Here is a 121,896-nt window from a genome sequence, read left to right on the forward strand (position 1 = left end):
ATTGGGGAGACTGGACGCCTTCTCACAGAGCGCTTTATGGAACATCTCCGGCACACCCGCATCGATCAACCCACTTCCCCGTGGCCCAACATTTCAACTGACCCTCCCACTCTGTCGAGGACATGCAGGTCCTGGGCCTCCTCCACCGCCGCTCCCTCATCACCCGATGTCTGGAGGAAGAACGTTTCGTCTTCCGCCTTGGAACACTTCAACCCAGGGCATCAATGTGGACTTCAGCAGTTTCCTCATTCCACCCCGCACCCCGCCTCCCCCCCCCCACCATACCTTATCTGAGTTCCAACCTTCCAGCTCAGCACCATCCTCATGACCTGTCTTACTTGCCAATCTCCCTTCCCACCTATCTGCTCTACTCTCCTCTCTGACCTATCACCTTCATCCCCACCTCCATCCACATATTATACTCTTGGCTACCTTCTCCCCAGCTCCAACCCCCTCCCATTTATCTCTCCACCCGGAGGCGCCCTGCCCTCATTCCTGATGAAGGGTTTTTGCCTGAAACATTGATTTTCCTGCTCTTCAAATGCTGCCTGACCTGCTGTGCTTGTCCAGCACCACTCTAACCTAGACCCTGATTTCCAACATCTGCAGTCGTCACTTTTCCTGTGGCCTGATTACAGCAATTCCAATGCGATTTACTTGATCAGAAGGAAGTCTATCTTTCACCAGAGATGGCAAGTCTTTAGATGAGTACACTAGAAAAACTATCTAGAAGATGACAGTGTGATGGCTCAATCAAAGTTGGATAAAACTTAAATGTGTCAGAAATGTCCGACAGGGAAGATTAGCAAACAGGTGTGATGAAAATGACTATACTGAAGATTTTTTTTTACAGGAAAGACGAGTTGCATCTACGGAAAATAAGCAAGATGCGGCAGGCTTTTTCCATGTGATAGATACTGTTACCTGCTTAAGCTGCAACTTCGCAGCAAGGTGGGTCCTTGCAGTGTCTTCGGCAGCGTGGTGGTCCAGTCCAACAGCCCAAGATTCAGTGATTTCGACATCAGCGTTCTACAATGGTGGAGACCGTGCTTCTTGTCTGTCCGACCTTGGAAACCGAAGAGCCGTGAATTGAATGAATATGGACTTTATCCTAAGTTTCTTTTTATATATAATTCCTGTAATTAAAATAGGCACTGGAGTATGGTGACTTAAACACTTCTCACTATATTGTTTGTAAAAATACAAGTCAAATTAAATACTATTCAATTCTATTCTAAATTCATTCTTGTGCCCCATCTAAATCACACGAGTGATCATGAGACTCTTGGAGCATTGCACTGCTGAGCTACTGTAAATGAATAACTACTACTTTCCGTCTTATCTATTTGTTTATAGAACCTGGGTGTCATTGGCTTGGCCAATATTTATTGTTCATCCCTATTTGCTCTTGAGAAGATGTTGGTGAGCTGCCTTCTTAGAGCAAAGTCCGTAAGATGTCAGTGCATAAGTAGGCCATTTGGCCCATCAAATTCTCTTCACAATTCACAAATCATGAGGCACATATATAAGGTGAATAGCTAAGATCTTTTTCCAAGATTAGGGTAGTCCAAAACTAGAGGACATAGGTTTGAGAGAAGAGGAGAGATTTAAAAGGGACCTGAAGGGCAAATTTTTCAGAAAGAATGGTGTGTATATGGAACGAACTGCCAGAGGAAATAGTAGAGGCAAGTACAATTACATAATTTAAAAGAATTTTGGACAGTCACATAGATTAAAAAAACATTTAGGGGGATGTGGGCCAAATGGATGCAAATGAGACTAGTTCAGATTTGGAACCTTGTTGGCATAGAGCTTTTAGGCCGAATTGTCTGTTTCTGTGTTGTATTACTCCCTGACTCTGAGACTCCTACTTGCTCGATATTGCAATTCAATGCTGTTCATCAAATTTTTATCATTATTGCAATCAGATAAAGTATTTCCGAATAAATGTAAATTCATTGATCCATGTTCCTGGATGGAAACAAGTTTGAATGGAATGTGAACCAATTATAGAGGCCAAGATCAATAAATTAATCTCGCGTGTTTATATTTTTAGAAGCACAACAAGCAATTTCCATTTTATAACACTTAACTAAAACCATCAAACTAAAATTTCCCCAAACCCTCAATGATGCCTGCTTGATTGTGTTTGGCACTGCCAATGGCTGTGGGTTCAAACATGATTCCAGAAAGTGATCAGATGATTAGCTTCATGTTTCAGTGCAGGTCTGAGTACTGTGTTGTAACTGTTTTCCAGATGGGATGCGAAACAGATAGCCTGGCTGTTTGTTCAGTTTGATGCAAATCCCATGGCACAATTCAAATTAAGCATAGGAGTTCTCTCAGTATCGTGATACCATTAGGGCTCATGTTAACATCTTTCAACATACAGATTAATTGCTGCAGAACAGTGAGAAGACCCCTTTGTCTCTGAATCAGAAACTTGGGCTTAACTTCAGGGCTTGATTGCCAAAGAATGTGCATCGATAATGTGGTCAAACAGATTGATTAGCAACCTGTAGATTCTTCCCATTGACTTATGATAAATGGTAAGATGGGGAGAATCTCCTGGCTAGTCATGGTTGGTGGCCATTATGGAGTGATGTCCTTAAAAACAAAAACCTTTAACAACAATCCAGAAAAAGCTGTCAGTGGAAACAGACATAAAATATATACTTTGTCTGCCTGGAATGTTAATAGACACAGGAAAAACACAAGATAGCCACCAAAAGACACGACCCACTATCACTAGTTTCCACACATACAGACAAAGAAGGACACCACTTTGACTGGGACAGCACACACACCCTAGGACAGGCAAAACAAAAACACACACAAGAATTCTTAGAGGCATGGCATTCTAACCAAAGCTCAATCAATAAACACATTGACTTCGATCCCATCTACCTTCACTTGGGGAAAAAAAGAATTGGGAATGACATCACCCATCTTAAGAAACCAAGATCTAGAAATAGAGAGGCGTGATATCCCACCAGCGCTTCACCAGAGACTCTCACTGATAATGTTACCGAGTCATTGTGACAAAATGTCTGTAAACAAACCTTCCAACTCAGCAAGCTAACTTACATTCTTACCATCAACCTGAGCTACAAATCTTCTCAAACTTAGCTAACAGGAAAATCTCTTGGTCAATGATGGAAGTGTGTGAATATTGCTTTATGTGACCTTTGTGTGTATATATTGACTGTTTCATTTGTCTAGAAAACAGTAATTGATTTTTTTTGCCAAGAAAAGTATGCAGCAGTTGTGAAAGTTGGCAGTCATACAAGAACGTTAATATTCAGAACAAATCACATTTGTCCTTTCAACTCACGTGAGCCTCCAGGCATATACCTACAATGCAGCAATGCATTTAAACAAGCAATAGACATGCAATACAGAACACCAGCAGTGAAAACAACAACATTATTAAAACAGGGCCTTCAAAATAATCAAACATCCCAAGGCATTTCAATGGGAGCATTGTGTCATGAAATTTGACACCAAGTGACATAAAAAAACTATTAACGCATATGACCAAATGTTTGATCTAAGAGGTCAGTTTCAAGAGGTGACTTAAAGATTGAGGGAGAGCTGGAGAGGTATAGAAGACTGGGGAGGGAATTCAGAGATGAGGGTGTAGCCAGCTGCAGATGTAATATTCAATGGTGGAACAATTAAACTTGAGAATGTGCATGAGGTCAAAATTGAGCAGTCAACTGGGTGGCACCAGGGAGCCAGGTTTGATTCCAACCTTGTGTGGAGTTCAATACTGTGTCTGCACGGTATTCGACCTGGTGCTGTGGTTTCCTCTCACAGTGACCATGCTAAATTTCCTTTGGTGTTCAGGGATGGGCAGGCAAGGTGGATTAGTGAAGGTAAATTTGGGGTTACAGAGAGGGCATGGAGGGGATCGGTCTGGGTAAGATGTTCTTTGGAGGGTCAGAGCAGAGCCAATGGGCTTAGTGACTTCTTTCCGCACTGTGGTGGTTCTGTCATTCTAAACTGTGAGGGAACGCCAGTAACGTAGGAGGAGCATTAGGGGATAGGAAGGGGAAAGGTTGTGGGGGGACTTGAAAACAGAGAAAGGCATATTAAAGTCAAGGCAGTGTACAATTGGGAACCAATGTAGATCAGTGAGTACCCGAGGTAATGGGTGAGTAAAGAGTAAGTAAGAACATAGGCAACAGAGTTGGGTGACCTCAGATTTATAGGGTGTGGAAGCTGGGAGGCTAGCTAGGAGAGCACTAGACTGGCAGAGTCCACAGAGCAGAGATAAGGATTTTAATAGCTAATGAGCTGAGGCTGATGGGAATCAAATAATGTTATGAACTTGGAAATAGCCAGGCATACAATAGCCACATAACACAGAGCCATAATGATACATTGTGTACAATCTCCTGGTCTCTCCTAAGAAAAGAATCTTAAGATCGTTTTATTTCAGGATAATTCTGTAGGACTCTGCTTTAATATTGAATCTGTGTTACTGGGAGCATGAGACACCCAAGATGTTTACTGGCCATGGAAATAACTAACCTTCATTAAAATGAACAGACCACAACCATGCTCAATGAAGAAATTAATCAATATCCATTGAGCATAGTGTTTAAAGATAAAAGTGGTTAGGGAAAGAACTAATCTGAAATGTCACCCTTTCATTGGTATCTCTCTGTTGCAATAAGATTAACTACAAACGATGTTCAAACACAAGGAACAAGGTTAAAATCATAAAATAACACCACAAGTTTTCAAAAGAGTTTCATGATTATCGAAAAGAATGGTTCCTAAACGTAAATATTTTTGTTCATGGGAAATTGTAGTGAGAAACGTTTTCAGGCCTCAAGGATTCCATGTTTGACTCATGATTTGGAGATGCCGGTGTTGGACTGGGGTGTACAAAGTTAAAAATCACACAACACCAAGTTATAGTCCAACAGGTTTAATTGGAAGCACACTAGCTTTCGGAGAGATGCTCCTTCATCAGGTGATTGTTTGACTCACGTATGTTCATCTTTACCTTCTTTGGATCCATTTTTCAATTCTCCATCAGGCCACTAGATGGAGCACAGAGTGACAATGTAGCCATGTTCAGGGTGGACAGGATAAAGTGGCAGGACTGGTCCTTCCCCACAGTGCTGCACCTCCTGTTAACCAATCAGAGCAAAACATCGACAGCTGCCAAGGAAAGCTTTGTGAACCTGATGGCTTTGCCCTTCTGGCTATAGGAGGTAATGTGCATGTTGTTGAAAGACAGCAGTGCGAATCTAAAATAGCAACCAGGATGGCTGAAGCAGTAATTAAAAAAATCTTTCACTTTACATCTGATCATGACCTACATTTGTAAATACTTATGGGATTTATTAAAATTAATTTAATTTGAAAAATGCGGTAGGAAAATATAATTTAAAGAACAACTCCAAACACACTGACTGGATGAAATAGAGAACTCGTGTAAATTTTCATTTATCTCTGAAATATTGTTGCAAAGGAATCCACGGGGTAAACATACTGTTTTGATAGTGCCAGTGTTCAAACCTTGGCCAGCGGGGACATATTATGAAATTGCTCATTCATAACTTGCCAATGTTTTCATCCATTAGCGAATGCTGGTTGTGGGTGTTTGATCTCTCCATGCAGTTGGGTCTACCCCAGAAGTACAGCAACAGAAGAATCATGTTGGACATTCCTCTGGGTTATGGAAAAGATGCACTGAGCAAATCTTGTTTTCTTTTATCTCAAACGCTTTAATACTGGGTTATTATGAGTTAAAGATTTTTCTTTCTTGTTTCTAAAGGATAGTGAGGCATTTAAGAGGGTATTGGGCGATTGCTTATGTACAAATAATATGCAAGGTTGCAAGGAGAACACAAGAGATTTATACTGAGTTAAAATGCTCAGTGATAGTACAGACTTGACGGTCTAAGTGGCCTCCTTTTGCACTGTAGTAATTCCGTGATTCTGTGATCAATGAGGATTTTGTTCACAACTTGTTAATGTCAGGGATGTGTAAGGTGTACCCTTGCATTAAAATGTTTTATCATTTCCTCAATTCAGAACACACCTTGAACCTAATTCTTGTTTAGTCAGTCCTGATGTTACATTGCAGCAGTTCAAGGAATCCCAGTCCATGTTCTTGTGTGTAGAATAAGGAAAAAAATCTGTTAACTAAAAATATGTAAAAAGTTGTTCAAATAAGTTGCTTTTACAAGAATACACACACAGATAAAATGCATGCCTGAAATCAGGAAAGACAACATGATTTGAAGTGGAATGTTTAGCCTCTGAGGGAGACCACTTGCCAGTCTTGATGCAACCCCTTGATAATGCCAACTAACCCTAATCTTAGTCATTGATGGGCTTCACTTGCTTATAATGCAGAGATAAATTACAAATAAATATATAGATTTTCAGAAAAAGTTCAATAAAGGCAGAATGGATGGAGGCGAGAAAGAAAAGAATTCCTGCAAATAGATAGTTTTGGGTTAACAGTACATAGGCAGTCATGTGTCCCAAGCATTTGTGGAAATGATTTGAACATAGAAATGAGAGGAATGCTATCAAAGTTTATTAGTAATCATAGGGACAATGCAAAATGCAGGAAGAAAGAACTTGTGTAAATATTGCATCCTTTCTAATTTTGGCCCTCAAATTCTATAGTTTCTTTTGAAGTGTCTCTGCTATTATGTAGGTAAATGGAGCAGTAAATGTGCACACATTAAAAAGTCCAAAAGAGATGAATGGCTATTTAATTTGTGCTTTTGATGGTATTGATCATAGAATAAGTAGTCAGGAACAGAGGACAATGCATTATGTTTTGTCGAATAGTATAATGGAATCTTTCATGTCTAACCAGGCAGATGGAGCTTTGGTTGAACATCTTGTTCAATGCATAGCACCTACAGTGCGACGCTGAATTATTGGCCTAGATTATGTACTCATGCCCCTTTATGGGGTTTAAAACCATAATTTATTTAACTGAAAGTCAAGTGGGCCACTGCTGAGCAAGGTTTAGAAAATGAGGAATAAAGTGAAAGATTTAAAAAGGTTACAAACAGGACTGAGCAAAATAAATGGTAGAGATGGTTAAATTGAGAGAAATGTGATGTAATATTTCTGGGAAACTAAACTGTCAGATGAAATGTACCTGTACTCATACCAGTGAGGATCCTAAAAGAATGGAATTTTAGGCAGATTTAGTGGTACAGACATGATGAATGTTTCAAACTGACAATGCATGCAAATACACGAAAAACAGAGTGAAAAATCATTGGAATTAAGCCTGGAATCGAAGGCTATAGCTACGATCATAGACTTAAAAATTTGATGTTTCTTCACTGAACCAGAAAAGCTTAATCATAATTTTTTATGGTTTTTCAAAACCAAACAAAGTTTAAAGAAGCTTTTAAGTGAATGATTTTTTTCTCCAATAATTCATGACTCAGTAACAAAGTGATATTAGCTTAAAGTGATCACTGAAAGACAGAGGTTAGGAGATATCTTTTCTACCCAGCAATTTTATAGATGGATCAAATGCGACTTATTCAGAACAGGAGTGATTTGAATGTACAACAGGAGCAGGTCGGACTGATAAAAATAATCTGAATGTAAGGATTCCAGCATTTAAACAGACCTGAAAAGCTACAAAGATCTCTTTAAAAGAAGATAGTAGAGGGCATTGAAAAAGAGGCTGACGAAAGTATGGTTGGATGATGGACATCTCAGAATGTTTGAAAATTCGCTACAGTGAACGCATGAGCATGGTAAAGGAAAGATGAGCATGGCAAACCATAAGAGGAGATCTCCTGGGAGAAATGGCTATAGGCAGCAGTAATGGGAGCAGAAATATGATCTAAGGTCAGGTCAGATGAGATTTGTCACTGTGTAAGTCTGATGTGCTCTAGCAGAGAGGGAATAGAATTTTATTTTATTTTCTGCTGAAAGCCAATACTGATACCTGCACATTGAGATACCAGTTTGGGAATCTGCACACACATTATCTCTGAATCTGCTTGCTCCTTATCGCTAAGTAAGTCTCTTCAACTCCTTATAGACTGTAATGCCCCTTTATTTATATCTGCAGATAGTAGGTAATTAAATATTGTTCTTTAGTGTAGTGTCCATGACCTCTTTCTTCACAACCTTATTCTAAGTTGCTGTCTTCTCTCTTACTGATATCAGAGTGGTGTGATTGGATACATCATCATTATTTACATGAATCTCCTTCCAACACATTTTGTCTGACACATCACTCCAAGGTTTCTCTCTACTAGATCCACATTATTGCACTAGCCGAAGTTAAATTTTTCAGCTCCACAAACTTGTTGCACTTTCCCTTGGACACAGTTATAGACGAAGACCACTCCTTCTACAAAAATAAGATCCTCACGTTCTGCTCAATCCACTGCTGCTCTCAAGAATATATCTGCTGTTGTACCTTTCCATAGTTGTATCACATCACCCTAGGCCTGAATACTTGTGTGCATGGTGCCAATTTTGAGATTTCTCATGATCCTAAGAACGTTACCAAAGGCTTGTGATCTATTTGCACCTGACATTCCAGCCCTACTGCGTACAGCAGTCCATTACTCTAGAAAACATACTAAGTTGATGGTACTTCTCTTTTGCGTGTAGCCTGAACTATACTATAGCAATGAAATTGCCTCTGCCAAACCTCCTAATTTTGATCTCCTTCATTCTTCTGTACTATCCCATAGCTGAAGTATGGCCAGTTCTATGTGCCAGCTCTGCAGAATATTGTGGGTCTTTCCTTCTTTCTGTTAAAGTGTTTCAAAATTATGTTTATATTTTCCAGAGATTTGCAACTTGTCGCTAGGCTTTAAGGTCTTCTGAGGTTCTTTTTCCTTCCTTTGGACATTGCTGTAACTAAAGTTTTCCAAGGCCCAGTCTCTGCCCCTCCCCCCCCCACTTCAGAGTCACCCCTTCCTCAGCATTTTTCTCGAAGTTTTCCAAGGTCTTGCCATGCCTTCAAAGTCTTCCCTTTTCACCTGTCTCCTTTGAACTCTGTTTTAAATTCGTATTCTGAAGCTTTTAGCTCCCATTATATTTTATCTTATGCTTTCAGTTATAATTGCCAAATGCAATATTGAGATACAGTCTGGAATACCTCAAGTTTTGTCTACACAAATACTGTCCCAAGTTCTTGCTGTTTAATACTCAGTAAGGTCCTTCAACTCCTTTTGCATTTAACATTCTATTATTTATTTCTGTACAGAGTAGGTTATAGAGTCTTGGAGTTATACAGCATAGATACACACCTTACATTCAAACTAATCCATGCCGACTAAGTTTTCCAAACTAAACTAGTCCCACTTGCCTGCATTTGACCCATACCCCTCTGAACGTTTCCTATTCATGTATCCATCCAAATGTGTTTTGAATGTTGTAACTGTACCTGCATCTCCCATTTTCTCTGGCAGTTCATTCCACACATGAACCACTTTCTGTCTGAAAAAGTTGCTCCTGAGGAATGTTTCTCCTTTCACCTTAAAAATATGCTCCTTAATTTTGAGCTCTCCCAAGCTAGAGAAGACCTTTGCTATTCACTGTGCCTACATCCTTCATAATTTTACAAACCTCTGCAAAGTTATCTCTCAACCTCCTGTGCTCCAGTGAAACAAGTCCCAGCCTCTCCTTATAAGTCAAACTCTCTCTTCCCGGCAACAGCTGGGTAAATCTTTTTTGAACCATCTCCAATAATATCCTTTCTATAGCAAGGCAATAAGAACTGTACACAGTACTGCAAAAGTGGCCCAAGTTCTCTAATATAATGTCTGGGACCTCTGCTTTCACATACTCTGCCTAGGTTGATGTCTTCCCTCCTACTGATGTTAGTCATGTGATTAGTTACAGCATTATGATTTGCATGAATCTTATAGCACAAATGTTTTTTTTTTCCCCAAAAACACTTTATTCAGAAAATGTGCAAAAGTACTTACCATAACATTTTAAAATTGACAATACAAAACAGTTCAGGCCCATCCAACATAATAACTGGCACATTGAGTTACCTCAGTACATTTATGATTACGGATTAGATTTGCAACATTCATTTCACGTCAACATATATAACCTGAGAGACTAAACAATTTCTGGCCTGATTTATGCAAATGGAAAGAGGACCTTAGACAATGTCCTTCCCTCCATTTCAATTCCTGATGACTTGCCCAAGCTTTAGTGCTGGATATTGGAATGCACCAGTCTCAAGATTCAGTCTTTGCTAGTTCTTTGAAACAGAAGAATCGCTAAGCTTTGGAAGATTTTCACAGATTTAATCATCTTCCGGCTATAGTTGGTGGTTATCTTAAGTTTCATCCCTGGGAATCGCCATGGGGCTCAGAGTTCTGCATTATACAACTTCTCAGGCTGAACTTGGACAAAGGCCATTGCATTTCTTTCCAGACCTACTTTGCAAAGTTCATCTTTCCAGGAAGAGATATTCAATTGTCTTTTCTCTGTCATGGCTGCCTTGAGGGTAACATGTGGTACCCATGTGACTCTGAGTATGCAGGAAGGATCTAATCATCTTGGCATTTATTTGAAGGTTCAGCCAATAAGGGGTTTTGCCAAATGATTTTGACAATCTGTTCCATGATGATACACGATCTCTCCTTCCCACAGGGTCTCAAGGATGTTGTCCATAGACCACCACCTAATGGGTTGTGGTGGAAGGTATTTGTAGGACAAACATTTCCACAAGGGAGACATGATGTTGCATAGTCCAACAGAATAGAGCTGTGTTCAGCAACTTGACCAGACCCATCCTTCACAACACCAAGACTGACAGGACCTCAGCATTTTGTAACATCTTGGAGCCAGATTTTTATATTGTGATCAGGACCAAATGGAGACAGGACCAAGAACACATAGCTGCTGTACACATTGAGCACAGCCACACTTCCAAGAGGTCAGGGAATTGACATCGGAATCCGCCTACTCTATTAAAGAGCAAACTGATGGCATTGTGAGGTCATTGATGGGTGGTACAGTGTCTAGGACTGCTGCCTCACAGAACCAGGGACCCAAGTTCGATTCCACCCTAAGGTGACCATTTGTGTGGAGTTTGCACATTCTCCCCGTGTCTGTGTTGGTTTTTTCTAGGTGGTCCGGTTTCACCCCAATCCAAAGATATATAGGCTAGATGGATTAGCCATGAGAAATGTTGGATTTCTTGGTGGGGGGGAGAGGTTCTAGGTGGAATGCACTTTGGTGGTTGGTATGAATTGAATGGGCCAAATGGCCTGTTTCTATACTGTAGAGATTCTATGTTTCTAAGATTGACAAACCACCCAAGCAGGTTTCTTAATTTTTATTGATGCACATGAAGTTACACATCAGTCAGATTCTATACAAAGGTTACTGAGGAGTGAACAATAGATTGCGATTGGGAAGAGTTCACACATTTTATGAAATGGTTTGGTGTCCTTCATAGATCATCATGAAATGCTCTTGCATGAGTTGTGTTGGTGCTCCATGAAGCAATTTATTGTAGTGCTGGAATTGAAAAATATGACTACCTTCTAAGCAATGTTTGGCCAGTTGTTGCTCCTTTTAACAGTCCAAGCTTTCAAGTTCAAATTCAACAATGTAAGTGTGGAAATGTCTTCAGGTGATTTTAATATGATCATCCAAGAGATAAAATGGGAGAGTACGTTTCACATTATTGAAAGTGTATCCTAGTATGATAATAAAGAGTAAAAGTTTCCTCTTTCCCCACTGCTTTTATATATTCAGCCTAGACATCTGTTGAGGTAGCAGTTTATTTGTTGTCTGTTTGTTTACTTGGGAGGTTTTATGGGCTCTTTTGCTGCAATCCAATTGCCAAAGCATTTCACAGTGTTTGACATTGTTTATACCATTGTTTTGAATTCTGTTAGTTTATTCGGGGAGTTTTGTGATATACAGGGGAACCACAATTATCCGAATACCGATTATCCAAAAATCGGATTATCCGAAGGAGATCTCGAGGTCCTGATAGAAACATTACATCAAAGACACATTTCTAACACTGATCATGTATTTTGTTTACAGTGATTAAACAGGCACTGTCTCCAAATGACTGACCTCCCGCCCTCTCTCTACCCCCACACTTACCCTAGAATTCTACAGGGGGGGTGTACCCTAAACCCCCCCCCAACCCACCCCCGCTTCCCAGGAATAATCTCTCCAACATTGTCCTGTACAGGGCAAAAATGGATCGCGTCAAAAGGTTGCAATAAAATGTTGTGTGTGTATGTGTGTCTGTGCTATTTGGAGACTTACCCCACAAAAGCAACTGCAGCGCAAGTCTTATTGTTGGTGTGCAGTCTGGAAGCCCTGGAGAGGGGGCGGGGGTAGACGATCAGAGGTGATGGGGGGCTGTGTTGAGGGTGGGGGCCCGCACGCTTTGTGCTGGGGGCGATGCGAGGCTGGACCAGGTTGGGGGTGGGGCCACACATGCTGTGTGCTGGGGAGTGGGGGTGTTGGACTGGGTTGGGAACGGGGATGGGGTTGGACTGGGTTGGGGGGGGCGAGTTTGGACCAGGTTGGGGGCAGGGCTTCACGCACTGTGTGCTGGTGCAGTCTCCTGAACTGGAAACAGATTTTAAAAACTCCAAGCCCCAGTGAAAAGGCATTTAACTGATTTTCCGAATAATCGATTATCCGAACGAAATAGTGCCTGCCCATCACATTCGGATAATCGAGTTTCCATTGTAGTCAACAGCTTCCAAAAGTTATAGTCAGGCTTGGAGTTTTGTTTGCAATGTTGATAATAGAAAATGAGGTAGGAGGGATGAGTGGTCAAGGTAGAGTGAGTGAGGAGAGTATTGCACAGGAACAAGAAGGCTGAGGAGGTTGAGGGTGAAGGGATGAAAATGATAACGTGGATCAGGATATAATTGGATAAAAGTGACGTTTAAAGGTAAGGTGCTGAGGGTGAGTTCTGCAAAGTTAAGGGGGTGAGGGATTGAAGGTTGGAATGAGGAGTGAGTTGTTTGAGGGTCTACTAATTTCACAAGTATTCAACTTTAATTAAGGAAGCCCAATTAGGAAGCCCAATTTAGGGCGGCACGGTGGCACAGTGGTTAGCACTGCTGCCTCACAGCACCTGAGACACGGGTTCAATCCCCGACTCAGGCGACAGACTGTGTGGAGTTTGCACATTATCCCCGTGTCAGCGTGGGTTTCCTCCGGGTGCTCCGGTTTCCTCCCACAGTCACAAAGATGTGCGGGTCAGGTGAATTGGCCGTGCTAAATTGCCCGTAGTGTTAGGTAAGGGGTAAATGTAGGGGTATGGGTAGGTTGCGCTTCGGCGGGTCGGTGTGGACTTGTTGGGCCAAAGGGCCTGTTTCCATACTGTAAGTAATCTAAGGTTAAGATTTATGGAAAGAGAGGTGGTTTTTTATAACTTGCTCACCTTGACTCAGCCCACCTCCACTTCTGAGCTTGGGCCATTGGAAGATCCCATGGTAATCTGAAGACAGCAGTGGGATCCTGACTGCAGGGTTAGTCTTGTCTACTGCTTCTCACCTCTGACATGACATTCTGGCCCTTGGTGTTTGTGGACCAAGGTTTTATGGATAAATTGATAGAGTCACAAGATAACAGGGATGAAGTGTCTGCTTTATTTCCCCTTCCAGCCAGGATTGTGTACATCACATCTCTGCAAATGCCAGACAAAGCAGAAGGTGACACGCACAGAGCAGGAAGTGAGTAATGGTCAGACCTGTGCCACCATGGGCACCCTGCACATGATGATCATTTCTTACCTGCAACAGAGACAAAGCTTCACATATTGTACAGCCTGCTGTTTGTCACTCCATGGAAACTTGGAGTACTGAAGTCAGGTGGGCTCTACAACATATTCCCATCAAATTAGCAACCAGGTAGTGAAGGCAAGAATTTCCAATGCTGTCTCCCATACTACTGTAACCTTTGTTCTAAGCTGAAACTTGCCAGGCATAAACTTTGATGTTAATTCACATTGCTTCAACACTCACCTCCACCTCCACCCTGCCCACACTGCCCCTACACTCCCTGAATCCTTCCACCTACCTTCCACCAAAGCAGCTCCCTTCGTTTCTGTCAAGCTGCAGCTTAATGAGCTGCATGAGCTTTAAAGAGTTGCTGATCTCTGTTGAATGAAGCTACATTCTCTGCCTCAGGAGCAATGTGGAAAACTGCTGAGAGTTCACGTGCAAATCAGACTGCTGGCCTCATTAATTATTACTGCTTTCTATAATTTTTATTCAAAGGCGCAAACTACCAAAGTCATGCACATTAGTGAGTATTGTCATGTAATGGCATTGTTCATCATTCCTGAAATGACCATTTGTTCATTTGTTTCAACCCGACTGCAGTTCGAAGCTACTCTTCATTAATTGCCTTGAACATGAATGGGATTGCACTTTGATTCCAGAAGAGAATACTCTGATTCAAGCATTTCCACCCTCAAATGAAGATGCAATTGTGACTATCTATTTCATTTAATAGACCCCAAGGCGTCACAACCACCTTTTCTTTTGGGCTCAATCACCACAATTTTCATGCCAGATAGTTTGAATTTTTGTGAATAAGGCTCACAAACTGAAGCTCAGAATTTCTTATATCCAACTAATGCCCTTGTTTTTTTCTGCATAATCACTAACAGCAGAATTGGTGCAGGACCAATTATGGCCTATGACATAATGGAAGAACAGATGGACTAGACTGCAGAAAGGGAATGTCAAGGCATAGGAGGCTCATCTCTGTGTATACCAGTATTAGTATGGCTGGCACTGCTATCTGATGCTCTCACCAAGCAGCAGTGTTTGATGAGGCTGAGGCTCAAGATAGAAGCCATCACTGAGTTGTGTTACTTGGTGCGGAAAGATCTATAGCCAAGGTCACACGAATAACAGCCACGTTTCTGACAGTCAATGTAAAAAGTGGATTAGAATTCTAAAATAAGAACGTAAAAAGCTATGAAAAATGCAACAGGTGAGGCAGCATCCATGGAGAGAAAAAGAATTAATGGTTTAGGTCAACAAACTTTCATCAGAACTTAAAGGTCATTAACCTGAATATTAACTGTCTTTCTCTTTGCAGTTGCTGTTTTTACCTACTGAGATTTCACAGCATTTTTTTTATTCTTATTTCAGATATACACTACTTGCAGTATTTTCCTGAGCACTGGATTGCTATGTGATTGTCAATCTTGCAGGCACTCCTCCATTGACACCTGGAAAGAGTTAACTTCTGTCTAGCAAACTGTGCTGTTGTGATTGAATAGAGCTCAGAACACAAACAGATCAACACAATCTCACTGCTGTAACAAAACAAAGAGCTGCAGACCGTGGAGACCTGAAACCAAACAGGAAGTGTTGGAGAAACTCAGCAGATCTTGCAGTATCTGTAGAAAGAAAAACAGAGTTACTATTTCGAGTCCAGTGACCTTTTGTCAAAAACATTCTTGTGATGAGTCACAGGACTCAAAATATTAACTGATTTTTCCTTCGACAAATGCTGTCTTTGACAGATACGTTTTGATTTTGTTTCAGAATTTCACTTCTAAATTTTGCAAGAAGCATTTTGTCAATGTTTGTATATCATTGATTATCAACAAATCAATGTAGGTTAAAAAAATACAATCTCCAAAAGCACATGTTTACATATGAACATACTTTATTCTTCTGCAAAGCAAGGAGTACAAGCCACTTTGCCCACTTGAAGATAGTTAGTTTTTTTTTGTGGGATGTGGGCATCACTGACTGGGTCAGCCTGGATAGCCCATCCCTAGTTGCCCTTGAGAAGGTGGTGGTGAGCTGTCTTCCTGAACAGCTGCAATCCACCTGCTGTGCGTTGACCCACAGTGCCATTAGGGACGGAATTCCAGAATTTTGACCTAGCAACAGTGAAGGAACGGCGATATGTTATCAAATCAGAATGGTGAGTGGCTTGGAGGGACCTTGAAGGTGGTGGTGTTCCCATATATCTGGTGCCCTTGTCCTTCGAGATGGAAGGGATTGTGGGTATGGAAGGTGTTATCTGAGGAGCTTCGGTGAATTTCTGCATTTTATCTTATAGATAGTGCACATTGCTGCTACTGAGCATCAGTGTTGGAGGGAGTGGCTCTTTTGTCCTAGATGGTGTCAAGTTTCTTGAGTGTTGTTAGGGCTGCACCCATTCAGGTAAATGAAGCAAATTCCACCACACCCCTGACTTGTGCTTGTAGATGGTGGACAGGTTTTGGGGGGTCAAGAGGTGAGTTACTCACTGCAGAATTCCTAGCCTTTGACCTGCACTTGTAGCCATTGTGTTTACATGGTGAGTCCAGTTGAGTTTCTGATTAATGATAACCCCCAAGATGCTGCTAGTGGAAGCTTCAGTGATAGTAACACCATTGAATGTCAAGGGGCAGTGGTTAGATTGTTTCTTATTGGCAATGGTCATAGCCATGTGTGGTGCAAATGTTACTTGTCACTTGTCAGCCCAAGCCTGGGTATTGAGCAGATCTTGTTGCATTTAAAGATGGACTACTTCAGTATCTGGGGAATCAACAAATTGTCCTGAATATTGTGCAATCATCAGCAAACATCCTCATTTCTGACCTTATGATGGAGGGAAGGTAATTGATGAAGCAACTAAAGATGGTTTGGCCGAGGACACTACCCTGGGGAACTTCTGAAGAGATGTCCTGGAGCTGAGATGACTGACCTCCAACAATCATAACCATCTTTCTATGTGCCAGGTATGACTCCAACCACCAGAGAGTTTGCCATTGATTCCAGTGTTGCTAGGGTTCCATGATTCCACACTCAGTTGAATGCAGCCTTGATGTCAAGGGCTGTCACCCTCACCTCATCTCTGGAATTCAGCTCTTTTGTCCACAGTTGAACAAAGGCTGTATTGGGGTCAGGAGCTGAGAGGCTTTGGCGGAATCCAAACTGGGAATCACTGATCAGGTTTTTGCTGAGCAGGTGCTGCTTCTTGACATTGTTGGTGACACCTTCCATCACTATACTGGTGATCAAGAGTAGACTGATGGGGCAGTAAATGAATGGGTTGGATTTGTCCTGCTTTTTCTGTACTAGACACACTTGGATAATTTTCCACATTGTTGGGTAGATGCCTGTGTTGTACTGGAACAGCTTGACCAGGGGAAGCAGCAAGTTCTGGAGCACAAGTCTTGAGTACTATTTCTGGAATGTTGTCAGGGCCCATAGCCTTTGCAGCATCTAATGCCTCAGACTGTTTCTTGAGATCATATGGAGTGAACCATGTGTGTGTGGAGAGAGTGTGCGTGAGAGAGAGAGTGTGTGTGAGAGAGAGAGTGTGTGTGTGAGGGAGAGTGTGTGTGTGTGTGTGCGCGAGAGTGTGTGTGAGAGAGTGTGTGTGTGAGAGAGTGTGTGTGTGAGAGAGTGTGTGTACTATTACGTACTATTCCTGGAATGTTGTCAGGGCCCATAGCCTTTGCAGCATCTAATACCTCAGACTGTTTCTTGAGATCACATGGAGTGAACCAAATTAGCTGAAGACTGGTATCGGTAATGCTGGGGACCATTGGAGGAGGCTGAGATGGAACATTCACTTGGCATATCTGCCTGAAGATTGCTGTGAAAGTTTCAGCCTGATCTTTTGCACTGATGCACTGGGCTCTTCCACAATTGAGGAGGGGGATACTTGTGGAGCCTTCTCTTCCTCCAGTGAGTTGTTTAATCGTCCACCACCATTCACGACTAGATGTAACAGACTATAGAATTCCATCTGATCCATTGGCTGTGGGATCACTTAGCTCCATCTATCACTTGTTGCATATGTTGTTTGGCATGCATGTAGTCTTGTTTGATGGCTTCACCATGGTGTTGCTCCTGCCAAGTCCTCCTATACTCTCCATCGAACCAGGATTGATCCCTTGGCTTGATGGTAATGGTTGAGTAGAGGATATACCAGGCCATGGGGTTACAGATTGTGCTAAAGTAACATTCTGCTGCTGTTGATGGGCCCAGTGCCTCATGAATTCCCAGCCTTGAGTTGCTAGATCTGTTTGAAGTCTCTCCCATTTAGCACAGTGATAGCGCCCCACAACATTATGGAGGTTATTCTCAATGTGAAGGTGGGGCTTCATCTCCACAAGGACTATGCGGTGGTCACTAATACTGTTACTGTCATACTGTGCATCCACAGCTGGCAGAGTGGTAAGGATGAGGTCAGGTACATTTTTCCCTCTTGTTGGTTCCTTCACTAACTGCCACAGACCTAGTATAGCAGCGATGTCCTTTAGGACCCGATCAGCTCAATCAGTAATGCTGCTGTTGAGCCAGTCTTGTTGATGGACATTGCAATCCTCCACCCAGAGTACATGTTGTGTCCTTGCCATCCTTGGTGCTTCCTCTAAGTGTTGTTCAACATGGAGGAGTACCAATTCATCTGCTGAGGGAGGATGTACGTGGTAATCAGCAGGAGATTTCCTTGCTAGTGTTTAACCTGAAACCATGAGATTTTGAGGGTTCCGGAATCAATGTTCAGGAATCCCAGGGTAACTCCTTCCCGACTGTATACCACCATGCCTCCATCTCTGCTAGGTCTGTACATATCCAGGGATGGTGATGGTGGTGTCTGGTACATTGTCTGCGAGGTACAATTCCCTGAGTATGACTATGTCAGGCTGTTGCTTGACTCGGATGTGACATAGCTGTAGCCCCTAGATGTTAGTGAGGAGGATGTTGCAGGATCGACAGGGCTATTTCTGTCATTGTCTTTCGCAGTGCCTCGGAGGATGCCAGGCGATTCATCTGGTTCCATTTCTTTGAGACTTTGTAGCTATTGGTACTTACATTTACTGTGGGAAGTGAGCAGATGGTGGTGATAATGAAGGATATCCTGCAGCATGAAGAACTATTTGTGAAGAGGAATAACTTGGAGCAGTTGAAGAAGGGGAAATTTGTCAAATCCAAAAGGCTAGTACTTTCCAAGCCTTAATGGTTTGAATTGTAACATAACTCCAAATAGACAGTGAACCCACTATCAAATAAAGACTGATACACCTTACTTGGCTTCCTGGTAACCTTAAAAAGTGTCCTGTTGGTGTGGGAAAATCCAATGATCAAATGAACACACTGCCACCTCACATAGAAACTGTGTCACTAAACAATGGTTTTCCACATTGTAATGGCAGCTATGGCTGTAGAAGACAGCTCAATGCTGTGAGCTCACGGGGAATATCTCATTTTCCCACCACTGTTATTGGAGGATTTGGGATCAAAACTGAAAGAAGAAATCATGTTTATTATCAGCTCATTCATAAACAATTTCAGGCAACCACAATGGAGAGATTAAAGCCCCAGAGATGACAGAGATTTGTGAAATGATGACTTCTTGGAGTATTAGAGGAAATGTTGGTTTGTATACTGGCACAGACCCATAAGATTTAATCACATAAGCAAATATTTATATAAGCGGCACGGTGGCATAGTGGTTAGCGCTGCTGCCTCACAGCGCCTGAGACCCGGGTTCAATTCCTGACTCAGTTGACAGACTGTGTGGAGTTTGCACGTTCTCCCCGTGTCTGCGTGGGTTTCCTCCGGGTGCTCCGGTTTCCTCCCACAGTCCAAAGATGTGCGGGTCAGGTGAATTGGCCATGCTAAATTGCCCGTGGTGTCAGGTAAGGGGTAAATGTAGGGGTATGGGTGGGTTGCGCTTCGGCGGGTCGGTGTGGATTTGTTGGGCCGAAGGGCCTGTTTCCACACTGTAAGTAATCTAATCTAATCTAATAATTGGCAGTCAAGCCAAGAGTTATGCAACCGTCTACTATTGTTACTTTGTTCATGGAGGGTCACACCACATGATAGGCACATTTATAATGAGAGCTCCATTGCAAACAAAGGCAGATACACTTAAAGTGAGCTACCAGTGCAAACAGAGCATGTTGCAATACGGACAGCCAACGTGCAGGAATGAACCTGTAATGAACATTTCAAAGATGAGCTATACTAGGGTGAAAGTACAAAATGTGTGAATCATACATGTTTAAACTGCACAACTTGGCAGGTCATATTTTCTTTCCTTTCAATATGGAGTATATAAGGTATCAGTTCTCGAAAAGTCAAACAAAATATATAAATGTTCACTTTGAGAGGCTCCACTGCTGGCTACGGGCAATGTTTGACAGGAACGTAGCTCATACACACCCAACTCGTGGCACTTCCAATTTTCTAGTCATTCACATTAATTACCAGAGAATGAAGCTTGCTGTAATTTCAGTATCTTGAATGACTCTGGAAACCTTCCTATATAGGACACAGAAGAATCCAAAAAAGGTGGCAAATAGCAACTCTGCACTTGGAAGTATGAATGGAAGTAAATAGTAAAAGTCACTTATGATGAGTTACCAGACCCTCACAATATATCGAGGAGAAAGTGAGGACTGCAGATGCTGGAGATCAGAGCTGAAAATGTGTTGCTGGAAAAGCGCAGCAGGTCAGGCAGCATCCAAGGAACAGGAGATTCGACGTTTCGGGCATAAGCCCTTCTGCCGAAATGTCGAATCTCCTGCTCCTTGGATGCTGCCTGACCTGCTGCGCTTTTCCAGCAACACATTTTCACCTCACAGTATATCGGCCACCCACTACAATGATGAGCTGATTCCTGTTTCCATATCTGTACCAGTGCTTGTGCTGAACAAAATTATTAAAATTCATTGTTGGGGTCTGGATATAGCAGTTCACAATTTGCATTGTCAGCAACTGTTGAGACACAAAGTTGTCGCTTCCTCTTATTTCCATGATGGTATAGCTAACCTGAGCGGGACCCTGACTGCTTTTTGCCAGAGTGCTCACAGAGGCGACAGGTCCATCAGCTGATACCGTATGGTGAAGTCGTCCTGCTGCACTGAAAGGGGAGCTGCAGTCAATGGAAGGGAACTGTTGCTGCTCACTGAGTCCATCAATGCTGGCTGCAAGTAGACGTTGCTCCTCTCTGAGGATCCTTCTCAATACCTAACTAATTTTCATCATGTCAGCTGTCATTTTGTATGCTGGTACTCCACGAAGAGACATGCGTATGATGTCCTCACTGTACCTCAGCATGCAATTTGAGGGTATAAAGGTCTCAAGCTCCATCTTAACTCAGGGCCCCTTGTAATATAACACCCTAATGAAAGCATTCTGCTCTTTGTAACTAAATAGCCTCATATCTGTGAATCTAATGTTCTCATCCAACAGTGAGCTGCAATAAACATTCTGTTGGATTTGTTAGTACCACATTACCCATGTCCTGGTTTCTTATGTTATGATGAATGATGTAAGCATTGCCACATCAGCTAAAGATACTCCGCTGGTACAAAAGTACACTTCAGACATGATCAGCAATTTACTGATGTTGTGACCATGTACATTTTCTCCCCAATTACCCTCTTCCTTCTCCTTCTGAGTTCCTGCCTTCAATCACCCAACAAATTTTACCAGTCCTGCCACACCAGCCCAAACAGATTGGAGAGAGAAAGCAACAGCAAGGGCATATCAGCCTGGACTTAAATGCAGTTCCAATATCTAAACTGGTGACTAAGAGGCTCTATAGATTTGGGTAAAAACAATGACTACAGATGCTGGAAGCCAGATTCTGGATCAGTGGTGCTGGAAGAGCACAGCAGTTCAGGCAACATCCAACGAGCAACGAAATCGACGTTTCGGGCAAAAGCCCTTCATTAGGAATGATGAAGGGCTTTTGCCCGAAACGTCGATTTCGCTGCTCGTTGGATGCTGCCTGAACTGCTGTGCTCTTCCAGCACCACTGATCCAGAATCTATAGATTTGGGATTTACATGTGGTAAATCAATGGGCATGATTAAGTTCCAGTTGGGACAATGGAAAACGGATGGTTCATTTGCAAGCTTACTCAAGGACAAAGTCACACATTAATTCTGCTGCACAGGAGAATACCAATGACAGTGCATAGTTAGATGTTGTCTATACTGGCTGACTTGCTAGAAAGCCTCATGTCACTGTCAGGAAGCACAGCAGAGTTTAGCTCCAATAGGGCAGACCTGAAGCCATTGAACTTGCCCTCTCTACAATCCCTCTTCCATCTCTCTGCCATTTTGCAGTGCAAGAGGGACACCAAATGCCGCCTCATACCTGCTCCAATCTGTTTACGGTCATCTCTCCTCTGCCCTCCATGTGAGAATGTAATAGCACTTTCTGTATAATAACCACTCCACAATATTTCCATAAATGCTGAAAAACCTAAAGCTTGTATCAATTACATATCAGCATGTTGGTATGTCACACCAGTACAGGCATTAAAAGCTGTATCCTTCTGAAATGGACACTGAAGGACAGCTAAGATGGCTGCCGGCGATAACTGTAATGCTGAAGCATGGACTCTGAGTACTAAGGGACACGTACTCAGCTCATGGACAGGACTAAACTGCATCTCTGGCTTGTTCACTTACAATCACCACGTTCATTCACTGAGAGCACATCTGAATCCTCATAGCATGCCTGCTTTGCCTTGCCCTTACCTTACCTTGCCAATTAGTGCAGACACAAAGCCAGGAAACTTGTCATGATTGCCAGGAGGCCTCAGTCAAGTCAAAGGAAATAACTTGGGCTAAGGATAGTGTCCAATTCTAGTGCAGGGGCTTGAACATAGTCAGTTAGACATTTGGGATAGTCAAAGAAAAGCTATTGAGATCAATTATCCACAGGTGAATTGGGAAAGAGAACCATTTATTTTCCATTGAATATAAATAGCCTTGAGCCATGTGACTGAATACCACAGAAACCATTTGCCTTATATTCTGTATCAATGTCTGTTTGTCATGTGATTGGGACTGTTCTGTCTCTGAAAGTCTCTTATTTCAAAACTGAGAAAGGAATTGAACAGCTTCCATGCCAAGAATAACAATATCAGAGATGCTGAAAAGGGGTGTGCCATCCTGCTTTTCCAGACTGTGAAAGTTAAACATCTTTTAAAGTGGCTTGAAGCATCTATTTGATGTGTTAACACTATTGAGGGATTCCAATTGAATGTTGTCAAAGGGTGGCAGTGGAGGGTTGCTTTTCAGACTGGAGGCCTGTATCCACTGGTATGCCACAAAGATCGGAGCTGGGTCCACTGCTTTTCGTCATTTAAATAAATGGTTTTGATGTGAACATCGGACATATGGTTAGTAAGTTTACCAATGACAACAAAACTGGAGGTATAGTGGACGGCAAAGAAGGTTACCTCAGAATACAACAGGATCCTGATCAGATGGGCCAATGGGTTGAGGTGTGGCTGATGGAGTTTAATTAAGATAAATGTGAGGTGTTGCATTTTGGAAAGGCAAATCAGGGCAGGACTTATACACTTATGGTAAGGTCCTGGAGAGGTTTGGTGAACAAAGAGACCTTGGAGTGCAGATTCATAGTTCCTTGAAAGTGGAGTTGCAAGTAGACAGTATAGTGAAAAAGGCATTTGGTATGCTTGCCTTTATTGGTCAGTACATTACATATGGGCGTTGGGAGGTCATCTTGCAGCTATACAGGACATTAGTTAAGCCATTACTGGAATATTGCGTGCAATTTTGGTCTCCCTGCAATAGGAAGGATGTTGTGAAACATGAAAGGGTTCAGAAAGATTTAGAAGGATGTGCCAGGGTTGGAGCATTGGAGTTATAAGGAGAGGCTGAAAAGACTGGGGCTGTTTTCCCTGGAGCATTGGAGGCTGAGGGATGACCTTATAGAGGTTTATAAAAGCATGAGGGGCATGGATAGGGTAAATAGACAAGATCTTTTTCCCAGGGTACGGGAGTCCAGAACTGGAGAGCATCTGTTTAAGGTGAGAGGAGAAAGATTTAAAAGGGACCTTAGGGGCAACTTTTTCACACAGAGGATGATGTGTGTATGGAATGAGTTGCCACTGGAAGTGGTGGAGGCTAGTACAATTGCAACTGTTAAAAGGCATCTGGATGGGAATACAAATAGGAAGGGTTTGGAGGGATATGGGCCGGGTGCTGGCAAATGAGATTAGATTGGGTTGGGATATCTGGTCGGCATGGACGAGTTGAAGTGAAGAGTCTGTTACCTTGCTGTACATTTCTTTGACTCTAAATGTGCAGATCTAGATCAACCAATTTGTTTGAGGTATTTGAGGACCAATAATCCTTAAAAGTCACTCAACAACCCTTTTAATGTTTGCCAGGAAAAAGAGGAGTGCTCTCCCCTTACTGCTGACTCCACAAGAATACACTCAGATCTTGTCAACCTGGACAAGACCATCTCTCAGCCTCAAGGAGCTGGTGTGGGCAGCTCAGCCTTCGGGGCACATAAAACACTCAGGATTCAACGGGAAGACTGCTTCAAGCTGGTGGCCACAGCTCAGTTACTTAGTGCCAATGTTAAATTCACAGAGCCCCAGAAGCAGCATGTAAAATAATCCTTTTGCTGACACAGTGTGAATTTTAAGGGAAAGGCAATAAAGGAATCAAGGATAATGGGGATAAGGCAGGAAATTGGATTCTCAGATCAGCCATGATCCGCAACAAGAGGGAACAGATTTAGGACTAAGTTGAGGAGGAACCTCTTCACCCAAAGGGCTATGAGTCTGTGGAATTCCCTGCCCAGTGAAGTAGTTGAGGTTATTTTATTAAATGCTTTTATGGCAAAGATAGTTAAATTTTTTAACAGTCAAAGAATTAAGGGATATGGTGAACGAGCAGGTAAATGGAGCTAAGTCCATGAAAAGATCAGCCATGATCTTACTGAAGGGCAGAACAGGCTCGAGGGGTCAGGTACCCTACTCCTGCTCCTAGTCCTTACACTCTTATGATTTTATTGAATTATACTCAGTGAGCTAAATGGCTTCAATAACTATCGCATAACAGTCTTGAGAAAAAAGTCCTTTAATTCTTTGACTTTCTTTTGTCATTTTAATTGGCTATATAAAGTACTTTTGTCATTACAATGAGTAAAAATAGCTTGTACACTTATAAAGTCCTTTAAATCTAAGGAATTTCCCAGAATACCACAAACAATAAAAAAAATTAACGAACGGCAGATGCTGGAAATCAGAAACATGATCAGAAATTACTGGAAAAGCTTAGCAAATCTGGCAGTAAGTGTGGAGAGAAAGCAAAGTTAACGTTTCAGGTCCAATGACCCTTCTTCAGAACACACGTTGTACACCATGGAAATACTTGTGATGCTGGGCAGATTCAAAACATAAAGAATGAACCTTGATTGGGAACCCAAATGGGTTCAGTCTAAGTTGGGTGCAGTCACTGAGGAATGTAATGTAACTGTGGAAGCGTGTTTTGGCAAATACCATGTCAAATGCCAGGAGCGACAATGAAAGTAATGACAGTGAACTGGAAAATAAGACTTGAATGGAATTCCTTTCAGAGAGAGGGGCAGAACATCTTCAAGGTGGGCATACCTGGAAGAGATGTGGCAATGAGTTAAAACTAATCAAAAAAAAAGAAAGATCTGTGAGATGCAAGAAATCAGAAACAAAATCAGAAACTGCTGGAGAAACTCAGCAGGTCTGGCAACCTCTGTGGACAGAAATCAAAGTTAATATTTCTAGTCCAGTGGCCCTTCTTCAGAACTGGAATGAAGGTAGAAGTGGAGTGGACAGGGTTGGGGGACAAGTAATAAATTACTTTGATTATGTAGACAGGCAATGGTGGTGGTGATGGTGGTTAAAAATGGAATCTAGCCCTAGAAGAGCTTTCTGACTTCTGGTAGGTTTTGAGGATATTCAATATCCACGGTGACTGTAGGGACAGAGAGGCAACACCTTAGCTTTACACTGACACCTAAGAACATTGCAAATAGCAAGTGATTTTGGTGTGAAACTAAGTTCCTCTTAGTAAAACATTTTGACCAACTGTCCCACTTATTTTCTGAGATGTTTGACATTAATCCCCAATATTTCATCACTCTTTATTGAAATCACGCAAACCAGATTTCTAGTGCATATCTAGTGTAGATATTACTGCTGCAATTCTGTAGCAATGAAATGGAGATTACCATGAACTTTATCACATTAACATATGCCTTAGTATTCCTTGCTATTCATGGCATAGTCATAGTTATAGAGATGTAAAGCATGGAAACAGACCCTTCGGTCCAACCCGTTCATGCCGACCCGACATCCCAACCCAATCTAGTCCCACCTGCCAACACCCAGTCCATATCCCTCCAAACCCTTTCCTATTCATATACCCATCCAAATGCCTCTTAAATATTGCAATTGTACCAGCCTCCACCACATCCTCTGGCAGCTCATTCCATACGTACACCATCCTCGGCGTGAAAAGGTTGCACCTTAGGTCTCTTTTATATCTTTTTCCTCTCACCCTAAATCTATGCCCACTAGTTCTGGACTCCCGACCCCAGGGAAAAGACTTTGCCTATTTACCTATCCATGCCCCTCATAATTTTGTAAACCTCTATTAGGTCACCCTCAGCCTCCGACGCTCCGAAAGCAATGACTATAGCATCTATGTACAGGCCACCCAGTCAGAAGCACATTCATAACTCAATTTAGCACATCATTTACTGAAAGCACTGAAGTGCATCCTTTCAGGTCATCTTAAAGTTAAGTTACTCCATAGTTAGTAACTTATCTTATAAAAATATTCTTTAATAAATAAATAAGAACAGCAGTTATTTTAACAGAACAGCACATGTGTATCTGTTTCCAGTGCAGAATGAAGCTGTCTATCAGCAGAAAGATGATGGTAATATAATACAGGCCTTTTAAAAACATTTATTAGGAAGATCTTGACTCTGTTATACAAATTGTTAGAAATATAAGTGGACTCATGTTACCTAGTTTCAACAAAATCTCTATGTAATCGGTTATAAACAAATTCTGCCACATTCAATTTCATTTAAAAAGTGAAAAAGGACAATCATTCGTCCAAGAAAAACAGTAAAGAGTGTAAAAGATTCTGCATTTTCCTAAAATGGTGAAGAGACTGATTTTTTTTTCTCGTCCTTACTATGTTGGTTAATCTAGTTGCGTAGTGAACCATACACGTCGAAGCAGTCTTTAGTAAACAGCCTGTTCAACCCTACTCCTGACTCAATGACTAGAATTGGGAGAACAAATGAAGAACATGAACTTCATTTCACCCCTGTTCATTGGAGGCTTGGACTTAAAAAAACATTGACAATGCAGGTTTGGTGTTAATCATGCTCTCAGGTAGCTTGCTTCTGTTTTTAACTTATGCCAAACTTGTGCTGTGATAGTTATGGATATTAACCAAAGTTGCATGCTAGGTGACAAAAAGGCAACTATGTGGTGTTTATCGGTAACGTGATGATTTCTTTGGAGAATACTTAAATAGTTAAAATTGAAACAGTGCATAAACGTGGAAGGAGAAGTGTATATTTCTTTTTCCAGCAAAATCTAAGATATAAAGATAACAAAATCTCGCAAAATCTAAATTATTAAGATAACGATAAATTGCCACTTCTATTTGGAAATCAGTTGAAAACTCAGCTTTATTTATCAACCACTTAACTGTAGTTCAGAACCAGGGGCCAAGTCTAAGGATATAGGCTCGGCCATTTAAGACTGAGATGAGGAAAATGGCTGAACCACCTACTCCTGCTCCAATTTTCACACTTCTTTCATACAGCTGCTCACACAGCTCAGAGCAGGTAGATGTGAACAAGAATATTCTGTCCCTCCAAGGATCAAGGCTGTTGTTGTATCAGTAGATAGAATGATGCTGCCTCCACTCCCCTTCACTTGACTGGGTCTCAGTGCCTATTTGCTTACAGTGATAGAGGAACAACCTGTACTGATTCTTAATGAGAATAGACTCTTGTCTTAATGTGATGTGCTTTACTGCACGGGTGACAAATGGTGTGTGATTTATATAGATTATAACATTATTTATTTTAAAACTTGATGTTTGAACTAATGGCATGTGGTTTTGATCTGTGTCTATGAATGGGTTTAATGATGAACATGTAAGTATTTCTAAAGCCATTGTGATTTATTTTTAAACACATTATGAAAGAGAGATTCTTTGCAAAGTTATGAGGCTTTGATTTCCATGACTGGGTTTTACAAGTGAACAAAGTAAATATTTGTTCATTAGGTCATGGATAGAAAGTCTGGAACATATATTTTGGTTTTGGACAAACACCTATGGCTTGAAGGAAGTCTTTTTGCTTTTGTTATTACAGAGGTCTTGACTGAAGCTGACTGTGTAAGACAGTTGCTCCTGAAGAAGGAGGGGGCAGTTCAGAATTGCTAAGAAATAAGATACCTCCGTTCAAGGAATTTAGTTTTAATGTTCCAGACAAGAGGCTTCGGCTAAGAACTTAAAGCTGAGAAAATCAAAACTCGGTTATAGAGTCACAGCGTCATACAGCAAGGAAACAGGTTGTTTGGTCTAACCAGCCCCTGTCAACCATGTTCACAAACTAAAATAGTCCCATTTGCCTGCATTTGGCCCATATCCCTCCAAACCTGTCCTACTCATGGACTTATCCAAATGTCATTTAAATGTTGTAACTGTAACTGCATCCATCACTTCCTCTGGCAGTTCATTTCACAATTGCGTAAAGAAGTGTGTAAAGAAGTTACCCTTCATGTCCTTTTTAAATCCTTCTCCTTTCACCGTAAAAATACGCCCTCTAGTTTTGAGCTCTAGGGGGAAAAGAGTCTTGTCATTCACTTTACCTATGCCCCTCTTGATTTTATAAAACTCCATAAGGTCACCCTTGTGGGCGGCACGGTGGCACAGTGGTTAGCACTGCTGCCTCACAGCGCCAGAGACCCGGGTTCAATTCCCGCCTCAGGGGACTGACTGTGTGGAGTTTGCACAATCTCCCCATGTCTGCGTGGGTTTCCTCCGGGTGTTCTGGTTTCCTCCCACAGTCCAAAGATGTGCAGGTCAGGTGAATTAGCCATGCTAAATTGCTTCTAGTGTTAGGTAAAGGGGTAAATGTAGGGGAATGGGTGGATGGCGGGTCGGTGTGAACTTGTTGGGCCGAAGGGCCTGTTTCCACACTGTAAGTAATCTAATCAACCTCTTACATTGCAGTGAAATAAAGTCCCCGACTATTTTTATAACTCAAACCCTCCAGTCTGGGAAACATCTCAGTAAATCTTTTGTGAACCCTATTCAACTTAATAATATCCATCCTATAATAGGCTATCCAGAACTGCACGTTGTATTCCAGAAGAGGCCTCACAACGTCCTGTAAAACCACAACATGATGTCCCAACTCTTAATGTTCAAAGGTTTACAAGGCACCAATTTTTGTGTCAACTGTGAACTCTCTGATCAAATCTCCTACATTCAAATCTCAATCATTAACGTTTACCATGAACATCAACAGACCCAGCACCAAACCTAATAGTATTCCAATGGACAAAGTCACAAAAATAAGGTTCAATCATCACTGTCCGCCTCCTATCATTTTTTGCCAAATTGTTCTGGATCTCATGAACCCTTACCTTTTTGACCAGTATCCCATGTGTGACCTTGTCAAAAGCCTTACTGAAGAACATGTAGACTAGATCCACTGCACTACTCTCATCCACACATTGAACATAAAATAGTACAGCACAGGTCAGGCCCTTTACTCTACCATGTCTGTGCCAACCATCATGCCATTCCAAACTATGTCTGCGTGCACATGGTCGATTCACTCTATTCCCTGCTTGTGTTGAAATGCTCTTAAAATTTACTAACTTACCTGCTTCGACCACATCCTCTGGCAATGTGTTCCAGACACTACTACCTTTTGTATAATAACATGCCTTGCACACCTCTTTTGAACTTTACCCCTCTTACCTGAGTCAAAATCTCTTTCTCAGTGTGGAAATATCAAATATTATGGGCCATAGGTTTAAGTCTCTCAGAGTCTTTTTCCATTAGTTTCCCTACCACTGAAGTTTGACTCAATGGTCTTTGGTGCCCTAGTTTATTCCTACCACCCTTCTTGTATAATGGTACCACATTAGCTGTCCTCCAGCTCTCCTATGTCCAGAAGGGTTTTGAAAATTAATGTCAGAGCCCCTGCAATCTCCTCCCTTGCCTCCCACAGCAACCAAGGGTGTGTTTCATCTTGGCCTGTGGATCTATCAAATTTTAAGTCTGATAAAACTCTTAATACCTCCTCTCTCTCAACAGTAATTTGTTCAAATATATCACAATTCTTCTCTCTGATTTCCACACTTCACTCCTTCCTCTTTATCATGAATACATATGCAAAGTACTCATTTAATAACTCCCTGCATCATCTGGCTCCATCTACAGATTGTTATTTGGATCTCAAACGGGTTCTTCTCTTTCTCTGGTTATCCTCTTTCTCCAAACATAAAATGCCTTTGAATTTTCTTTCGTTTTTCCCACCAATGTTTTATCATTGAGAGCTCTGAGCCTCAGTATCAGTCATGAGGTTCCCATTTTTCCCTCAAACAATCCTGCATGTTCCACAATAGCCAGGTTGTCTGGAAATTTTGATCCCATGGTAGCATGTTTGCTCTGCATTGGCACTATTTCCTTTTTAAAAGACTCCCACTGCTGCAATGCACATTTTCCTATAAATAGTTGCTCTCTGGCCACTTTAGCCAGATTCCATCTTTTTGTATTGAAACCAGCCTTCCTCTAGTTCACAATCATGAATTCTGGCTCATCTGAGTCATTTTTCTTGACCACGTTAAATTTTATTGAGTTATGGTCACTATCACCAAAATGCTCACCCATTGATGCTTTCACCCCTCACACGGCTAAAAGCATTTCCAGCACTGCATTATGGGATATTGTAAGTCTAGTAGGCCCTTCTGCATGCTAGCTTAAGAAGCACATTGCCTTGGGCCATCACCAGTGCAGTGGGCTCAAATGTCATTAGCACGTCAGTGATCATCGTACTGTGGTAAATTATTTGTATTCCTATTATGTCTGCAGTTAAGCCTTATTGTATGCGTGCCTGATCCAAGTCTGAAGAAGTTCAACAGAAAAGTTTTGCTCATTTAAAAAATTAAAATATACCCTGGAAGAACATTCCTGAGGAATGGTCAGCAGACCTGAAACGTTAACTCTGACTTCTCTTCACAGGTGTTGCCAGACCTGCTGAGCTTTTCCAGCAACCTCTGTTTTTGTTTCGGGCAATAGTGGATGTTGGGAAAAGCTATCTCCGAGAACTTATTTTTATGCTGACCCCAACACGATGGGGGTGCCCTTGCCTTTTGCACACAAAGCCCTTTTCTTTCTGGCAGAGGTCATTCAGAAAGGCCTCAGCTGGGAAGACACAGGAAAACCACATCTCCTGTAAAAGAAGACAAGTTCTGTGTTCAGCCAGCCAATTTCCATTTCCATGAAGAATCAAAATTGGATGCAACATATGAAATGTCGTCTGGGCCACTTGAGTAGGATCTGAGTCGTCCACTCGAGGTGAATTGTTTTCTTCTCAACAGTAAAACTTTTATGTTTAGCAGAAAAAAAATGTGCATTACTTTAAAGAGAAATTGCAAAGACCATAGAGTTCATTAAGTGGATCTATGGACTTTTAATAATTACGAATTTGAATCATCTGGGTATGGGACAATTACTTAAAATTATTGTCAACCTTTAGCATAGCCTGAGAGGAATGTTTCTGTCCACCTGGCCTCGTTTGCTGAAGCTGTTTTTTTCCTTAAGTCCTGTTGTTCAACTGCAAAGATAACTAAAAGTTTTACTAAAAATACCATACAGGCCGGAGCTCGCTAGCTGTGAATGTTTATATTGTGAATGTTCATATCATGGATTATGGGGAAGGAAAATAACATTTTTAAAAATCAAGAATCAAAACAAAATTCACATCAGCTTGCTGGCTGCCTTTGAAAGAGAAACCTGTCTCAAGATTCTTCACAAAGGTATAAATGAAAAGCTTGGCTTTCATGGAGGCCTGAACTGAAGAGATGGAGGTGGAGACTTGAAGGGATTCAGAGAAGAAATTTCAGAAAGTCTGCTCAAGGTGAAACATTGAAACATTGAAATATAGAAGTTAGGAGCAAGAGTAGGCCAATCGATTCCTCAAGCCTGCCCCATCATTCAAACTGATCATGGTTGATCAATGAGCTCAGTTCCCTTATCCAACTCTCTCCTCATATCGCTTGATCCCTTTAGTCATGAGAGCAATATTTATCCCATTGAAACATAAAATGTTTTGACCTCAACCAGTTCCCTGGCAATGAATTCCATAGGCTCACCACTGTCTGAGTGAAGAAATGTCTCCTCATCTCAATCCTAAAATGTTTACCACTTAAACCATAATCCCTGGTTCTGGACTTCCTCACCATCATATACATCCTTCCTATAACTAACCTGTCTAATTTTGTTTAGAATTTTACTGGTTTCGATGAGATCCCCAGCCCCACCATTCCTCTCAACTCCATTGAATATGATCCTCACTGACTCAACCTCTCCTTTCATGTCACTCCTGTAATCTGACGAATCAATTTGTTAAATCTTTGCTGCACTCCCTTGATAGCAAGAGCATCCTTCCTCAGATAAAGGGACCAAAACTACACACAATATTCTGGGTATGGCCTGATCAATGCCCTGTATGATTGCAGCAAGTCATCCTTTTTCCTTGACTTGAACCTCCTCGCTAGGAAGACCAAAGTACAGTTTGTTTTCTTTCCAGCCTGCTGCCCCCACACGCTAATGTTAAATAACTGGTGCATGAGGACACCAAGGTAAACATCCTCTGTCTCGATTTACAGCTATTCAAGTGATAACATGCCTTCCTATTTTTGCAACCAAAGTGGATAACTTCACGCTTATCCACATTATACTGCATCTACATGGTCACCAGACATCAGCTGAAAAGGCCCTACCTACTTATGATATCAGAAGAAACTGGTTAACATTTCAGATAGAAACCATTTCATTCAATCAAGAAACTAAAAGAGAAACTAATCCTTCTGTAGTTCTGAACAAACTTAAATGGTATTGATAAAATAAAGCACCACATCTCATGAAATGATCAAAAAGGTGAAAACTGATGGATGATAAACTAAAATAAACACAAGGAACTGCAAATGCTGGAAATCTGAAACAAAAACTGGAGAAACTCAGCAAGTCTGGTAATATCTGGAAAGGGAAAACAGAATTAAAGTTGAGAGTCCAGTGACACAGATCTACCAAAGGTAGGATTAGCTCTGTTTTCTTTCTCTATATGTTGCCAGACCTACTGTGTTTCTACAGCACATTCAGTTTTTGCTTTGACTAACAACTAAGATCATTTCACTCAAGCAATGGAAAGGCACAAGAAGTCATTGACCAGCTCGGGCATTGAAAAGAGATGTGAATACTGGCTTGGAAATTACGCACCATGACCTGGGAGCCATTTCTTGTCTGAGACAGTGCTAGCTGGAAAATATAACAGTGTTCTCGCACAAAATGTATACAAGCCTCATTAAGGAGCTCAAATGATTTTAAAAATGTTTAAATAGCATAATCACATAATCTCCCATTTTTTTTTTGTGCGAGTTTATTGTTCGCCTTGGGCTAGATTTCTGCAACACTCCATGTTCAATGGAGCTCTTAAAGAAGCAATGGTTCTATTATTAATTTTCATTTACAAAATACATTTTAGCTTTAGGCCATGCTATAAAAACAATGGTCTATTGACCATGTTAAGACTTCAGAAATTAATTAAATCACATAGAAACCTGCCTCTCTTTCTTCCTTGGCCTCTTTCTGGTTTAGATATTTTCCAGTGCAGCCTGCCAGAGCTAACTCAGGGACAGAACAGTGCAGTCAGGATACAGCGTGCTTACCTTCACAGGAACCTATCACCTCGTCAAGGTCATAGCACAGAATTGCATCTTTGTCTAAGTTTGACACAAGATTGGGAAAAGGAGTCATTACACTTATATCTGAACAAATGATCTGGATGAAGGTGACAGGGGATTAGCAAGGGTCATTTCATGAGACATGAGACATGAGACATGAGCAAGGATGGAGCAGGTAAGATTGAACTTGAGCATCTACTCCCTGCTAGTTGAATGAATGAATGAGGAAAGACACGAGTGATTGTCTTGACATACCCATTGACCATTGAAGGGCAATATAGAAATGGGCAGCGAAGAAGGTCAGAGGACAAAGAGGTTCTCCTTGAGGTACATGCTAAGTTTGGAACTGAACTAATTGCTCATGCCATCAACTATACCTGTGAACCTTGGTACACCTATGTCCAAGGAGAACTGACTCTGCAGATGTTGGTTCAATATCCAGTCATCACCATATCTGTTCCATTACTTCAAAAGCATCTGAAACCCATTTTGCAGATACAAAAAGTAGTGTCATTGTTACAAAAGGGTTCAAGTATTATGTCTACACCTGCACTCAGATGAGAATAAGGAGAATGCACGTATCAGCCAAAATGCTGAGCACTATCTATTTCTAGGCCAGGCGTTATAGCCTTGAATATGTCAATTGACATTTATTGATTAGTCACTTGTCAAAATTGTTCTGTCTCTGGGTACAGAGAACACCTAACGGAGTATTCAGCACAAAGGTATACAGGAAAGCCACACACACAGACCAAGTCCTGAACTACCGAAAGCAACTACCCCAACACACACAAAAGAAGTTGCATCAAGACACTGTTCTAAAGGGCCACAAAAGGGCAAAAAGAGGAAAAAGAACACCTATACAATGTATTCGCCAAAAACAGATACCCGCGCAATTTCATCAACAGATGCCTAAGGGAAAGACAACGGAACGAGGACATACCACAACCCAAAGGACTAGCCACACTACCATACATCAAGAGCATTTCCGAACTGACAGCCTAGTGCTGCGACCACTAGGACTCATAACAGCACACAAACCAATAGCCACTCTCAGACAACAACTCACCAGAACGAAGAACCCGATACCCAGCATGAGCAAAACCAATGTAGTGTACAAAATCCCATGTAAGGACTGCACAAAACACTACATAGGGCAAACAGGAAGACAGCTAACGATCCGCATCCATGAACACCAACTAACCACGAAATGACACGACTGGCTATCCTTAGTAGCCACACATGCAAATGACTAGCAACATGAGTTCGACTGGGACAACACTACTATTATAGGACAAGCCAAACAGAGAACAGCCAGGGAATTCCTAAAGGCATGGCACTCATCCACAGATTCAATCAATAAGCACATCGACCTGGACCAAATATACCGACCACTGCAACGGACAGCTGGAACTGACAACTGGAAGCGGCAGAGACAAACCGCTACAAATGCCGGAGGAAAGATCACAGGAGCGCTTCACAGGAGGCTCCCAAGCACTGAGGAAACGTCTGCAACACAAATTCCCAGCTCGGCGAACAGAACCACAACATTGTTCTGTCTGCTCAGGAGTTAGCAATTAAATAAAAGTTATAAACTTTTTCAAGAAAATCTTTCTGTAGAGACTCACCATTATGCCCCCCTCCCCCTGTGTTATACAGGGACTGCCATTCGCCACTGTCACACCCAATCACACACAGACTTATTTCTCCAGTTTGCACAAATAATGCACTTAGTCTTCGAAATGGTGAAAAATCTTTGCTTTAAGAACTGATTAAACACAGGAATTTCTTTCTACCCACCTCTTTGGCAGGCTTCCAATAGCAGGCTAAAACTCAGCAAGAAGATAGCAGGCTACAAGTACATGGGCTTAACAGAGTAAACCATGTGAAGCCAGTGTCTGGCAGAAACCGTAAATGTAATGTTTGATGTGTGCTGTTCTCACTCTACCTGTAAAATTGGCACTTTCTGTACGTGCTGAAAGCTGGATTGAGTTTGAAATATGATTGGATATTTGTAATGTCAGAAATATTTTTCAGCATGACTCAAGGGATGATAGGAGAATGGTTTCAGCTAATCTGATCCTGCTTGATGGATAATTGCCCAAGTTACAATATAATCATTCCTATACAGTGATTTGATCAGGACAAGGTCAACATTAGGAAGACACAGTTACCAACTCTTGCTGAGTTTAGATTCTGTAAATCAGAATAGTAAAAATACAACCTAAGAAACTAGCATATGAACAGGAGTGAGGTTAGAAGGGAAAAGAGAATCCGAAGGATGTAGACAAGACATGGGGAATCATCTGGCAATGGAAAATCTCCTTAGGATTGTCAACATTGCTAAATGACATAAAGAAAATACAGATTGTTCAAATTCTGAATCTGAGATAGAGGGAGCTACTGATTAAGCCAACATTGTCTGCAAACATATGAAATTTAGCAAAGCAGAATGTCTTCACCAACACGATAAGCTTCACTGACCCTTTGATGTGCTGTTACCTTATTCCACACTGACAGAAAGAAACTTTTTATATTTATGATAAACAAAGTAATTATCCAAAAATGGGTATTCATTCTTAATCGGCCTTGTCTGGCGAGTTTGGTGAACTTGCTTCTGACTTCTTTCTCCATAAACTTATAGTGATGCTCCAAAACCTTCTGGGTACTTTCTCAAAGAAAGGAAGTGGTTTGCTTTTGCATGTTTTTCCATTATTTCAGGGGATCTTGAACTGAGTGCCTTCCTTGGCCATATCAGAGAGAATTAAAAGTCAACCACATTGCCGAGAGTCTGGAGTCACATGCAGGCCAGATCAGTTATGGATGTCAGGTTTTATTCTCTAATGAACACTAGTGAACAAAATGAATCTTTATGACAAAATGAATATTGGTGTTATGGTCACAATAATGGAGACAAGGTTTTAACTCCAGACTTTATGAAATGATATTAAATTCCACTATCTACAATGTTGGGATTTGAATTCACTTCCTCAGGACATTTAGCTGAGTCTCTGAATTAATCAGTCACTGACATTGCCACTACATTACCATCATCCCCCTAACTCAGGTAGCTCCTTACTTCTTTGAACTTCACAATACAGCTCTGAAAATGGAGCTCATACTTCAAAGAGTGACTCCATCGTGTCCACATGCTGATGCACCTTCAGCCATTGAGGAACGGGGAATGGGTCAGCTTGATATAGCATTATCTTCACCTTAGCCTAGTCTAATCATGATGTTGGGAAGCCCAAAATGGGACCAGCAATCTGCGTGAGAGCAGACCTTGGGACTCTAATAAAATTTTGACTCCCAGTCTAATAGATTATGCCACTTATGCTTGTCGCTAACAACAATCTGGAGGCCGAGAATTCCAGACCACCAATGAAAGCACTTGACTGAGTTATCACCTTATGTACTGTTACCATGAGAGGCACCTTGATAAAAATTCCTGGAAGTGCCTAATATATCAAGGTAGCTACTATAATTGGAGGCAGTTATATAATTCAACATGGGTCAATTACAGTTGGAGATTAATATAAATCTACCCTTTAATCAGAGGATCACCACTCTTAAGTGAAAGAAATTCCTCCGCATCTCAGTTCTAAAGGGTCATCTCTTCACTAGACACTGTGGACTAAGGTCTTCATCCCTTTTACTAGTGGAAACATCTTCTCCATGTCCACTCTATCCAGGCCCCTCAGAATTCTGTATGCTTCAATGAGATCCCTCCTCAATGAGTACAGACCCAATGTCCTCAACAGCTCTTCATTAGCCCTTCATCCTGCAATCATTCTTGTAAACCTCCTCTGGAACCCCTCCAATATCAGCAGATATATCCTTAGTTTTAGGACCCAAAACTCTTCACAATATTCCAAATGCAGCCTGACCAGGTAGCAAAGGGTACAATAGATAAATGAGGATAGGGGGTGGAGGTGATAGGTCAGAGAGGAGAGTGGGGGAAGGTAGCAAAAACTACATTAGGTGAATGGGGGTGGGGATGGAGGTGATAGATTCCCAGAATGATGGCACAGGCATGGTTGCTGTGTAACCTGGAATGGGAATTAGGGAAACTGAATTGGTTCGCTTCTCTGCTCCAAAATGTGATCTTGAGAGAATATTCCTTATTTATAACCACACAAATTTATTTTTTAATAATCCTACTTTCTTAAGGTTGTGGAAAATGTTTTGAGAAATCTCCTGTGTCGACCACTGCCATCTTCCCTTCCTTTTACTGAGATTCTGAGGTTTATGTCTTTTTCCAATGTCCCGAGTTACAAGTGCAATGATCCACAGAACCAATACCAAAGTGTCGAAAGTAATCAGTGAGGAAAGGGATCTTGAGGCAGCGGAAACCGACCAGAAAGGCAAATTATTTGAAGCAGCAACACAGTGATAATAGCCAAAGGCCAACCATGGCCTGATTACAGTCTACATTAGAGTGGTGCTGGAAAAGCACAGGAGCAGGAAAATGATGTTTCAGGTAAAAGCCCTTCATCAGGAATGAAGGCAGGGAGCCTCCGGGGTGGAGAGATAAATGGGAGTGGGGTGGGCCTAGGGAGAAGTTAGCCAAGAGTACAACAGGTGGATGGAGGTGGGGATGAAGGTGATAGGTCAGAGAGGAGGGTGGAGCAGATAGCTGGGAAGGGAGATTAACAGATAGGACAGGTCATGAGGATGGTGCTGAGCTGGAAGGTTGGAATTGGGGTAAGGTGGGAGGAAGGGAAATGAGGAAACTGGTGAAGTCCACATTGATGCCCTGGGGTTGAAGTGTTCTGAGGCAGAAGATGAGGTGTTCTTCCTCCAGGCGTCAGGTGGTAAGCGAGCGGTGGTGGAGGAGGCCCAGGACCTGCACTTTCTTATTGAAATATGTCCAACATCCAAATCGCCTAAACAATCTGAATATGGCCCCAAAACCTTTCAGGCCACAATATCAGTAATAAGTCTTGGACAGCTTCTGATAATAAGTCTGTGGGAAGGGTGCATTATTTATACAGTACAAGCTGGTAGAAATGTCTGGCACATCTCTAGCACATACCTGTTTCATACCCACAGAAACTTGCACTGGCAACCCTTGGACAGCCAAAATCATACGTGTTATCCTGAGCAAGACAACTCAAGCTCAACCAAAGTTTTAAAATTACTAATGGTTTATAAATTCAGATCATCATGCAAATGCAAGGTTCCAGCTAAAGGACAGGATTAAGAAATAGTTTCCCTCTTTGGAGATGTCAGCAAAGTTTATACTTTACAATGAACTGAGAAAGCCTTCAACTGATACACAACCAGTGTAACCAAATCACTGCTTGGGAATTATCAGACTACCACCAGTTAGGCTGGAACCTCATTGATGTAAGGACCTAGTACTATATACTGGATTAGTGGTGCTGGAAGAGCACAGCAGTTCAGGCAGCATCCAAAGTGCAGCGAAATCGGCGTTTCGGGCAGAAGTCCTTCATCAGGAATCTCGTTTTTATCTAGTACTATATACCTGTGTGTAGGACATATTGTCAAATATGTATTCAATTCAACTCGACAGAATTTATATATATAGAATTTTATATTATATCTGCTATTGTGGTGGTGGATAGTAATGTTTACTTCCTGAAGCACCAATTGTAATTCTTTGTAAGTTTCATTTCATTTATTTCAGTGTTGATAGCCAGGTCACAATGAATCATGTTGAAAAAGATGAGTCGAGTGGATAGAGAAACATATTGGTATTCAACACAATCAATTTTAGTCTTACTCCCTGCATCTTCTAATACTTTTAATTGCCATCAAGATGGCCTCAAGCAGAGGGCAACTGCACTAAAAGTTATTTCATTACCATTTCTCAGTTGGTTAATTTGTTTCAGGTTGAGTCTCCATCCCCAATAATACACTATTTGAGCCAATGGTTTCATTGAAGCAATTAACAATGAATGCTGCAAAGTGTTGTCCACTTGAAGTGAGAAGTCCAAACACACAAACATTGCTTTAGCTAAATAAAAATCCTTTTAAAATGGTTTGGTATGGAAAGACTGATATTTCCTTTTCAATATGTATCTATTTCTTTCTGAGTGATGTATAAATACAGATTTACTACATGTTTTTCTCAATTCCATCATGGTTTGAAATTTTGAGATATTTTTCCAAATTTCTACATTTATCACAATGTATTAAAACCTGTGATATACCACAGTGTGCGCATAACATCACCACCCTGTAGATGAATCTTCTCAATACATCTTACTGGTTTGCACTTTTAGCCTTGGAAGAGTTGCAGTCATTAATAATTGAGAGCCTTGTGACTTTGACACCTAGAATCTTGATGAAGGGCTTATGCCCAAAACGTCATTTCCTCTCCTCTTCAGACCCTGCCTGACCTGCTGTGCTTTTCCAGCACCACACTCTGGACTTTGACCTCCAGCATCTACAGTCCTCGTTTTCTTCCACCTAGAATCCTGACAATAGCCAGATCAATAAATGTGAAACACACCAATGCAGAGGCCCATAGAAGCTGTCTTTTCACCATAGTACATGGCTGCAATGTAATAAACAGAGAATATCTATAACTCTACACTCCCTGTGTGTTCTGCTCTGTTGAATATTTCATGGAGCTGCCTTGCATTGTATTATTGCTGATGCCTCCCAAGTTCTCTGTGCAGTCCCATGAAGTTCCTTTTGAGGTTCCCTCATATTTATCACCTGCAAACCAAAGCTCAGTAGTGTTATTGGACATCTGACCTAATGACACAGCTGAAATAATCTTCGGCTCACATTGGCAAAACCAAACCAGTCTCTTTTGTTGTTGTCTTAAGCTTATTTTTCTCTCTTATCCATTATTCTCCCAGCCATCTGCATGAACTGGACCAAGTATGCTGCTTGAGCCCAAAGTTGGCTGATGTTTCACATCCAGCTAGTTATCAAGATTGCAAGCTCTCATCCCTGGAATATTTCCAACGTAAACTCAAGTCACTCTTGTTACTTTGCAGGGATAAGAACGTACATTTTTTCTCATCTCCGGAATAGATTGCTTTCCTCTGACTTGGTCTCCGTGAGCCTTCATGAATCTGAAATTCAAGATCAAAATTAGTTCTTGTTTAACATAGTGCACATCCATCATTCCCAGCCCTCAATCATTTTGATTAATTTATATCTATGATACAATAACTTCATGGAACACATCTTCATCTTCAGAACTCCTGACCATCCTATTGTACTCCATTTGAGGAGTAACCTCAAGCTGATTGCTGTCCACTCCTCCATTATTGCTAGCTCCTCAATCTCTCTACTCCACCATGCAGGACTGACCTTACAATCACTAGGTCCTTACATCAAGGAGGTTCCAGACTAACTAACGGTAGTCTGATAATCCTCAAGCAGTGATATGGTTGGTTGTGGATCATTTGAAGGCTTTCTCAGTTCATTGTAAAGTGTAAAACTTATGATTTGATTCGGTTTCCGGGCAGAAAGTATTTAAGTCACTGGAATATTTCATGGGGATCACATGAACACAATTATTGCTTTCCTGCATGTATTGGTGAAGATGTGTGGTATAGCCACATCTTCCTTCATGGTGAACAGTCAACCATAGAAATGGCTTGACAATTTTGCTCCTAGCCAGAAAATGAGCCTTTTTCTGTGTGAGTATAAACATACTAAGGAAGAACTATTTATTTTCTGAAGTGAAATCTGTGGAAGTTACAGAGAAGAAAGTGTCTTGAATTTAGAGCTGAGGGAACTGTACCAGGGCCAAAGTCACTGAGCAGTTCAATGTATCAGGGAAACAACAATAAGCATTGATCATGCCAAAGTTCACAAAGTCAAGGCTTTTGGGGAAAAGGCAGGAAAGTGGAGGTGAAGATAATCAGATCAGTCATGATTTCACTGAAGTGGCTGCAAATGTGTTGCTGGTCAAAGCACAGCAGGTTAGGCAGCATCTGAAGCGGAGCAGACTTAGTGACCTCTGTCAGCTCCTATAGCTTAAGGTCTAATGGTATTTTGATCAGAGAATATATCCCAAAATACCAATGGCAGCATCTTACAGTTGCCTGAGTGACATGGGCTATGGCAAAATTTGTTGAAGGATTGAACAAAATGTTCAGGAAAGTCCATCTTAACATGAGGAGCATCACTCGTCATCTTTAATGCTTTAATTGCATGACAAGACAAATTTCGCATTAGGCCCTAATTAAGAGAGATTATAGCTTCATATCTGATTAATTTGCCTCATTAATATTCAGTTTCCCATTGTAACAAACACACCAAATGAGCCAGACATTGATAATTCTCAGCATGGAAGTCACAGTGGGTACTTGAGAAGGCATCAGAGAGAAATGGTGGAACCTATCCTGGCAGAGTGGATTTGGACATTAACCTTCTTCCTACAGATGGCTGAGACTGCTCCAGTGGCATGGCCTTCATCGCTGGTGCTGGACAAAGAGGACAACCCACATATGCACCATCCCATCCAGTAACACCTCAAGCTCCCTGCCCAACAAACAGGGTATCAATTCCCCCTGTCTGTCATGTCCAGGGTAGATATTAGGGATTGTGCAAAGCAGCTCTGGACTAACAGTGCTTGTCTAGGTTCACCACAGGCTTTTAAAGTTAGCGATGGACCAATGAACAGCAATCCTCTAGCAGATATCCAGTGAATAACACATTGCTCCGGTGAATATGTGTGCTGAGATGGGAATAGAGTTGGTCATGAGGGTTGCCACAGAGATGGGTAGATAGTTACTGATGCAGTTTCAGTAAGATGCATTGTGAAATCTCGCTGGGCTGTGTAGCAGAAATTGCTACAAAAAAAACTCAGTGTAACTTGTACTTAGCTCCAAAAGGCTATGATTCAGCCCTGACTCTTTATTCCAAAACTGAGGGTCTCTGATATGAAAGATGGAAGAACTCTGAAATCTCATCATTATCCTCTGTTATTGGCAGAGAGATACATTGCAAACTTTACAGCTACAAAAAAGAAGCTTAAAAATGTGTTGCTGGAAAAGCGCAGCAGGCCAGGCAGCATCAAAGGAACAGGAGAATCGACGTTTCGGGCATAAGCCCTTCTTCCCGAAACGTCGATTCTCCTGTTCCTTTGATGCTGTCTGGCATACTGCGTTTTTCCAGCAACACATTTTTAAGCTCTGATTTCCAGTATCTGCAGTCCTCACTTTCACCTACAAAAAAGAAACCTTCTTTAAACTTCCTCTATAGATAGGACGATGTTGAGAGCACATTTGAGTCTTGGAGCAATAGTCACCATCTGAATACAAGTAATACCCGGCTAAAATGCTATTAACACCCCCCCCCCACCGAGGATCAGAGGGGAATTAAATCCCCGATGATCCGCTCAAGAAGAATCACATTGTACACAGTAAATAGTTGAACAGAGAACAGCTTAGAGTGGCTGCTATCTTCCAATCAAGGATGCACTTTTGAAAACTAGACTATTGGAATGCAGTCAATGTGGTATTGAATATAATCTGCTTTAGTTATGGTAGAGAAAAAATGAAATAAGCCTGGACACCAGGTACAACTTACTTACTCTTACAATTACTTTCACTTTCACCTAAGAGGGAAGACTGGACTTTGGTTGAACATCACATTTGAACTTGAACTCACAACCTTTTGCTTCAGAGGATGTACGCAATCAGAAAATACAAGTTGCCACTGATGAAAGTGCCAGCACGTGTTTATTCATTCATTTTCCCTTTTTTGTGTAAAGTCGAATGATTTACAACAACAATACCTGACATTTATATGACCAGCTTCTCATAAAAGAAATCCTCAAGGCACTCTGTACAAGGCATTGCTCATAATGTGTAGGAAATGCAAGCAGAGGGGTTTGGGGTGATCAAAGAGCTCGGTTTTGAAGATGTTTTTGCAGCTGGAAAGGAAGAAAGATGGCAAATTATTGACAACTGGGGAGACAGTTTCAGAAAAAAGGACATGCTAGACAAAGGTTCCAATAGTGACTTTTAGGGAGGAAGTGAATTAAGAGCTAAGAAAACCAGGATTTAAGGATATGCTGAGATGCAGGGCTGGAAAAAAACAGCAGAGATACAGTGGAAGAAAACTATGGAGGGAATTTGAAGGCAAGAGCACTGACTCGGAAGAAGAAATCCAAGTGGTTTGAATGTCAGCCATTAGGTACTCTCAACATTTCCCCTGGCAGGCTTTTTTAAATTTTCCATAGACTGAAAGAGAACTCAACATAAATGGATGCCTGCAATTGGTCATTAAGAACAGAGTTGTCACACTGTGGTGTTACACACTGTGTAATGTTTACTCATTGTTGGATGGCATTTTTGGGTGTTGATCTGACTACGGAAGCAGTTTGTGTTTGTTTTTAATTACCGAAAGCTCATTGGGAAAAGGGCAGCAATGCACACTTTAGCAGCTCCTGATCCACTGCCAGAGAGTGCTCATTGTCATTGTTATAACACCCCGGTACTTTGTGGAATTATTTGCAGTCCAAGAAATTGTATTACTTGGGGCACATTGCTGCAACTCTCAGTCATGGTTAGTGTGACTGACTGATAACAGGTCAGATATAATTTTTCTTTGTAAGTTTTCATTTAGGTTTCTTTCAAGGGATAGATTTGTGTTCATTTGGCTCAATTTATTAGTCAATACCGGATTATTATCTGATGATCAAAAGGTTAGGTGGTGTCTTTTCCTACTTTACTTAAATGTAACACATTATTTTGTCACCATAGTGTATGTTTTAACTCGCACCCTACTTGCTCTGCAAAACAATATTTTATTTTACCATCCTCACCAGTGGATCAAAATAGGTTGAGATGAAAGACCTAAAATTACTCATTGCTAGTGGCAATTTACTTATGAATTGATTCTTTCTCCAATCTTACTTTTGTTAACAGCCACAAATTCTTCTGAGGTCCATGGAAAATAACCCAGGAAGTGGGAGGGTGAGGGAGGTGAACTTATTGCTGCTCAACATTTCTACTACCCGCTCCCACCTCTCCTCCCCTGCCGAAGGTATGTCATTTCTGAATAGGCTAACCTTTCAGAAGTTTGCTTACAGTAAAGCATGCTGGGAGAAGTCTATAACGGCTCAAAGTCTGATCTCTGCTGCTTAGGTGGCAGGATCCTTGGCACTCCCAGGAATGCCAAAGCCTCAAGAGGCTGACACTACAAGCTGGTATAGGAAATACAAAACGATGGCTGTCAGGGATTCAGGAAGTCCTGTGCTTTTTAGAGGGTGAATGGACTGGAGAGCCCAGGAAGTGGCAATAGGCATGTGCAGTGGCTATACTTTTGAGTATAGATTTGGAAGAACAAAAGGTGTAACACCTTGTAGGGGGTGCTCACAATGACACAATATAATTTATTGCAATATAGCAACTAAGTACCAGTTACATTACTAAAGTAGATATTGTTGTCAAGACTATTGCGAGACCTAGGATTACTGGTCTGTCCCCTTTGAGATCCTAAAATGTTCCTTTTGTGCCCCAGCCAAGTCCGTATTACATCATCAGATTGGACTGAGGTTAGTGCAATCTTCAGCATTAACCCTTCAGAATCAATACTCCAAAATTTTACCCAGAATTAATATCTATACATTCATTTACCACTTTCCCAACTCCTCCCTTGTCATTGCTTTCAAAAATTCAGGAAGTCTAGATGTATCATTATTCTTCCAAAACACTTCTTCCTCACACAACAAGGATTGGTAGGTCATTTGGTTGAAGATTGTTGACATCTGTGTGTTTTAACAAGAAAAGGATTTTGTCTTAACTAAGAGATAGTGTATAATTTATAGCAATTACATTCATAACACATTGTTGTTAAGACGTTTGGGAGACATATGATAATAGCTATGTCCTCTTCGAAATCCTCACCCAAATACTTATAATGTGATCAGACTGGGTGGAGCTTAAAGCTGTCTTCAGTATTAACATTTTAATAACCATTCTCTTGTACAACACAGTTCACAGCAAATTGCACTGCACCTCACCTTCCACTGACCTGTGTTACACTGCACTGCACGGCGAAAGTCAATTGCACCCTTTAAGTCCTGACTGAGTCATTGAAATGTCAAGTGGAATTTATTTTAGAAAGACCAAATATGAGTCATTTAATACCATTACCAGGAGTCGCCAAATGTGCCAACATGCAGGTGCAGTTGTGAATTTAAGCAAGATTGGTTCTTCTTTGATCTGTTGACATGCTGCATCTAAAATCAAAGATTGCAATTGTATCATTCTGAAAAAGGTGTTGAAGTGCATGAATAAATTCACAATGCAGTGCAGCAAGTTTGCAGATGGGCTGAGGTGATTGCCAGGTGCCGATGAGGTAAAGAAATGGGCACATGGCCAGATATGAAATAAGGGATGAAAGAATTACTTGAGTTTCCTTACCACCTTATCACAATGTCAAAATATCTCAAACCATATCAAATAATAAATTAGCTTGACTGTAAATTAGATATGATGACAGGACAAGGCCACAGCTGGCTATTCCCATAGCTGTGAATGCACAAACACGATGGTTCCGCCTCCCTTTGCAGGAGTTAGTACATGCCATCACGTCTTAAATCATGTTTTATCATTGATGACAATGACATGCACTGTAAAAAGTGCAACTAATTGTGAAAAGCTATCTATGCCCTCATCATGTGCTTTCTCGTTTTATACGGAGCTGTCAGAAGTCAGGACACCATACCAAAACCTTTTAATACGAGGGCTTCTCCATATCATACTCTGATCAAATCACAATCGGACATGCATAGAAACAAATACCTTGGGGATGTAGCTTGTGACATAATTGTGGAGTCATCACATGATGTATCAGGCACAGATGATGAAAGAGGAGCATCTGGGGTTGAAGCCAGGACAAAGGTCGCAGGTCAGAGGATCTGCATTATGACTGGCAATATGTAGGATATTCAGGAATCAAAACTCTCTGCCTTACTTCAAAAGAAGAATATTTCTACAACAGCAACAAAGTAGACAGTTACTTGCAATAGACAGACTGCAGGGGCTCAGTCAGAAAAGCAGCTCATCACCACCTTCTCAAGGGTAATTAGCGATAGGCACTAAAACTGCATTAGCCAGAGATGCCCATGGCCTGTGAAGATAATATTGGCAGTGGTTTTGCCTCTCAACTTCACAATCAATTTCAATTCCAACTAATTTCTAGATCTTCCCTTGCAGTTAACTGTATTTTATCTCAGCACAATTGCAGAATATTCCCATTATAATTTGGAAAGAAACATCCCATTAAACAAGCATATAGCAGGACAAAGAGCATAGATTTGCCCAGCACTTTGTTTCACCTAGACCAGAGTGCAGAATCAGTGGGAAGGGATGGAAAATGATAAGGTGGAATTAAACAGAAAATTAAACATTAATGATGCACCTGGTTGATAAAGGAACAAAGTCCTGTTCTAAGAGACAATGAGCAACACCCATCAGCAATGAAACCTTTACAGAAACTAAGCTAAAACATTTCAACTTGTCCTTAAAAATACAACAGCTGACATTTTTACCATCAAAAAATGTTTTTGCGTTTTCATGTCTTCGAGGCAAAATGTTGAAACAAGGGGCTGGACATTCACCTTGGGGACTGCAAACAAGAGCAAGGAATGTTTCTAGGTCATGTATTCACCCTAGGACAAACAGTAACTCTTTGAGACTTTGACATAATGTCCCTTTAATTTGCACATTATCTGATGACTCCAACTCAATATCACAAGCATGTCCAATTGTGATGTGATCACAGTATGACATTCGAAATTCTTAGTTCTGGAAGGTTCTATTACAGACCACACTGATTCTGACATCTTTATACAGAAAGAGAAAGGATAGTATGAATGCATACATAGGCTTACACAATTTGTTTGAATTAAGTTCTCTGTCCAATTGAGGGTACTGTTTCAAAGTTGGAGAACCAGAAACAGGCCAGCTTCAGAGATCTCCTGGCTGCAGTAAAAGTAGCTAAGAAGGACACAGTAGCTAAGTTGTCCTTTCCACAAGAAGGAAACTTTCAACTACTTCTGAAAACCTTTAATTAAAAGGTACACAGAACAACCAGGCCACCAATATGGGGAGTGAGAGCACCTCTGTAAGGCAGTTGTTAGCTGCAAATGCAACCAGGAAAGTGGAGAGGGCCTGCAGGCCATGTATGGGACGGTAATACCTCAGCCTGGGTGCTGATTTCCAGGAGGGAAATTTGGAAAATCCCAGTTAACCTTGTTAATCCCTGCTTTGCATGGCTTCTAATGAATCTAATTGCCTTCCTGTGTGTAGGAGGCAAGAAGCCTTCTTGTAATCTGAACCCATATTGGCTCAAATGACCCACTAGAGAAATGGGGTCTGGAATCTAGCATGTTGGTTGACCTGTTACATTTTTTGTTCCATCCACCTCTGTTCCCAGACTTGACAGGCCTGAAATTAGGGTTAGCACTACTGCTTCATAGCACCAGGGACCCAGGTTTGATTCCAGCCTTGGGTGACTGTCTGTGTGGAGTTTGCACATTCTCCCCATGTTTGCATGGGTTTCCTTTGGGTGCTCCAGTTTCCTCCCACAGTCCAAAGATGTGCAGGTCAGATTAATTGGCCATGCTAAATTGCCTGTGTTAGGTGCATTAGTCAGTTGGAAATGGGTGTGGGTGGGTTGCTCTTCGGAGGGTCGGTGTGGACTTGTGGGGCCGAAGGGCCTGTTTCTACACTGTAGGGAATCTAATCAAATAATGACATATCGAAACAATCGCTGGCGCTCCCATCTCCAACTCCATTAATTACCAGACTTGGTGAGAGCAATGATTTAATAAGGTTTGCTGCCAATTTGTGACATCCTTCTCAAGATTGGAAACATTAGGTGCTATATAAACAAACAAAGCATTCCCAATGTACTTCAGAAATCTTGTCATAAAATCAATTGCAATGGGTGAAGGGTTAAGCAAGACTCAACAGCTGATAAAGCCATCAATAATGTGCAAAGACTGGGGAATGATAGGTCTTGTGTGTGACAGATTAAAATGTTTGTGTCTATCAATCCACTTCTTGGAAATGTTTGCGAAAATGAAAAGGTATGCAATAGGAGGAGAAAAAAACAGCTTAACAATCCCATTTATCCAGGAAACAAACTACAATAAATGAGTTCCATGAAGTGAGAGGTTAGTTTACTAAAGTAATTCTATATCTTGGAGAAAAAACTCTTCACTGACGTAATAGCCCAGAATGCCTCTAAAAAGCATTCTTTTAGGAAGGAAGTGGAACAAGGCAGACCGTACCTCAAAAACAAATACTGAACTTAGAATTTAAGCTGAAAGTGAAACAGAAAAGGTAAATCCTGAAATGAAACTGAAGTTCCATGTCCTGAAAAAAACGGCAAACAGAAACTGAAAGTAGGAAATTGAAACCGAAACTTTGTTGAAACGTATAAAAGGACACAAATCAGTCCACGTTGAACAATAGCAATTGTTGAGTCCATTGATGCAGTACAAGGAAGATGAAGAAAACTGAAGAAGATTGTTCAAATCCAGAAGCTGAAATTAAGTCGTTGCAGTTTCTTCTGTTACAGCCAAGTAGCATTTTTTGGGTCTACCCTATCCAAATTGAGTTAAGGTATTTCAGAAAACATGGTGGAGATCATACTCATGGACGTCAGATGTTCACTGCCATCAGCTGAGGATCAGATTAGCTCCTCGAAGGAGAAGATCTGAACATCCTCATAAGGAAGACAGAATTTAAAGGACTCACTGAGTGGACTGCTGATTCAAGATGCAAGTTACAGTTTGTGCCTCACCACAATGTGCCTGTTGCCTTGCATTAAACTTATGTTAATTCTGGATGTTAGAGTATAGAATAGATGTAATCTATGGTTTACTTAGCTGATTCTTGAGAGGTGAAAATGTTCTGTTTTAAATGGTGGAATCTTGTTGTTTCACTCTTTAAACAAATAACTGAGATTTTGAATGTGTTGTTTTTTTTCAAAAGGTTACTGGTCTCTGCTGATATCATATCATAAGTAAAACTTTCTGTGCTTTACTTACTCCTTGAAGTTGGTTATGCTTCTGTTCTTTGACCAATATATACCAGTAGCCAATAGGTTAAACATAATGCCTTGAAAGAGCAATGCATAAGTAGCACAGTTTCAGTTAATTAGACCTGCAATATATCATCATTATAAGTGGATAAAATATTTTATGCACTTCCTGTTGGTATAATCATTATAATCCAATAATCAACAAAGTCCAGATTGCAGAGGAGGAAGTGCTGGATGTCGTGAAACAGTTAAAAGTTGATAAATCCCCAGGACATGATCAGGTGTACCTGAGAACTCTGTGGGAAGCTAGAGAAGTGATTGCTGGGCCTCTTGCTGAGATATTTGTATCATTGATAGTCACAGGTGAGGTGCCGGAAAACTGGAGGTTGGCAAACGTGGTGCCACTGTTTAAGAAGGGCGGTAAAGATAAGCCAGGGAACTATAGACCAGTGAGCCTGACCTCGGGGGTGGGCAAGTTATTGGAGGGAATCCTGAGGGACAGGATGTACATGTATTTGGAAAAGCAAGGACTGATTCAGGATATTCAACATGGCTTTGTGCATGGGAAATCATGCCTCACAAACTTGATTAAGTTTTTTGAAGAAGTAACAAAGAGGATTGATGAGGGCAGAGCAGTAGATGTAATCTATGTGGACTTCAGTAAGGTATTTGACAAGGTTCCCCATGGGAGACTGATTAGCAAGGTTAGATCTCATTGAATACAGGGAGAACTAGCCATTTGGATACAGAACTGGCTCAAAGGTAGAAGACAGAGGGTTGTGGTGGAGGGTTGTCTTTCAGACTGGAGGCCTGTGACCAGTGGAGTGCCACAGGAATCGGTGCTGGGTCCACTACTTTGTGTCATTTACATAAATGATTTGGATGCGAGCATAAGAGGTACAGTTAGTAAGTTTGCAGATAACACCAAAATTGGAGGTGTAGTGGACAGCGAAGAGGGTTACCTCAGATTACAACAGGATCTTGACCAGATAGGCCAATGGGCTGAGAAGTGGCAGATGGGGTTTAATTCAGATAAATGCAAGTTGCTGCATTTTGGGAAAGCAAAACTTAGCAGGACTTATACACTTAATGGTAAGGTCCTATGGAGTGTTGCTGAACAAAGAGACCTTTGAGCTCATGTACATAGATCCTTGAAAGTGGAGTTGCAGGTAGATATGATAGTGAAGAAGGCGTTTGGTATGCTTTCCTTTATTGGTCAGAGTATTGAGTACAGGAGTTGGGAGGTCATGTTGCGGCTGTACAGGACATTGCTTAGGCCACTGTTGGAATATTGCAATTCTGGTCTCCTTCCTATCGGAAAGATATTGTGAAACTTGAAAGAGTTCAGAAAAAATTTACAAGGATGTTGCCAGGGTTGGAAGATCTGAGCTACAGGGAGAGGCTGAACAGATTGGGGCTGTTTTCGCAGAGCGTCGGAACTGAGGGGTGACCTTACAGATGTTTACAAAATTAAGTCTTTTCCCTAGGTTCAGGGAGTCCAGAACTAGAGGGCGTAGGTTTAGGGTGAGAGGGGAAAGATATAAAAGAGACCTAAGGGACAACTTTTTCACACAGAGGGTGGTATGTGTATGGAATGAGCTGCCAGAGGATTGAGTGGAGGCTGGTACAATTGCAACATTTAAGAGGCATTTGGATGGGTTTATGAATAGGAAGGGTTTGGAGGGATATGGGCTGGGTGCTGGCAGATGGGACTAGATTGGATTGGGATATCTGGTCGGCATGGACAGGTTGGACCGAAGGGTCGGTTTCCATGCTGTACATCTCTATGTCTCTATGACTCTAAGTCCTATTTTTCAGCATTATGGAATACAGGTCGTTCTGCTATAATCCGTGTTTCTTAGCGTGAATCTGCTGTAATGCAATTGACAAATTCAGGGCATTGCTTCTTAAGTGTGAACTTTTAAAACCTGTGTTGGCTGTAACACGATTACATTGCCAACACTTTAAGCGCTGTTTCTAAAGTGTGATTTTTCTACAATGTGGGGTTGCACAAGAATGTAACCATCATGTTCTAAAAGAACTAACTGTATAACCTGATAGCAGGATATGCCACTTTATCCAAATGTCTCAGTTAAAGAGTAGATGATGGGGTATTGGTATCACTGCTGGACGAGTAACTCAGAGACCCAGGCCATGTTCTGCAGACAAGGATTCGAGGATTGAGACCAACCACAGGCAAATAGAATTTGAAAGACTGAGACAATTTTAGATTAGATTACTTACAGTGTGGAAACAGGCCCTTCGGCCCAACAAGTCCACACCGACCCGCCGAAGCGCAACCCACCCATACCCCTACATTTACCCCTTACCTAACACTACGGGCAATTTAGCATGGCCAATTCACCTGACCCGCACATCTTTGGACTGTGGGAGGAAACCGGAGCACCCGGAGGAAACCCACGCAGACACGGGGAGAACGTGCAAACTCCACACAGTCAGTCGCCTGAGTCGGGAATTGAACCCGGGTCTCAGGCGCTGTGAGACAGCAGTGCTAACCACTGTACCACCGTGCCGCCCACCAATATGGTGGAGACTAACACTGGTCTTTGAAATAGACTAACCATTTAAATACTCTGGTGACAGGGGCAGGTCAGAAGTTAGGAAGCTTGCAGTGAGTAACTCATCCCTTGACTCCCCAAAGCCTGTTCATTATGTCTCAGTCACAAACCAGGGATATGACAGAATAATCCCCACTTGCCTGGAGGAGTGCAGCTCTGATAACACATAGGCACACCATCCAAAACAAAGCAGCCCACTTGACTGGTACCATATCCACGAACATTCACTTGCTCCACCATCAATGCAAAGTGCAGCAATGTGCACCATCTACAAGGATCATTGCAGAAATCCCTTGGGGAATACCTTTGTCCCAGGCTCAAATGAACTTCTGTTTTGAAAAGAGCCAATTTATAAGACTTTCTTGAATTAATAATTATTCATTCATTATTAAGGGTGAGAATAAGTAGATACTTAATACAGATACACAGATTAGAAATACCAGTAAGAGGTGAGTTCAAAAAAATAAAAGTTTAAAAATATACTGACTAACCTTTGTAATGTTCACGAAGAGATGGTGTTTGGATGTTGCAACCATTATAGTGGAGGTTATTGGGAACATTGATATCGGGAGGTGAACAGTCAGTTTTAAAAACCTTAGTTTGGCAGCGTGGTTGAGATTTAATACTTTTGGTGCCTTTTCATTGTGATTGAATTCTAAAAATCAAAGTAAATGAGAGTCCTTTTATATACTTGCTTCCTTTTTAAGTGGTTTAGAGATAGAGAAGATGCAGCATAGAAGTAAGTAGGGGATAGTCCTTCAGCAATAAACTTTTAAGGCATGCTAACATTTGAATGCAGATTGGTACACATGAGAACATTCACTCATCCATCACAAAATGTGTCTACAGTTTGGCACTAATCCACAGGAAGGTGTGACTTGCTATTAGCAGGGGGCCATCAGTTGGGGTTGTCAGCTTTACAGTCACAAGAGATCATAAGAAACTCCTTTCGACTAATTGAGTCATACAGCATGGAAACAGACCCTTTAGCCCAACTTGTCCGTGCTGGCAACATTTCCTAAACCGATCTAGTCCCATTTGCCTGCATATAGCCTATGTTCCTCTAGGCCTTCCCTATCCATGTACCTGTCCAAATGTCTTTTAAATGTGATAATTGTATCCACTTCTACCACTTCCTCTGGCAGCCTACTCTATGCATGCACCTCCCTCTGTGTGAAAACATTGCCCCTCAGGTCTCTTTTAAATCTTTCTCCTTGTGTGTTAAACCTATGCCCTCCAGTTTTGCACTCCCCTACCTTGGGAAAAAAACCTTGACTACTCACACTATCTATGCCACTCATGGTTTCATAAATTTCTATAAGGTCACCCCTCAGCCTCCTACACTTCCGGGAAAAAAATCCCAGCCTCTGCTGATAACTCAAACCTTCCAGTCTCAGTAACATTGCTGCAAGTCTTTCTTGCATCCTTTCTGGTTGAACAACATCCTTCCTTTGTAGATTAGATTACTTACAGTGTGGAAACAGGCCCTTCGGCCCAACAAGTCCACACCGACCCGCCAAAGCACAACCCACCCATACATTTACCCCTTTACCCTTGGAATGGCCAATTCACCTAACCTGCACATCTTTGGACTGTGGGAGGAAACCGGAGCACCCGGAGGAAATCCACGCAGACACGGGGAGAATGTGCAAACTCCACACAGTCAGTCATCTGAGTCGGAATTGAACCCGGGTCTCCGACACTGTGAGGCAGCAGTGCTAACCACTGTGCCGCCTTCCTATAGGACTGGAATTGAACTCAGTATTCCAAATATGGCCTTACCAATATCTTGTACAGCTGTAACATGACATTCCAACTTAATGCTCTGACTGACAAAGGCAGGCATGCCAAACACCTTCTTTCCCACCCTGTCTATTTATGACACCACTTTCAAGAAACTACGTATCTGCACCCCTAGGTCTCTCTGTTCAACACTCCCCAGGACCCTACTACAAACTATATAGGTCCTGCCCTGGTTTGGCTTACCAAAATGCAACACCCCTTGCTTATATGAATCAAACTCTACTCCTTGGCCCACCAGCCCAGTTGAACAAGACCCCATTGTACTCTTAGATAACCTGCTTCACTGATCACTATACCACCACTTCTGGTGTCATTTGCAGAGTGTTGGCTTCAAAGGACGATTCACATGAATATGATCCAAATTAATAACCTGCTTTTGGTGTTCCACATTATTTTTTTCTTTGTTCAGGAATGGATGTCTGAAGATGATTGAAATCAATTTAACAGGGATTATAACTGCAATTCCTGTTTGGAAGTCGAAGTGCTTAAGGTCATCTGTATCTGGACAGATATTCAGTAAATTTCTCTAAGAGGCTCCTGATGAAAACTGGAACTTGGGCAGAAAATGGAAACATCTATTAAGCTGGACAGGTGAGAATCCACATAAAGTGGACCTGTTGATACAATACACTGATTGGTCCTTTGGTTTATGACAATCTCACCAGTTGCCTCCAAATTTTGATTTTGCCCAAATGGAGTTCCACAGCTGTTGAAAATATGTTGCTGGAAAAGCGCAGCAGGTCAGGCAGCATCCAAGGAGCAGGAGAGTCGACGTTTCGGGCATGAGCGACTCTCCTGCTCCTTGGATGCTGCCTGACCTGCTGCGCTTTTCCAGCAACACATTTTCAGCTCTGATCTCCAGCATCTGCAGTCCTCACTTTTTCCACAGCTGTTGCAAAGGTCAAAGGATCTGAAACTGTTTGCTATATGCAAGCTGGTACTTCAGAATTTAATGGAAATCATGATGCAAATTATCAACAGGATTGTCATAAGACAGTGAATGCTCAAATTTGTGTTGCACAAGTGTCACAGTGGTGTTTTGAAGATACATCACTTAATAGCCTGGAATTTCTGGTTAAAATGGATCGGGTGAAGATGCAAACCTTTTCTGTTACCATTTCTGGTGTAGAGGCGCCTGTGTTGGACTGGGGTAGACAAAGTCAGAAGTCACACAATGCTAGGTCATAGTCCATCGGGTTTATTTGAAATCACAAGCTTTCAGAGCACTGCTCCTCCATCATGTAAGAGAGAGAAAAATTGCAGGTGTTGGAACCTAAAGTAGACAGACAGGAGTCTGGAAGAACACAGCAAGCCAGACAGTATCAGGAGGTGGAGAACTCAATGCTTCGGGTGTAACCTTCTTCAGAAATGAAGGTGGGTATAGGGAGAGCTGCAAATCAAAGAGGTGGTGGGGGCAGGGTAGTGAAGTGGGGATAAGTGAAGACAGGTAGAAGGCACGACCTGGTTGGTCAATGGGAGGAATTAATCTGGTTAGTGGTAGGGAGAGGGAAGGGGGTCAGGGGATGGGGTGGGAGATTATTTGAAATGGGTGAACTCAGTGTTGAGTTTTCCGGGCTGTAGGCTGCCCAGGTGGAGGATGAGTTTTTTTTAGATTAGATTACTTACAGTGTGGAAACAGGCCCTTCGGCCCAACAAGTCCACACCGACCCGCCGAAGCACAACCCACCCATACCCCTACATTTACCCCTACCTAACACTACGGGCAATTTAGCATGGCCAATTCACCTGACCCGCACATCTTTGGACTGTGGGAGGAAACCGGAGCACCCGGAGGAAACCCACGCAGACACGGGGAGAACGTGCAAACTCCACACAGTCAGTCGCCTGAGTCGGGAATTGAACCCGGGTCTCAGGCGCTGTGAGGCAGCAGTGCTAACCACTGTGCCACCGTGCCACCCACTTTGCAGTTTGGTTTGTTGTAGCAATGGAGGAGGCTGAGGATGGTCATGTTGGAAAGTGAATGGGAAGGGGAATTAAAAGCGGCAGTGACTGGGAGGTCCAGTCGGCCCCTGCAGGGCCAGCTGCGATGCTTGGCAAACCATTCCCCAACTTTACGTTTGGTCTCTCCAGCATAGAGAAGATCACATCGGGAGCACCTGATGCAGTAAACTAGTTTGGAGGAGAAGCAGGTGAACCTCTGTCTCCCTGGAAGGACTGTTTGGGGCTTGGATGGAGGTGAGGGGGATGGTGCGCCAGCAGGATTTGCATCTTTCCTCCTCCAATACCGCAACAAACCAAACTGCAAATTGGAGGAACAACACCTCATCTTCTGCCTGGACAGCCTACAGCCCAGAGGTCTCAACATTTAGTTCTCCAATCTCAAACAACCGCCCTTCCCATCCCCCAACTCCCTTCCCAGCCCCTCCCCCTCCCTTCCACTCCTCCCAGCCACCTACTAGATTCATTCCTCCCATTGACCAACCAGGTCATACCCTCCAGCTGCCTTCACCAATTCCCACTTCACCACCCTGCCCCCGCCATCCCCTTTATTTGCAGCTCCCTTTCCACTCAGCCCCTGTCCTGAAGAAGGGTTACATCTGAAGCATCAACTTCTTCACCTCCCGATGCTGCCTGGCTTGCTGTGTTCTTCCAGCCTCTTGCCTGTCTACCTCCATCAAGTGAAGCTGTTTCTGGTGTCAGTCAGAAGGTCAGTTGGTGTGAGTGGAGACTTTGTCTGAGTGAAAGACCTGGCAAGCATATCTGCAATACTGCTTGGATGGAATATTTTAATTGTGAAGAGAGGCAGGATGGGTTCAGTTTGCTTTCTTGAGAGCAGAGAAAGCTGAGGGGGGACCTGATTAAGGTGTATAGGACTATAAAGGCATGGACAGGGGACCCATACTTGAGCCATGAATTGAACTCCTTGACTTATTTACTCTGAGATATGTTTCCCATTTTCATTTAGTAATATTAACATTATTATCTTGGTTCTGCTTTTCAATGTTGTTTGTAACTGTTACAAACTTTCTTTCTAGCCATGTTCATGCCATTAACGTCTCTGTATCTGACAACTGGATCCTGCCCTTCCTTTGCAACTTCCTCTTCAGCTCTTTCATTGGCATAGTTTTCAAGACACATCCTCAAAGATGCAGAGAACAGTATCTAACCCAATAATTATGCCATCCCTACTATTTCCCATTTCCATCGCTATTTGAGTAGCTCTCCTTACAATGGTACCATAGTCAGTTTATTCAAACTTGCTGCAGTCCGCACTTTCATTACTACAGCTTTAAACACCTTGTAACTGTTGGACAATTGTAAGGGCCAAGACTCCTCAAAGACAATAACACCTTCTCACCCACCATACCCACGGTCCCTCACCTCCAGTTACACTCCCCTGTCCCTGATCACAAACTAATTTGAATGATCCAATGCAATTGCATCCATCCCACTATGTAATGACCAGAACTGAATGCAATACTCTAATTGTGGCCTAACCAAGATTTTGTACAACTCCAATATAATTTCCCTGCCCTTATCATCAGTGTCATGGCTGAAAAGGCAATTGTCCTGTATGCCTTCATAACTTCACAATTAAACTGTCCTTTTACCTTTGGGGATCTGTGGACAAGCTCCCCAAGAGCCTTCTGTTCCTCTGACCTTCCTAGTGCCTTTCATTCATTGAGTACTCCTTTGTCTTGTTACTCCTTTCAAAGTGCATCATCCTCACATTTATCAGTTAACTTCCTTCTGCTATTGATTTGTCCATCTGACCAACCCATCTGTATCTTCTTGTTACCTAAGACATTCTTCCTCACTATTAACCATCCAGATAACCATCCAAATGTATTTATCACCACTGTTATGAAATTGAAGGTATGTACCTTTAAGATGCCTTCTGAATGGAGAGCTTACAAGTACCTGTCATATGACTAACTAGCAGTTTCAGAGTGTACTGGAAAATTGAAAATATGTAACGTTTGGCTGTGAAATAAATACCTGAGTTGGTTTCTGTTTTGACAACAATTCAAATTTAACCAATCAGTTTAAATTATGCTCCAGGATACTAAAACCCAATTGAGTTTGAATTCATTGTTTTTGCCAACATTGAACTATAGAACACAGAACATAGAAAAATACAGCGCAGTACAAGCCCTTTGGCTCTCGATATTGAGCCGATCCAAGCCCACCTAACCTACACTAGCCCACTATCCTCTATATGCCTACTTAAATGCCCATAAAGAGGGAGAGTCCACCACTGCTACTGGCAGGGCTTTCCATGAACTCATGACTCGCTGAGTAAAGAATCTACCCCTAACATCTGTCCTATACCTACCTCCCCTTAATTTAAAGCTATGTCCCCTCGTAATAGCTGACTCCATACATGGAAAAAGGTTCTCATTGTCAACCCTATCTAAACCCCTAATCATCTTGTACACCTCTATCAAGTCGGCATGGTGGCACAGTGGTTAGCACTGCTGCCTCACAGCGCCAGGGACCTGGGTTCAATTCCCACCTCAGGCGACTGACTGTGTGGAGTTTGCACGTTCTCCCTGTGTCTGTGTGGGTTTCCTCCGGGTGCTCCGGTTTCCTCCCACAGTCCAAAGATGTGTGGGTCAGGTAAATTGGCCATGCTAAATTGTCCGTAGTGTTAGGTAAGGGGTATATGTAGGGGTATGGGAGGGTTGCGCTTCGGCGGGTCGGTGTGGACTTGTTGGGCCGAAGGGCCTGTTTCCACACTGTAAGTAATCTAATCTAAAAAAAAAGTCACCCCTAAACCTTCTTTTCTCCAATGAAAACAGCCCCCAGTGCCTCAGCCTTTCCTCATACGATCTTCCTACCATACTATGCAACATCCTGGTAAACCTCCTCTGCACCCGTTCCAGTGCCTCCACATCCTTTCTCTAGTATGGCGACCAAAACTGCACACAATACTCCAGATGCGGCCGCACCAGAGTCTTATACAACTGCCATATGACCTCAGGACTCCAGAACTCAATTCCTCTACCAATAAAAGCCAGTACGCCGTATGCCTTCTTCACAGCACTATTTACCTGGGTGGCAACTTTCAGAGACCTGTGTACATGGACACCAAGATCCCTCTGCTCATCCACACTACCAAGTATCCGACCATTAGCCCAGTACCCCATCTTCTTGTTACTCTTACCAAAGTGAATCACTTCACACTTACCTACATTGAACTCCATTTGCCACCTTTCTGCCCAGCTCTGCAACTTATCTATATCCCGCTGTAACCTGCCACATCCTTCCTCACTGTCAACAACTCCACCGACTTTCGTATCATCTGCAAACTTGCTCACCCAAACTTTTAGCCCCTCCTCCAGGTCATTTATAAAAATGACAAATAGCAATGGTCCCAAAACAGATCCTTGCGGAATGCCGCTAGTAACTGCACTCCAAGATGAACCTTTACCATCAACTACTACCCTCTGTCTTCTTCCAGCCAGCCAATTCCTAATCCAAACCTCTAACACACCCTCAATGCCATAACTCTGTATTTTTTGCAGTAGCCTACTATGGGGAACCTTATCAAACGCCTTACTAAAATCCATATACACCACATCTACTGCTTTACCCTCGTCCACCTCCTTAGTCACCTTCTCAAAGAATTCAATCAGGTTTGTGAGGCATGACCTGCCCTTCACAAAACCATGCTGACTATCTTTGATCACATTATTCCTATCCAGGTGTTCATAAATCCTATCCCTTACAATTCTTTCTAAGACTTTGCCCACAACAGAAGTGAGACTCACCGGCCTATAGTTACTAGGGTTATCCCTACTCCCCTTCTTGAACAAGGGAACCACATTTGCTATCCTCCAGTCTTCTGGCACTATTCATGTAGACAACAAGGACATAATAATCAAGGCCAATGACTCTGCAATCTCCTCCCTTGCTTCCCAGAGAATCCTAGGATAAATGCCATCAGGCCCAGGGGACTTATCTATTTTCACCCTTTCCAGAATTTCCAACACCTCTTCCCTACATACCTCAAAGCCATCCATTCTAATTAATTGTGACTCAATATTCACATCGGTGACAATGTCTTGTTCCTGAGTGAATACTGACAAAAAGTATTCATTCAGTGTCTCCCCAATCTCTTCAGCCTCCATGCACAACTTCCTGACATACCTATAGAAAGCCTTTAGGTTTTCCCTAATCTACCAACCAAGGACTTTTCATGTCCCCTCCTTGCTGCTCTTAGCTCTCTCTTTATATCTTTCCTGGCTACCTTATAACTCTCAAACGCCCCAATTGAACCTTCACGCCTTCTCTTTACATAGGCTGCCCTCTTCTCTTTAACAAGGGATTCCAATTCCTTATTAAACCACGGCTCTCTCACACGACCCTTTCCTCCCTCCCTGACAGGTACTCACACAACCCTTTCCTCCCTGTCTGACATGTACAAACCAATTAGACGATCTGATGTTGAGGGGGGATAAAAAAGGCAGGCAGTTTGAAAGTCAGACAGAATAACTGCCAATGAGAGAGTAAATTTCACTGAAACACTCTCTATCAAAGATACCTTTTCATATGAAAAAGCAAGAAGATGACCCAGGGAGATCTTCAACCAGAAGAGACAAACACCGATGGTGACAACTGCTGTATGGTTTCAGAATTAATTGATGTAAATTTAATAAATGTTTAATGGAACAGTATATTGTTATAGAGTTAGAGGCAGATAATAAGCAAATATGAGAAAGGGGGCTTAGGGTTGTGAATAGATTTTGTTGCATGTTCATTTTTAGAGTTAAAAAATAAATTGATCGTATTTTCTTTAAATAACGGAATCTGGGAGTTCTCTGTCACTCATATTTTAAGAGATTGTGATGCGAGATGAGATTTTCTGGGTATTTGATTTAATTTTCTGGGTGTTTGAAGGGTTCACTGCTGTGTCATAACACCACCAATACCCGACACGCCACCCACCATTTTTATCTATACCATTTGTATATATTATGCACAATAAGGGACTGATCCCTGTGATAATCTATTGGACACTGGACTCTGGTCACACAAACAGACTTCTACCACTACCACTACCTTTTACCAATGAGCTAATTTTGGATCCAATTTCATGCGAGGAGCAGATTTCAATTACTGGGCATTAGCACTAATACTGGAATGGAAGGAAGGTATTCCAGTTGGATAGGCTTCACTTAAACCATACTGGGACCAGTCATTGATCATGGGTGTAACTAATTTTCATGTGGCTTGGGTAAAACAACTTATTAGAGATAGCAACATGGCGTTGAGGAAGAATTTGCACTCTGTCTTTAAGACAGCTTCCTAAAACAATATGTTGTGGATCCAATCAGTGATCAGCTTATTTTACAGCTGGTAATGTGTAATGAGTTGACAGCATGGTGCTGGAATCAGCCTTAAGCCTGAACCGCGATTATCCTGCTCCTCAGATACAGCCTGACCTGCTGTGCTTTTCCAGTACCGCACTCTCAACTCTGATCTCTAGCATCTACAATCCTCACTTCCTCTGTAATTTGTAATGAGCCATGTTCAATAAATGATTTCAGAGTAAATGATTTCCTATGAAATACTGGCCATAACATGGTAGAACCCTAGTTCAGTGGTTAGCACCATTGCCTCACAGTGCTAGGGATCTGGGTACAATTCCACCTTCGGGCAACTGTCTGTTTGGCATTTGCACATGCTCCACATGTCTGCATGGGTTTCCTCTGCATGGTCTAGTTTCCTCCCACAGCCCAAAGACGTGCAGGTTAGTTGTATGGACATGATGAATTAGACAATAGACAATAGGTGCAGGATTAGATCATTCTGCCCTTCGAGCCAGCACCACCATTCATTATGTCATGGTTGAACATCCTCAGTCAGTATCCTGTTCCTGTCTTATCCCCATACCCCATGATTTCACTATCCTTAAGAACTCTATGCCTGGAGTGTCTAAGGATGTGTGGGTTAGCCATGAGAAATTTGGGTTGCAGGGATGGGGTGGGGAGACTAGACCAAGGTGGGGTGCTCTTTGGAGGGTTAGTGTAGTCTGAATGGGCCAAATGGCCTCTTTCTGCACTACAGAGATTCTATGAAGTTCTGCCAGACCTGCTGTGTTTCAACAGTAATTTCTGGGTTTTTTCCTGTCGCATTTAGCGTTCAGTTTCAGAGCAAGAAAGTTGGCTTGAAAACAAGTCTGCTAATTCTAAGTAAGGGTAATTACAAAGTAATGAGGGCAGAGTTGGTTTGGGTGAACGGGGAAATGAGTTTAGCAAAAAAGATTGATGAGGAACAATGGTAGGCATTTAAGAAAATAATTCATTTCTCCCTGAAAAATATTATTCCAGCAAGGAAGTAGGATTCTTGAACAGTGGTAAACCAATCATGGTTTACCAAGGAAGATAAAGATAGTTTTTAGTTGAAAGACAAAAACAATAAGGCAAAGTTTAGTGGCTGTGGGAATGTTGGGAATTGGGAATTGAAAATATTTTAAAAACCAAAAGATGACCAAAAAATATATACAGGGAGAAAATAAACTCTGACGGTAATCTCACAAATAATGCCATATCAGGCAATAAGAGCTTCTTTAAATACATATAAAAGGAAGAGATTGGCCAAGTGAACATAGGCTCCTGAGAGAGTTTGGCTGTGGAAATAATGCACATTGTCAGGATGAATGGAGGGGCTGTATATTACTTAAATGGAGAAAGATCGCAGGAAGTTGTCGGAGCCTCATGCATAAGTTACAAAGAGCGATCATACAAATTCAGTACGTGATGGAGAAGGTAAGTGGAATGTTGGCCTTTATTTCAAAGGGAATGGAGTATAAACATAGGGAATAAAAACCCAAAGAAATTTGGAGGCTGCAAATCAGAAACAAAAACCAAAATTGCTGGAAAAACTCAGCAGGTCTGACAGCATCTGTGGAAAGAAATCAGTGTTAATGGTTTGGGTCAAGTGACCCTTCCTGATTTCTCCCCACAGATGCTGCCAGAGCGGCTGAGCTTTTCCAATAAAAATAGGGAAGTCTTGCTAAAATTGGACAAGGCATTAGTTAGACCACATTGAGAATATTACGAACAGTTTTGGTCCCCTTGATCAATTAAGGACATCCAGGAATTGGAGACAGTGCAGAAACAAAAAACTAAGTTGATCCTGAGTATGGATAGAGTTTATTACGAGGATGTGTTGAGTAGGTTGGGCCTCCAACAGATGCACTCATGTTTAGAAAAAATGACAGAAGACCTTACTGAAATGTAAGATTCCTCTGGGGTTTGACAGGGCAGGTGCAGGAATGTTGTTTCCCCTGTGAGTGAATCTCAGACCAGACTGCATAATCTGGGTAAGGGTAGCCTATTTAAGATAGAGATGAAGAAGAATTTCTGCTCTCATTGTGATAAATCTGTTGGGCTGTAGAGGCTTAGTTGTTAACCCTATTCAAGGTGGAAATAGGCAGGTTTCTAATCATTAAGGGAATCAACTTTGATCTCATTGGATGGTGATAAAGGAGCTTTCCACATCCATCAAAATTTCACCTGCACATCCATCAATGTCATTTATTGCTGCTCCCGATGCAGTCTCCTCTACATTGGGAAGACTGGGCGCCTCCTAGCAGAGCGCTTTAGGGAATATTTCTGGGACACCCACACCAATCAACCCCGCCACCCCGTGGCCCAACATTTCAACTCGCCCTCCCAATCTGCCAAGGACTTGCAGGTCCTGGGCCTCCTTCACCATCACTCCGTTGCCACCTGACACCTGGAGGAAGAACGTCTCATCTTCTGTCTCGGAATACTTCAACCCCAGGGCATCAATGTGGACTTCACCAGTTTCCTCATGTCCCCTCCCCCCACCTTACCCCAGTTGCAACCTTCCAGCTCAGCACCGTCCTCATGGCCTGTCCTACCTGCCAATCTCCCTGCCCACCTATCCACTCCACTCTCCCCTCTGACCTATCACCTCCATCTCCACCCCCATTAACCTATTGTACTCTTTGCTGCCTTTTCCCCAGCACCTCCCCCCGCCCCCCAATTTATCTCTCCACCCAGGAGGCTTCCTGCCTCTATTCCTGATGAAGGGCTTTTACCTGAAACATTGATTTTCCTGCTCCTAGGATGCTGCCTGGCCTGCTGTGCTTTTCCAGCACCACTCTGACCTAGACTCTGGTTTCCAATGTCTGCAGTCCTCACTTTTACTTCAATTAACTGAAAGGCTTAGTGCTGCTCCTACATTTTTTTGTTGAGAGTGTGGTGCTGGAAGAGCACAGCAGGTCAGGCAGCATCCGAGGAGCAGGAAAATCAACATTTTGGGCAGAAGTCCTTCATCATTCATCAGAGAGAGAGGGTGAGGCAGTTAAAGAGGGGCCAAGGATCTCAGAAAGAGAGAGGCCCTGAGAGAATAAGCAAGGGAGGGGGACAGTGAGAGAATGAGAGTGCTAGAGAGAAAGAGAGAGAGAAAGCGAGAGGAAGAAAGCTAAAGACGAGAGAGTCAGACAGCAGGAGACGGATACACAAATATTGAGGGAGACAGGGTCAAAGAAAGAGACTCAAGGAGAGATCTGGAGCAGGAGAGCCAGAGAGAGAGTGCGAGAGAGGAAGAAAACCAGAGAGGACAAGGCAGGAAGAGAGATTTGGAGAGAGCCAGAGAGAATCAAGGGAGACCAACAGAAGAACAGAGAAACAGAAACAGAGATAGGGATGAGGAGAACCAGATACACAAAGAGAAATAGGGAGACAGCCAGGGAGAGGGCAGATAAGCAGAGGAACAAAGAGAAATTGATAGAGAGAGATAAGAGGAGATTCAGACAGAGAAACAGATCAGAAGGGAGACAGGAAGAAAGAGACATATGGAGAGAGAGAGAGAAAGAGAGAAAGAAAAAGAGCATGGGAGCCAGAGCGAGAAAGAAAAAGAGACACAAAGATAGAGGGGAAAAAGGGAGAAAGAGAGGCATGGGGGGAGGGGTGGATTCAACAAGAAAGAGATGGAAATAGAACCAGAGAGAGATAGGGAGATTGACAAGAGGGGCAGAGAGAAATTTACAGAAATGGAGAGACAGAGATAAGGACAGCCAGAGAAAGAAAGAGAGAGATGTACAGGTAGGGAAAAAGAAATAGAGAGCCAGAGATAATGAGAGACAGATGAAGAGAGGGAGAAAAAAATATATAGAGAGAGAGAGAGATAGTGGAGAAGCGAGAGAGGGAGAGAGCCAGGTATATGGGGAGGGTCAGATGGGATGGGGAGAAGGTCAAAGAGAGAGAAAAACAAACAGAATGACAGTGATGGGAGAGAGCCAGAGGCAAAAATTGGGAAAGAGAGGGAGCCAGGAAGAAAGAGGAAGAGAGAAAGACACACTCCCAGATATGGAGAGAAGCAGAGTGAGAGAGAGAGAGCCAGATAGCAAGAACCCGAGAGGAGGAGACAGACAGATACAGGAAGAAAGCCAGAGAAGAATATCTTGAGAACGAGAGCGAGCAGCATGCCAATGGATAATAGTTTGTGTGAAAGATTTGGCTCAAACCCTGTAGCCTTCAGCGTTGTGGTATAAAGTTAATGACGCAGAGATTCATGTGCGAGTTGACAGCAGTTCGCTGAGCAGCTGCATGTTTCTCTCATTGTGTGGTTGCTGAAACCATTATTTTTTTAAAAAAGCCCGCATTTCTCCAGCGCTGAACGGCAGCAGTGGGTTCCAGATGCCCCTTCGGAACTCCGAGAGAAGGCACGGCGCTTGATCCTCAGCGGAGCCGGCAGCTCGGGGATGGGTCAAGCTGCTCGAGAAAAAGCCGCTGGCTGTTGGCTTCCGGAGGGGGTCAGTGCGGCCGATCAGTACCCAGGACAGTACCACTCGGAGGCAGCTTGTCACTGGCGTCGGAGTCGCTGCTAAACGTGAGCAGAGGTCACGGCAGCTTGTGTGTTAATGCTCAGAGCATAGAGGCATCTGACTGGCTACTTGGGAGCTGCACATTCTCGCTCTCTCTCTCTCTCTCACACACACACACACACATTCACTCACTCACACTCATCCAGCCACTGAGACTCATCGAGAAGATGAGCTGTTGCCAGTTCAGCTCCGGCTCAAAGAATTGAAGTTTTTTTTTAAAAAGAAGAATATATATATATAAAATCCTGTCAATATTTACACCTTCATGTCGGCGCGTATCTACGGGAACATACGGATGCCATGGTCACTTCTGTTACGGTAAGGAGGTTCCTTCCGTGGGTTTTAACTTTGTACTGTAGACTGGGGCAAAGTTTTTTAAACGAAACACAGGACTTCAAACTGAGCCAATATTTATTCCTTCATATGTTTGCACGGTGGAGTTTTACGATGCGAATTCTTGGAGACGTCTGGAATATATAGAAGGCAGTTCGTGCGGAAGGGGGAACCATACGGTTTGCATTAAAGGGAGCTCCAGTTTCTCCTCAGACTGCAGGGTTGTTGCCTCTGCTGGGGGCTGGGGGTTAAGAGCAGGAGAAAGTGCAGCTGGAAAGGGAAAGGGGGTCTCGTTTGAGCTCAGGGCTAAACTAAAAGTAACAGGAGGAAAGTGGGAAAGGGCTTTTGCTGCAGGAAGGTAGGCGTCCGGGAGGGAAACGCTGCTCTCTAGAATTCCGGGGTCTTGGAGGGCTTAGACATAACAAGGTCTGTGCCACAACCCGCCCCACACACACACCCACACAGACACACGGGGACATACAAACACACACACAAACAGACACACAGAACAGACAGACACAGACACACACACACAGACACACAAACACAGACACACAGAGACATGCAAACACACACACACACACACAGGCACACAGAGACACACAGATACAGATAGACACAAACACACACAAACACACAGAGATAGACACAGACATACACATAGACACAAGCACACACAGACAGAAACACACATACACAGAGACATACACACAAACCTAGACACACAGAGACACGCAGAAACACACAAACCTAGACCCACACACTCTACAGACACGGACAGACACACACACACACAGACCCAGACACACACACACACACACAAACACAGGGAACCAACGTGCTCCAATCCCCAGGGAACACACCGTGAGTTAATCAGGGCCTCTGCTGAGAGTGAGGCTGGTGTAGAAGGTATGAGGGAAACCCCTGGAGGGAAGGTTTCTTGCAAACACTGACACCCTCCCCCCACCAACTCCGTCCCAGGCGCTGAAGTCGATTTGAGTGCAAACAACTATATAAGAAAGAGAGGGAAAAAAGTAATGTGTCGTAACAAAACAGACGCGGAGCAAATGTTGAGGCAGGCTTCAGGACCATGCCTTTCTGCAACTTTACATTATGCAATCGTTGTAGGAATACAAACGGGGCAGGGTTTTTTTTAAGGCGGTGATTTTAATGAACAGTGTAAACAGCCCAGATCGCAGTCTCAGCAGCATCGCGCCTTGGATTGAAACAGAGCTGCAACCGGGGGAGGGGGTGGTGCTGGGGGGGGGGGGGGGGGAGAGAGAGAGAGAGAGACAGAGAGCGGGGCATGGAGAAGGAAGCAGCCTTTGAAAGCGAAAGTTGGTGTGACCGAGCCTATGACCCCCAGGCACCCAAACCCACCGCCGGCGGAGAGAGCGTGTTTCGGATCCCAGTTCTCCACCCACACACCCCCTCCACCCTTTCCCAGACCAGCCCTTGTTTGTTTGCGCGTTAAATGTGGTTTACATTTTTTGTGTGTGTGTTTCAACAAAGTGCTCGATCAGTTTTGACGTGTATCTGGAACATGGTGGGACTTTTTCCGTGCACGCTTTAACATTGATTAATGGGTCCCTGCGTTTGAAAGTGCCGTGGACTGCAGTTAGCAGTCACACATATGGTGGCAACCCTTCCACAGGCAGGTTTTTATTTGTCTGAGGAGAGCTGGAATAATTGCATATCGTATTTCGGACAATTAATCCTGCATTAGACACGCCTGAGCAGCACGGCTGTCTTATAGGCTTCCGAACACACTGCGGTGACTTTGTGCTGGAGTCTGTGCAAGTAACTCAGGAGTTCTTTTTTGGGGGGGGAGATGGAAACATAGGGTGACATCGTCCTCCCGAGTACCTTCCAACGAGTTTAGGTCCAGGTGGACACCCTGCCCTGAACCAACACCCCGGCAGGGCAAGCTCAGTAAAAAATGTGATGGGTCCGCTCAGGCAGAGAGGGAGACTTTCCTCTGCACTTCATCTCCCCTTGTATACTTCCATGACAGGAATATCCATACCACAGGCTCCCCCGGGCACGGTTCAAGCCTTGCCCTCCTGTACCAGACCCCCCCCCCCCCCAGGCTGTTTTAATGATGTGCCCGTGTCTCACTGCCCCAGGTTGCGTGCTGTGGGGAGGGGAGTGTCTCTCAGAGCCCCAGTTTGACCTCACCTCTCCCCTCCCACCCCAGTCCATTCACCTGCTCACGCATCTCCGGCTGCCGGAGGGCACTGGCGCCCAACCACCTGCCCCAGTGGAAGGGTCACTACCACCGTGCCACATGTGCTGTGTGCCGGAGTTACAGGTTGAGCGCAGCTCTGACTGACTGGCCCCTCACGCCGCTGTCTTATTGCGATGAGAGAGGAGCAGTCACTTCTCATTAAGGGGAAACTCGGGAGAGAACCGCTTTCACCCGAGCCACAACCTGCCGGCATCCCGGCCAGTCGTGAGCACTGCAGTGGGGTGACAGGTCCTGATAGTCCCCAGCTCACAGCTCGCCACAAACACAATCAGACACTTTTAAATGAGGACTAAGGTCAGCCGGGAGATTATACTGCGGTTTTCGAGATGGCTTTGGGAGAGAGAGCCAACGGGAAATCGGACTGACCCCATTGGTCAAAACCTGGTCCCTTAGCGTCAGGAAGTAAACCATCCAATTTTGTCTCTCTGCTCATTTGGCTATGGCCGGAGTGTGTGCATTGAGTTGCGTTTCTTATGGACGGGAGGGGGGATTTCAATGGACCGGGAATCAGGCTTAGGGGTGACATTGACAGTGTGGGACTCCAGAGGTAACACCCCCCACCCGGGTCAAGTGAAAGCTCCAAACTGGGCAGGACGAGCTCTGGGGTGACCTTACAGAGGTTTAGAAAATCATGAGGGACATGGAGAAGATAAATAGGCAAAATCTTTTCCCTGGGGTGGGGGAGACCAGAACTAGAGGGTATAGGTTTAGGGTGAGAGGGGAAAGATATAAAAGAGACCTAAGGGGCAACTTTTTCACACAGAGGGTGGTGTATGCATGGAATGAGCTGCCACAGGAAGTGGTGGAGGCTGGTACAATTGCAACATTTAAAAGGCATTTGGATGGGTATGTGAATAGGAAGGGTTAAGAGGGATATGGGCCAAGTGCTGGCAAATGGTACTAGAATGTGTTGGGATATCTGGTTGGCATGGACGAGTTGGACCGAAGGGTCTGTTTCCATGCTGTACATCTCTATGACTGTGACTCTAAGTGAGCGAACATGTTCTGTCCTTACGTTGCAAAACAAAAACTAGTTCGTTGCCCAGATGAGATCCTAAGCACCGAATCTACCAGAGAAAGGGCCAGTGGATCAAAAGGGACAGAGAGCGGATTAGGCCCTTTATTACCCGCTGTCCTACAAGCGAGGCAGATGGAATTTCAGGCTTTCAGTCTGCAAAACAAAAACAAAACTCCCTTTGCATTGAGAACAGACTCAAACACACACACACACAACTCTGTTCTGCTATCTTGTGCAAATCTTCCTCCAGGATTGCTCCCCCTCCGCCCACTCCACCCCCAAGCCCAGCTACACTGTGGTAATTCGGGGTCTGAATAGACAACCCTCAAATCAGAAGTGAAATCATTTACAAGTGCAGTTTGGGAGATGTCAATACATCTGACTGGAGAGGTGTGGATGAGCTGAGGGCAGGGAGGCCACACTGTTCTCCCTGGCCAAAAGCACACTAACCTCCATGATGCAGAGCGGAATGTTCTCCTCTGTACTGGTGGGGAATCCCGAGGGTTAAGCATGCTTGATAGTTCCTTCATACGCAGAAGGCGAGTCCATCAGGAAAAATCAAATAACACTGTAAAGGTGCCCCAACTTTGTTTTTTCGCGATATTGTAAAATTGCTTCTCAGTGATTTCGCTGAAAAGCAGATTCGATTCCACAAAGCTATTCCCGCAGACTTGGACTGCTTCCTCCTCCCTTCATTTGAGCATGAAACACCAAATACTTCAGCAAAGGTGATAATAAAAAATGAATGAGACTCCAAGCTGCGTCGACCACTCAGACGAGAAGTGCCTTTCGCTTTGAAAATTTATCATTTGCATTAACTACATCAATGGTTTAATCCGTAAGAGAATATTTGGATTCCTAATTTGAGAAAATTCATTCAAAATTGGATTTTGGGTAGGAAAGAGTGTTTCTATGGATAAGAGCGACACCTCTCGACCAATCAGCTCATTTCTGGTTTGGATCTGTATCAAAAATGAGTACATTTTTGTTCTCCAACATTAATAACACATGATCATCAGTTATATTAGGGCAATTGGTCAGAGGCCAAAATAGCGTTGTTTAATCCTTGAATACAATTCCGTTAAACATTCTCTTTACTAACCTATCACCTCTTTTCTGCACAATTCCAGTGCCAATGAAATGAGCAAAGTCTTCCAATCCTGCTCAGCATGCAGTCTTGACTTGTTCTCCATCATTTTACAGCACATCTCCGAACATGCTCTCAGTCATCACACAGAATATTCCAAACACATGCTAAATTGCTGCAAAATAGGCTGAAATCTATTTAACTTGCTGATGAATCTTTCTATCAAATGCAAGTTCCACTCCTTAAATTTCATGGATTTTTACGTTTGAGTGATGGCGTCCCTATGGACATCAACTTTTGTTTTCTGAGCCCAGCCCAGATTCAAGGGTTTAAAAATTTACTTTTTCACTACTCGCACCCAGTTAACTCCCTGGAGAGGCATCATCGGGTATTGTGTTACATGACTGACCAATCACAGAATGCAGGGAGTTTTACAAGAATGGTACCAGGCATGAGAGACAACCATTGTCTGGAGGGACCAGAGAAATTGGGACTTTTAAATGTTTCAATGGGACATAACTTAGCGTCAGCCAGCATGTGCTGTTCATGCTTAACTGACGTTGATGAAGTGAATAGCTGACCAGTTCTTAGGGACATCAAGAGCCAATCACATTTTCCTGGGAGTGGAGTCACACACAGGTCAGACCAGATGACGACAGACAATTTTATTTGCTGAGAGTGAATGAACTAGGTAGGTTTTAATGACAATAGTTTCATGCTCATCAACTCTGGTCCTTTTATTTAAAAAAATTCCTGATTTTTGAACTGACCCCATTGTCTCTAGGCCTTCGGTCTGGGCCTCAGCATTACTGATCCAGTGACATTACCACCATTGCTGCCTCAACAATTGTCCTCCTTAAAGCAGAAAAGGTTAGGGTAGAATTAGTAGCATTGTTACACATGAAGGATTTTTTTTGTGCCATTAGGAGAAATGGTGTTATATTCAGTAACGGGTAAGTCAAACCAGAGAGGATCCATTTAAGACAATTGGCTAAAAAGGATTAGGGAGGAAGTGAAAATTTTCACACAGTGAGTTGGTATGATCTGAACTGCACTGTCAAAAAGTATTGGAGGTCAATTAAATTGTAATTTTGAAAATGTACATGATATACATTTGAACAGGAAAAGAGGGCAGTTCTAGCAAAGAATTAACACTTGCATGATGAAATGGAGTAACTCATTAGATGTGCTACCATTCTACGTTTCAATGAAATTGTTGAGCTAGCATTATTGGAGTGAGAATGTTATATCTGAAAAATGTGTTGCTGGAAAATTGCAGCAGGTCAGGCAGCATCCAAGGAGCAGGAGGATCGACGTTTCGGGCATAAGCCCTTCTTCAGGAAAGCTTCTTCAGGATGGCTCCTGAAGAAGGGCTTATGTCCGAAATGTCAATTCTCCTGCTCCTTGGATGCTGCCTGACCTGCTGTGCTTTTCCAGCAACACATTTTTCAGTTCTGATCTCCAGCATCTGCAGTCCTCACTTTCTCCTGAGAATGTTATATGTTGACTCCATGCTTCTCAGTTAGTGTACATCTTAGCTGAAACTATAATTTGTACTAACAGACAACTGCACTGAATTGTCAGAGGCACCAAGTTTCAAATGAGATGTTAATCTTCTTCAAGTGGTGGTATAATGCCAAGGTAGAGAGTACACCTGATGTACTCATTTGGCTGTGATGCTCAAGTCATTAAATTGAAAGCTGTAAGACCAAAGTAGTCTAAATTCCATACTTTCAGGCCACTTATTTAGTGAAGAGTAGAGAGCATCCTAGGTGTTGTGACTAATGTATATCCTCCACTTTCACGATTAAAACAGATTAATTAGCTGTGTATCACATATTATGGGAACATGCTGCATGCTGAGTGTCCACCATATTTACCTTAAAGAACAACAGCCAATGCAGTAACAATAGCAAAAACACTAACTAAGGAATGGCAAAGTAAAGTAGATGCTGAAAACCTGGAATCAAAACAGCAAATGCATACAACTGCCAACATCCATGGATAGAAAAACATAATTAACATTTAAGATTGTTCGCTTTTCATCAAATGATTGACATGGAGCTTTCAAGTCTGTCAGTTAAATACACCATTGTTCTGCCATTCTCACATTCCAATCACTTAATCTGAACTTTCAGCTTCTTTTCTCCCCCAGCGCTCCACACCCTACCCCACCGCAAATGTAGCATAAATGCTGCCCTCTCTGCACTTCAGTGCAGTTCTGATGAAGAGTCATTTAGACTCAAAATGTTAGTTTGCTCTCTCTCTCCATTAATGCTGTCTGACCTGCTGTGATCTCTAGTATTTGTTGTTTTCAGACATGAAGTATTAACCATTTCTCTTTCCATTGATGCTGTCTGATTTGCTGAGTGTTGCGAGAAATGTTTTGTGCTTATGTCAAAAAACAATTAATTAGTTGTGGAGTACTAGGTTGAGAAATGTGCTGAGAAAATTTATGTCATGATATATCAATCCAATCTTTCTAACATATGTATAATTTTACTTAAGCCTCATTAGAAGAGCTTGTACATGGACTGAAAAATCTTCGAGGTAAATAGTGTGAAAGTAATGTTGGCTTAATCAGTTTTGAATGCTGAATCACAGTCCTCTGATTTATCATGTATTTGCTGAAAAACTAATGGAAAAGACATTGAAGAAAACCATTGAGAGCTTAGGAACAAAAGTTGAAACACATCTTTCTACAAATGCATTTTGAAAATCATAGATGTGCCAGTTACTCTGAGTTAATGGCAGGAAGTTGCAGCTCAGCAAGGAAGAAATCATAGGTTTCTGCCAGTTCCTGCAGCAAATTCATAATGTAGAATACAGAAGTCAAATTCAACACTGCTCAGAACTTCTACACAGTTGAATTGACTACCAGATTAAGATCAAACATAATGGTTTATATCACTGTATCAACTGTTATATCATCCTTCAGTGTATATTAGTTTAGATTATGCAAATCAAAAATGTGGTCATCTGACAAAAAACTTTTGAGTTGTGCAGTATTCCTCAAATTCCAAAATGTACAAACTTCAGAAGTAGGAACAAGCTCTTTAAACCTGTGACACCTGTCAACACCGGTCATAGATGATCTAACTCAAATCCAACTTCCTGCACTATTCCCATATCTCTTAATACCCTTAGCACCAAAAAAAAGTGATTGATGCCTTACCCTACTTAACAGCTGGGCATCCACAGCTCTCTTGGCTAGAGAGTTTCAAGAAGTAACCATCCTTTTAGTGAAGAAATGTATCCTCATATCAGTCTTAAATGGCTGACCTGATTTGAGATTCTGACCCATTGTTCTAGATACCCCAAATGAGAATAAACATTTCCTTAAGATCGATCCTGCCAAGTGCCTTAAGAATCTAAAGATTGCAAGCACATTCTTCTAAAATCCAAGGAATGTCGGCCTTTTCAATCACTTCTTAAAGAAAGTACCTCCCTTCCAGAAACCAGTTTAGTGAACCTGGTTGTACTTTCCTTTGGACCAGTAAGTTCTTTCTTGCAAAGAAACTGTACAGCAGTTTCCAGATAAAGCCTTATCTAAATCTCGCCTACTTATGGTAATATCTCATTACTCTTATAATCAAAATCTTTTCAAAATTTGACATATTATTTGCTTATCTAAGTGATGCCCCAGTAGCCTGCAAACATTCTATGAAACAGATACAAGGACAACCCAGTTTCTTGGGATGCAAATGTTTCCCATCCTCTCACTTAGCCATTTGATTTCTCTGGTTTTCCTACTAAAGTGAATAACTTTAAGTGCCGGAAGACTGGAGGTGGGCAAACGTGGTGCCACTGTTTAAGAAGGGCGGTAAAGACAAGCCAGGGAACTATAGACCGGTGAGCCTGACCTCGGTGGTGGGCAAGTTGTTGGAGAGAATCCTGAGGGACAGGATGTACATGTATTTGGAAAAGCAAGGACTGATTCAGGATAGTCAACATGGTTTTGTGCCTGGGAAATCATGTCTCACAAACTTGGTTGAGTTTTTTGAAGAAGTAACAAAGAAGATTGATGAGGGCAGAGCAGTAGATGTGATCTATATGGACTTCAGTAAGGCATTCAACAAGGTTCTCCATGGGAGACTGATTAGTACAGTTAGGTCTCACGGAATACAGGGAGAAATCGCCATTTGGATATGGAACTGGCTCAAAGGTAGAAGACCGAGGGTGGTGGTGGAGGGTTGTCTTTCAAACTGGAGGCCTGTGACCAGTGGAGTGCCACAAGGATCGGTGCTGAGTCCTCTACTTTTTGTCATTTACATAAATGATTTGGATGCGAGCATAAGAGGTACAGTTAGTAGGTTTGCAGATAACACCAAAATTGGAGGTGTAGTGGACAGCAAAGAGGGTCACCTCAGATTACAACAGGATCTGAACCAGATTGGCCAATGGGCTGAGAAATGGCAGATGGAGTTTAATTCAGATAAATGTGAGGTGCTGCATTTTGGGAAAAGCAAATCTTAGCAGGACTTATACAGTTAATGGTAAGATCCTAGGGAGTGTTGCTGAACAAAGAGACCATGGAGTGCAGGTACATAGCTCCTTGAAAGGGGAATTGCAGGTAGATATGATAGTGAAGAAGGCGTTTGGCATGCTTTCCTTTATCGGTCAGAATATTGAGTACAGGGGTTGGGAGGTCATGTTGCAACTGTACAGGACATTGGTTAGGCCACTGTTGGAATATTGTGTGCAATTCTGGTCTCCTTCCTATTGGAAAGATGTTGTGAAACTTGAAAGGATTCAGAAAAGATTTACAAGGATGTTGCCAGGGTTGGAGGATTTGTGCTAGAGGGAGAGGCTGAACAGGCTGGGGCTGTTTTCCCTCGAGTGTCGAAGGCAGAGGAGTGACCTTATAGAAGTTTACAAAATTATGAAGGGCATGGATAGGATATGATTTGGAGATGTGTTGCTGGAAAAGCGCAGCAGGTCAGGCAGCATCCAAGGAACAAGAAATTCGATGTTTCGGGCATAAGCCCTTCTTCAGGAAGGCTTATGCCCGAAACGTCGAATTTCCTATTCCTTGGATGCTGCCTGACCTGCTGCGCTTTTCCAGCAACACATTTTCAGCTCTGATCTCCAGCATCTGCAGACCTCACTTTCTCCTCTATGATTTGGAGATGCCAGTGTTGGACTGGGGTGTACAAAGTTATAAATCACACAACACCAGGTTATATTCCAACAGGTTTAATTGGAAGCACACTAGCTTTCGGAGCGACGAAATCACCTGATGAAGGAGTGTCGCTCTGAAAGCTAGTGTGCTTCCAATTAAACCTGTTGGACTACAACCTGGTGTTGTGTGACTTTTAACTATGGATAGGATAAATAGACAAAGTCTTTTCCCTGGGGTCGGGGAATCCAGAACTAGAGGGCATAGGTTTAGGTGAGAGGGGAAAGATATAAAAGAGACCTAAGGGGCAACTTTTTCACACAGAGGGTGGTACATGTATGGAATGAGCTGCCAGAGGATGTGGTGGAGGCTGGTACAATTGCAACATTTAAGAGGCATTTTGAGGGTATATGAATAGAAAGGTTTGGAGGGATATGGGCTGGCAGGTAGGACTAGATTGGGTTGGGATGGGTCGGCATGGATGGGTTGGACCGAAGGATCTGTTTCCATGCTGTACATCTCTATGACTCTATGACTCCCTAACTGTGCAATGTTTTAAATTCTTTCCATCAGTTATGGTTGGGCCCACTCAATCAACCTGTCTATAATCCTCTGGAGCCTCAATGAATCCTATCCCTTGCTTTCTCTCCCATATAACTTTGTATCATTGGCAAACTTCGATATCTGATGATTAACTTCCTCTTCAAAGCCGTTAATTTAGATTGTAAACAGTTGAAGCGTAAGTATTGAGCCTTGTAGTAACCCACTAGTTACAATTAATCTGTTTTCTGTCAATGAATCAATGCTTAAACAAAGCTAATAGAGTTCTTGCACTCCCGTGGGCCCTATGTTTACATAATAACATCATGTCTAGTCACTTAAAATGAGTTTTGAGAACTTAAATATGTTACGTCTGCTGATTATCTCATATCCAGCTCATCCGACATCCCTTCTAAAAGTTCTAACAGTTTTATCAAATTTAAGTTCCCTTTCATAAAGTAGCATTGAAGTTTCTCAGTCATATTATGATTTCTATGTATCCAGCTGCCACTTTCTTAATAGATTTGAGCATTTTGCCTACCTGCAAACAGCTGGCTAACAGTCCTATCCATCTCCATTTTCCCACTTCCTCCTTTCTTAAATAGCAGAGTTTTGTTTTGTCTTCCTTTTCACTGAAATGTTCTAGAATTTAGGAAATTAGAGAAGATTCACTATCACTAGTGCATTTAATATCCCAAAAAAAATCACCAGGTCCAAGGTATTTATTACCACTAAGTCCCGTTAATTTTTCTCGAATTTTCTTTTAGCACTTATCATTGATGCACTTGCATTTGACTTATTTTTCTCATCAATTGGTTCAGAGATGTTGTTACACACCTCTGGAGCAGGTGGGACTCGCATCCAGGCCTCCTGGTCCTGGGGTAAGAACACTACCATTGCCGTTTATTACCCAGAGGGATCTATGCGATGAATATTCAAATTGTATACAAGTAACTCAACAAAATGCATCTGACTGTTCGTTTTTCTAATAGCACTCTTGAAAAACCTTTTGGAATATGACTGACATAATAAGTTGAGAAAAATAGGCATTAAACATTAGGTTAAACTTGTGGCAGATGCCTGTACTGTCACAAACTCACAGCATTGAACTTTGTAAATAGGTTTTGATCCAAGAATGTAATAGTTGACCATAATTTTATTTCATCTTCAGACCACACAGCATATTGATTCTGAAGCTCTAAGGGTTTTGCATTTGATTAACATACGTTGGCAGTACCTATAAAGAGAAGAACCACCAGAGCTATGCATTTACTGCATGTAATATGGTGCATTTATGATTGATTAACTGTGGCACCCTTTTTTCTGCAACATAACATTTCTGTGAATCTTTGGAGTCCATTGGCCAGTTCTTGCTTCTGTAGCAGACTGTTAGTGTTCCTATTCCTACTGTGGGGTTTAAACACCTCTAGTACTGCCCTATTGTCAATTATAATTCAAGCTGCTCCTTTCCATCTAATAGTGATTATATTGTTTTTTATGAACTTAGGCTGTTGCACTTTCATTACATTTACCACCTGTTGTGGTAGTCTCTAGTTTGCTTGGATGAGTGTTTAATTTTTTTCAAAAAGAAAACATATCCTAGATTTTAGACCTAGTGACAAGGTTCCTGAGGGATCCTGGAAATTAAATCTGGCAATTATATGACTGTGGTTTTTATTTCAGAGGCTAGCAATGTTGCATGCAGAAACAACAGAAGCTGTCTCTCCAAGAATTATTGCCTTCTCAGATTGATTAAGTGATCCACAGTATCAATATTGAGACAAAGTCAGAAGTCACACAACACCAGGTTACAGTCTAACAGATTTATTCAAAATCACAAGCTTTCAGAGCGCTCCTCTTTCGTCAGATGAAATCAGGTGACTTCTGATTTTGTCCGTCCTAGTCCAACACTGGTAGCTCCACCTAAATATTGAAACAAGCTACTTGTTCATTTGTCCACGTTTTTTTCTGCCTGTGATCCAAGAATCACGGAATTCTTGAGCAACTCATGGCCACAGAGGTTCACAGTTTTTATAAAGAGCAATTCTTCTTTCAACCTCTCTGATTCCCCCGTGATTTACCTTACCTTCTCAGTTACAATTCCATTCAGTCTTGAGTGACACTGTTTAATGGTTGCATTACAGATATTCAGAGTGTCAGAGTGTCAAGGTGAAAGTTGGTGTGCTGAGCTACAGGTTTCCTCCTACTAATTTTTATCTTATCCCTTCCCGTCAGTTCGTATATCTTCAATGAAAGTGAAATCTTATGCTTATGATATTGTTGCTAAATCTAATTTGGTAAAGATAGAAAGTACTTATGATCAATGGTATTTTACATACAATTTATTGTTTTACAGTGAATGTACATATGTTGTTATTTGACAGAACAGTTGCACTGTCATCACAAACACTATCCTTAGGCCAGAAACAATCTCCTAACCAAAACCTCAATCCTGGTCTGTCCACAGGGCATAAGAGCTTCATATAGGACATGCTACATCAAGGCCCCTGCCTGTGGCACAAATTAAATGCAGTTTTATCCTGTGCATTGAAAGACAGGAACTATGTGGATAATAGTGAGGCCAAAAGGTACAGGAGATTGGAATGTGAAGTGCTATGCCACGTGAGATTCAGTGAAGACAAGGGAATAGCTTCAATCTTGTTTGGATTTTGCTATGGGCAATCAACATTCTTTCCAGCTGCTACTTCTCTTGTCTCTGTTAGTACTCTGCTGTAATCCTTTTCAAATGTCCTCATTACCTGTCTGATATACTGCACACATATCAAGTAACCAGAGAACTTCGCCTTAACAATAAACTTCAGAGAGGTTATTCAGGCAAACGCAACTGACTTTTAATGGATGAGGGGCATGGCATAAAAAGATCCCAAATTGGCACTATCTTGTTTAAAATTGAAAATTCAAAGTCCAAGGGCTAAAGCTTATTGTACCAAAACTTGGGGGTGGGGGTGGGGATTGAGAACATGAGCTAACTTAGAGATTAAATAGTTCCAAGCTTATGCTTTAAAAGCTTGTCAAATGTACAAGAGAAAACTTGTGAGGGGAGGGCATTAATCATGCCTTGGACTGATCCAGTTAGGAATTGCTGAGACAAAAATAAGGCATAAAACTTAAGGAAATGTCACTAAATGAATTCAGACTAAACAATTGGTCAGATTTGGGTGATAAAGAACATCTTTGAAGATATGTTAAAGGGAGATAATTGACCCATTAATGCGCATTGAGAATAATTATATGGATTGATTTAATAGGATCACTGTGAGTGGACTGAACTCCATCTGCATTAACAGTATGTAAGCTAAAGAATATGTCATCATCAGTTATATCTTGTAATTTCATGTATTGGATAGGATACAAATATTTTACAAATGTACTGACTTAAATTATTGGCCTAAAAGCAGAAAAAAAAATGGATCTTGCCATTCTATACATTACATGTTGAAATTTGTGATACTGATACAAGTTATTTAAGATGGATCAATTATTTCATTTAACTCTCAGGATTATAATTCCTCTCCATGGCAAACCTGGGTTATGTAGATTTAACTATGAGAAGAATTCAGAAATAAATTTCAGCTTATGGAATTGAGGACTACCTGGCTTAGGAGTGTTGATTTTATTTTGTCTTCTTGGACTTTATTAGTATATATGTTGTGAGTTTCTGATACTTTAAGATACATACATTTCAGTTTGCTAATAGTCACAGAAAATGTAATTATTTTAAGATTTGACCACTAATGAGGCAAAAGAGAAACATAGAATTTTGCAGAGCTTGCCATAGCTTCCTGAGTTTGCCATAGCTTTCTACAGGATTTTTCCACTTAGTCCCATTGTTGGTGCCTTTACCAATCTAATCAGTGGGCAGTGGTGGCATCCTGCCATTTGTGTAGGATGATGGTCATCCAGCAAATCAACTCCACTTGGATTTGGGATAGTTTCTTATGGTGGTCTATACTTAATGACTTAAGAGACCAATTTGTGAGAGGCAGGCTGTGTTACAATACCACATAAGATTGGTTATATGATGTCATTGTGGTTCATTTTCTCGGTATTGTTGCCTATTGTCAGGATTCTGTAGCCTTTGATCATTATATTGACACAAGTGGTCCACAGATGATGTTACTGTTTTCCTCTATGTTCAGCTGGTGGCTCCCAAGTGAAATAAAGTATCTTCATATCATCCTTGCACGCATCCTTGGAATTATTCACTTAATAGTTAAACACTGTTTTGATGGCTGCTTTCACTTTCTGTATGGGAAATATCCTCTAAACCTCTCACTTTGTTCTTCTGAAACTTGTGTTGTTTGGCGGCGAATGGGAATTTTTTCATTTATCTTACCATTAATTTTTCTAACTTTGAGATTCTGTTAATTTTTTCACTCTCATGAAAAGAGCACGTTTCTACAGTCTCTGTCAATAATTCAGTAATCAGTTTTCATTAATCTGTTTAAGCTTTGCATTCCTTCCTAATAAAGGATGCTCAGAATTGACATATCCAAGGCATGTATGTCAAAATGATGGTGAATCTAATGCCTCACCTTGATTTTTACACAATACACACAGCAGCATTAAGCAACAGGCAGATTAATAGTTAAACTCAAGTATCCAAAGTTTCCTGATCAGAATGCATCACCCCAACATTAGCTCCATCAAAATAATTACCTTGTTGCTGCCTCAGCATTGAATTGCTATTGAATAGAGTGAAGTTTTCTTTCAGTTTTGTAGATGTTAACTAAGTTAACCATGGGTAGTTAAGATTTTTCCATTTCAAAATGTTCTTTTAATGGCATGTTATAAGCTAATTACTACCAGCCAAGCTCTCTGACACTGAAAATTCAGAGTTGCATGGAGTCTTATTATTTTGGCTTTAAATCAGTGTTGGAGATTTTTAAAATTAAAATTTATATTTTCCTGATTTTTCTTTTTCTCTTTCTTTATGTGCTTGATTCGATGTTGAATTTATCCACTCTAGTTTATACTTCTTTGTTTCCTGTGCCATTGATTTATCAAGCTGACTATCTAAAGAGATACACAATTGTTTTCCCTGTAACTCAAGCTCCACCCAAGCCCCACATCCGTTTCCCTCACTAGAACATTATAACTTCACACTTGCAGGAACTTATGTTAAGAATGAAAAAACCTAAGCCTAAAAGAATGTAAAAACCAAGAATCACTCTAAATGATAGGCACTGATTGATATCATGTCACAAATTGTGTCCTAATATTCTAACTGTGACCTAATCAATAATTTATATACCTTTAGCATTATCCTGATTACCAGCATTATTTTTCTACTTTTGTAGTCTGTGACCCTGTTTATAAAGGCTCATGTACCCTTAAACAGTTTTGTCAACTTTGCTTCTCTATTTTGAAGATTTGTGTATTTGAATCCCTGAGGACATCTTTTTCTATTAATGTTATTATTTCATGGATATTTTCTATCATTCTTTCTTCCAAAAATAGAATTTTGCATCGCAGGTAGAGCAAATGTTGCCCATTGAGTGTGCCATAGTTTTCTGCAGGATTTATCCATTTAGTCCCACCCTTGATGCCTTTATCAATGTAATCATGTACCTGTCTTTGCTCGTACTTTTTCCTGAGGGTTGGTCCATGAGCATTGTTTAGATTGGTCCATTTATGGTCCACATACTGTAATTGCTTGCCATTGCCTTCTGCAGGACCACTGACATGGAGATGCTCCTGCTTTCCTTTTGAGTGTGTTGTGTTACAGTTTTGCACACAAACTTTCTTCTGCCCAATTTACTCTATCTGTGACTTCTTGTCACAGCTAACTGGCTTCTTCATAAGTGATCCTCTCTCCTATTTTTAAATTGTGTACAAATGCTAATATTTCACTTTTAATCCGGACCTAAATCACTAAAGAACACAATGGTCCTTATCTTGTCTACTGGGATGCAGCATAATATATTCTTCCGGAGTGTAAAATATTATGAACCATTATTTTCTGTCTACTTCTCTTTAAATTGTCTTATCGATACTATTTCATTCTTTGAATACCATGGACCTTAAATTTTACCAATTTCCTATATCGCATCAAAAGGGCTTCTTCAAAACCCCTTATATGCATCCATTGCTTTTCATAAATCAGTACATTCCATTAGTTCTTAAAATAGTGTTATTAAATGTACCAGACATGATGTATGTTTTGAAATGTTTGTTAATAGTCTTTAATTAGCCTATGTATTTCCAGGTTGGTAGTAGTTTTATACTATTTTATAGCCCACAGAATCTTAACATGTTTTGATATAACATAACCTATTGCACTGTCAGCTACCTTCACCCCCCCCCACCCACCCACCCCCACCTCCAATTATCTCTCCACCCCTGAGGCTCCCAGCCTCATTCCTGATGAAGGGCTTTTGCCCGAAATGTCAATTTTCCTGCATCTTGGACGCTGTGCTTGTCCAGCACCACACTCTTGACTCTAATCTCCAGCATTTGCATACTCACTTTTGCCTATGTTTTAACATAAGGCTGGTTGTTCTGAAATGACCTAGCTTATCACTTTTCTCCTTATTGAACAGAGGTTTTACATTGACAGTGTTCTTAAGGTATTAAAGCAATAATTGTGGTCCAACCTTTCATATTTCCTCTAATTTGTCTCAACATTAAGATTCTCCAGTTTGTGTTCCAACAATATTTCCAATGGTGCTGCCTTATGTATTGTTATTCAATTCGATTGTTCCATCCCTTCCCCTTGTACCCCATCATTCTCATGTGCAAACTGAGGCAGTGTGTCCATTACACTGTTCCTTATTTGCCACAAGGAGATTTTCTTTTTCATCACAATTGACCAGTTGTTTAACTATTCTTTTGTATTCCATGTGTTTATAAAAGTCTTCAGTACTTCTTGATACCTGTCTCAGTGTTTGTGATCATTTTTATCTTCCATTATAATAGCTTTGAAACTTTGCCTGCTTTATTTTGAATTATTTGCTGTGAGTTTTTCATTCAGATGGCATTTCTTATTTTCACAACTCCTTTAAAAAGCAATATCCTTTGCTGCACCACAGTTTTGTAGTGTGGGTATATACACCATCAGAACCCTATAAATCATCTCATTCAATGTTTCTCATATCTGCACCTGGTCTGCCTACATAGCTGTTTGTTCTAATTTATATTCTTCTTTCTCATTGAGAATACCCTTCTTTCAGCACATTTTTTTTATATTTGTTTCCTTTCCTTGTTTAATTTTTGTAATAAAACTGATTATATATTTATTTTCCACACACTCTCAACCCATACTTTATCCAATAATGATAATTCATTGTCTGGAATTAAGTCAAGTATTGCTTGATGGACAATATAACAAACTAAAAAATAATCCTGAACACAGTGTAGAAAACCTTCTACTTTTATCACTTATATCACTCCTTACCTTGTCTACCATTGCAGCATGAAAGTCATCCATTATTAAAGTTTATATTGCAAACATCCAACCATAACATTTTAAGTATGCAACATGCAATCAAAGCAACAAATTTGAATTATAAGCAAAGATGCCTAAGCATTTGGAGTCAGATTGGTTGGGCATGTGGGCTGCTCATGACCTTAGGCTTGCAGGCTGGACTCATTTGGCCCAGACCCAAAGTGGAATCTTCAGCACATTCACGGGTGAATTGTTTCGGATGATATATTGGTGCAGAAGTTACTGTGCATGCAGTGAATGTCTGCTGGAACTATGTAGTGCAGGCAGGTCACATTGCAAATCAGCATGCAATTGTGATTTGACACCAGTGCTGCAATTTCTAAACTGCCAGTTAATGCCCTTCCTTAACTTACACAGCAGAACATGCTTTCAGCAATTGAATGGATCCCCTGCTGCCATTATTTAAAAGGGTCACCAACTACCTGCATGTTAATTGCTGGTTGATTCCTTCAGGCAGTTATTATCATTCTTAAAGCATTTGGCATTATCTATAGTATTTTCCAGCTACAAAAGTTTACAGGGAGTGGTCTCAGCTGCTGGAGGAGTTTATGCTGATGTCTATCCATCTTTAGTATGGATAGTGACTTAGGCAATCACACTTTCATGGAATATGACTTTCATTGTATTGCGCTGGAATGTCAGCAGTGGTCAGCAGTATGCCAAAATCTGAACAGCAACACTTCAGGATCAGGTCCTGCTCTGGAGAATAACACATGCTGGTACTTCCAGCAGCACTGCTCGAATGAAGCTGATGGTTTTGGGTGGGACATTAAATAAAGGTCTCATTTTCCTGTTCAGATGAATATAAATTAACCTGTGATATTATTTTAAGGAGTTGAGATATTATTACTCAATCAATTTAACTAAAGACAGATAATCTTATCATTTCATCACAAATCATTATCATGGGATTATTTCTCGAAATTTGCTGAGCTCAAATTAATTTACCGTCTTTCCAATTTACAATAGTAACTACAGCAACTACACTTCTAAAAGCACGTCATTGGTAGGAAAACACTTCGAGACATCTGGTGATTGTGAAAATTACTTGATGAATAAAAGTCTTTCTTCCTTTCTTTTTTGTCCTGGGCCTCATTTGTTGAGTTCACCAGCATTGTCGTCAGTGGGTACTCCTTGTCCTCAAGCATCCAGCTGTAAATCTGCTTCATGTTGCCAAGTGATCAGGAAAGGTGGACTGCAGCAGGATGGAAGCATCATGGCAGCTGCCTGCCAACCTCCAGAATTAACGTCTTTTTTGTGGTTGTGCATCGACAGAGTGGAAGTCCTTACAGTTGTTGAGAAATCCTGGGTGTTCTGGGGCTGCCTTAATTGCCACCTGTGGGAAGCCAGTTAGAACAACAAATCTGAGGGTTAGCTCATTCCAACTGACATCATTACAGGCAAATGTCACATAATTGCCAGCCGTGACAATCAAACCATCAGTTGCTTGTCATAGAACTTTGTAGGTAACTGACTGCAGGATCCTCCGAGTGCCTCCACAGAGCCCTGGAAAGATCCAGAGACAAGAGTTTGAGGACAGTGAAGAGTTTGACAGCCATGGTAAAGCTTGGTTACCAGGTTCACTTGGTAATGGGTCTTGTTCCACAAGGCTGCACATGATCTGGCATAAGATCCTGAGACATGAATGTTCCAACATTTTGAGAATGTTTATCTTATGCTATGACTCTGTGTACAACAGGGATGGCACACCTGAGTTGCATCTTTCTTCAGCTCACTTTGCTCCTGTGGAGCTATTGTGATGAGCACTGTTTGTGCTACTGGTGCCTTCAAACTCTTCACAGTTGTTAAAGCTCTCACTCATTATAAGAACAAAGTCTTTCTCAGAATCAGGCAGGAAAGCAGCTGTGACATTGCAGTACTTATTGACATTTCCCGTCATGCCTTCGGTCTTACCAATTGATGTGGTGATCTCACCCTCGTGTTCTAGGAAAACTCAAGTCCAATTCAATATTCACCAATAGTCCCACACTTTGTCTTTCCTCCTCACTGACTATCATTCTGTCTGCTTGGTCTCAATGCATAAGTAAAAACCACCACATAATAAACATTCTAAAGTAAATCTATAATTCAGAGCTAACAAACAAAAGTAATCTAATCACCTGTATACTTTTATTCATTCACTTAGTTCCTATCTTCTTCAGTCATAGTCTGTCCTAGTGCTTGCATACACTGCTGTCCCAATGGTTGTAGCAGGATTGTTGGAAAGTTACTGATTTTCACCGGAGTACACCTCCAATTGACTACATGCCCACCTGTGTGCCCTATCATCATGTTATAAATGGAAACTGTGTGGGTCAGTTGACTGACAAGCATTAGTAAGGAGACCAGCGAAGTGGCAGAGGTGGGAGGGTGAATTCCTTTTTCCTGAGAGAGGACACAGGATCTAATTCCATGGAGCCACTGACACCCTCTCACAGGGTGATGCCATAGCAGGCTTACTCAGTGCCATCTCACAGTGCAATCATGTTGGCAGCAGTCCCAGTCTCATCATAAGAGCACTCACACTTAGACTGGCTGCTGTTGTATTGAAATGGAATGGACATCAGGATTCACATGCTACACCATGCACTGGAAAAGATCAGTTCTATGCTCTGGGCAAAACCTTGCCAGGCTGGGGCAAGATTCCTCCTTGCTATTGTTCCTTGACTTTGAAAACAAACTTTAGGACAGACTTCTCATCACACCAAGTGTTTTGCTTCATGCTTTTCCATCAACATTCTTCTATAGTCTGTTCCATTGAAGTACTAATCTGGGATGCACTGCACAATGTAATAAACAGACTGTACACGATCAGCATTACCTCCAAGCTGCATACATGCACAACTATGCAACAGTCGTGAATATGCAGACCATAGACCTGTTCAATAAACAGGCACACATAACAAAAGAAATTAAAAGGAGCATTGTTCATATATTTTCTAACTCTTCTTTTTTCTGAATATGTGCCTTTTCTCTTCTACATAATCCGTCACCACGGCACGGTGGCACAGTGGTTAGCACTGCTGACTCACAGCACCTGAGACCTGGGTTCACTTCCCGACTCAGGCGACTGACTGTGTGGAGTTTGCACGTTCTCCCCGTGTCTGCGTGGGTTTCCTCTGGGTGCTCCGGTTTCCTCCCACAGTCCAAAGATGTGCGGGTCAGGTGAATTGGCCATGCTAAAAAGCCCGTAGTGTTAGGTAAGGGGTAAATGTAGGGGTATGGGTGGGTTGCGCTTCGGCGGGTCAGTGTGGACTTGTTGGGCCGAAGGGCCTGTTTCCACACTGTATGTAATCTAAACACATTTTGGAACTGGCAGTTCATGCTTCAAAAGGTTTATATTTTGACTGAAAATAAATAGTATAGCAGCCAATGAACCTCTGCTCGATGCACATGGCTCCTTTAAAAGGTGTGGCAAGGCCACTCTAATGCTCACGATGTATACGCACTCAAGAAATGCTGAAATTGTGAACACTGAGCTACTTTGCAGCACTGCAAGGGTTAAGAGGGTACATCAGTATAAGCTACAACAAAAGCTGTATCCTCAAGCAGCCAGTTGAAAAGCAGACTTCATAGGAAAAGCCCAGCTGCTGTGTATTACAAATCTAACCTGTTGCACCTATTTAGGAAGAAAATATCTCCTTTTGTTCAGACTGGGGATGTTCAGCTCGCGAGAATCTTAAAACTGTGATCTCACCTGGTCTTTGCACGAATACCATGTGTGAGCTTTCCTTTCAGGATTAATGTGCGTGCATTGCTGCCATTTCTTTGTAGCATTCAAATAAATAGATCATGCATGCAAATGAATGTGTATGTGATACTCCATCATTCTTGATTGATGGTGCTGAAGGGCATGCAAAATGCAGCACCGTACACAAAGTAGCTCTTAAAGGGGCAGAGACACTTTAAATAAGTTTTTTTTCTAATTAAAGTTAGTCCGAGTGCCTATTATGGACCAGCAGTTCATGTTAGATAGATGCTTGAAAACATCTGTGTAATGATACAATTTGCTGGTGGAGTTATTTCCTTAATAAGGTATGCCATTCCTTCATTGAAGCATCTTTTGTAGTAATAATATTGCTGGGCTTGTAACCAGTGACCTACACTATTGCTGTGCAGACATGAGTTCAAATCCAACTGAGGTAGCTGTTGGAATTTGAATTGGAGATGCCGGTGTTGGACTGGGGAGCACAAAGTTAAAAATCACACAACGCCAGGTTTTAGTCCAACAGGTTTATTTTGAAACACTAGCTTTTGGAGCGTTACTCCTTCATCAGGTGGCTGTGGAGTATAAGATTGTAAGACACAGAATTTATCGGAAAAAACTGAATTCAGTGCTATAAATTCTGTGTCTTACAGTCTTATATTCCACAACCACCAGATGAAGGAGCAGTCCTCCAAAAGCTAGTGCTTCCAATTAAACCTGTTGGACAATAACCTAGTGTTGTGTGGAATTTGAATTCAATTACTAGAAAATAAATCTGAGATTTTAAACTCTCAACAAGATAACCATATCACGGCTTGTTCTAGCAACCCAATCAATGTCTTTTAGTGAAGTAAATCCCTCAGCTGTAGCTGGTTTGGTGTACAAGTGACTCGAGATTCACAATGTGTTTGACGATAACTGCTGTCAAAAGTAATTAGTAAGAGAATACTATAAAATAATACCTTATCGTGGTATAGTGCATAGAAAGACATATAAATATTCTATGGGACTCTGTAGGGTATGTTTGTTAAATTATGTTGATGTTAGGTGTAAGACATTGGTTAATACATTTGCTGTTTAGATGTTTTTGCCCTGGTACATGGAACTTGTCAGTATGTTACCTTGCTCAAAGCCTTAGTTGGTATGCTACATTGGTATTAAGTACCAGTGCATGCCAATCCCTTAGTATAAATTATTGACTGGTATCATGCCTGTAATATACTGCAGGGATTGTGTCTTAAATAACAAATGATCCTATCTCCCTTTTACTCGTTTTTCACAAGTATAGAACTGCAGCAGTAACTGATGAGTTATGAAGAATGGTCATTTCATGTTAACTCCATTTCTGTCCACAAATGCGATCTTACCTGCAGAGGATTTCCAACGTTTTCAGTATAAAATTCTGAATAAAATCTAAGCAATGTGCTTGATGGTGTGTCAAAAGGCTGACAAAGGTCTGTGGGAGAAGGACTGTGTACCGAGGTACAGTGAAAAGTTTTGTCTTCCAAGCAATACAGGTAGATCACAGAATTAAGTAGCATAGATAAGTAAATAGTAGGTAAACAGCAGCGAAAACAAAAACACAGGTACAAGCAAATGTTAAGAGTTTGAGAGTTCATTCAGTATTCTAACAACATTCGGGTAGAAACTGTTTCAAAACTGGCTGGTGTATATATTCAGGTTTCTGTACCTTCTCTCCAATGGTAGAGGTTGTAGAAAAATATGGCCAAGGTGGGATGGATCTTTGAGAATACTGGCAGCCTTTCCTTGACAGTGGGCATGGTATGTCTCTCCTGCGTGGAGAATCTCTTTTTAAGTCCGTTTCCCATCAATATCAAGATAAATGGACCTGCCCCTTTGTGGCTAGGTAAACCCCTTTCTATGATGATGGGCTAATGGTATTTTCACTGAATGGTTAACCCAGATAATGTTCTGCGAACCTGGGTTCAAATCCTGCCAATGCAGATGGTGGAATTTGAGTTCAATTTTTAAAAATCTGGAAGTAAGAGTCTAATAGTGACCATGAATCCATTGATTGTCAGAAAAAGGACATTTGAGTCATAATGTCCTTTAGGGAAGGAAACTGCTATCCTTACTTGACCTGGCCAACACGTGACTCCAGACCCACAGCAGTGTGGTTGACCTTAACTGCCTCTGGGTGTTTCGGGATGAGCAATGAAGGTTGGCCTAGCCAAAGACACCCTCATCCTGTGAAGGGAAAAAAAAACTTAAACTGAGCCTGTTTTACAACACTCTCCCAATCTGAATATCATGCCATACTCAAACTGCTCATTAGCAAAATATATTTAATTCACTGTCAGGTGCAACTCCGACATCATGATGTAACCCACACACATGACGATCCACACACATTGCAAAAGGTTTTCTCTGCTTTACTTTGCAAGCTGTGTACTGTTCATTTTTGACCCCCCTGCTTTGCACAGTAGGAACACTTACGTGCAGCGCTTTATCCATGCACTTGCATACTTTTCAGATGATGGCCCAAAATTTGAGTGCATGCACTGATGGAGCTGTTACAAAACTTAGCTGTTCGTGAACTTCTGTAGGATAAATTATTCAATACAGATACAGCTTTGGAGAGACTTTAAAGGGGGTTGATGTAAGAAATACCCTTATGTCGCAAGCAAAAAACTGGGAGTCAGCTGCGTCCCCAAAACACAGAGGAGATTTTACTGTAAGCTTTGGCCCAGAAGATGATCAAGCACAACACGAACAAATAGCAACAGTAAGATGTATTTATACCACACAAGCAGCCTCAGCAAGCTGGAAAGAAAATTAGACCCCTGAGGCAAGGAAGGAAAAATTAGGAGGGTGACTAGAAGTTTGTTCAAACAGATCCATTTTCTGAAGGTAGAGGTGATCACAGAGTAGGTTTATCCTCAAAAATGTTTTAAAATCTGATAAGAGAGAAAATGCATCAAATATTTCTAAAAGTGTTTTTTATAGCGATTTATATGCACTTACTTCTCCATCACAGTTTTACCTGGCTTACATATGCTCAAACTAAGTGTTTTATTACTTAACTGCTATTTATACATCTTCTGACAAGTTTTTGTGTAGTTAGTGGATAGATTTTAAAACCTTCTTACATAATCGGTTTTCTTCGGAGAGAGTACTGTGTTGATATCTTTCGGATAAGTTATTAACTGTATATTCTGCCTGACCTGTTATGGAACAGTAAAGGTCGACTTGGTGCTATTTCTGAGGTGCCATTCCTTGAAATGATTTGCTAACTCCAGCAAGTATTATTTATTGCTTAGAAATATGTGGTAGAGGTTTCCCTCCTTGAAGGTGAACAAGCGAGGTGGTGAGAAAGGAAAATATTTGGGGGAGTTGGCCCTGGTAAGATACTCACCTCCTTCTTGCCACCTTAACAATTAAGTGCTGAGCAACAAGATCTATGGGGGAAAAGATCTTGAACCATGACTAATTAAGGCCCTAAAGTGGTCAATTAATGGCCACATAATATTACATTAGATTCCCTATAGTATGGAAACAGGCTCTTTGTCCCAACAAGGCCATACCAACCTTCTGGAGAGTAACCCCCACCCTTATCCTGCATATACTCCTGACTTGGCAACTTAGCATGGCCAATTCGCCTGACCTGCATATCCTTGGATTGTTGGAGGAAACTGGAGCCCCCAGAGAAAACCCACACAGACACAGGGAGAACATGCAAACTCCATACAGGCAGTCACCTGAGGCAGGAATCAACCTGGGTCTCTGCTGTTGTGAGGCAGCAGTGCTAACCACTGAGCCACCGTGCCACAACACTTTTGCTTTCCACTCCCCCAGTATCCTGCCTCACTCAGGTGAGAAAGGTGGAAACCAGGACAACCAGTTTGGGGGCTGGGTATTGGAGGCACCAATACTAAGGAAGCCATTTCCCTACAAGTTGCCTCCAGTCCCTCTGATCCCTTCTCCCCATATCCCCATTCACTGATCACCATTGAATCCCTTGAAGAGTAGTAAACCTTGACCAATAGTCCTTGGCACCCAGAAAGTGTCAGCTTTGACTGGTTGGCAGCTTCTGGTGATCCAGAACGCTAGTGTTGAAGCCTGTGATGGGCTGAGAAATTTTCTCGAGCCGACTGGCGCATGATACATCGAGTTATCTTGACATTGTCAACTAACACTGTTGCCGCTAGACTGAGCCACAAAAATGGAAAGCGATGACCACGAAAATAAATTGTCACCGTTTAAAAATATGGGGTTGTCTGTTTAAAAACAAAGTTCAAGATAAAAAAAGTTCTTACCGTGGGATTATGAGTCTTTGGATCTTTCATCCTCAAATGGTGGTGGAGGCCGAATCTTTGAATATATTTAAGAGAAAGTTAGGTAGTCCGTTGAGAAGCAATAGGGCGGAAGGTTATTTAGGGTAGTTGGGAATGTGGAGTAATGAGATCAGCCATGACTTTGTTGAATTGCAGAACACGGTTGTGGGACCCAATAGCATGTTCTTGCTCCCAATTCATATGTTCATTTCTTCGTACCACTCTGAAGTATTATAGATTGCCTGCTATTATTAGACCTGAAAATGTGTTGCTGGAAAAGCGCAGCAGGTCAGGCAGCATCCAAGGAGCAGGAGAATCGACATTTCGGGCATGAGCCCTTCTTCAGGAATAATGCTATTACTAGACATTGTCCATTTATTGATGAAGGGAATTGCATGAGGAATATAAGTATTATCCCATATGCGTCACTTACTCCTTTGGGGTTCACACACTGCCATGCAAGTAATGCATATTTGTACATGAGGTGTATATATATATATCTGTCAGTGTGTCTGCTGAGCACATCTATTGTCTTGGAAGGTGCTTTACTCAATAATAGGCTTGAAATTCAATCCTCAGGAGGCTGGAAAATTGGTATTAATCAATTAAATTATAGCACCTTTCCAGATCCATGCCAGTGCGTGGAATAAGCCCTGTGCAGGTGAGCTTGATAACTACCTATGTGCAGATGATTCTGCAACAATCTCATGTTGTGACATTGCAACAATATTCTTCCTGAAATCCTAAATTGGCTCAGTGTCTTCTCCAGGTGCACCTGGGTCTTCAGCAGCTCACAAGGGTCACAAGAAATACAGGATCTTCACGAGGCACCAATTTGGTTGGTTTTGTGTTGGTTGGTAAATTTACATTTGGCTATTTTCTTGGACATGTGCCTCCCTTACAATGTGAATAAACAACCAAGTCAGAATTTAAACTATGTTTAAACATTAAATTCCACACAGAAATTGCAGTGAGCTCAGTGATTTGATCAAAAGTTCAATATTTGTTAATCTTCCCATCTCCCATTCAAACAGACATGTTTGAATGAAAAAAAAGACTCTAGTTATTAGAAGCTTCAATTATTTTGTGGCTGGGTTGTTTGTAGCAATGTCCAGGATGGTCATTCCTTCATTGGGAACATGGCAACAGCCGTCCTACAGCGTTGCACACTTGGTTTAAGGAAGGGAGTCAATTGAAATCGATGGGAGAGAAATCTCTTTCCAGATTGGATTTCACACTCCATTCCTCTTCCTCCACCTCCATCAACAAGCTTTGAAGTCAGGTGCTGAAACCATTACTTCCATTTTTACTTTCTTTCTTCTGCAAAAAATATCTTATGTCCAAGCTCTTTGGAAAATGTTTGATCCAATAAATGTTCGGATGTTTCTGTGAATCACTAGAAAGTTACATTTGAAGGAAACACAAGTCAGAGAATCACTGGCAGCATCATGACTCCTTGACCATGAGATGGTTGCTTGTAAATCATCAAACTGCAATTTATTTACATGGCCTAACAGCGTTGGGGAACAATTCATAATTTATGCCCTTGTTAAAACTACTATATATAGCTTAGGCAAATAATCAAACTGGGACGTGGAAAGGAGTGCAGGTTTATAGCTCCTTGAACATGGAGTTGCAGGTAGATAGGATTGTGAAGAAGGCATTTAGTATGCTTTCCTTTATTGGTCAGAGTATTGAGTACAGGAGTTGGGAGGTCATGTTGCAGCTGTACAGGACATTGGTTAGACCACTTTTGGAATATTGCATGCAGTTCTAGTCTCCTTCCTATCGGAAAGATGTTGTGAAACTTGAAAGGGTTCAGAAAAGATTTACAAGGATGTTGCCACGGTTGGAGGATTTGGGAGAGGTTGGATAGGCTCGGACTGTTTTCCCTGGAGCATTGGAGGCTGAGGGGTGACCTTATAGAGGTTTATAAAATCATGAGGGGCATGGATAGGGTAATAGACAAGGTCTTTTCCCTGCAGTGGGCAAGTCCAGAACTAGAGTGCATAGGCTTGGGGTGAGAAGGGAAAGATATAAAGTAGTCTTAAGGGGCAACTTTTTCACGCAGAGGGTGGTACGTGTATGGAATGAACTGCCAGACGAAGTGGTTGAGGCTGGTGCAATTGCAACATTTAAAAGGCATCTGGATGGGTATATGAATAGGAAGGGTTTGGAGGGATATGGGCTGGGTGCTGGCAGGTGGGACTAGTTTGGGTTGGGATATCTGGTTGGCATGGATGATTTGGTCTGAAGGGTCTGTTTCCATTCTGCACGTCTCTATGACTCTAAGAAATTGATTTTTAGATATTAAAAAAAGGTCATTTAAATCACAAGTTTGTCACCTCAGGACAAGACTCTTTTCTGTGTCAAGCAAGTGATGAAATGAATGATATGCAGATAGTGTATAAATGCTGGTTACACAAACAACCAATGATGCAATACCGTGCAAATACCCATTCTAAGTGATTAAAGACTTAACAGCAATCTAGGTTTGTTCAATACATCACATCAGTTATATGACACTTTGATCTTTTATTATAAATTCGGTGTCCTATGATCCTGCCCCACTCACTACCAAGGAACAGCACTCGGAAAGCTCGTAGTCGAAATAAACCTGTTGGACTCTAACCTGGTGTGTGATTTATAACTTTGTACATAAAATGAACATCGTGCAGCAGAGAGGGGGGATTTGAACAACGGGGCTTACAACATGACTCCAACTGTGAGAATAACTTTAAAAGCGTGGTGTAACTCCGGGGAGGACAGATGTTTTGTCGTGATTTCTGTTGTGTGTTGTGAGACCTGGTGGTCTGCACCATTTCTCTGGATGGACTTTAACTGACACCCTGCCTTTTCTTTCCCCTCCCCCAGATTTTACAGGTGAACAAAGTAATGTCTGTCCTCTTTTACGGCATGCTTCTCACTTATCTTGGTGGCATCCAGGCTACAACCATGGACAAGAGAGGTTCGTCCGAGGAATCCGTGAGCTCGCTCATCATCAAAATCCTCCAGGCGGACATCCTGAAAGGTCGACTGTCCAAGCAGAGTGAAGAGCTGAAGGGGAAGTACCAGGACAGCAAACAGAAGGGCGACACCCGGAGGGACACAGACTCCATGGGGAATACAATATCTGACTTCCAGCCAATCGTCTCGGTCAATGATGAGTTACTGAGGCAGAAGAAACGCTACCATTCGCCCAGAGTGCTGCTGAGCGATCGGCCACCTTTGCAGCCGCCCCCTTTGTATTTAATCGAGGATTTTGCGGAGAGTCCGGAGGTGGACAACAGAACAGCCAGGAGGAAGCGGTACGCGGAGCGCAGGGGGGGACATCGCGGGGAATACTCTGTGTGTGACAGTGAGAGCCGCTGGGTGACGGACAAAACAGCGGCCATCGACATCCGAGGGAAGCAGGTGACCGTCCTGGGAGAGATTAAAACCGGCAACTCTGCCATCAAACAGTATTTTTACGAGACGCGGTGCAGAGAGGCCAAACCGGTTAAGAATGGCTGCAGGGGCATCGATGACAAACATTGGAATTCACAGTGTAAAACCAGTCAGACTTATGTCCGGGCACTGAGCACAGAGAACAATAAATATGTAGGCTGGAGGTGGATCAGGATAGACACCTCCTGCCTCTGTGCATTATCCAGAAAACTAGGCAAATCGTGATTCCTCACCCCCGCCCCTTTTCCTCTTTCTATGTGAATATATAAATTATTACTTTAAATTATATGACTTTGCATGTAGCATATGAATGTTTATATTATAGTATAGTTCACAATTTTTATTTATTAAACAAAACTGTCAACTCGTCAGATTAAAAACAAATGCTTCTTACAACTCGCCAAAACAAGATAGCTAAGTTGTGCCTTGCTTCCAGCATCAGTAAAAGTCCTTGGACCTGTGTTGTTGTGCATTAGTAATTGGTCCAAGTGTTTACCTCCCCCCTCCAGCCCCCGGTTATTTTCTCGCAGCCACTTGTTGAATTCAGTATTGTTGCCAGTGATTTATAAATGGGATTTGGGAAGGCACATGTAAAATCCAACCACAAGCGATGGCTGCCAGTCATGACAGTTATGTCCACCCTTAAAAGCAGGGTGAACGATATTTGCAGTGAGACTGAGAGAAGGATGCTGAGATCAGAGGAAATGCTGGCAACACCATCTGTGCAGATAAAGCTCTTCCATATGTTTCACTCAGTCCCCAAGAGCTGTTCTTTCTGGGAAGAAGCTATTTGCAGTATTGGAGAAAAGGTTGCTGTGAGAGTTTTCTTTTTCCCTCGTCCAGGTACGATTCCTGTAAAATTATTCTGCACAGCAACCCACTTCAAAGTGATTTTCTTTTTTTTTTAAATACTGTTTGCTGTATTCACCAAATTAGACCCTCCTTTTTAAGAAATCCCTTTCAAATGGTAAGACTCTATGAACCAGAACTACATTGGGGAAGAACTAAATTCTTTTTTTTACATCAATTCCCCTCTACAACAAATTCAGCCAGCCTGTGATTGTCCTCTTTAATAATGCTACTCTGGGGTAAGAAATTGTTCTGTGGTGCTATGATTTGAATGCTTTTTTTCCTTTGCAAAAAAATTCAATACTTGCCAATGAAATGTGAAGCTCATGATTGTGGAACACAGTAAAGATTTCATACTCTGTGTCTTAGAACACTACAATAGTGATTTCTTCCCCTCCCCCACCCCCCACTCATATCTGAACAATAATAAACAGGTTTACAGTCCATGTAATTTAAACTTCTGCCAAGCATTCAGTATTTCAGTCTCTCACTCCAAAATCTCTTGACAAAATTGACTGTTCTTCAAACAATAATTATAGCCCGGAGTCTTTTGAGGGAAATGTTACTTTGGTAAACTCCTCCCACAGGAAAAATGTGATCATAAGCTACCATGGGAAGCGTTATGTAATCACCCCTCACATTAGGGCAGACTGACTGTCATTGATGAAAGTAAAATGGTGTGTGAGATTTTGGTTAAGATAATACAATGATTTATCTTTGATCATAGGATATCTCGTTCAAGCACAAACACAGATACCAATGGATATCTACCTTAACAAAAATATGAATTCTACCTGCCCACTACAGAATGCTTCCTTGATGGTTGACTGCCCATCACTAGCTTTGCCAGGTGAAGCACTGAAAACACCACACGTAAAATGTGGAAGAGTTAGTTCAGCCAATGTGGTTGAACAGTATTCTTCTTCAACACATAAATTGTCACTAGCTAATAACTGGAATAAGCAGATAGCCCTACGTGGCTAGGCTAAACAGTCTAAGAGTGTAGAAGAGTCAGTGCTGATTTAATTGAAAGAAACAAGATCCTGAGAGGTCTTGACCAGGAGATTGTTGAAACGATGTTTCATCATGGGAGAATCTGGAACTAGGGGTCATAATTTTAAAATATGACATTTAAGAGAGATGAGGGAAATGGAATTCTGAGAACTTTGGAATTGTCTTCCTCAAAAGGTAGTGAATACAGAATTTATAAATATTTTTAAGGGAGGAGTAGATAGATTCGTGATTACCAAGGTGATGAAAGATTACTGGAATATGCTGGAATGTAGAGTTGAGGTTAAATTCAATTAAACCATGATCTTATTGAATGGCAGAACAAGCTCGTAGAGCTTAATGGTCTCATCTTGTTTCTTGTTTGTATGTTTAAGGCAAACTAGAGGAATCAAATATTGATGTGGCTATATATTACATCTCAACTAAGTGCTCAATCTTATATTTCAGACATCGCCCTTAAGCAAAATCAATATAAAACATGACCAAATTGAACATAACTTGATGCAGTGCACTATTGGCTTGGTTCTTTGATATTCCCTACTGAAGTACTTAGTAACTCAGATCTGGAAGGTTCTACAATTGGCTGATGCTTTGTTTCAAGTTAGTTGTTTGAAAATAAAGATGGAACAAAATCATTAATAACATGGCTACCAGATTTCAGATGTATCAGAGGATGGACAGTCCCAATGAAACATTACCAGAATTGGTGAGTTCCTTTAGGAAATGACTACTAGTCTCACATCAAATAGCATGGATGACAATTTTTGAATAATAGTTACAGCCAAAACTTTTTTATACATTCAACATGTCTCTTTTAAACCAGAGTTAACCATCCTTAAGTAAAAACAGAAATTATTGGAAATACTCAGCGGTCTGGCAACATATTCTGCCAGGCTTACTGAATGTTTCCAGCATTTACTGTTTTTACTACAGCTATCTGGCATCTGTGAATTAAGCATCTGTCTGTGTCTTCTGTTTATCCCAAGTTCCAGTTTGCCACTACTCAGGACATTGGTATCAGTCTTGGGTCACGTTCAGAAGAAATGTGTCAGCTTTGGTCCTGAGGTTATACTCTTAGCTTGGTGTCCCCAGGTCAAGTATTGAAGCTCCAATCCAGACAGTTGAACATATCATCTGTGTTGAGAACTCAGTGCACTGGGAGAGAATGCTGCTAAATGCAACTCTTGTCATGTGACTACACAACAGACACAGACAAGGCTTGCAGTAATTTCAAAGTGGATATAATTCTTAATTTCTTCAGGAGGAATAACCTGAGGGTCTAATGTTAAGTAATTTTTCTATAACATGAATAGATTTCATACATATAAAAATGGAGAAGTTTGAGTGTACCCCCAGTAAACTATAAAAGAAGCAAAGTTACTCAGTCCATTGAGTGCACCATACTGTAAGGGTTCAGATGCAAGATCTGATTGGCTATTTTGGTTTACTTCCTCCCTGACTATTAACCCCATATTTCGGAGCCTGACCAGCATTTCAGATTAATATAAACTTTCTCTCTCATAGCTATTTTACTTAAACAAAGGCATAAGTAAAAACATCTAGTTATACCTAAATTTTGGAAGAAAAATTTCCTGCAGATGTCACAAGCCTAAGAACATTGGTTATTAATGGGTTTTTAGCCCTCTACACATATACAAGTGCTTTAGTATAGAGTTACTAAAAGGAACATTTCTTTAAGCTAGATTTATACACTTTAGAAATGGCTGACCTTCCAGTGAGGCAGTACGACTTAGCACCAACATGTTGACCTATGTACCATGGGTTCATATCTTTTAACATCATACTTTCAGGCACTTAATCAAATACATATCTTTGTAAAGAGCTGCGGAGCAGAGACAAGCATTCCTCTACGTAGCCGACAAGAAGGCTCCTTGAATTCCTGACAGATCATTCTTTGATAGCCCTTCAATCCATTTCATACCAGATTTGGCACAGACTTGGGAACACATTATTTACTATTGGGACATAGTTTGAAATATTAGGGAATGTATAAAAATATAGACTGAAAAGAAGGCATTTGATAGTTCAGTGAAAGAACTGGTTGAGGTGAAAGTTTAGATATAACCACTGGTACTGTCATGGCTAATGATTTTGGTGCATTTGATAATGAAAAACAGACAGGACCACTAGAGAGCAGTATTTCTCTAGCTTTGGGCAATGGACAAGTTTAGTAACTTGAGGGGCTATTCCATTCCTATTGCCATGATTCACTTAGCTGTACAAAATAAAATTCCTGTTTAATTTATCAACATGAATGACGTTCTTCAGTTTTACAGATTTGCAAATTGACACAAAATTGATTTCCCCAAACTAAAGAATATATGAATCAAATGAAGAAATAGAGTTGGCTAAAATGAGATCAGGGAAAAGACCATTAAATGTCCCTTTTTCAGTAGCATTCTCTTACCAAGCATGTGTATTGTTCAAGCTTTACTGTACTGTGAGCTTAATGTAAACCATAGTACATAGAGGTCAAGAGATTTCTTGAAGTGAGTTCCATGAGGTTCAGGTATCATTGACATAGTGGAAGCTAAGGAATTTATGAACTTAAACTGAATTGTGTAAGAATATGCTATTTTGAATTCATTTCTCGACAGTTTTTTTCTCTATAATATCAAGATTTTTTTGTTGACAATAGAGCTCTGTTCTTCAGGTATTGTTACACGAGTTTACATGACATTCCTATTGACAATCATTTTCAGTCCAGTCAGCTATTTTACCATATGAGTTTATGTTATTTGAAAGAGTACATTTTTTACTAGAATACTTGACCATGATTGTAATGGAACCTTATGACAAAAAGCTGTAATTTTACTGGGGTACTCCCTCACTGGTATATAATAGCCTTGTATAGTTCATGCAACCATAACCATGGAGCAATTGTACATTATAGTAGGAAAAAATATAGTTTGAATTCAATGAGAAGGATAATTATTGAATTTTACCTCAAAGAGACTGGCAATGTAATGCCACCCATTTAAGGCCCCGGCTGAATGTTAAATTCAGCCTTGCAAATGTCATTATTGTCAAGAATATGCCAACAACTACAAATAAATTTGTCACATTCTTTGCACACGTAGCCATACCTCTTTGGAACTTGAATTTATTTAACCAATTAGTAAATCAAGCCCTTTTCATAAAAAGCTGTTATTAGTTTGTGTTGCATTTTTGTCCATTAACCATTGCAGAATTAATACCAAAATGAAATAAATAACTATTCACATTCACAACTTGTTGGTTACATTTGAAATGATTTTAGATTCACTTTATTGGACATATATAAAATGGAGCATATTTAAACTTATTTGGAAAGTTTTGTTTTCGCATTGTTCTGTAATTTCCATAATATACAAACAAGCACACCATTTTATTGACAATGAACTTATCTGTTGACTTTTACTGTTTTTTCCAAAAATTATGGTTGTTATTCTCCTGATGAGTAAATTGGTCAAAGAATATTGTCTGCTGTGTAGAAAGCTAGTTTAATCCCTATACAAAAATCCCTCTGAAAAATCCAAATTGTTTAAATGCAAAATAATAATAAAAAGGTATGTAAATAGCTTTTATTCAAATTGTAATTTATTTTTTCAGTGTCTGAGAAACTGAAAGTCTTTATTTTAGTACAGAAGTTGTATGTTCTCTATTTTGTATGTATTGCCTGCTTGCAGTTGTTTCCCTGATTTGTAACATGTAATAAAGTATCACTTGTAATGTGAGCCTGAAAGAAGCTTGGCATTCATCATGAAGCATTGTGGAGCATGAGACCTGGGTAGCAAGGCCTCTGCTTAAAAAAAAAGCAAGTGAAATATTGGCATCTCTTGTTTATAATCAATGTTCTTCTATTTAAGAAATTAAGACTTGGTTGTGATGTTTATGGAAAATATGCACCTTTAGCCCAATTGCTGTACAAAAAGCCAAATGTCAGTACCTCATGTAACTTTGAAAAAAATTATTAGCATCCTAGTCTTGGTCAACTGTCTACTCCAAGTGACTGCACTATTTATATCTACCATACAGAAATAAAAAATTCTAAGTGGCCCCGTGTGAATAGTGTCAAGAAACTCTATAAATGGCAAACTGTTCATAATATGTTCCCACTCATAGTACGTTTCATGATTTGTAATTTCAATTGAATATAGTTTTGTACCTGAAAATGTTTCAGCTCCTGTTGGATGCAGTAGATTTGAAAGATATTGCCAAAACGAAAATCAGACAGGAGTAAATTAATTTCAAGATATTCTAGAGGAACATAACAGAAATATATGCTTTTAAATTTTTGTTATTAAATCTTACACTAAATACTCTGATAATCATCATTTTTGTTTTCAGCAGTAGCCAGCGTTCATTATTTTTATCTTCTGTGAGGTGACTTGCCCTAGTAACCTGTAATCCCCGAGCAATTGAGATTGGTAAAGGGCAATTTTGTTTTTAGAAATATATTTTGCAAAATAAATGTAACAGCTTACATATTCAGCATTTCCATTTTCTAAACCCTTTGCCTTTGTGTCAGCAAGTTCTCTCTAACCATGTAGCTAATGGGACTTCAATATTCCATTGTTCTGAAGAAGAGTGATACTGGATTCAACATGTTAATCTAATTTCTCTCTCTGTAGATACTGCCAAAATTGTTGAGTATTTCCAGCATTCTCTGTGTTTATATCACATTTCCAGCATCTGCAGTATTTTGATTTTATTCGTACATTCCACAACTTTCGTATGGGGCTCTTGTGAGACCACATGCAGAATGCTATTGACCATTTTGATCTCCTATTTATGAAAGCACATTGTTGCATTAGAAGCAGTTGAGAGAAGGCTCACATGGCTGGAACGAGGGGTTGTTATATGAAGAAGAATTGGAGAGGTTGGATCTGTAATGTTTAGAACTTAGAAAAATAAATGGTGAGCTTGGTAGGGAAAATGCTGCTGTCTTCCCCTGTAGGACAGACTGAAAAAGGTAGCCTGCCATTTAAGACAGAGAGAAGGAGAATAGTTTTTCATTAGATGGTCTGGAGCCATAGTACTCTCTTCCAAGAAAGTAATAGAGGAGACGTCCTTAAATATTTTTACAGAAGAGGTAGCTAGATTATTGATTGACAAGTGAGTTGGAGATTACGAAGAGTAGCCAGAAAAGTGGATTGAGGCCAGAAACAGATCAGTCTTGAATTATCCAACAGTAGAGTAGGCATGATAGGCCGCATACATATCATTCTTCTTTTTCTAATTTATATGTGTGTGTTGTGGAAGTTGTCAAGAAAATGCAATAGGACCTGCATGCTCCCTTTCTCTGGCCACCATGACTGACTGGATTTTCTAAACTTTAATTTCATTTTACAGTTTTCTCCCCTTGTTTCTCGCCACACTAATTGTTTCAGTTTCACTGGAAGGAGGTATTAGTTGCTCAGGCTGACGTCGTCATGTGAGCAGATTTTGACCAGATGTCAGAAATTCCACAACTAGCTATTTTTTCCAGACACACAAATCAAAAAAGCTGGGTTACCCAAAAATGGGCTGGGATAGGAATTGATCCTTTTTCAATTAATTCAGAACTGATTGTAAACAAAATAGAAAACTATCAATTTACTTGGTATATCATCAAAGTGAAATACCCACTGAATGGATGTTAAAGTCAGACTAGTTAGATAAGGTTTGAATAAACGGTTTGGTTTAATATTATTTATTAAGAGTATTCATCATTTTTGGATGAACCCTCTTGACAAGGATTCTTTTGTTGAAAATGCAGTCAGAATTAGGTGTAATTTGCAAAATGCTAGTCCAGTTTAATGGATTAATGAGATGCAGTTGTCGACAGACTCCAATCCCATGAGGCAGCCAGTGCCCAGTTTGGCTACTTGAGGAGCCCTCAATCTCATGTGTGTGCACCAACAATGGCAATGTCAATGAGATATCTCAGCAAGAAGCTAATGGCAGACTTTCAACCTTTTATTTGCATGGGGGCATCTTGCTGCAACCTGAACATTACTCCATAAGAATACAGAAAGTAGCAAATTGTTTCCTCTGACTTTGAGGCATCTTTCAACAGGAGCAGCTTCACAGTGTGGAAAAATATAGTCATTGGCAAGGGTTCAGCTGCAACTGAGTTTTAAGTCACACCCCTACTGTAAAATGTTAGCGTGTTTCTATATATATATATATATATATGCTATTATTTTAACTTAGTATTTCTGGAAATCAGTGAGGAGGTCATGCTCAAAGGTACCACAGGTTTGAAATAAAGTAGGATTATTGAATTTTCCCATATGTCCAATACTTGCGACTCTTGTTATTCAAGGAAGAGGCTGTTCTGAGGGTAGTATTGATGCCCATGAATACAAAATGTTTAAACCATGAGGAAAACATCATTTGGTGACAACCTGTCCTCTCATTTGATGTTACCCAGTGGACTCATGCAGAACATTTTCATCTTTTTTGCCATTAGGTTTCTTATTGTATACTTGTTGCTGAATTTGGATTTTGTCAAACTTACTTTTGAAATTATTTAATGAAATTTGCACATGCCAGTTCGAAATTTGTTCTGCACTAGACTGAATTGGAAAGTGATTCCTCGTCATGTTTGTGCGGTGGTGTTCTTATGTGATCTGTCAGATCTTTATTTCCTCATTTCCCAGTTAAATCCAAAAAGAATTTCCAAGATCTATCATGCTCTGCAGTTTTCCCTTGGATTATTTTTCGTTGCCAGTTGCAGAATAACTTCATTCATCTTTTGTCAAAGCTCATTGATTTAAGACTAAGAGCCATGTTAATTCCTCTATGTGACCCCTATAAACAGTGAGCATGGGTACATACAATAAACCATGTTTAAATACAAAATAAAAGAGAGAGAGAGAAATGTTATCCAGTGGTTATGGCTTTGGGAAGCAAGCCAGATGTCATGAACAGTTTGAAATTAATTTTAAAGAACCTTGCTACTTGTAGGTTAACCTCATAAAAATGACAATGTTGCCAGATTGCCAAAAACCAGCTGGCACACGAACACTTGTTAAAGACGTGAAGCTTTAGCTTTTGCCCAGTCTGATTATGCACAGAGCCAGAGAGTCATACAGCAAGGAAACAGACCCTTCAGTCCAACCAGTCCACGCTAACCATGTTCCCAAACTAAACTAGTCCCACTTGCCTGCACTTGGCCCATATCCCTCCAAACCTTCCCTTATCCAAATGTCTCCAAAACACTGTAACTTTATCCATATCCACCACTTCCTCTGGCAGTCCATTCCACACATGAACCACTTTCTGAGTAAAATAATTGCCTGTCATGTCCTTTTGAAAATTTTCTCCTCTCACTTTAAAAACATGTGCTCTGGTTTTGAACTTACCCATCCTGGGGAAAAGACTCTTGTTATTCACCTTATCCAAACCAGTCATGATTTTATAAACTTCCAGAAGGTTACCACTGAATCTCCTATGCTCCAGTGAAAAATGTCCCAATCTTTCCAGTCTATTTCTATATCTCAAACCATCCCGTACCACAAATACCTTTTGAAGAGGACACTCGTTGATACAAATAGTCATAAGAAGAGTTCATCAGGAGCTTCTCAGGGCAACTACAAACAGGTAATAAACACAACCACGCCAACATTGCTGTTGACTGTGTTCTTGAGAGAAATGGTTTTTAGAAAAGGGCCAGGAAATATTGCAAGGTTAAAAATATTGGAATACTGACAAATAATGAAAGAGATTAGACTGGTCAACAATAGAGTTTTAAAATATGTAAATTATAAAATGAGCATTTATGTGAGTGACAGCTATGTCATCAAGTGGAATAGTTGAGCTAACTGCAAGTATACTTCATCGACATTATGGAGGTTTTCATCAGAACTACTGACTTATTCAAGCTAAATGATTTAATTTGTGCCTGTTGATTGGAATATATACAACATGTTTACTTCATGCTACCTGCATATTCTGCTTCTAGTCAGCACTAACTGCTGTTCATTGGCTGGATGTATCAATAGGAGGTTAATATTGTGAGTGGCTAGCTTTGCTTGACGTTAATTGGTGTCTTTTCAGGAAAGGTGCTTTGTGGCTGGAGCAGATGCTGGAAGCTATGCAGAGGACAATCTGGTCTGGGATAGTGAGAAGTATTAGAACAAGGGAAGGAGCAGGCCACGAGGTTTTAATGTTGGATATCTAAATGGAGCAAGGGAATTTTAAAAAAAGTAATGACTTAAACTCAGAATAAAAAGAGAGTGGTGATGAGGATACAGCACCATAACTGGAGTTCACACAGACTAACTGCATGTACGGGCATTAGGAAACATATGTAGAGAACAGACACTAAGGAAATCAACAAGGGTAATTAGCTAACTTTTGTATTCAAAATGATATAATTTGATTTAAACATTTAGCTTGGTATCTCCTAATAAAGAGCTTATGCTTGAAATGTTGACTCTACTACTCCTCAGATGCTGCCTGACCAGCTGTGCTTTTCCAGCACCACACGTTTTGACTCTGATCTCCAGTATCTGCAGTCCTCACTTTCTCATATGCTTACTTTGTGCTGGATTTTGTGCTGAAAATGTGTTGCTGGAAAAGCACAGCAGGCCAGGCAGCATCCAAGGAGCAGGAGAATTGACGTTTGTGACCAAGCAAAAGCTGCAATGTTCAGTGACACAAGGAAGTGACAATTTGTGACTGTTGCTGAAGGTGGATGGGTTTTCCACGGACAGATCAGGCCGTGAGAGGGTTATCATGGTTGTCTCCCTTCCTGGTTCTGTTCTTCTTTTCTTCATGTAAAATAGCACAACAAAAATAACCTGTGCTTATATTCATAGTAACACAATGAAATCCAATGTTTATGGTAGAAGTTTGAGGGAGGCCTGGATGTCAAACCAAAGCAGGGGACATGAGGAAGAATGATCAAAATCTTGTCAAAGAGGTGGGAGCATGATTTTTTTTGTTAGGGTACAATCCCACAGGAGCAAGAAACATCCTGGTACCCAGCTCAGTCAAGTGAGAAGTTGTTACATATGTTTGAGAGTATTGGTGCAATATTTGATAAGGGTGTTGTCAGCAAACCTCTTTGTATTGCCAACACCCATGTACTGCAAGAAAGTTTACTTGACCCCCAACCCTTCTGCAAATTGTACCAACAGCTCCTGGAAAGGAATCATGAATGACATTTGTGGTTGGTGACCAGTCCAGAATGCCTGAGGATTCTTGACTGCTGTCTTGGATGCGTGAGATTACCCAGCTCTGAACATACTGAGCTAAAGATTTTCTTTGCGTAGATTAAATGTAAAACACTTAGACAGTTGCACTGCACAACAGATGTGGCTAATTACACACTGGGTACTGCTGAGCAAAACATCTGTATACCTTGTGAAGAGGGTTACATACTCATAGGAACTGGTGCATTGAGTTTAACTTTCCATTTTAGTTTAAAGTGTTTTGAAGTTTTGTTTTGTAGAATGTACTATTACAGTGGTTGATTGCTAACTGTTCTATCAGCTTGACAAAGTAACGAATGGTGTGTGAAGGATTTTCTTAATCTGTGAATCAGTTTGGGTGCTAGAAATCATATAGGTCTGTTTTTTCTTCACCTAATCTTTTTAACTTGAGAGCCACAGCAGATAGTCTACCCACTTTGGCAACAGTGGTAATATACACTAACATAGAGAAAACACTTCTTTTAGTAGATGTCCTTTTTATTTAATGACTTTTCTCACTGTTTCTCAGGTTGTTCTCTCCCTATCTTATATTTTTAAATTATGTTGATTTGATAAAGTAAAGAGGAAAAATTAATTTGCCTATTGAAACAATGCTAAATGGCATAAATATGTAGCATGCATCAAATAAACACAAGAAAAAGTGTTTTGCTTTGTTTTTAACCTTCTTCCCACTGAAGCAATCTGGGCTCCATTTCATCTCCAATAATCAACAACCCTGGCTTGTTGCCAGGTGGATGTTAAGACAGACAACATTGCCTCCTTCATTTTGCCTTGAACTAAATAAATTGCCAAAGCAAAAGGCTCTTATGAACCTTGTAAAAAGTTCCAGTATACATTTCTATATCCGTATTTATGACGGAGGCCATCTATGGAAACTATCATTCTGTAACACTTTCACATCAATGGAGACATTACAATTTCCGGCTTCACATCTATTCCTGGTCTACCAAGAAACTTATGTTCCAACAAACTGTATTTGCCGCTTGCCTGATTCGCTGTAGGGTTTCCTGCTCAACTATAGACAGTATTCTAAAACCAAGCGAAAGTGACAGAATAGATTACTTCAAGATGACAAGTAAATTTGATGGCCACTTGTCCAATTATCAGCTGCTTTCTTCCCCCTAACATTTCAAGGCTGAAAGATTGCAGTTGGTTCTGTTACCTAATGCATACTTGTTGGGAGTTCGATTTGTACCTTTTAAAAGGATTGGAGTAGTGTTTGAAAATAGAAGCTTAGAAATGCGTTTGTAGAACATCAAGGAAATGGGATCAGATGGTTAGCACTAGGAAAATGAATGAACAGAATGCACTTCTTCTGCACTGAAGATTCCATGGCTCTAGACTGAAGGCAATGATGGACTGTAATATAGGAGCAGCTTCTGTCAAGCTGAATAAGTAACTATACTATACAAGCATGCATTACACATTGCAATAAATTTGTTAAGGTTTTACACCAGAGAGGCAGTGATGGTATATTGACTCTGTATTTTTGGGGTTTAGAGATATACTTAACTGCATTTTTGTCTCAGCGTCTGTTCACATACTCAATATGTTCAAGTCCTTCAGGAGTCATACATAGGATCAGTGTCACTTCTTTTCCACTTACACAAAAGAAATGTCATTTCAGACCATGAAGAAATAAATCTTTAAGCTTATTTCCCAAAATTAAATGCAGGCTGGTATTTGAAGTTATAATTCATAATCATTAAAATTAAAGAGACAGTTTTATAAGATTAATTCATTCTGTTGTACATAATTTTATAATGCTTCTTTCAATTGGGCTTCATATATCTAGCATCTGTACAGAGTGAAAATCTGTCTGTAGTTTAAAATAGAATACATCAGGTTCAATAACACAATCTTGTGCTCAACATTTCATTTTGCATAGATTTTACATACAAAATATATGCAGAAAAATGCAGCTTGTTGGAACCAATCCAAGCAAGTGTTAATACTCCACTCGACTTTCCTCCCTTCCTTAAGTCATTTAACGTAAATGGCCAAATCTTATATCCTTTTCACCCTCATATGCTCATCTACCATCCCCTGAAATACCACTAATCTTTCTACCTCAATTACTTGCAGTGGTAGAAGGCTCCATATTCTCATCACTTTCTGGGAAAAAAAATTCTGAATTCCCTACTGGGTTTCTTGGTGACTGTCTTCTATGGATGTCCTCTACTTTTGCTTTTCTCCGTATGTAGAAACATTGGCCGGAATTTTATATACAGATGGTGAACACAAACTTATAGCTGAAATTTTGGAGATGAATCCAATGCTACGAGGCCAGGTTTGCCCTGTAGTGGTTTAGAAGCTGTCAGGCCAGAAACTGGCTCAAGGCAGAATGTCCAGCCAATGGTCAGCAACGTTTTAGAGCCAGTAGCACCATTGGGAGTGGTGGCCGCTGCTGGAACTACTGGCATTTCCCCAGTGAAGAGGAGCCATGTTTCTGGTCATGGTTGTTGCCATCATCATGATAAAATATTACTTTTTGAAAATCATCAGCTGATTTTAATTACCATGCACCATCATGGACTGAAATGGTTTTAAAAAGTAAAAATTGTAAAATGTGCAGTGATCAGCTGACCACCCACTGTTGGCCCAATTACATGAAACCAAGGTGAGACAAAAAAAGACAACTTGAGCCAAAATTAACATTTTTGAACGGTATGATAGTCAGATCTGTATGTTATTTAATTTGCATATGTATTAGAAATGAAAGAATCACCTGCACATTAACCAGCTTGGAAAGCAATGAGCCCAGACATGGGAGTGTTACCTTCAGTTCACCAGTTTTATTACAATGTTTAACTGTACAGATTATCTTAAACCAGTTTTGTTGATAGTTCTCTTTAATTTATTTTTAACCATCTTTTTGTATTTGATAACTCTAATTCTTCCATAACCATTTAAGTTTAGTTTGTTCCATGCTCCTGTATCCTTTCTCAATTATGATGAATATTGATTTATTTCTTCCAGATATTCTCCATCACCCATGTCTCAAGAAAGAGAAACTAATATTTACATAGTGCTTTTAATGACTACATGAGGTGACACATCTCTTTACAATTAATAAAATGTAATTGTAATACAGGAAATTTGGCACTCAATTTGCACACAGAAAGCTCCCAGAAACAACGAGTTAATTGTGACTAAATACCTTCTTCCCTGACACAAAAGCAAATATTATAAATGCTTAACAGCAGGAAGTGCTACAGGTCGAGCAATATCTGAGGATTGAAAATCAGAATTAATGTTTTAAATCCAGGAATTTCTGTTTCGTGATGTTGTTTGAGAACTAGATTGTGCTTAGGACATTAGGTTAACTTTAATCTTCATGTGGATCGGTAAAATCAAATTGGAAAAGATAGGCATGAGGAAGAATTTATAGAATATATTCAAAACAGTTTATTGGGACAGTATGTTGTGGATTCAACTGGGGATCAGGCTATTTTGCAGCTCACAGTGTGTTAAAAAAAAGCAGGTTTTCAAAGAGGAGATCCCCAAGTGAACAATGGCCATATATGTGGCAAAATTTAGTATTCAGTTTGTGAATAAGAAATGTATGTCAGAAACAATAAGCTAAACTTAAATAAAGATAATTACGCATGGATGAGTGCCGAGTTGGTTGCAATTGACTGGTAAAGGAGTTTAAGCGGAAGGACAGTTGAGAAACAATGACCCATATTTAGGAAAACAGTTCATGACTCACAGCAAAGACGTATTTCATCGAGGAAGAAATCTTAAGGAATGGAAAAAACTGACCATGGTTAACCAAGGAAGTTATGAATGGTATATATCTGAAAGAAAAAAAATACAACATAGCAAAGATTAGTGGTAAAGCAAAGGATTGCGAAACATAAAAAGCCAATGAAATATTCTCCCCCAAAAAACTAAGAAGAAGAAAATAAAATATTTTAAGGCAAACTAAGTAAGTAATATAAAAATAGTCTGGTTGATATGTCCCTTTGACCTGATAGGTTGCATTCTAAGATTTTAAAGAAAGTAGCTCGAGTGATAATGGCAGCACTGGTAGTAATCTTCCAAGAATCTCTATATTTAGCAAAAGTCCCAGAGACTAGAAAACTGACAATGCAACACCCTTATTCAGACAGAGAGGGAGACAACAAACAGTTAATTGTAGACCAGTTAGCTTAACATCTATCATTGGAAGTCTATTATAAATGATGTAATAGCAGAGAATTTAGAAATAAGTATTATAATTAAGTAGAATCAGCACAGCATCATGAAGGAGAAAGCATGCCTAACAAATTTTTTACAGTTCTTTGGGGATGAAATAAACAGGATAGATTAAGGGGAACCAGAAGATGTAATATATTTGGATTTCCAAAAGAGTAAAGATTTCTAAGAGGTTAAGGCAGTGCACTTAATCAGGTAAGAATGCAGGGTGTCTGGCAAGAATATTGGCATGAAGAGAGTTTTGACGAATAGATAGAAGGCAGACTTGGGATAATGGGGTATTTCAGGATGACAACATGTAACTAATGGAGTGATGCACTTGGGCCACAGTTATTTATGAAATATATTAAATGCCTTGGATGACAGAAGTCATGTAAAAAGCCAAGTTTATGGATGACACAAAGATAAATAATCAGCGCCAGGCAGGGATCTACCCTCCCAGTAGGGGAACACTTCAATCATCAGGGACATTCGGCCTTGGATCTTCAGGTGATCATCTTCCAAGGCGGACTTCGGGACATGCAACAAATCAGAGTGGCCAAGCAGAGGCTGATAGCCAAGGATGGTCTCAACCAGGATCTTGGGTCCATGTCACAATATAGGTGATGCCTATACACTCTCACACACACTCAAACATACGCATACACTCATGCAGACACTCTCTCATGCACACGCTCTCTCTGACACATACATATACACCTCCCACACTCACACGCATGCACACACCCTCTCAAAGGCTTATACTCTATCACACTCACAATCTACCAAGCTTGCAGATGTGCAAACGCACATTCTCTCATGCGCACTCACACCTACACACACTCACATATACACACATACACACACACACTCTCTCTCTCTCCCTCACATGCACACACACAAACACAAACAAATAAACCTATAGGGTGAATGTGCATTTGCAGAATTGTATTTGCAGATACATTCTATTTTTGCGCAAAAAGCACATAACCTGCAGACAGTCAATGCAGGCAGTCATTCCATGTAACATTTTATATCTTCCTACTTTGGAAAACTTTAGAACAAGTCTGACTTAAAATTGGGATACAGACAGACTCTAACCTCATACCTTTAATACATTGTCTGAGCTGAGAAGTTACCTTTTTTTTAATAAAACCTTCAGTTAACTCGAGAATGTGACTTAAAAGAAGTTCTAGGGTTTACATATTTATGAACAGAAACTTGCAGCCCATTCTAAAAGATGAAAGACTTAATAGTAATCTAGGTTTGTTCAATATATCATTTTAATTGCATATGTTATGGACAAGGCCCAACCCCTCAAAGCATTTTTAAGTAGGTAGCCCAGACTGTATCTTTGCTATTTGCTTTTGATAACTGTATAGTGAATATTCCTGGTGTGAATGAGCTGGTCGGACTGCCAAGTTTTAAACAAGCTTAATTTATTTACAAAATTATGGAATAAAACACAAAGAACAGAAAATAGAATACCAGATAACTTAACATATCCAGACCTGACAGACTATCCAACTTAATGATGCTGTTCCAAAGATACTTGCAACAATCCCCTTAGCACAAACATTAAAAATGACACAAAAGGTTACAGGTTCAAATCAGTGGCGAGAGTTCAACAGCCTTTTTCACACATCGCCTGCTGCAACTAACTTTAATCAAAACAAAGGCTGGCTACACAGCTAGCTGGCCACTCCCCTCAGATTAAACCATTTTTTAAGAGATGAAAGACTTAGGCCAGATACATTATCTATTTGGGGTAAACAAAAACAGCCCCAATAAACCTTTCAAACCCAGGCTTGTTGGAGCCTTGGGTCATTTCAAATCTCTCTGAAAAAAACAAGGACAATTTGACCTTGTCAAAAGAATACGTTCACCACACATGACACTGTGATCTTTTACCATCAATTCTGAGTCTTATGATCCTGCCCTACTAGTTACCTGATGAAGGAGCTCTGAAATCTAATACTTCCAAATTAACCTGTTGGATTATAACCTGGTGTTGTGTTATTTTTAACTAAAATAAAAGGGAAGGCAAATGGTGAGACTGACATAAACAGTCCACAGAGAGATATAGATAGGCTAGGTGAATGGGCAAAAACTTAGCAGGTGGAATATAATATGGAAAAAATGTGAGGTTATACATGTTGGCAGGAAGAATAGAGGCACTGATTATTGTTTAAATGGGGAAAGACTACAGAAATCTGCAACACAGAGGGATTCGGGCACTATTGTCCATGAATCACAGAAATACAGTGTCCAATTTCAGGGAAGGCAAATGGACTGTTGGCCTTAAGTTCAAAAGCAGTGGAGTATAAATATAGGGAAGTTTTCCTAAAACTATTTAAGGCACTAAACAGACCACAACTGGAATACTGTAAACAGTTTTGGTTCCCTCATCTAGGGAAGGATATACTGTCATTGGACATAATTCAGAGAAGGTTCAGCAGGTTGTTTCAGAGTATAGAGGAATTTTCTTACCAAGAGACATGGAATATTTTGGGCTTACTCATTGGAATTTAGGAGAATGAGAGATGACCCTATTAAGACATATACGATTCTCAGGGGGCATGACTGAGTTGCTGCTAAGGTTACTTCCCTTTTGGGATACCTGAGGACCAGCAAGCATAACCTCAGAGTACAAACTTAGTCATTTAAGACAGAAATGAGGAGGATTATTTTTCAGTCAGAAAATAGTGAATCTGTGGAATTTGTTACCATGGAGGGTTGTAAAGGTTGGGTCATTGGGTATATTCAAAGCTGAGACAGATTTCTAATTGGTAAGGGAATCACGGTATCAGGCAGGGAAGTGGAGTTTAGGATTATCAGATTAGCCATGACCTCATTGAATGGTACAGCAGACTTCATTGGCTGATTGGCCTTCTTCTGCTCCTCCATTTTATGGTCTTATGGACAACTTCCTTCTTCAAAATAGTGCCATGGGATCTTTTATACCAATCTGAAAAAACTCACTGAGCCTCTAAGTTGAAAACCTGACAATTTTTTTAAAAATTGTGTCTTCCCTATTTACCGTTTCCACTTGGAGTCTGCTCCTACTCTAAGTATTGTACACCCTATCCCATTGGTATTGTTTATTCCTGCCCTAGTGCTGCTGCTGATGTTCTATGAAAAAGAACATGCCTTTCCCATACCAGCCCTTTAGGCATCTGTTATCTTATCCTCTGTCTGTACACCAATTCATACCTGCTTTGGGCAATAATCCAGAGACCCCGCTTTTAAATTTAGTTCATAGCAACTGAAACTCCCTCAGCAGGATCCTCTCCATGTAGATGCCATATGTTTGGTCAATATAGACTAGAACAACCAGATTTTCCTCCTCCACTTCCAAACCCATCTTAAGCTGTCCTTGGTCCTGGCTCTAAGTGGAAAAGAGCTTTCATCAGTGGCTACGCAAGGAGCTATCTATCCGCCCAACTATACAGTGCCCCATCACTATCCCATTACGATACTAGTCCTCCATCAACTTGGACAGCCGTTATCAGAGGCAATCCAGTCATTATACCTGTTGGATGGGATAAATCATTGCTGAGCCTTATTCTCTGCCTCCCTTATGTCCCTACAACCATGTGCCCAACATTCACACCCCTCGCGAGGCCTATGCTTTCCTCTGGGTGTGTGGTTGATAAAATAATCTAGAAATTCCTCGCCTCCCTTTTGTCTTGGAATGTCTCTAATGAACTCCACAGTTCAATTACCAGCAGCCAGAATGATTCAGGGCTGAGACATTTCCTGCAGATGTGGGAACCTGGGAGAGTCTTGCAGTCAACAGTTTCCCAAATACCACAATCCTGACACATAGCCTGTCCTGTCATCTCACGCCTTCTTGGAAAAGTTATTTGTTTATTGATGACCTGAATGAAATTAGGCAGACAGCTTTTGTTAAAAGAGCAAATAATTTACTGCTTACTCCCAGCAATGTATTCAGTCTCCGGTGTCACTCTCTATATGCACACCATGATGCTACATTTTCAGATTTTCTTTTGCATCAATCTCTGTGCTAGTTTCATTGTCACTTTAACATAATTTTCTCTTTTCTGGCTTTTATACAGCTTTTATAACTCTTCATGTTATCCCGAATCCGTGCTTGCCCAGTCTTTGCCATATAGAGCTGTACATTTGCACTAACATGATTAGAATATTTTTAAAAATCACACAACACCAGGTTATAGTCAAACAGGTTTCTTTGGTAGTACAGGCTTTCAGAGTGCTGTTCCTTCATCAGGTAACTAGTGGGGCAGGATCATAGGACATAGAATTCATATTAAAAGATCAAAGTGTCATACAACTGATGTGATGTATTGAACAAACCTTTAATACATTGTCTGAGCCAAGTTGTCACTTTTCTTTTTAAAACCTTAAATTATCTCAGGAATATGACTTGAAAGAAGTTTTGGGATTTACACATTAATGAATTGAAACTTGTATCTCCATTCTAAGGATTAAACAGCAATCTAGTTTGTTCAATACATCGCATCAGTTGTATGTCATTTTGATCTTTTACTATAAATTCTGTGTCGTATTATCCTGCCCCACTTCCTACCTGACAAAGGAACAGCATTCCAAAAGCTTATACTTCCAAATAAACTTGTTGGACTATAATCTGGTGCCATGTAATTTTTAACTTTGTCCACCTCAGTCCAACACCGGCACCTCCACATCATGATTAGAATGAGCACTAATGCAAAATGTTGAATTAGGAATTTGAGGAACCCACTTTCTCACCCCATGCAGTTTATGTCACCTTTGTGAGATTTGTATAGTACCTAGATTTTGGGCCCAGGTTCCATCCACAAGGGAACAATTCTGTGAGAGGTGGTCAGAAAGTGAAGGGTCAAGTATGTTTTCACTTGCTTTAGGTGATCAAGGATCACAGCATTGGAGAACATTGGGCCAAAGGAGATCAGAGAATCAGGGCCAAAAATTCTCACAGAGTGGGGATATTGGAAAGAGGGAGGTGAGTGATTTGTTTTGCCACAATGCTTGCAGTTCAGTGTTCTCTTGTACACATGGTAGACATGGCTACCCTTGTTTCTGCTGATGGTCAATGCCCTGCACTGGCTTTCCCTCACCTATGAGTGACTGCTGTCTGACTCGAGTATGCTTTGTCACATCTTTTATTGACATTATTGTACATAAAGCTGCTGTTAATGGATACATCTCTCTTTAGTATAGACTATTTCAGCCTTTGTTAAGGACTGCTAATATCACTATTACATCATGATATACATCATCATCTCATTATGCTATCCATTCTCAATACACTTACTCCAGTCAGTGATGGAAGTGGGAGGTCAGGGGTTGGATCCAGGGACCAGCTGAAGGTGAAGTAATAGGAATCTTGCAGCTGAGAGTGGTGGCAATTAGGAGAGGAATTTAACATGGTGTTAGGTTGAGATCTAACCTTAATCTATCCTTAACTGGGAGGCTGCTATTAGTTCAGTTGGCTCTGGCTGGTTTATTAATGTAAAATGGAGCCAACAGTTTGGATTCAACTCACACACTGACTAAGGTTACTATGTAGGACTCCCCTTCTCAACCTGTACCCCTCACCTGAGGCAAGATGACCCTCAGGTTAAATCACTCCTAGTCACCTCTCTCTAATGAGACAGCAGTCCCATGGTCCAGTCGGATTATGACGATTTGCTTTTATATTGTTTGTTCTTGACATCAGCAGAATTGGTTCCCAGAGTGAAGCCAGCAATGAATCTTGCTGCCTTAGAGAAATTAACTTTGCAGTGGAGACCTTCACCAGACAGCTGGATCCCTCAGTCGAATATGACAATTACGTTTGCTCCGGTCATGGGTAAAACACATCATGTCTCTCCTTACTTAATACAGAGGGAGGCAAATGATGGTGGCCTCTCCTACCTCATCATTTAGAGACATGACAATCAATTTTCACAGAGCAAGCAACATGATCGTGACCAGATAACTTGTTAAATGAGGCGTAAATGTTAGCCAAGACAGTGGAGATAACTCCCCAGTTCTTCTTTGAAGTCATGTCATGGAATCTTTTGTATTCCATTGTGAGGGCAGATTAATGTCTCTTTGAAAGATATCTAAAAGGACAGCCCTCCCTTAATACTGCACTGGAGAGTTTTTATTGGGCTCAAGTCTCTTTTTGACTCAGATTTGAGAACATACATAGTGAGTGAAAGTTGACACTCCGTCAGTAGCAGACAAATGTGTCAGCATGTGCTGTAATCCTGCACTGGGATATAAAGCCACAAACCTCTGGATTAGAATCTGAGAAGCCAGTGAGCAGGCCAAGCTGACACCCAATCCCAGGCCCAGAAGCTTCTCAGTATATATTTCAGAAAATGAGTTATGCCCTGGAGTGATTTCAAGTCTGTAACCTCATAGTTTATGATATTATCTGAGCTTTTAAATGAAAGAGTGCTGTGTAATCAGTCATTGCCTGCATCCAACTTTCTATATAAAGCCTAATCACTCTAAGGAAATCAAGGAGATTTTAAACTAGAACAGATTTTGATGTATAGTTTCATTTATTTTGTGCTTAAATAGCACAGTGTTGGAAAAAGCTGACTCTCTGCTTAAATATGTGTGGAGGACACAGTGCTGAAAGGTTAATCCCACAGTGGCTAATTCTATATTGAGGAATAGTCAAGAAACATAATGGGCTGGATCCCATGGTGGTGCTAGAGATTCCACTGCCGGATCAGAAAGGAGAGAATGAATCATCTTCAGTGCTCAGCAGGACCCAGGGCTGTATGGTGACAGTTTCTGTCCCCAGGGGCAGCAGCAAACTGTTCAGAAGGCTAGCAGTCTCCAGAAATATGAGCCAACACTGAAGCCTGCCCCAGGAGGAGGAGGAGGAGGAGGAGGCTACATGGATGGTCCTTACAACCAGGTCAGTGAGACCGGAGGGCACCTGGACCAGTGAGGTAGCCTCTAGAAGGTGGATGTGGCTGGTGAGTGAGCTGTTGTCATGGGAATGGCCATTGTCCGTTGAATCTCCTTCTTTAAACCAAAGAGTGCCCAAAAGGAGTCTTTCCCTCCACTTCTTACAGAATCTGCTGGGAGGCTGCCTACCCAATTCGGAAAATGTCTTATTCCCTCACCCCCTACTCACCCCACTGCACACCCTAGCTGCTGGTTAAATGCCACTGAAGGTGGTAAGAGGCCCTTAGTTAGCTATTTATCCATAAGAGATTCAGAATGGTGTAACTTCACTATCATACTTTCATTGTTCCATTTAATAATTGTCAAATAATCAGAATGAATCCAAAACTATTGGACTTGTCAGGCCAAGATTAATTTCATGTACTGTTAAACATGCAATCTGTCAGCTATCCATTCAATAACTCAGCAATGCAACCAGAAATATTAACAACACAATCAACTGTTTCATGCGAAAGATTGACTGAGTTCATTCAGAATGTACGTATTTGTATACAAATCCCTACATGCCCTTGCCCTACCATCCGTAATTTCTTCCAACCCTACACACCTTTGACAACTCCTCCAACTCTGGCCTTTATCGCACATCCCTCTCCTGCTTTCATCCCCCTTTTTTGCCAGCAGTGCCTCTACCACACATGCTTAAAAATGGAAAAGTTGTTCTGCCTCTACACATCTTGCACCTTGTTTAATACGTATTGAAATCCACCTCTTGGTCACCTGTCTTAATATCTCCTTCTTCAGCATTAGCTTGTCTGATTGTGATGTTTATATAGAACCTTTAAATGTTGATAAACTTAAATTTTTGCTGTTTCACAGTTGAGTCTGCTTCAGAAATGTAAAGTGCATTCTGTAAGACCATATACTGTGATTAGGGCCTTATATATAGCTAGCATGGATAATCATAAGGCCTTCACCGAAACATTGATTCTCCTGCTCTTCGGATGCTGCCTGACCGGCTGTGTTTTTCCCGCACCACACTCTTCAACTCTGATCTCCAGCATCTGCAGTCCTCACTTTCTCCTAATGGATAATCACTGACCTGTATCTTAACCACTGAAACCCAATCTGTCAACAATCAAATATCAAAAATATGCACCACATGTGTGCAAAACATTGCTAGTGACACAGTATCTTACAAAGCCTTCCAAAAACAAGGAGCAAACAAAGGTATCTGCATTGATATAGAGCTTTTCGTCACCACTGGACATCTCTAATGCATGAAACTCTGTTAAAGAGTAGTCACTGTTGTCAGCTTGAACAGATGGCAGCTAAATTATCCACAAATAGACTTCCAAAAGAGCAATGTGATAATGATCAGATATTGTAATGTTCTCCTTCTTTTTCTTCAAAATAGTGCCATGGGATCATCAACTGGAGAAAGTAGATGGCACTTGGTTTACCATCTCGCCAAGTGGACAACGCCCCCAATAGTGCAGCACTCCCTCAGCCTTGGTTTTCAGACAGAATTCCTGGAGTGGGACCTGAAACCAGAATCCAGGCATTTTGAAGTGAGAGAGCTACCAACTGGGCCGTAGATGACATATAACCAAACAGGTGTGTAATTTTAGCCTCAGCTCCATCGTATAATGACTTTGAAAGGGTTAATGCTGGGAGAGAGCATTAAGCACCGCCCATTCCGCTGACATTTTATGAACTTTGGCAAGGGAACAGTCCTGGGTCTCGAAGGAGATGAATGTAACATCAATATCTCTCTCATAGGATGGAATCTGAATGAGGGGGACTGTGTTGGGATTTGTGACAGAATTTCATTAGATGTTTAGTGAGGCTGAAATCAATGTTGGGAATGTCTTGCTGCAACTTTTATGCTGCTCACAAGCTGTTCATGAGGCAGCAGGGACTTGCCAGTTCAGGGGGATTATTGTTTGTTAATCAACTTGTTGATTTTCCAATGCACTTCATCAATATTCAGTTTTCTATCTCAGCGAACTTGCAAGCAAGCTAAATGTCCGGAGAATTTGAAATGGAGATCAGGTCGGGCGGTGAATTCAGCTCACTGCTGACTCCGAGCAACCTCCATGTTGGACACAGGTCACACTCCATGGGCACAGGCCACACTCCATGGGCACAGGCCACATCCACGCCACCCCACCTCCACAGACATTGGCATCTGACAACATCAGCAAAGCTTCATGTCACATCTCCAATGTTTTCTGTACTTCAGTATTGGTAAGTCTCATTGTTATGATGCGGCAAGAACACTGTACTCAGGCACAAGCACCCAGCTCATGGACTGGAGCAGGCTGCATCTCTACCCACTGTCACAGCACACACTCACTTGAGCCTACTTGGATACTCACAGCCCCCTGCCTTTCCTTGCCTTAGTTATGCTTTGCCCCTTCAGCCAGATACAGAAGGCCTATATTACTTCATGCATGCAGGCCCCAGTCAAGTCAAGGGGGACAACCTTTAGTCAGAGGGTTCCAGGACATTAAGTTAAGAGGACGCTCCAATAACAGTCCAGAGGCTTATAAGTGGTCAGGCAGCTGCTCCAGGCAGTCAGGTTCAAGATGCTCTGAACCAAAGAGTTGAGGAGTTGAAAGTTGAGCTGCCTGTCTCGAGTCTCTCTGCCACATTGTGGGCTGTTTTTGAAAAGCAGTTCTAAGGGGTAACAGCTGTTACTTTCGGTAGAGGTGGGAAGATGTCCCGAGTGAGTCCAGAGGGTGTGGTGTCAGGTGATAGGTGAGAGTGAGTGGGGAAGATGCTATGAGCAATAGTCAAAGTGGTAGAGCATATCCTTTGGTGGGAGGTGGGTAGAGTAGTGGAGATAGTGAGGTATTGGAGAAAAGATGATGGCACTTTCCTGGCAGCATGGTGAAGGTCATTGACCTTCCTTTTGACTGCTGTATATTCATCCAGATGGCTGTAAATGGAGTAAATCAATTGACAACCTTGGACCAGGCTGGCATGGTCTGGCATCCCAAAAGGAAAACCAGTAAAGCATGTAAATGTAACATACTGATCCAACTTGTCTTGAATCCTTAAGATTAGTGCTCCAGTACATCCAGTGTATTCCTTTCCAAGTATTACAGTTTTTGTTAACTAATTTATCTCTCAGGGTTCTAGTCCTTGGGCAAGAGGAAATCCTGTCTCAGCACCAACCCATTCAGTAGGGCATCCAGTTCACCTGCCACCACAGTGGGCCACCAATGCCCCTCCCCCCCCCCACCCTCCCATTTGCCATGTCCAGTGCAAACATCAGAAACCATTCAGGGCAACTTGGACTGAGGAGCTTTTCCAGTGCACTATGGGCCCTCAAAGCTGGCATGGGAATAAGGAATACCAGTGAATTCTGGGATATCCACTGATTGGCGAGATGTTCTGGGAACGTTGCAAGATACAACAAGGCCGGAATCAGAGATGATGAACACCATCAGGGGAGGGTAGTTAGTTAATGAAGACAGGTTGGGAAGATATAGTGAGAACAGCAGTTAGGCTTCACAACAGCAATGCTACCAAAAATATTGATGCGAGTCAGATTTGGCCAAAATAAATGTAAGATTCAGCCTGTAATCTTTGCAGCAATCTTTATCACAGGCAAGTAACTGGTCATGCAATAAACTACGTCCTGTTTCAGACAAGTGACTTTTCTCATTAAATATCCAAGTGGTTTATCTCTCATAATTCAGACAAAGTGGGCCCTGTAAAAGGAGGATGGGCAAAATAAACCAGGTTAACAATAGTTCAGCTACCTCCTGCAACAGGATGGACAGTGGGGAGAATTTATCATGCTACAAGCCCTGAGTGTTTTCTTGTCAGCTGGCTACAAGCTTGATACCAGTGGATAAGAATTCTGTAGATGTAAGCGATGTACTGAATGGTACTGTAGTACATCTAATTGGACATCATTATCTTTAAATTTCTACGACAGGGAAAGGGAAAAAAGGGCCCCAAATAAATGTCACCATGTGTTGCCAATGTTTCTCAAAAAAAATTAATGCAGCTAATAAGAAGTAAAATTGCTTTAAAAATATAAAACTTGACTCCGAGAAAACCACTGATTAAAGTTGTAATGTTTTATGCAAATAATCAGTGTGCCTGTGTGGTGCTTTACTCATAACTGTTGTCCTAAATAAGATACAGATTTACATTAATACTTTCATTAATTCATTGCGCAATATGAACCCAAAGTCTAGAGACCTGCTGTAGAGTTTGCAGGGCCAAAGTTTTCAATATATTACAGTACTGACTATCATTATGCATCAAAAAGATTTGTGGATTCTTATTGTGTATTATATTGGCAATTGCTAAAAGTGTGTTTTGCATTAGGAAATTCCGGACTTCAAAGGAAATCTGCCAATGAAATCAAGCATAGTCGTAAAGCTATGCATTGCTACCATATTAGAAGCTGCTTCTGAGGGGGTAGCTAGATATTAATAACATGGTTTAATAAAGTTGTGTCTTACAGCCAGCACTAATGTGTCTCAAGGGAACCTGACAAA

The 121,896-nt window shown here is 41.3% G+C and overlaps 1 protein-coding gene across 1 annotated transcript; it reads left to right on the top strand.

Annotated features, from left to right (window-relative positions):
- The first annotated feature begins 65,996 nt into the window (after positions 1-65,996).
- LOC132826912 (neurotrophin-3-like) lies at positions 65,997-97,437 on the top strand. Its single transcript, XM_060843193.1, has 2 exons — positions 65,997-66,294; positions 94,665-97,437. The coding sequence occupies exons 1-2, from the start codon at positions 66,277-66,279 to the stop codon at positions 95,460-95,462; spliced, it is 816 nt and encodes a 271-aa protein (XP_060699176.1). The 5' UTR covers positions 65,997-66,276; the 3' UTR covers positions 95,463-97,437.
- Positions 97,438-121,896: the final 24,459 nt, after the last annotated feature.

This window comes from Hemiscyllium ocellatum, chromosome 23 (assembly GCF_020745735.1).
Source record: "Hemiscyllium ocellatum isolate sHemOce1 chromosome 23, sHemOce1.pat.X.cur, whole genome shotgun sequence".
In the NCBI taxonomy this organism is placed as follows: domain Eukaryota; kingdom Metazoa; phylum Chordata; class Chondrichthyes; order Orectolobiformes; family Hemiscylliidae; genus Hemiscyllium; species Hemiscyllium ocellatum.